The sequence below is a fragment of the Acipenser ruthenus genome, chromosome 2 (assembly GCF_902713425.1).
Source record: "Acipenser ruthenus chromosome 2, fAciRut3.2 maternal haplotype, whole genome shotgun sequence".
In the NCBI taxonomy this organism is placed as follows: domain Eukaryota; kingdom Metazoa; phylum Chordata; class Actinopteri; order Acipenseriformes; family Acipenseridae; genus Acipenser; species Acipenser ruthenus.
In genome coordinates, this window is record NC_081190.1 from 114,958,769 (window position 1) to 115,102,947 (window position 144,179).

The 144,179-nt window shown below is 41.2% G+C and overlaps 3 protein-coding genes across 6 annotated transcripts; all 3 read right to left on the reverse strand.

Moving 5' to 3' along the window:
* Nucleotides 1–13,831: 13,831 nt before the first annotated feature.
* Nucleotides 13,832–30,967, reverse strand: LOC117408851 (protein NDNF-like). 2 transcript variants are annotated; one of them, XM_034014208.3, is made up of 4 exons: nucleotides 30,809–30,967; nucleotides 17,995–18,180; nucleotides 17,124–17,248; nucleotides 13,832–15,883 (listed from the first exon to the last, which is right to left on the reverse strand). In XM_034014208.3, exons 1-4 carry the CDS (start codon nucleotides 30,814–30,816, stop codon nucleotides 14,487–14,489), a joined length of 1,716 nt encoding a protein of 571 aa, XP_033870099.2. In that variant the 5' UTR covers nucleotides 30,817–30,967; the 3' UTR covers nucleotides 13,832–14,486. The 2 variants fall into 2 exon arrangements, with proteins under 2 accessions (XP_033870099.2, XP_033870100.2); XM_034014209.3 differs by lacking the exon at nucleotides 30,809–30,967 and adding an exon at nucleotides 27,133–27,682.
* Nucleotides 30,968–32,576: 1,609 nt separating this feature from the next.
* On the reverse strand, nucleotides 32,577–63,206 carry LOC117409014 (TNFAIP3-interacting protein 3-like). Its single transcript, XM_034014513.3, has 13 exons — nucleotides 62,309–63,206; nucleotides 51,645–51,722; nucleotides 49,461–49,566; nucleotides 47,851–47,946; nucleotides 46,808–46,894; nucleotides 46,342–46,407; nucleotides 46,080–46,211; nucleotides 44,168–44,296; nucleotides 37,638–37,721; nucleotides 36,810–36,914; nucleotides 34,851–35,021; nucleotides 33,657–33,738; nucleotides 32,577–32,783 (listed from the first exon to the last, which is right to left on the reverse strand). Exons 2-13 carry the CDS (start codon nucleotides 51,674–51,676, stop codon nucleotides 32,758–32,760), a joined length of 1,116 nt encoding a protein of 371 aa, XP_033870404.1. The 5' UTR covers nucleotides 51,677–51,722; nucleotides 62,309–63,206; the 3' UTR covers nucleotides 32,577–32,757.
* An 11,176-nt stretch (nucleotides 63,207–74,382) lies between these two features.
* On the reverse strand, nucleotides 74,383–105,835 carry LOC117409248 (annexin A5). Of its 3 annotated transcripts, none has more exons than XM_034014964.3 (13): nucleotides 105,680–105,834; nucleotides 105,223–105,278; nucleotides 98,691–98,775; nucleotides 96,787–96,881; nucleotides 96,235–96,348; nucleotides 95,785–95,875; nucleotides 94,208–94,287; nucleotides 94,027–94,077; nucleotides 87,624–87,717; nucleotides 86,242–86,337; nucleotides 85,718–85,776; nucleotides 85,361–85,483; nucleotides 74,383–74,864 (listed from the first exon to the last, which is right to left on the reverse strand). In XM_034014964.3, exons 2-13 carry the CDS (start codon nucleotides 105,223–105,225, stop codon nucleotides 74,802–74,804), a joined length of 954 nt encoding a protein of 317 aa, XP_033870855.2. In that variant the 5' UTR covers nucleotides 105,226–105,278; nucleotides 105,680–105,834; the 3' UTR covers nucleotides 74,383–74,801. The 3 variants fall into 3 exon arrangements, with proteins under 3 accessions (XP_033870855.2, XP_033870856.2, XP_033870857.2); XM_034014965.3 differs by having other exon boundaries at nucleotides 105,223–105,275; nucleotides 105,680–105,822; XM_034014966.3 differs by lacking the exon at nucleotides 74,383–74,864 and adding an exon at nucleotides 79,629–79,892 and having other exon boundaries at nucleotides 105,680–105,835.
* Nucleotides 105,836–144,179: the final 38,344 nt, after the last annotated feature.

Here is a 144,179-nt window from a genome sequence, read left to right on the forward strand (position 1 = left end):
GTGTTTACAAAGTCATACTGCCGTTCTCATGTTAAGCCTACATTTTCACAGCCTCAATCTACCCCTGTCCGCGACATTTTCCAGTTGCAGCTGTCTGTGAGCACTTGATTACATTTGCTCAAAATGTGTTGATAATTTGCCCTGAACCGACGCTGCATCTAGATGTTTGTGTGCATGGTGTATGGTGGCTATACTGCTGTAAAATATCTCTGTGTCCGTCAGAAAATACACACGGCCGTGATTACGGTAACATTTATTAAAACATTTTTAGAAGTTCAAAAACAAAACGAAACCAGATACCGGTATTAATATACTCAACCTGTTTTTAGAGAATCGCTGGAGTTTTAAATTATACATGTACAGTAGTTGCTTCTGATTCATGTCGTTTAAATTAAATGCACTTCATTTTCTGACATTCAGATTCTTCAAGCTCTGCGCCACACATATTCGCTTCTCGTTGGTCAGTTTCCCTAGTTACGGCTGCGCAGCTCCAGGATTGGATCAAGATTTCGGATCAGTGGAGCTTGATCCTGATCCGCCCAGTACAATGCCTTTTCATGAACCAGCTCCAGTGAGCCCGGATCCAATCCTGTTTTTTGATCTCATTAGTACAACCAGCCCATGGAGTCATGATTTTGAACTTCTATAGTGTACAAATATCCTGAGTATCTACAGATCAATTAGACATGAAGGCAAAATCATTTCTAAGTGCAATTTAGAAACATTTACAATTCACTTTCGGCCCTGTGCAAAGTCAAGCTTTAAACATTAAAACTGTGAGCATGATAATGTCCAAACGGCTAAATCTAAAGGGTATTATCCCAGGACCAGGGGGCCCTAGACTGATGATTGTTGCCAAATTGAAAACTAATGCAAGACCCCTGGAGGGCGGGACAACCGCCTAACTATAAAAAAAAAGCTTTCCAAATAATTATTTAAAAAGAATAGTTATGAATAGTTATAGTTATAGTTAAGTTTGAAAACAAGTAACTCAAGCCCCCCTGCTTTGCTCTAATGGCCTCAGAGCTATGGCATAAAAAGCAGTTACGAACCACACAGCAGATACCAATAAAGGGAGTTACAGTATATTGCATTGTTTTATTCATTCTCCTGTAAATGATTTCTATAACCTTTAAAGTACTGCAAGTCAAACTAAATACTATAATGCTGATAAAAGTTTCATAGTAATAACCATAAAAAAAATCTATTTAAGTACAGAACACTGCATAGTCAGCAAAATGCATTTGACTCGCTTCAGACAGGCATAGACAGAGCTGTCTTAAGTATTTCATTTTTAAAGCCTGGAACCTACATCCAACCTTCCCTGAGGGATAGAGTGGAAAGTACAGCCACTAAAGGTTGCAGCATTCGGAAGAAAGTTTGAAGTTATCTTTCCCCCAGTCAGCAGCAGTGGTGTTCTACAGTACTTCTATCCAAGCTGGTCGACAAGCTTTTCAGGCGGGTCATGATTCCACCAGGTCTTGACATCATGACTTTGTTTTTTCAGGCAGTTCAAATTTTTATTATTATTATTATTATTATTTATTTCTTAGCAGACGCCCTTGTCCAGGGCGACTTACAGGGCGACTTACAGTCTTAAACAAAAAATTGACATCATTATGGTACTGATATAATATTGACTAGGTATTTATTGATTTACATCAGTGCATAATATCTTCAAGACAATTGATATACAGGAGAAGATAACCTTAAGAATAGTAGGCTGCATGTATTCCAATGAAGGCAAGACAAAGAGCCTGGTTAGAGATGGCCTTCTCTATGCCACAGTTTTCTCTGTAGTGTTGCATACACTTGTCTGTGCTATAGCGAAGTCACTTTGAGGACTAGAAATACATGGACCACACAAACTGACGCACTTCTCCCTAATTCACGTTGATTGTAATAATGCTTGAAACAGAAACCACTCTAAAAACCATCTGTCCCAGAGCACTACTCTCTGCTCAGAACTATATTCTATGGTGTTATATTAGCCTGGGTTTGTATCAGTTAAAGTGTAGCAGCAGTGGCAGTGGATTGGTGTAAGGTTTGTATATTAAGGATTAATATTACTTTATCTAAAACAGCCTAATAGTTTTAGGTGTAGCCCAATATCTCATCTGGTTAGTATTTTGAAAAAAAACACTTTATCCTGCCCGTATTCAGCAAGATTCATGTTCTGCAATACTTTCATCCATACAAAGGATGTTACAATAATACTCATCAGCTTCTTTATACCACGAAAAGTATCACCAGGTATCCCAAAGCCGGGAGACTGACACTGACAAAATTTAAATCAATAAACACTTGACTGTCAGAAGGAGGCAATATTCAGAAAACCAGGTTCCCCCGCAGCCCTTTACACAGCTTTAACCAGTTTAGCAAACCAACCCGAGTGTGAGGCTTAATGTAGGCTATTTATACCCAAACTGTTTATGCCCCTCCCCTTGGAACATAACAAACAAGTAAATATAAAAATATACTGTTTTTCATGGCTGAGGTACTTTCATGGACTATAAAAACCATTTTTCTTCCTTGGATACTTCCCTCCCCATAGACTTGCATTATGCGCGTCCCCTATCCTTTCAAAAAGCACACCTCAATCGTGTGCGCCCCCTTTGTCCACACACACACACACACACATACAGAGATACAGGCAACCCCAAATCAGTACGTTTTACTTTCATCTTTAAGTATTAGTTAAAGAAATGATGCTAACTTCCCGGTTAGATCTTTCTTTATTCTTTTAAGTGTAAATCCATCGTATAACTCAGCTGGATTAAAGTTAGTATTAATTCATTTATTTTCTGAACAGAGACGCTGCAAGTTCATTGAGTGTAGGCCTCCGTTCACTGAACTCCGCCATCGCTGCACACCCTGCCATTCTGATACAAACAGACTTTTTTCTTTCTTTCAGGAACCTGCTCAACTCCTCCTCCAGTCAGACCTAGGGTAATGTAGGAACAGTTGCCTGGAATAAATAACTATTTTGAATCCAGAACTCATCTTCTGGATTCATTCTTGAGCACACAGTATGCAGTGCAGCATGTGAACTATTGACTGGAGCAACTTCCAAGCACCCAGCACAAAGGAGGGGGTAATGAGCTCTCTGAACAGTGGACTTTAACTGATACCACACAAAGGGGCTCTACAGAATCATAAATCAGAATTTATGGAGGAAACGAAAGCTGGAGACATCCGAAGGAAGTCATAATTAGATAATGTATTCATCTCCTGCAGGGTGATGCAACCCATTGTCCAAAACAATGGAAGACAGTTGTAAGGGTAATGTATAGGTCTTTATGTGAAAGTTCTGTAAGAACTGGCAACTTGCAGCAAGAACTTTTGAATTGGTTTCTGAGTCTAACCTGGCTCCATAAGAGAAGATAGTGTTAAGCTTTATACTTCTTGACTGCAAGAAGATTCTGTACCCTGCAATAAATGAATGTCAAAGAAAGCTCCTTGTTCAGGACTCCTGCTGATAGGAAAAGAGACGTCTGCGAGTCAGTGTATCTACGCGTTGAAACGAACCATTCCCGGCTCTGGTACAAGCTTCTGTTCCCGGTCGTAACCACAGCATAACAAGACTGTGTCTGCCTTCGAAGCGAAGCATTCAAGGAAAGAAGAAAAACACAGCATAACAAGACTGTGTCTGCCTTCGAGACGAAGCATTCAAGGAAAGAAGAAAACACACAGCATAACAAGACTGTGTCTGCCTTCGAAGCAAAGCATTCAAGGAAAGAAGAAAAAACACAGCATAACAAGACTGTGTCTGCATTCGAGACAAAGCATTCAAGGAAAGAAGAAAAAACACAGCATAACAAGACTGTGTCTGCCTTCGAGACGAAGCATTCAAGGAAAGAAGAAAAAACACAGCATAACAAGACTGTGTCTGCATTTGAGACAAAGCATTCAAGGAAAGAAGAAAAAACACAGCATAACAAGACTGTGTCTGCCTTCGAGACGAAGCATTCAAGGAAAGAAGAAAAAACACAGCATAACAAGACTGTGTCTGCCTTCGAGATGAAGCATTCAAGGAAAGAAGAAAACACACAGCATAACAAGACTGTGTCTGCCTTCGAAGCGAAGCATTCAAGGAAAGAAGAAAAAACACAGCATAACAAGACTGTGTCTGCATTCGAGACAAAGCATTCAAGGAAAGAAGAAAACACACAGCATAACAAGACTGTGTCTGCCTTCGAAGCGAAGCATTCAAGGAAAGAAGAAAACACACAGCATAACAAGACTGTGTCTGCCTTCGAAGCGAAGCATTCAAGGAAAGAAGAAAACACACAGCATAACAAGACTGTGTCTGCCTTCGAGATGAAGCATTCAAGGAAAGAAGAAAACACACAGCATAACAAGACTGTGTCTGCCTTCGAGACGAAGCATTCAAGGAAAGAAGAAAAAACACAGCATAACAAGACTGTGTCTGCCTTCGAAGCGAAGCATTCAAGGAAAGAAGAAAACACACAGCATAACAAGACTGTGTCTGCCTTCGAAGCGAAGCATTCAAGGAAAGAAGAAAACACACAGCATAACAAGACTGTGTCTGCCTTCGAGACGAAGCATTCAAGGAAAGAAGAAAAAACACAGCATAACAAGACTGTGTCTGCCTTCGAAGCGAAGCATTCAAGGAAAGAAGAAAACACACAGCATAACAAGACTGTGTCTGCCTTCGAAGCGAAGCATTCAAGGAAAGAAGAAAACACACAGCATAACAAGACTGTGTCTGCCTTCGAGACGAAGCATTCAAGGAAAGAAGAAAAAACACACAGCATAACAAGACTGTGTCTGCCTTCGAGACGAAGCATTCAAGGAAAGAAGAAAAAACACAGCATAACAAGACTGTGTCTGCCTTCGAGACAAAGCATTCAAGGAAAGAAGAAAACACACAGCATAACAAGACTGTGTCTGCCTTCGAGACAAAGCATTCAAGGAAAGAAGAAAACACACAGCATAACAAGACTGTGTCTGCCTTCGAGATGAAGCATTCAAGGAAAGAAGAAAAAACACAGCATAACAAGACTGTGTCTGCCTTCGAGACAAAGCATTCAAGGAAAGAAGAAAACACACAGCATAACAAGACTGTGTCTGTGTCACAAAGACGGCCAGAGTGGGTGGCGTCAGACCAGACAGGAATTCAAAACAAAGACAGTGGTTGATGATGAGCTGAGTGCAATGGCTGCACTCAGCGTTTATTAACAAATAAAAGGGTTGAAAACAGCACAAAACACGGGACACGGCACTATACGCCAAAGTAAAAAGACAAACAAAACGCACTAAACACAAACGGTGCACGGAGACAAACAAACACGGTGAGTACAAACAAAACACTTATTATATTTATAATTACGCTTTTAACTCTCCTTCTCTCTCACCCGTTCTCCACTCTCTGAACACCTAACCCCGACTGAGTGAAACTGTGCATCTATATATACTGTTGTGCTGGGATTCAATTACTAATTAATTACTCACTTGAATCCCAGCACGTGAATTCATTACGTGCAACCCCGTGCCACACATTATACACATTTTATCTGCACGTGAAGTGATGTGCCATCCTCGTGCCTAAATATAATTATACACTTTAAACACACGTGAAACACAGACCCGTTTATATCCCGTGTACCAATCTATACACCAACATTAACATACGCACGCATATACACAACACAGAACACACAAATGCACACAGGGGCGGGGCACTTTGCCACATATACCCCCCCTTGTGCGCAGCACACATGGCCTCAACGGCCACCTCCCCCCTTAAATACCCAGCAGTCCCGGCCAAAGTCTCGGGCTGGGAAGGGAGGCTTTAGTGGGCCCATGGCTGGACATGCTGTCAGCTCCCCTGCCGGTAGTGGCACGGCTGACAGCATGCTGGTCCCGTCCTGCAGCGAAAAAGCTGCGGGGGCAGGTGGTCCCCCGACCTCCCCCTTCTTCATAGCCGGCAGCTCCCTCCTGTGGGGCTCCGGCCACAAGAACTCCTGCAGCGAAACTGCTGCTGGGGAAAGTGGTCTCCAGACCTCATCCCCCTTCTTCGTGGCCGGCAGCTCCCCTTTCTGGGGCTCCGGCCACCGTACTCCCTGCGGAGGTACGGGCAGCAGAGGCAGCTCCAGCTCCTCTGCTCCAGGCGGTGGCGGAGGCAGAGGGAGCTCCAGCTCCTCTGCTCCTGGCGGTGGTGGAGGCAGAGGCAGCTCCAGCTCCTCTGCTCCTGGCGGTGGTGGAGGCAGAGGCAGCTCCAGCTCCTCTGCTCCTTGCGGTGGTGGTGGCGGAGGCAGAGGCAGCTCCTGCTCCTCTGCTCCTTGCGGTGGTGGTGGCGGAGGCAGAGGGAGCTCCAGCTCCTCTGCTCCTGGCGGTGGTGGAGGCAGAGGCAGCTCCAGCTCCTCTGCTCCTGGCGGTGGTGGAGGCAGAGGCAGCTCCAGCTCCTCTGCTCCTTGCGGTGGTGGTGGCGGAGGCAGAGGCAGCTCCTGCTCCTCTGCTCCTTGCGGTGGTGGTGGCGGAGGCAGAGGCAGCTCCTGCTCCTCTGCTCCTGGCGGTGCTGGCTCCCTCTGCTGTGGCGGCTGGGCATGTGCGCGCCGTGCTGCCTTCAGCAGCATAGCGAGAGGCTGCTGGGGGACACCAGCATCCTGCCCTTCTCCCCCCCAAAAATTTTCAGGGGGTTGAGCCTGTAACCCCTCCCCTTCCGGCTCTTGGGGCTGAACCAGCAGGCATTTTCCCTCTGCTGGTGGCTTGGGTCCCAGGGCTGTGGAAGCCCCGACTTGCCTCCCTTTGGGCTGTGGACGCACCGACTCCTCCCTTTTGGGCTGTGGACGCACCGACTCCTCCCTTTTGGGCTGTGGACGCACCGACTCCTCCCTTTTGGGCTGTGGACGCACCGACTCCTCCCTTTTGGGCTGTGGACGCACCGACTCCCCCCTCTTGGGCTGTGGACGTTCGGGCTCCCCCCACTCAGGCGTAGGACGTTCGGGCTCCTCCCACTCAGGCGTAGGACGTTCGGGCTCCTCCCACTCAGGCGTAGGACGCTCGGGCTCCTCCCACTCAGGCGTAGGACGCTCAGCTCCTCCCGCTCGGGCTGTGGACGCTCAGGCTCCTCCCATTTGGGCTGTGGACGCTCAGGCTCCTCCCATTTGGGCTGTGGACGCTCAGGCTCCTCCCGCTTGGGCTGTGGACGCTCAGGCTCCTCCCCATAGCTGCGGAAGGGACAGTGGGCGAACAGGTGATCCTGGTCGCAGAGGAGGCACCCCGGCGATGGCTTGTTACATCGCCGTGGATGCCTGGCCCTTAGGCGGCACTCCTCCTCCCTGTCCTTCACCTCTTTATCCGTCTCTGCCTCCCGCTTGGGCTGTGAAGGCAAAACCAGCAGGCATTCACCCTCTGCTGGTGGAGATGGGGACAGCAGGTACTCACCCTCTGCTGGTGGAGATGGGGACAGCAGGTACTCACCCTCTGCTGGTGGAGATGGGGACAGCAGGTACTCCTCTGCTGGTGGTCCTGCTACCTGGGCTGCTGTTCCATTTATGGTTGCCTCCAGGTAGCTGAGGACAAACTCCACACCTTCCTCCAAGGTGTTTGGGGTGTGTTCCAGCTGATAGGCCTCCCATCTCTCACTGTCCATCATCCACAGGGCCTGGACGACTATGGGCAGAGACTGGGCCTCCAGCCCAGCATTCTCCAGGAACCAGTCCCGCCATTTTGTGGCGTCTTCTGCCATTATATTTTTTTTCTTTTTTTTTTTTTTTTTTTTTTTTTTAAACAAAACCCCTCCTGGTCTGACGCTTGGAGGCGCGGCTATCCCACGATGACACCGTGTCACAAAGACGGCCAGAGTGGGTGGCGTCAGACCAGACAGGAATTCAAAACAAAGACAGTGGTTGATGATGAGCTGAGTGCAATGGCTGCACTCAGCGTTTATTAACAAATAAAAGGGTTGAAAACAGCACAAAACACGGGACACGGCACTATACGCCAAAGTAAAAAGACAAACAAAACGCACTAAACACAAACGGTGCACGGAGACAAACAAACACGGTGAGTACAAACAAAACACTTATTATATTTATAATTACGCTTTTAACTCTCCTTCTCTCTCACCCGTTCTCCACTCTCTGAACACCTAACCCCGACTGAGTGAAACTGTGCATCTATATATACTGTTGTGCTGGGATTCAATTACTAATTAATTACTCACTTGAATCCCAGCACGTGAATTCATTACGTGCAACCCCGTGCCACACATTATACACATTTTATCTGCACGTGAAGTGATGTGCCATCCTCGTGCCTAAATATAATTATACACTTTAAACACACGTGAAACACAGACCCGTTTATATCCCGTGTACCAATCTATACACCAACATTAACATACGCACGCATATACACAACACAGAACACACAAATGCACACAGGGGCGGGGCACTTTGCCACAGTCTGCCTTCGAAGCGAAGCATTCAAGGAAAGAAGAAAACACACAGGCTGTGTGTGAAACCCCCACTTGGGTTTTGAAGATAAAGGAACACACAGGCTGTGTGTAAAACCCCTACTTGGGTTTTGAAGATAAAGGAGCCCCAACTTGGGTTTGAAGATTTGTGGAAACGAATAGAGTACATTTAACTATAACGTGTTTACTGGTGTTTACTGGTGCTGCAGTGGTGTGTATGTGAACTGTTACCTCACAATGATTTTCTAAGTTTTTCCTTTCTGTACCATTAGTGTTATTATCTAATAAACTGCTGCTATATTTTAAACTGCCTTGTTGTGGTTGAGGGTGTTTTGTGTGTTCATTGTTCCTCTATCTTATACACGTCATTATATAAAGTGATTATGATGAGGTCTTAATTAACGTGCATGAATATTCAGATTATTTAACAGATAACTAATAGATTGTCTTGTTTAGTTGATGATCTAATATGGTAATGGTCATATAGTACTCATTCAAGTTGATTAACACACATTAATTTGAACTATTGTAATTATTCAAATTAATTAATTGTTTAAATTAATTATTAAACAAACTAATGTAATTTAGCCTCACAATCCCAACTCCCTGCATTGGTGAGTATATTCTCATTTACATCTTACCATTCAGTTCACAGGAAGTCATTATTGCAATGCATTCTGTGTTATAAACAAGGTCTTATAGTTCCCATTATTCAGAAACAGTGAATTCAGTCATGTCTTATAGTTACCATTATTTAGTAACTGTGAATTCAGTCCTTTACATACCCCCCCCCCCCCCCCCCTCTACAGTTGCCGCCCGAGCTAGACATGAAAGGAAATCCACTGTGTGATTTTGTGCCCCTGCTCTATAGAGCACCTCAAAGTCAAAAGGCTGCATTGCCATAAACCATTGTGTTATTTGGGCATTAGAGTCTGTCATCTGTCCCAACTAGGATAATGCACGATGAACAGTTTCAAGCACAAACTTCCATCCCATTAAGTAATATGTGAGGGAGTCAAGTGCCCACTTAATATCTAGTCACCCTGTAACAGGGCGAGGTGCCCTGTACATTGATTTGTTTATTTTATTTTAGAATGGGGTTCCCCCTCCGCCCCTGTGCAGATTATTGTTTTGTGTTTGTTTATTATGATTTATTATGATTTATTATATTTATGACGGCGAGGTGCCGTGTGTTCTGTTTATTATTTCTGTATTTAGTTATTGTGAATATGACGGTGAAACGCCGCTGGTTTTGTTATTGTTTTGTTTATGTATTTAGGACGGCGTAGCCGATTGTTTTTGTTTTGTTTAGTAGCGTGCAGAAGGTGTCCATCTCCCGAATTAATTAAATGATTCATTTTGTTGTTAATCAGGAGATGGTCACCTGAATATAAAAGCCTGCAGCTCTCCAGCTCGCGGGGTGGGTGTATGAGGAGCGAGAGTGGAGAGAGCGAGGAGAGAAAAACGAGACTAAAAAGAGACTAAAAAGACACAGGATAAGTGAAGGCTACAGCTCAGCCTGACGTGTGTTTCGTATATTTTGTGTTTGTGATTTTGTTTTGTTTACCTGTTTTATTTTCGCTCTGTGAGCAAGTTTCTTTTTGTTCAAACCTTTGATTTATTTTTGTTATTTGTAAATAAAACGGCGGCCAGCCGCGTCTTCCTTTTGAAACTGCAGTGCCTGGTGTCAGTGCTTTAGTTCCTTCTTCTGCTGTGACGTCACCGCCCAGCCACCCTGCCACACGTGGTGGCAGAGGTGGGATTTCCAGCGCCTAATAAATACTATTGGTCTTGAGAAAGTCAATACAGAATCCATCTTTCTTGGGAACGAAGACAACAGGACTGCACCATCCGCTGCATGAAGGTTCGATTACCCCCAAATCCTGCATCACTCCAACTCCTCTTTCAAGACGGGTAAGAGTCTCTCTTGCGATACAGTTTTTGACGAGCAGGATTTTTGTCTTTTACAATGATCTGGTGCTGGATTACATCAATACGTCCTGGTTTCTCCACAAACAAGTTGGTGGGAAGACATTGCAGCCATTCTTCTTGTTTTTCCTGAGGCAAATGTTGCAAATCCACTTCCCCTTCTTTATGATGTCCCAGGAAATGCTGCTCTGTGGAATCCTCTTCCTCCTCAATGGCTTGGATGTACAGGCTCTCTGCGGCAAGATCTGTGTGTTTTAACCACTTCTTAAAGCAAATTAATGTGAAAAACTTGCAGTGGTTTCCGGCACTCTGGTATGCAAATTTCATAAGTCTTCCAAGTCACTGTGTATGGACCTTGCCGTTTTGCTAGCAGCTTGTTTTCAGTTGTTGGTAACATCAACAACACTTGACAGTAGTTCCCTGGGCAGGAAGGCACGTTTTTGGGCAGACTGATCGTACCACTTCTTTTTAGCAATTTGAGACTTCCCCATGTGCTCATGTGCTAGGGCGTGCCAGCTGGTCCCTCATTTTAGGGACATACTGTATGTGATCACACTCATTTACAGTGGTAGCTCCTCCTCTTCCCAGGTTTCCTTCAGCACATCCAGAGTTAGTTCTGTTCAACTATCTAATGTTTTGTTTCGTTCTGAGCATATTATTTTTACTAGTAAATTTATGCTATAAAATTCTGTGTAATACACTTTTATATGCTGCTTTTTCTACAGTTTATTTGAGACCATTTTTAAATTTGTGTAGGGTAATTCCCTGTCTGATTTTTGGGGCTGAGAGGGGAAATGTAAATAATACAATTTTTACAGGAAGTCCTTATTGTGTGAATTCTGTAATAAACAATATCTTATAGTTCCCATTATTCAGTAACAGTGAATTCAGTCGATTACAGTCCCTGAATATCAAAGCTTTTTCGACCATCGGGGAGTGCTTTTGTGATGGTGTTTTAACTTTTCAACTGTTTGTTCATGTTCTGAGCAAAAATCTAACTGGCCAGGAAGAATGAGAACAGTCCGAAAATCCCAGTTCCGACAGTATGAAAAATGAAAAGAATTGATGTGGTGGGATTGAGTATTTTCTGTCTGAAGTGGTTCCGTCTGTTTCAAAGAGTCCAGGCTCTGTCTAAAATGAAAAGGCTGTGGTGTGGGCGCAGTGACTCTGACTTCTTTGGAGATGGAGCCCAATGTGCTGCTAGAGATTGCTGCGATATTAGAGGATCAAAGGGATTATGTAGCTGCTATGCCAAAATGAAAAATAAATAAATAAATAAACAAATACATAAATTAACCAGATGGTAACTTTACAAGTTGTGGGGCTTGCTTTATTGGGAAAGTGGTCAAAGTAGCTGATTTGTGTCAAAAGTCACATTGTTAATAATTGTGTCATGAAATTTCTCAAAGTTCTATGACAGTTAATTCAACAGTGGGAAGTAGCCTACTGAAAGAAGTTGATGCGGTTACTAAAACAGCTGTACCTCTTGATTGGTAGACGCCATTCCTGTTTTGATTTCATATATGAATAGCTGAGAAGTAAAGGAAGATTTCATTTGCTCTAAGTATTTGTCTAACTTGTTGGGAAAGTGGTCAAAACGGCAGTTATTTCTAAAAGTTCACAGAAAACGTAGTTGGTGCGGTTACTAAAACAGGTGTACCTCTTGATTGGTAAAAGTTATTTCTGTTTTGATTTCATATTTGAATAGCAGAGAAGTAGAGGAGGATTCCATATGCTCTAACTTTTTGTCTTACTTGTTGGGAAAGTGGTCAAAGTAGCTGATTTGTGTCAAAAGTTACATCGTTTACAGTAAATAGCATGTTGGAAGTCTGGGAGTTTTTAAACAATGGGGAGCTTTAGAATGTTGAAAAAAGTCCCATTAAAGTGAATGAAGATGGACAAAAAAGGACAAAAAGCTTAATAGTTTAAAAAGTATAAAATATATCAAAAAGTTGTATACAAGCACACTATTCCAGACCGGTCTACGCGTTTTAAAGTTTGAACAGTGTTTTTAGCTTAAACGGTGTAAGAGGAGTAGCGTGCCAAAGAATGAGAAGAAGTATGTCGAAGATTTAAAGTGGGGACTCTTGCTTCACAAGCCCCACTAATAAATAAATAAATACATGTCTATATATATATATATATATATATATATATATATATATATATATATATATATATTATTTCAACTATTTATTTATGTATTAATTTATTTGTGTATTTATATATTTATTAATTTTTCATTTTGGCATAAAATATCCTCCATAACAGGGTAAATTAAACTATAATTTAATACAGTATACATAAAAAAATGAGGTTACATTAAACTCTAACTTTCCTTTTTTTTCTCTTCGTCCTAATGTAATTGCTTTATTATTACGTTATATTAAATGTATCTTTCTCCAAATCTCCTGAACACACGTATGTTTCATTTTTCTCCGCCTTACATTTCAATCCCACCTATCCATTGACTGAAGTCCTGAAATGATGTAATCACTGTCATTTGCGTCATTGACATATAGGTTTGTCATTTAAATACTGAGTAGGGAATTTGGTGAGCTAGTAGTGGCTTAAATGAAATAAAAAGCAGGCTCCAAGATCTAAGGTGGTAGTGTTGCTGCACACGGGGTGTGTTGTCAAGGAGTTTTAATGCTTTCTACTTTCATGAAGATAACTGAAAAACAAACAATAATGGAAAGTACTATTCAGTTTTCAGAACAATGCTAGAATATGAACTGGTTACAGTGTGATAATACATGCATCCTCACATTCAGTTTTCAGAACAATGCTAGAATATGAACTGGTTACAGTGTGATAATACATGCATCCTCACATTCAGTTTTCAGAACAATGCTAGAATATGAACTGGTTACAGTGTGATAATACATGCATCCTCACATTCAGTTTTCAGAACAATGCTAGAATATGAACTGGTTACAGTGTGATAATACATGCATCCTCACATCTGCATGTCCGTGCCACTGCATCCTCCGTATATGTTAATTTTATATAAAGAATATGGCATATAAGAATATCTTCACATAGTATTTCTTAACTTTATTGAAATGTACATGATAGGAGGCTGTGTGGACCGGTGGTTAAAGAAAAGGGCTTGTAACCAGAAGGACCCCAATTAAAATCGCGGCTCAGCCACTGACTCATTGTGTGACGCTGAGCAAGTCACTTCACCTCCTTGTGCTCCGTCTTTCGGGTGAGACGTAATTGTAAGTGACTCTGCAGCTGATGCATAGTTCACACACCCTAGTCTCTGTAAGTCGCCTTGGATAATGATGTCTGCTAAATAAACTAATACTAATACTACGACTACTAATAATAATAATAATAATAATAATAATAATAATAATAATAATAATAATAATAATAATAATGTGTTTTTTTTTCTTGTAATAAACAGATTCTTTAAATTTACCCTCTCAGCCCCAAAAATTAGACAGAGAATTATATGTTATATATTTAATTATGTACACAAATATTTGTAAGACAACTTTGTACATAAATGGACATAATAAAACATTTAACTCAATAATGTTAAAATTGAAAATAATGTACAATAGCAAATGTAACTGGCAAGAACGCAGTCCAGCAAACACTAAAAACTACATTTCAATGGGGATGGCTCTTATGAATGGAATAGTTTACAATCATAAAACAAAACAAAAACAAAGAAACAAAAAATGTATAAATAATTTACATTTTTATCTTGTGTTTTTGCTTATTGTGTCAATAACCAGGCAGTTAGTTTGAAATGCAGAGTTCTGCGTTTTTTAGTACTATTAAGTGACTTAATTCAGTTCATGCAGAGATGGAGAAGTTTTCTCAAGAACATCTTCTGCCTTCCTCCTCATACTGAAGGAGATGCTCTGGCATGGACTTGTGTTAATGCAAGTGCCAGATGCAGTCTGGAAGCGCCAGGCTCAGTCTGTCCAAACAACCACTGAATAATGTAAACATAAATATACAAGTTGATATCTTTATACACAGTTCAAACACTGTCACAAGCTGTCAGTTATGCAAGTTGTCAGTCTGTATACGCTCTTTAATAGAATATCTCTTAGAGTTAAATAAACTTTATTTATTATACTGTACAGAGTCATTAACAAAACTTCCTTGTTTTAACCAGTTTACTTTGATACTTGACTGAATGCCCTCCGTGTCCGACAACGTAAACGTCCAGGAGGTAAGATCTGCCGGGCTCTAGCCCCTTGATTGTTTCCGTGGTGACAGCCTTCTGTAGGTTCTGGCTATGAAAATATTTGCAGAGGACTTTTTCAAACTTCTTCCTGGTGTCCGGCCCCATGCACTGATTCTGCTCCCTTTTTCTCTGCTCCTCGTTGTAATTTTCATCCACTTCTTTTTTGTAAATGCAGAACTTGTTCCTCTCCTGCGTGCCTAGCCACGCCACGGTTGCCGACGTACAGGTGCGCAGCTTATCGAACGCTTTGATCCTGGTGTCCTCTGGGAGAGAAGGAAAAGGCTGTTTGTTTGGCCTGGTGGTGGCAAGAATCTTCAGCATTGAAGCACCTTTTCTGCTTCCTCGCAGACGTATCAGGTACTTGGCCTTGGGTTTGCCTCTCAGCTGGAACTGGCGCACACCTTCCACGTTCTGAGACAGCAGAACTTTCCCATCTCTTCTAACTTGGATCTGGATGGCATCCAGACAAGAGTGAATGTAAAACATAACCTTCTGGAATGAGGAAACAGGTGCAAATGTTAAGAACTTGCTCCCCTTTCTCTTGATGAACACATCCGTGACCTTCCCGTCTTTCAGTTCGAGGGTCTTCTGCTTGGCCTCTTCTTTAGTTTTGGCAAATGTGCCGACATATGCAGTGCTCATGTTTGTGTAAGTGTTAACTGCAAAAATGTCAAAATAGTACTGCAGATCTGGCTTCAAGTCAGACACTGTGAAGAGGTTCTTATTTCCAATACATACTTTCTGAAGATCTAGATTTTGTTTGCCAGCATATAGACGAGATTTTGTAGCAGCAGATTTACTCATTAATGGACGTTCCTTGCCAGAGTCATTCTCTGATGGGAATCCAAAGTGAGAGAAATCAAACAGGCTGAAGTCCAGTCCAGGTTTAGGTGCCATCATAAATGCATCATCTGCATTCATTTTTGCCTCCACAGCACAAAGGCTCTTAAAGTTGTGCTCCTTGTTGATGACCACGCAATACTGGATTGGTTGTTTCATCAGAGACCCAGTGGGGCTAGGCTTCCATGCCAAGGTAACAGTGGTGCGCCCAAGAGAAGTCACATCAACTCGGGGGTCATATGGCAGCTCAGGATAAGGTTGATCCGACTCTGGCGTTGTGGTGGCATACACCTTGAAATGTGTATCCTTCTCAGTTGAAATAAGTTCTAATTGATATAAACCAGATGGGGAACTGGATGGCATGTATGATTCCACGTCATTCCCTTTGTATGAGAACAACTCTGGGCCTTCTTCGCTGATGACCTGTTGCTTTTGTTGCTCCAGTGGTTCTGGTTCTCCTGTAAAAGAAGAATAGCAACTAATCATTTGCCTGGTTTCCAGCTCAAGAAACCCTTTTTAATTATATATAGAATGAACCAATCACAGTTACAGTTGCATTGTATCTTATCCTGTCTACACAAGGCATCCCTTGCACTGAACAATATGGCAACATACAGCAATTCTAAGTAAAAAACAAAAAACACTTTAATAGCAGTTACCGAGTACAAGCTTTGCCTTTTCTGATTTCTAATGAGTAAGTATGTATATAACATCTCTTATTAAACAGTAAGAGATATCATTTTGCACGTTCAAGCAGCAGGAACCCCAAACTGTACGAGATGGCATCTCTTACACAGACACCAGATAATGCATTATGAATATACCACCACAGGAATTGTAAACAAATTGATTGTTATGAGATTCATCACTTTCTGATCCCCAGTGTGAACCCTACTGGGTGTGCTAAGGGAGTACCTATATTGGGCCTGCCTGTATATATGGTAGACTATAGCATGATTTCCACAGGACTAAAAACCAGATGTCCTCTGAGTTGGTCAAAAGCAGAGGACGTCTAGTAACCTTCCCGATGTGGATTCGTTTTCATCAAGGAAAGTCTGTAAATTCAAAATGAAATGCGATGTTGTGGCCAGAGAAGGAGCTTTTGTGCATAATTTGTAAACAATGAACCAGGTTTAAATAACTAATTTTGTTGTAACTTCTTTTCCAAAGCTGCAATAACCATTTCATCCTTTGAGTGATATGTACAGTATTTCCATACATATCTTCAACTGCACCGTTAAAAGCATCCAAGAGTCGAGAATTATGTTTTGTATTTTCGCCCGTCCCCAATTTGGTTATGGCCAATCGTAGCGTTTTACTGAACTGTAGAATCTCATGACAGATTGTACCAATTTTAATATTAGATTACATGTTATTGTGAAGGCTGGTATTGCTTGTTGAGGCCCTGGAAATGCTGTATCAATTGTAACAACACTGGCATGGTCAATTCGCACAGAAGTGAAAAGACACAGGATGCTTGAGTTTGACATTTTACAGAAAGTCCCGATGTCCTGTAAAACAATCAGAGGACCTCTGTGAAAATGATCTGTGATTAAAACAAATGGAGGGTTTGCACGGGACTAAATTCCACCGATGCTGGCAAAAATTTCTGAAACCACCTGTTGATGTGGTGATTTTGAGTCCTGTGAGAATCGTGCTTATGTCAGCTGTTTAAGAATATTGCATGGATTTTCTTACCTGAGCCTTCTCCGCTAGACTCTTCCGGAAGTTCTTGCAGGCTCAGCTTCCACTCCAGAGGAGCATCACACGGCGTCACAGTAACAGACAAAGGAGTATTGTCTTCTTCCACAACAATGTAATACCTAAAGGGGGAAATGCAGACAGTAGGGTTAATGAGTTGTATTGTTACCACAACTCTGAGGGAATCGAGTTATAAAGCAGACTTTATACAAGAGCGCCATGGTTACAATTACATGTAATGATAAGCAGAGTAGCATTGTTTTACAAGCTTCCACTGTTACACAGCGAGGGGGTTGCTTTCTTATAAGCTGTCTCCTGATCTATCAGTGTATATGTTACTGAAGTTATTATATCTGATGAGTGATTATGCACAAACACAGATGTGCATGCAGTGTGAAGTTTTTCATCCATCTGTGAGCAGTGTGTTAATGGTAATCAATTCTGGTAGACTGGCCTGTTTACATAGAAGTATGTTGGGCTCATTAGGGCGATAGTTGACAGGACTGATGAATGGAACATTTGCTTACAGGCAGCATGCTACAGCACAGCACTGCAAGAACATTCTCACTTTCAAGTCTGTTACTGTATAAAATAGCTGGGTCCATTATGTCATTATAACTGTCATTTTCTATAGAACAATGGACAGGCCTTTATATACTGTATAGTTTTACAACAAATTGCTTTGTGTGCTTTGAGGAATTCTGTCAGCGAGTTCTTTTGAAGCATCTGGCATGTAAATTGAAATTGAACAGTCACAAATTGACAATCAAAACACGCAATAGAAATATGTAATTGTTGGTGAAACTGTGTAGTCTTTCTACACTGGAAGCCAAATGTTGCCAGAATTCTTGTAAAAATGTAACAATACCTTTTGGGTGTATCCCTGAAGAGGTATCCATTGATCTCAGCTCCGTCTGGGATCACAGAGGAATCATGGAAAAGAGGCTTGTCCCGAATTTGCATTTGAAAAAGTTCCTCATCTCTGGTGGGCAATTTCTGTGTCCATACCCCGACTGCAAACACCAGCAGCAGCAGCCCAGGAAAACCCTTCATCCTGTAAAAGAAACGTTTGGGCGTGTAAACTGATAACAATTATCAACAGATGTACCACCCAAGTGCAGTTCAGTGGCAGGATATCAAATGAATGACATGAGAAAGCTATATTCACTTTAAATAATCCCTGTCACTCAGCTGTAGCACTTACTAGTTCATATATTCATTTAACAGACATAAGGTGCGTTCCGGAATCTGTTCCGGAACGGTGCGTTTACACTTGTATGAAACAGTAGGGGGTGCTTCTCTCAGGAAAAGAGTTTGAGCATGTGCACTTTGTAAACTAAAGATGTGCTGACGCTGTGCTGACGCTGTGCAGAAAATGACGACATCATCAAGTACCATCATTTGAAAACTTTACTTAGATGGTAGGACTTGGAAGTTATTTTCTTGTTTGTGTTTATGAATTATGGGAAGGCAGCACTGTGATGACGTTGCTGCTTGGCGTGCACAGCCTGATGGGTATTTTCTCCGATCTTGTCAGAATATTTCCTCAGCGTGTTTACACTCGCAAAGTATACTGGAATCCGTCCTCTTGTCCTCTCAGTCCGGAATACGAACTCAACTTTTGTGAGGATAAGAGGATGGATTCCGGAGCGCATTCACTTGCGTTTACACTACTAAAACATTCCGGAATATGGTCCTCTTGTCTGCTCGTTCTGGAATAATTGTGCTTGTGTAAACGTACCTATAGGTTACCATGCCAACAGATCCACCCACCCACAAACAGCCAGGTACAAGACAGGATAAAAGGGGGCTAGTCTCCAAAACTAGATCTTAGTGTCTCTGTCTTAAAAGTATAAATCAAAAACCTGGTTATAATTTATTTACAGTACAGAATGTCAGAGGTTAATTTTAGAGTGGTTATATATGAAAAAGATGAATATACTGAATATGAAAATCGTGTTCAATTATACAAAACGGACCACTGACATGCACCATCAAAGTCAGCAGATACTGTGCATCCTCCAAGTGTAAAAGGATCTTCTGTGTAATAAAACACTCTGTTTACTGATTTTGCTACATTAATCGAAGATGATGGGAAGTAAATCTCTGCTGATTTAATCAGAATAATGATAGCTGATTATCTACATGTACTGCTTGTGAAGGCATGCCCTTTTAATGAACTCCTGTTCAGTACGTCACCTTCTGCCTTTTAGCTATCTGTACTTTTGCTGCATTTGATTCGTAGATTAAACACTTAATAAAACTCAGCTACTGTTCCTGTTTTTGTGTTTCAATAAAGCATATTATACATAACAGGGCTTCCCTACTTCCAGTTTTACATTTTACAGAATCAGACTTAATAAATAATTAGGATTCCGTAGGCTGCCAGCTGGAACAAATACATTGTTTCTCCTCAATGCCGTGTTTTTCTTTAATATGCCCTTCATTCAGCCATAAAATTCTGATTTTAAAAGATGTTTCAGTCAAAGGAACATTCGGCTGTGAAAATCTCATACAGCATGAAACAGATACACTTATCAATCTGATATTCACATGCTTGACTAAAACATAACGTTGGGACTTTTTAAATCATGACCCTCTGCCATAATTTTCATTCATATTAGTCTTGGATGGACAAATATATTTTTGTAATCAAAAACTATGACAACATTACCATGTATTTCAAAGCACATCTCCTTCTAACTCAAAATCAAAATCAGTGTGGTCCAACTATGTCTAAACAGGACAGAAGGTCATTAAAATCCTACTGTAATTAGGGCTGTTATATTCACTGTTTACAGATCATTGTATCAAAATAACTCAAACTATAGAGAATACAGAAACACAACATGAAAAGCAATGGAATAAACCGAGCACTTTAATAAGATCCTCTTCATTATAAAGTATAACAGGCAATGCTGACAGGCACTGCAATGTCAATGTAGCCAATATGTTCTAGAGCACAAATGGGATGGGAATGTTTAACCTCAGGTTCTGCCTGTGAGCAGGTCCTGGAGTCCTGAACATGGTTTACAAAAAGAAAACTGCAGGGGTTCAGATTGAAGCAATGCATCTGGAATAAATAAGGCTTAATGTTTAACACTGGGACTACCGGAGTTATACGCATAGTTAGAACTACCATGAGCGTCAGTCTGACCGCGGGATTAAAAACAACATACATATTATAATGAAAGGACAAACAATCGGATATAAGTCGTAGTTTTATTCAGGCACCTCATATGAAACATCTGCACAACCCAAACATAAATAAATGTTATATAAAGTGCAACTGCAAAAAACGATATATTTTTTTAAAAACATACATTTGAAAAGAAGTAAGTGTATGTACAGGTGTGGCAGGACGAAGGCCAAAGCCCTGCTGTAAAATACATTGTTTATGTTTATTTTGAACAGGTGTTTGCATTTTGTGTTTATGTAAAAAAACACTATCTATTATGATTTCAAATGTATAGTTTTGTGTTAGTTAAAATGAGTGATTCTTCGTTACTGTTTGATTTGGATGTATTTTGTATTTTTTTTAAAATACGAAGCCATGTTTGTTATTGTTTGGCAGTGTGGATGGGGAAGCCCCATCCCACAAAACCCTGTGTCCGTCCGTCTCCCGAGTTAATTGATTGATTCATTTGTTGCTATTCTGGAGATGGTTAGCAGTATAAAACCCTACGGGAGTGAAAAAGAAATGAAAGAGAAACAAAAGTAAAACTAAAAACAATTTTTGATTAGTTTTTTACCTTTTTATTTTGCTCTGTGAGCAGTGTTTTTTGTTTAAATATTGTATTTATTTTTGTTTCAATAAAAACGGTGCTGCAGTGCGTTTTCTCCCCCGAGTACCTGTGTGTGTGGTATCTGTCTCTGGCCAGACATCACCACCCGGGCCACCCTGTCACAACAGATACATTATTTATATAGGAAACTGTACAACCAAAATGATGTAAATAAGTAACAAAAACTGAAACAAAATGGGTTTATATACACACATAAAAAAAACGCAAATACGCAACTGAAACTATCAATAAGTAACAAACATTTGAACATAAATGGGTTTTATATACAATCGCAACAGCACAGCATGTTATCAAAGAAGCCTAAGTGTTTGCACAATCCACACAGATGTTGCGCTTCCCCACATATGCAGTGCACTTTCCACACACTGCCTTAGTGCAATGGGTGCAGCTATCAAGAGTCTTGTTACCATTGCATTTGGCAACCTGGCATTGTTGTCGCTTGCAGATAGGACCGGGGTTGCTACCTTCAGCTGCAGGTACCTTCTTTGCACTCTTTTTCTGTTCAAAATGTTTCTGGAGAAGTTCTTCGGCTAGCTGCAATATGTCATTTCTCCTTGTTATCTTCTTGCCCGTGCATTCCTTGTAAAGAATAAAAGAGTTGATGGCTGCGAGAGCCAATATATTAAAAAACACATGAACAGGCCACCTGTGAGACCCAGCTTTCACTGAGTATTTCCGTGCCATCTGGTCTAAAATGTCCATGCTTTGTTGTAGTGTAAAATTCCACAGTCTCCTGTTTTTTTCACCAGTCCCGATGGTAACTGACAGATGAAGGGAGCTGAACATAATGACATTCTTTCTCGGCTTGCACTTGTAAAATGTTAGAGTGCAGTCCGAGTGCTTCAGAATTGTGGTGGAGTACAGCTTGTTTGCAGGTCTCCTGCAGATGGTGGCCGTTCTCTCCTTTGTTTATTTACAGTTCCCACCAGGCTTGTTTTTTTTCTTCAACGCTTTTGCCAATTGCAGTGAGGTAAAGAAATTGTGGGCGGTAACATTTCTCCCATTTCCTAAATGGGGTCCCATTAGCTGACGTACCACACTGTCACCCAGCCTTTGGTTAGCTGGGCGAGTCTCATCCTTGCCCATATAGGGCTCGTCTTCAAATCGAAACACAAAAATGTGATTCTGTGCCATTGTCTCTGGGAAAAAAAGAAGGTCCCCACTTACTGGACAACAAGCTGTCCAGCGACAGGCAGTTAGCACCATATTCTCCACGAACAAATAATAGGGCTATAAATGCTTCCAATTCCTCCAAGGGCATTGACCAGGAATTATCATTTAGTTGTTGGTGGGCTTCAGCTTCAGTGCAGCGTTGTGTGTGGCGAAGCATATGCTCATTTGTGTATGGAGTGGGTCCTGAAACCTCCTTCAAAACATTTTGTTGAGCCCTTCTTCCTGCAGCGTGGAAGCCAGGATTTATAATGTCAAACAGTGCCATCATGACCAACCTCTTGAATATCTGGTGGTGCTGGCGCTACCGCTGGAGAGGCTGCCTCAGGTGCCGGCGCTACCACTGGAGAAGGGGCTGGTACAGGTGCAGGGGCTGACACATGAGAATCGGCTGGTACAGGGGCTATCACATGAGAAGAGGCTGGTACAGGTGCAGGGGCTGACACATGAGAATCGGCTGGTACAGGGGCTGACACATGAGAATCGGCTGGTACAGGGGCTAATACATGAGAAGCGGCTGGTACAGGTGCAGGGGCTGACACATGAGAAGGGGCTGGTACAGGTGCAGGGGCTGACACATGAGAATCGGCTGGTACAGGGGCTAACACATGAGAAGCAGCTGGTACAGGTGCAGGGGCTGACACATGAGAAGGGGCTGGTAGGTGCAGGGGCTGATACAGGTGAAGCGGCTGGAACAGGTGCAGGGGCTGACACATGAGAAGCGGCTGGTACAGGTGCATGGGGTTGATACAGGTGAAGCAGCTGGTACTGGTGCAGGGGCTGACACATGAGAAGGGGCTGGTACAGGTGCAGAGGCTGACACATGAGAAGGGGCTGGTACAGGTGCAGGGGCTGACACATGAGAAGGGGCTGGTACAGGTGCAGGAGCTGACACATGAGAAGCGGCTGGTACAGGTGCAGGGGCTGACACACAACAAGGGGCTGGTACAGGTGCAGGGGCTTATACAGGTGAAGCGGCTGAGACAGGACCGCGTCTTCTTCCACGTCCTCTTCTGTGTCCCTTTTCGAGTCCATTTCTGTGTCCAGGTGTTCCCAATGGAGTGCTGGCGAATTCTCTTCGTGCACTTGGTCCTGGCACCGCTGGCACTGTCCTCACTTTCACTACTGCTGGAATATTCTCCTATGCAAACCCGCTCTTCACCAGAGTCAGTTTCATCACTGTCAGCGATAACAACTTTTTTGTCTCCAGATTCAATTTCAGATAAATTCTGTAGTAACTCAAAGCTCAGCAGTCTTGAGTCTTTGGTGACTCATTTTCACTTTCTCCAGTGTAATTGTGGAAGACTGAATTCCTTTGGGTAAATCTTGACATACATAGTAACCTGAGCGAATCTAAAAATAGATCACAGGAGATGCTGCTCACATGACAGACAGTAGACACTACAAAAGGCTGATTGAATTACAATAGACACCTTAGATTACAAGCAATTCATGTAAGAGCTGCAGACTGATCTAATCACAGTTCAGTACATCGCCGGCACAGTCCTGGCTGATAAATACAAATAATCAAATAGAATGCTGTACTGTATAACTTGTCTGGCAGTTCTAGGTATGAGGGTATTAAATCTGCCTTATTATCTCCCATACTTTGTCAGGATAATTAATACATATGAAATACATATTAAGTCATAAACACCCAGCCCTGTATCTGCCAGATAGGTAGAGTAAATTCAATTTTAACTGCCGTGGTAGTTCTAGTGTTAATTACAAAGAACAGAGAATGCATGATTGTAATTTGGAGAGGGATAATTTCAAGGCAGAGCCTGCCACAGACATGTCAGCTTTGTTTTAGCTTCTTTTTCAGCTATAAATAACCCTGTTCAAAACTCCAGGCAATTCAAAATCATTTCACCACATCTGAATAAAAGCTACCACAGTTTCTGACAGAACTCAAATAAATTCAGCTGTGACGTATGATATACAAAAAGGACTCTACTTCTGCCTAAATGTATTTGGGCTGTAATATGAAATGACACATCCATTACATTCCTGTATACAAGTATCCGAATTATCTTCATTTCAAGATACTAATGATGATTTTAATAATGAAGCCTACAAACTATACTGTACAAACATATATCATTCATTGTTATAAGCATTAATTCCAGTTTAATATGCAGCAAATCAATTAATATCGTCTGTTGAATCTCTTTCTGCTCCCACTATCCAGAGAGTAGGCTTTTGTATGTTCACTGTGACTCATAACTACTTGAAAGTACAGACAAAAAAACCACCAGTTTCTATTTGAAATGTGTAGGAAAGTGGTGACGAACAAGTCATGTAACATGCTGTACAGTTATAGCAGCATAAAAGAAAAGCTGTCTGTAAGCATCTGCCCTGCCATTGAATCGTGTTTGTGGGTTAATTCTAGACATGCAACCCCCAGCTCACACCAATGTTTAACTGCATGAGTAGGTTATTGCAGGTGTGCCATCTGCTTATACAGTGTAATAAATATTAATGTGCTGAAGCTTGACAAAACCATGCGAGTCTCATAGAAGTCCTTACACACTTTACAAAGAATTGAGGCATTAATCTTGGGGAAGAAAGATTAAACACCAACTAAAGCATGCTTTGTGTGCTAACGCTTAGTGCACAATAGACTTTTGTATTTTCTTCTTTGATTTCAAACACCAAATAATACGTAGGATGTTGTTTCTCAAATCCTGCCCACAATTACCAACCACATGCAAGCAGGAACTGACAGGATATTTAAATCATGCAATCTGGGTAGTAAAATAAATCATGAGTAGATATTACTCATATTACAAAATGGGATACATCACCTTTTTCCTGAACGTAAATTGAAACGCAACAGTGACTACTAAAGTTTGCAAATAACCACAGGGTATAGATGTGCTAATCAGTGGAATTGGGTAATGAATGTTAATAAAATATTATACACCAATCTGTGATTTGTAAGTGACTGTAATCATATTAGCACAGTGGTGTACATTATAATTACTAATCTTGTTTACAAGACGTAGTCAGGAATGTATTCTTTATTTTAGAAATGCATAGATAAAGCCACCTGGATATTTGTCACTTGGTCCGTTTTTTTCGCATAGTGTACAGAACAGGATTGTTTTTTTTTTTAATCTCATGTTATCATAATAATATGTTGTTATATTTTTCTAGCCCTTAACTGTACATGTTACTAATTGGTAGTCAGTTTAACACAAACAACCATATAATTCATATCTGAAATGCATAAACAACAAAAACTATGCAGTGTACAATATAGGTTCAAAGCCCAGCTGTAAAACATTAAAGTCAGCGTTATTACAGCATCCATAATGGCAAAAAAGTATAGAATGTACATACTAAGGATGCTGGATGGGCCTTATTAACATTCCACTTGTGATGCCAAAGTATAAAATAGCTTCTCAGACGCATTAACTATGCAAAAGAAATCTAGATAATTGCTATCCTATGTTTTTTTTTTTTTTTTTTTTAGACCACACAGTAATGAAATAGTATTATGATTTAATTTCAGTACCCATCAAAAGTTTTTATTTTTTATTTTAAATAAACACATTATTTCAGCCACCGGTATATGGTACCGGGAGATAATTTTAGCGCCCGTTGTTTTTTGTTTATTTTTTTTTTTTTAATTTTTTTTTTATTTTTTGGTAATTGTAAACATACAAATACGCAATATTAAAAAGTACAAATAAATGTAAGACAGACCGTATAACCAGTTCAAACGCGACAGTGATACCACGTATTTTGCTGGATAAGTAGTAACTTACAAACAATTCCAGACTGAATTGTTTTATTCTTTCAGCCCTAGTTTCCATATGCAGATTGAGATTTAGATACGGTAAATTATGATCTTCTCCTTTCTCTTTCTGCTGTTCACAAATAGGCTCTAGGTAAACGTAACTATTGACAATGTTGAACACAATTTTATTTTTAACCAAAATGTTATATGATGATTTTTGTTTACACAGTAATAAAAAAAAAATGACTGATGAAGTACATGATATGCGTGATCTCAGTTTTATTACAGGATTCTTTTTTTAACTTTGGATAAAAAAAAATGCAGTGGTTGCGCAGTTTTTATAATACAAACTAAGACATTGTGGGGGGAAAAGAAAGCCAGCTGTAGCATAAAATATAGGCGAATCTTTACGCAATTTAACACATCTGAATGAATTTCATGGTTTGGGAATACAAATAAACGTTATTGGAAAGACACATTTGAAAGGTACACATACAGCAGAAACAATCAGTTGAAATAAACCGTAGACCCTCCCACAGCAAAGGCAAATGCAAATGAAACAATGGCATCCGTGTTTGTGTAATACTGTAATAGCGATAAGATAAGACTGGTCGTGGGGAAGCGACGTTCTAATTGGATAAAAACAGGTGCGCGTTGTGCAGTATCGAAATCCCTTCACACTGTAACCTTCACCTGTAGTATAGCTCAGCAAAAACGCAACAATACACCATCTACTAGCATATGCATCATACCAACCTGACTGCATAATCAATGAATACAAATACATTAACCATTACATATTGCTTTCATTAACAGTTACAGGGTGGTTTCTTTTCCAATTGTTCAGACAAATATTAGTACTATTCAAGCTGTATTTCATAAACAAAAAAGCTATGATCTACTGATCTCAGAACTAGTTTCATTTGAAAAAAAAGCCATCGTTTAAAATAAAAGGATAGACCCCTACGCCTGGCTCCGGCTCGAATGAAATGGGTTTGAAATTAGCTTTATTCTCGGAGTCCCTTTCTGGTAAACGATTTCACGCTTAATAAACCAACTGTTTTCCAAATCCTTGGCTCAGCAAAAGTCATTGTAGAAAATGCTAAATCACAAACTTCAGCCTCGACACAGGATCATGCTGATGCTTCGTTTAAAAAAATACTAAAATGTATGGGAAATAGATTACATTTGGATATCAATGTTGTTACAACAATTATTCTGTTTGGTTTTTATCCATTACGCAATTTGAACAAGTGAAAATAAATCTTAAAATAGATACCCTTACCTTAATGGTTGTTTTTTTGTTGTTTTGGTTTTTTTTCTTCTTTTTTTTTTTTTTTCTTCTGTGATTTCACGAACTTTTTTTGTTTCTTCAAGCTGTGCAATTACTTCAGATTCTCCAAACTTGGTTTTGTGAACAGCACAAAATCAGATCAGTTGAAAGAAAATCAAAAATAAATTGCGATGTATGCCTTGGAAGGATTAGAAAGAGGCAGAGCTGTCCTTTTTCTGTCTCGCAGATTCCTTGAGTCAGCTATGGTAAAGGGAATCGGATTAGGGGTCGGGATGCTGGTCAGAGAGATCTGGAGGAATTAGCGCGTCCTGAATCTGTTTAGTATACCAAATTTGGCAGAGCGTTCCTCCCCTGCAGTGTCAATGCTATTGAGACTGGAGAACTGGCGCACCAAACTCCCCCTCTCGACTCACTCATAATAACCCTAAACCAGCCCACCACTCCCAGACACACATCCCAATAAACAAAAACCAAGCGGATCTTATGCTGATTACAGACCAGGCGTATCAGAGGAAAGGGCTCTGTCTGAAATCACTTTATAAATGAAAAACATTGCTCTCTAAGATGTATAACTACAGCTGTACACGGCGGATTGTTTGCTGTACTTCGATACGAATAACAACGTACTGTGGCCCTACAAATACTGTGGTATATGATGGTGCGGAATATCATTTCCTTTTTAGTTTTCCATTACGAGCTGGAACTATACTGCGGTTTCAATGTACAGTAATTGCCCCCAAAGCCCGTCACATTATTAACTTCATGTTAAACTACAAGCTGTGTATTTATCCACACGAATAACCGGTAAAAGTTGTGACTATTGCATACAACTTTTTGGAAAACTATAGTAAAACTGCAACCATGGGGAAAGTACACACGGTCATACTGTAGCCTCCATACGCCAACTGGAAATACGGCACACACCTTCAAGGTGTAACATTTGTCTTAGTTTATACTCACTAACACGGGGATCTCCCACATATTGTTTTCCTGTGGTGGTAGATGTTTTTTTCAATTTGTAGAATGTGTTCATTTGTACGGTTGGGCAGCCCGCACCACCAGGAGATTTGCTATATCGCCTAGGCTACTTAGACCCATGGAGGTGCTTCATACAAAAGGGCCTCGCAATACACACTCAATCAAGCTTACTTAAAACGAGACTGCAAACTGTACAGGAAATCTAATAAAACCGACCGGCTCCGGGCCATGTACATTGAAAAACAGCCGCGATGTGTTTGACTTCATTGACTTTTGTGTGTTATGTTTTATCCCAAATGTTTGATTATTTGATGTCTGTCGTTTGCATTTGAACCGTTCGTTGTCTATATTAAATAGCTTATGTATATGGTATTGTTTAGTTACAGCGATATCATCTCTATTGCTTGTGTTTTTGTAAGTAGGAATCTGTAATCCACTGGTAAACATTGATCTAAGATAAGAGTCATTTACAAAACTCAGCAAAGGTGAACGCCAATTGTAACCTACCTTTACTGCATGATAAGATTAAAAAAAAAACTTTCTTTAGAACAACGAAAGCAGGAGACCTTACCACGCCACTCATTAAACCTTGCTGTTGCTTGCCATGCTTTGCATTTTATTATCTGTGGGGACCCGACTACTGGGAACAAATAAAAGACTCCGCATGTTGTGTGTGCACCTGTCCCACACCCCTGCGCATGGTCTTTAGAGCTTGCCAAGTATTCCTTCTCTTTGCTTCTTCTTTTGTTTATTACTACTACTACTACTACTACTAATAATAATAATAATAATAATAATAATAATAATAATAATAATAATAATAATAATAATAATAATAATAATACATAAGCTTTCTTACAATATTACAATATTCCAGCCAGAAGGTGGTTCACTTTTGAAGAGAGCCCTTAATAACTAAACACATGTATAGGAATGACTGTAACTAACCCTAACCCCTTACCTGTGTGTGCTGAATTTTCATAACCAAACTGCAAACGCTGTTATCAAACACTTGTGAAAGCAAATTACCAAACTATGTTAATGCAAGGGCTCCACCTAGTGGCTACTTAAACAATGTACTCCAATGGTGCTGATTCAATTCAATCATTGTATGACAGCAATACTGCTGCTGAGTTGTATTTTAATTCCAATTTATTGGCATTGTTGATAATAATAACAATACAAATACTACTACTACTACTATTAATAATAATAATAATAATAATAATAATAATAATAATAATAATAATAATAATAATAATAATAATAACAATCATTATCATCTAAAGATTGATAGCACAACTAGAAATTGCAACTTGCATGGCGTATATTGACTTATTTAATTCATCTTGTATTTAATCTATAAATATGAATGTCATGGTTTGATAACAGTGATAAGCCACAGGCACTGTACAGTTCAGACAAGGAAACTGAAGTACATGCCCTGTTCATTAAACCAGTCCTAAATAATAATTGTGCTCTATTATCAGTTCCCAGCATCACAGAAAGCAACTGTAAATGTTTCCAGTCAGAAATGGCTTTCAAGTAGCCATTGTATGTGCTAACAGTTTTCTATGGAGACTGCAGTTCAGTTGTCTTTGCTGATGCTTGACTGTCTGTAAGCAATGCACTCACAGAGCAGTAAATACAGTGTGTATATGTCCTGGCTCCTTAGCACAGCAGACAGTGTGTTAGCCCCCGCACCGTCATTTGTATGTTTATTATGCATTTACCAAGTTAACCATGTATCTGTGTGTTACCAGACTTTCACAAGGCTTTTACCAAGTTAACCTTATATCTGTGTGTTACCAGACTTTCACAAGGCTTTTACCAAGTTAACCATATATCTGTGTGTTACCAGACTTTCACAAGGCTTTTACCAAGTTAACCATATATCTGTGTGTTACCAGACTTTCACAAGGCTTTTACCAAGTTAACCATATATCTGTGTGTTACCAGACTTTCACAAGGCTTTTACCAAGTTAACCATATATCTGTGTGTTACCAGACTTTCACAAGGCTTTTACCAAGTTAACCATATATCTGTGTGTTACCAGACTTTCACAAGGCTTTTCTACACTTTGTTGTACTATTAAGATGGTATACCACTGTAAACATTTACAAGTGGAATTCAGTTAAGAGAAATGTATAGTTTTAATGAAAGACCAACTAAAGAAGTGTGTTGGAAGATACGGATTGAGTCATAGTGTAGCGTGAAGACTTCTGTTCTAGTGACCACAAGGGTTAAGAGTTGGCTTTGCATTGCACATCTAATCTGGGTGGAAGTTCAAAGCTGAGTATTCAGAAGTGTTCTTGTAGTCTCTAAATGCTTGGCTCAGCAGATTTAACAGGTTTGAAGCTTGTGACGGGCTGTGGTTGTTATACGAGTTAGCTGGTTGCTCTTATTGTGTAATTCAGAGGAGTTTGACGTCTTTACACATAACACTTCAGTCTGCCTACCAGTTAAAGTCACTTACATAAAAGACTTGAGATTTCATTTATGCTTTCAATTGAGAAAACTGAACTCCTACTGTTGAATAAAATGTGTTATTTTAAGAGTGAAGTGTTATTCCTCATGGCCTATAAACTAAAATGAATCATTTTGTAACACCTGTGTACTGCAGTTTTGATTTGTGTTCAAAGTAAGAGAATGATTAGGAGTAGCCTACAGGAAGGAGATGTTTGTTACCTGACCATAGCTAGCTGCCGTAGTTACTGCACTCCAGTATGATGCTGCAAATCCATTGTGTCTAGCGCTTTCCCAAGGTTTACTTCTATCATCGGTTCTGAGTACATCATGGCAGAATTCTTTCTAAATACCCCAGGCAATGCAGACATGTAAGTTAACATTCGGTGCTCACATCAGTAAATAACTCAGACAACGAGTTTAAATTATATACTGTGAGTAAAAGCAGTGTCATTCTGTGTCACATGATATCAGGTACAGAGTTCTGAAAGTTCCCAGGGTTGGGTCATAGAAACTACATTCAACATACTTCCTTAACAGGTTTGTGAAAGGGAATCGTGTCAGTACTTCTGTGGACTATGTTTCTGTCATATTGTTTATTATAAACTCGGGTGTGTTCTTGGCAAAGAATGTATTCATCTACAGTAAAGTTCTATTTAAACCAATGAATATGTGTTTGCTATGCAACATTATCTCACACGTCTTCACCTTGTTTGTACAAATGCTTTGATAATATACTCAGCAAATGCCACAGCAGGGGAGAATAACAAGTTTCACTAATCCACTTGATGAGTGATCTGGTGTGTTTTTTGAGAATGGACCAGGAGGAATCTTATCTGTCTTGTGGATCAGTCAGAGGTGAGTGTTGGCAAGATAAACCAGATGAAAAATGCAGAACATTTAGAAAAGAAAAAAGCGCTGCTGAGTATCTGTGGACTGATTCTTATAAGAAAGATTATCGAGAAGGTCAAAGGTCATGACAGGAGTGGGATCATAAGAAACGTCAAAGTCACTACTTTAGTATCACTTCAGTATAGTCATCCCTTTTCTCTGGGTCCGTTTCTATGTAGTCATCCCTTTTCTCTGTGTCTGTTTCTATGTAGTCATCCCTTTTCTCTGTGTCTGTTTCTATGTAGTCATCCCTTTTCTCTGTGTCTGTTTCTATGTAGTCATCCCTTTTCTCTGTGTCTGTTTCTATGTAGTCATCCCTTTTCTCTGTGTCTGTTTCTATGTAGTCATCCATTTTCTCTGTGTCTATTTCTTAAACAGTCTGCTAGTCCCTGAGTAAACAAGCCAGGTCATGTTAAGTAGGCTATCTTTGGAGCAGCACACATATCTGTTTACTAGAGGAAAAGCCCTTTAGAAGACTGTAGTAGGCTTTCATATACTCCCATATGCATCTACTTAAAAAAAAAAAAAACAGAAATTGATAACTAAAAAACCCCAGCCCAATTGGTTTGAAATGCACCGATAGAGCACAGTGTGTAGCAGTTTTAATTGAGCTGATGTGTTTAAGCGAGGCCTTTAGTTTAGGGACTTGTTATATGTGATTATAAACAATCTATAAACATGTTAATGATGCTATTAACAATTATATAACATGATTAGAAATAGACTATTATACACTTTTACCATTGTTGTTTTGGTTTTTTTGCTATTGTTTATAATCGCTTATAACGGATATAGTCTGTCTGCCTGTCTTTTCAGGCCTGCCTGTCTGTATATACCTGTCTGTCTCAATATGCCTGCCTGTCTGTATATGCCTGTCTGTCTCTATATTTCTGTCTCACCAGTTGTATGTGGCTGCTTTGCTTTTTCAATACAGTTATTATACACTTTTGCCATTCTTCATTTTTTTTTTGTGCGATTGATTATAACCGCTTATAACGGTTACATAAAGTAAAGTGTTACCAAGATCAGAACATCTGTAAATCATTAATGGACATGATGTGCCTTGTACTTTTAACTTACAAAACAAAACAACTCCACATCATAATCTATGGTCTTTTATTATAAAAATAGAATTGAAAATAGGTTTCAATTTATTAGTTTTTTGTTGTAAAAATAACAATTGATATATTTGAATGTCACAGCTATTTACTATACATTTATATTTAACAGAAATCAGTATTGCACACAATACAATGAACATAAAGTGAGGCAGCATGTTCCTATATTTTATCGTTTCTTGCAATACCTGTAAAAACATGAAAGAACATGAATATTAATTATGCAGACCTTCTTTCACAGAGACAGTGTACGTACTTATGAATTTACAGTATCACTATGCATACATTAACTATTCAACAGCACAGTTATCTTAACGAATGCATTCTTCTTGTTGTTTAGAAGCTCTTTGCATATCATTGTCTTGCAGGTTAATGGTTACACGTCGGTGTACCAGCTGTGCTTAGAGATAAGACATGTTTGAGGTTGTGAGATCCTCAGAGGCTATGGGAGTGTGTTTAACATCTGAGATTTAAGAGGTCACCCAGGATGCGATGAGTGAAATGGAAAAGTATACATAATATAATGTGAATCTAAACAACAGCTAGAATGCATTAGTTAAGAGAACTGAGATATTTCCTACTCACAGCAAGTTTACCGATAATATGAGAGTTCACTAAGTGTCACAAAGTGTACATAAGCTGTTGGACCGACACATGGAATCAAATGGAATCTCAGAAACACAATCATCTGATGATGTGTAAAAATATGACACCCTCCCCATAGAAACTTTTCTGTGTGTACATTTATGTAAAAAATGTACTTTATTGAGGAAAACAGTAGTTGAAATTAGGCTTATTAGTCAACTCCTTTTCCAACATGAAATGTATGCAGAGCTTCAGTAATAGTTTCTGAAATATACTGGATTAATTATACAGTGACCATGAACTCATCTGGAAATAGCTTGTTCTTGTTTCATTTTATTACAAGTGACCCAGATTAATACAGTTTAACTCTATACCAGTTCATTAATCCCAGACTTTTAGGTTCAAATCATTTTTCTATAAAATCATGTCAGCTCAAAAGCTTGTGGCACTTCAAACATAAGATACTGTTGCCTTACCGTTTGCTGTGCGGTTCAGGGGGATGTGCTGAACAGCTGCAGGAAGACGGTCAGAGGAGGAAGCAGACCACTGGTAGTTTGGCTGAATAAGACAAGACAGTTTATAGATTATAGAAATATGAAAACACCATGTAATGCCGTGTTCAGAATATGTTGAATGAAATAAATATTTTGCCGTTCTGGATTAACAGTTGGAGTCCATATAGCAATGCTGTGTAATACAGATAATGGGGATCTGTGCCATGGCAGGAGAAATGGAGGACTTATTTAAACTGTGTTCAGCTGCTACAGATGAAATTATTAGCTTAGGGTTTGGGTTTATAGATCAATATTTGGAAAAACAAGAAACGTGCCTAGAAAGGAAATGGCTTTGGCAGGCTGCTTTGAAATGTGGAATGTCAGCTGTTTCACAGGCTGACAATATTCCGATTCTGTTGTGTTTCTATAGGGTTACATAAACTGAATTAGGCTTTGTTTTTTTTAACTGCCTCACAATATACAGTAGAAGATACCTGGATTACATCTACAGAGGGGAACAAATAAGGCTTTCTCTGGACAGTTAAATTGATGAGAAAACCTATTAAACAAAATAATAATAAAAATAAACTTCTGACCGGTTACTGTGGTAGTAAAACTTAGTAAAGTACAAGCATATACAACGAAGGTCATGTGTGCAGTGATTTGCGCATTTATAATACTTTACTGTGTAAGGGAGCAGTGGGCGCATCATGTGAACTGCTCAGAGCAGCTCAGTGTAAGAACCCACTTAACGGCACGCTCAGTCCTGCTCCCTCTGAGCAGCTCAGTGTAAGAACCCACTGAACAGCATGCTCAGTCCTGCTCCCACTGAGCAGCTCAGTGTAAGAACCCACTGAACAGCACGCTCAGTCCTGCTCCCTCTGAGCAGCTCAGTGTAAGAACCCACTGAACGGCACGCTCAGTCCTGCTCCCTCTGAGCAGCTCAGAACTGCAGAGCGGATTTCATCAGTGATCCGAGTGAACGGAGAAATTCTCGCTCTGAGCCGCTCACTTACTTAACGCGCCCACTGTAGAAGCATTAGAAAACTGTAACATCACTCTGCAAATGTACTATGGTAAACTTGTATATAGGCTGTAGGAAGCATTACAGACAACACAAACACTACTAGGCTATAAGCAGCTGTTAGGAGATGATTACACAACAGTAGCACTCACTGGGTGCTGCTGATGCTCCTGCCTGTCCTGGTGTATGCGTGGGCGCCTGGGGTCTGTGTAGTGCGGTGACAATCCATAGACATTGGCCCTGTGAGGAAATGCTACCCACTGTGAGCAGCAACAACGTGGGGAGATATGTGGACTGGCAGCTAGCTGTGGAAACTCTTCGACCTGTGGAGACAGAAAAACAAAGGTGGGAAACCAGTTATAAAACCAGTACTTTCAGTAAAAAAACACTTTAACATACAGTACTTTGTTATTTTGTACAAAAAATAAAAGCATATTAAAATTTAAACCACATCACTGAAATGATTAAAACACATCAGTTTAAAATGCATTTTTATTTCAGAAAAAAAAGTCTAAAAATATCTATCACACTTGCAACAACATTCTATTTAGCATTGTGTTCATATGATTTGTTTGATGGCATATTGCTCCTATGGAGTAAGTTATGGACATGTTGATCATTGGTAGCAGTTGTAGTCCAAGCAGTGTAATAGTAAACCATATTTGTAGTAGTATTTGTTACAGAATGTAAATATTTTGAAAATAAAGAGACTTGTGAAGGTACTGTAACAGAATCACTTGAATGTAGATCAGAATTATGAGATGTATTGCTCGTTCTGTATGTTAAATATCTTCATTTATAAAACCGTACGTCCTTAGTGTGTTACAACTCACAGAGACAAATACATTTTATGTTCAATATAATGTCCAAACTTAATCCACTTGAATGAATACAAAGTGCTTGTTTTAGTGGGGGTTGCATAGCCTGGATCCAGCTGTTTCTGGTTTCACATTTTAACCCCAATGACCTGTGTTTCACAAACATAAACCATCCCTTCTGTTTGGGGTGATAATTAATAACACAGCTGGAACTGTCTATATTAATTCCATCTTTTCACAATGACAACATCCATTTTTTTGAGCTCATGACTACTTTGCAGGTATTAATATATACATCATTAGTCTTTCAATAACACGTTATTGTGCTCTAAGAAAGAGGTATTGACAAGTGCTTGTATTGTTTCCTGGAACAGCGATTAGAGTGGCAATTAAAATATTGTGTTCTGTTACAACCCCTTTTGGTCCATCTGTTTCCCTAATACCCCACTTTTCCTTCTGCAAATGTTTAACCTGCGGGTAAATAAAACATTTCTTTGGTTTGTGTTTGTAGAAACAGAATGGATTACATTCCTGTTGTTTTTCTAGGTGACTTTTCTGAACAATGCAGTCTTCTGAATATTGTGTGCACATCAGAACACCTGGTGGAATTCAGAATACCATGGTAGATGCTCTAGAATACAGGTATTCAGAATACTGCCCTGGTATTGCAGATTCAGGTACACATGGCAAGAATCCCTGTTCCTATGTGAACATGAACAGAATTGAGCCTGCTGTTCAAATTAGTAGAATGGATCCCATAATGGTAGTAATTGTAAAATTATACAGAACATTGTGGATTGAAGTGCAACATGGCGAGAAAGGAGAACAGAAGAATGCTGCGTTCATGTACTGTGTTAGAGGAGGGGACGATGTCTTCCCTGTAGGGTACTGTATGCATGTACTGTGTTAGAGGAGGGGACGATGTCTTCCCCTGCTGGGTGCTGCGTGCATGTACTGTGTTAGAGGAGGGGACGATGTCTTCCCCTGCTGGGTGCTGCGTGCATGTACTGTGTTAGAGGAGGGGACGATGTCTTTCCCTGTTGGGTACTGTATGCATGTACTGTGTTAGAGGAGGGGACAATGTCTTCCCCTGCTGGGTGCTGCGTGCATGTACTGTGTTAGAGGAGCATGATTTACAGCATAGCTATTCACTGATTTCATTGCAGGTGCTGGCCTCACAGAACATGTCATGTCACAGAAGAAAGACAGTTCACTGTTAGCATGCAGTGTTAGAAACCAGGCATGATCCAAAAGGAATGGTAAGCAAAACAAATAAATAACAAAATACTCTACCTGAGATTTAAGCACGTGTAGCTCAGACTGCAGTTCTTCATTTTTTTTAATAAGTCGTTCTCTATCACACCTTTCCTTCTTGAAGTCTTCCTCATAGATCTGAACCTTTGAAACAGTGAGGGCGAAACCAATTCAATTTGATGAAGGGTTCCGAATCATACAGTGCTATTTTTAGAACACCCCATTGTGCATAAGATGCCTAATTAAAGCACAGTGGTCTAACGTTTTCACACACCAGTACCTTCTGTTTCTATATCTCCGATTGCTGACCGAAAATTGAAATTCTCACATCCAGAGGTTTTCATGCAGGTAGGTAAGGATATACATGACAACTCTTGAGGTGTTCTAGTAAATGTGCACACCACAGTATGTGGGGAGTAGTTACTATGTATACATTAAATAATCCCTTCAGATTCATCATTTTGAACCATAAAGATTCTCGCATTCATTAACGTTAATGAAAATGAACTGTCATGCTAATTAAAGTGGCTACTAAATGTCTGCTCTTTTCTGCTTGATAGAAGAACACTGGAATTTGAATATGAACTCAAACCCACAATTTCTTTAACACAAGTAAACAGGCAAGAACATTGGCATGTTTGATTTCTCATACGATTACAATCCATGCAGAAGGGTTAACCATCCGTTTGCATTACAGCACAAACCTCCATCCTAAATGAACATGTTACTACTTGTAGTATAATAAGGAGTGTCAATAACGTGACTCCGCTCGCTGTAAGCAACCACCCTTGCTGGTTTTGCTGGTCTAGTGACTAACCAAGCCCTTATCATCCCTCAGTTAGGGTTATCTCTGTAGTATGTCTGTACCTGCTGCTGGAGGACTTCAATCTGTGTCACCATCTCTTCTCTGCCAGCGTTTCTAATTGACACTCGAAGGGCTTCTGAGAGGGCCTGTGCTTATAAAAAAAAAAAAAAACAAACAAGGGTAAAAAAAGGACAATTTAGTGCTGTGACACTTAATTACTAGCTTTCCACTTTTGACTCTACATTAAGTGGCTCCATTGGCAACCCTTTTAAGTGTTTTTTTTTTTAGCTGTACAATGGCACCATATGTTTAAGCTTTATAGATAATATTCTAACTACTATGTTCTTTTTGTGTTCACATCATTAATACATATTTCTACACTTCCATGGAAAGGGACGATTGCGTTGGTATATACAGTGCCTTGCAAAGGTATTCAGACCCCTGACCAATTCTCTCACATTACTGAATTACAAATGGTACATTGAAATTTCGTTCTGTTTGATATTTTATTTTAAAACACTGAAACTCAAAATCAATTATTGTAAGGTGACATTGGTTTTATGTTGGGAAATATTTTTAAGAAAAATAAAAAAACTGAAATATCTTGCTTGCATAAGTATTCAACCCCCACACATTAATATTTGGTAGAGCCACCTTTCGCTGCAATAACAGCTTTAAGTCTTTTGGGGTAAGTATGTACCAGCTTTGCACACAGTGTCGGAGTGATTTTGGCCCATTCTTCTTGGCAGATTTGCTCCAGGTTGTTCAGGTTGGTTGGACGACGCTTGTGGACCGCAATTTTCAAATAGTGCCACAGATTCTCAATGGGATTGAGATCGGGACTTTGACTGGGCCACTGTGGGACATTCACCTTTTTGTTCTTGAGCCACTCCAATGTTGCTTTGGCCTTGTGCTTGGGATCATTGTCCTGCTGAAAGGTGAATTTCCTCCCAAGCTTCAGTTTTATAGCAGACTGAAGCAGGTTCGCTTGCATTATTTCCCTGTATTTTGCTCCAACCATTCTTCCTTCAATTTTAACAAGATGCCCAGTACCTGCTGATGAGAAGCATCCCCACAGCATGATACTGCCACCAGGAGGCTGTGTGGTTCAGTGGTTAAAGAAAAGGGCTTGTAACCAGGATGTCCCCGGTTCAAATCCCACCTCAGCCACTGACTCATTGTGTGACCCTGAGCAAGTCACTTAACCTCCTTGTGCTCCGTCTTTCGGGTGAGATGTTGTTATAAGTGACTCTGCAGCTGATGCATAGTTCACACACCCTAGTCTCTAAGTCGCCTTGGATAAAGGCGTCTGCTAAATAAACCATACTTCACTGTAGGGATGGTGTGTCTTCAGGCATGGGCAGTGTTAGGTTTGCACCACACATAGCACTTTGAGTTTTGGCCAAAAAGCTCTATCTTGGTCTCATCTGACCACAAAACTTTTTCCCACATCGCAGCTGGGTCACTCTCATGCTTTCTGGCAAACTCCAGACGTGCTTTCAGGTGGTACTTTTTGAGTAACGGCTTCTTTCTTGCCACCCTCCCATACAGGCCAGTGTTATGCAGAGCTCTTGATATGGTTGACTGGTGCACCATTACTCCACTCCCAGCCACCGAACTCTGTAGCTCCTTCAAAGTGATTGTTGGCCTCTGTGGCTTCTCTCACAAGTCTCCTTCTTGTTTGAGTGCTGAGTTTTGAGGGACAGCCTTTTCTTGGCAGTGCCTGGGTGGTGTGATGCAGCTTCCACTTCCTGATTATTGATCCAACTGTGCTCACTGGGATATCCAAACACTTGGATATTATTTTGTACCCTTTCCCTAATCTATGCATTTGTATTACTGTATCTCTAACTTCTGTAGAATGTTCTTTGGTCTTCATTTTCCTTCAGATTCACAGCCTGACCAATGATCCTTCAACAGTGGGGTTTTTATCCAGAAAATGTGACAGCAACTTTAATGGTTCACAGGTGGAGGCCAATGGTAAGGTAATTGTGTCCTCGTTAGGGCAATTTCTTTCATCGGTGTAAACTGGGAGCTTCCACAGCACAGGGGTTGAATACTTATGCAAGCAAGATATTTCAGTTTTTTATTTTTCTTAAAAATATTTCCCAACATAAAACCAATGTCACCTCACAATAACTGATTTTGAGTTTCAGTATTTTAAAATAAAATATAAAACAGAACGAAATTTCAATGTACCATTTGTAATTCAGTAATATGAGAGAATTGGTCAGGGGTCTGAATACTTTTGCAAGGCACTGTATTTCTCAAAATCAAATCTACAAACAGTAGGTTAAAGAACAGAACAAACAGGAGTATTATCATATTTTCCCTCATAAAATACAATTTACACCACATGCAGGTCCTTGCAGGTTTTTTTTCTATGCTTCAGAAGACACAATTAGAAACAGGTACACACAAACACTTATATATTCTATTTCAGGACTGGTTTGTCAACCACATGAAACGTAATGGGCCCAGATCCTGCAGTGTTGTGATAGGCATACTAAACCGAGTGTCTTCAATGTGTAATCCCTGATCATTAACCCCTGAGTTTTCTTTTGAAGAAGGATTGACTGGAATGTGAGAACAGCTGAGGTGGCTCCCACACGTTTTAATCCAGACATCTGCCTGCCATTCTCACTGAGATGTCAACCCCTATGCTCCGGCCCAGCTACACACTCTTAAAATATCATTTTTGATGGTAAATAGAATGGGAGTAGTTTTTTTTTTGTATAACTCGGTTATGGAAGAGAAATAGCAACTGAATAGAACAGTCCATACTACTTTGAATCTCTTTGCTTTCCAACCCCAATAGCAGCCCCCAAAAGCGGGCCCACACTGAACCAATCAGGGATGGGGCACTCAGCCTAATCCTCCAAATTGCCCAGCATTTATCCTAAAATTCCTTTGAGATCACAGCAGTGGAGCAAACAGAATCCAGGCCAAGATTTAAAAATAGCGTCACTGATAAGGCTTGTAAATGGTAGACTTTTACAACACCTTTAAAACCTGGCACTGATTTTCTTTGGACCTGCTTAATCCATTACTATAAATCTCTATCTTCTAAAGATAAAGCAGTCTGCCCCTAACTTCTAACACACTGAACAGTCACAATTGTGTATGGTGTTCCAAAGCCCTTAGGTAAGAGTGGTTTTCAGTTTCTACAGTCTGGATAGCACATTTCACTCAAACAGGCAATCAGCGCTTCCTGCTGATGTCTCACAATTACATGTGGCTCTTTCTAACCCCTTTTATTTTCAGCTCAGCAGTCAATGCCTTTCGCTTATTTTGACATCGGTTAAGCATTCGCACGAAAAAATGTACCATATTCTACATCAAGGGAAGGTAGATTTTTATGACTAGAAATGAAATGACGATGGTGCCTGTTTTTTATTCAGCGTTCCCATCTGTCCTTCTTTACTTTGGGCTGTTATTTCAGATTCTTCTGTAAAGCTCTTATGAATGTATTCTAACAGCACAGTATTTCCTCAGGAAGTATTTGTGGTTTACCAGCTTTGGTACATGTTGGGGGGAAAAAGAAAATGTTTACTACTGAAGAGTTATTTCCCCCCCTCCCTTTTTCTTTTTTTTTTTAAAGAACGCTTTTCAAGGAAAAACCTGCATCTACAGCATCCAACTATAAAGTACATCATTAATACTAGAGAGCGGTCCTTATTAGTGAAACCATGAAAGAGGAAGACAGAATATCTGATGCAGATTAATGAAGCCATCCTTCAAACCGTTCACAGGTCAGGAAAATAAACATTGTAACGATGTCTAATGCCTGAATAATAAATGAGCTGTCCTGGAAGGTGTATTATCTGTTCCCTAATGACAGAGGTCGTATTTACCTTGTAAACTACACTGTGACCTTTCGTTGACGAGAGTAAAGCTCACGGTGATGCCAGTATTCTAGACTCAAGGGCATTTATTGAATAGTTTGTGTTTATAGAATGGTTTGGAATTAAATGTCAAATAAATCAATAATATCACATCACAAAGCCATACTGCAGCTCCCCACATAGGGATATACATATAAATGTGCAATTCTGGCTTTGATACACAAAAGCTGGATAAAAAACACTGTAAATAGCTATGGAGGGATAGGTCACTGAGCAGGTCAGAGAAGAAAGTCTGCTTTGTGCTCCTCAGACCAGTCAGCAAGGTGTGTGATTTCAGAGCATTGTCTGGAGCCATTCATCTCTGACAGCGACAGTACCGGTGCACACTTTCCAGCTACAGTGTTGTTCAGTTACCCTGCCCTTCAAAGAAATGGCAGGACTGCCCACTGCAGCATAATGAACCCCCAGAGCATGGCACAACTTTCAGCTCCCTTGACAGTGGCACCAAGCACTCAGGGGTGTAAGCTGCCACACAAAATAGCTGCTACTTGATGGCAAAAAAAGGAATATCCTACTCATGGGTAATTATTGCCTTCCTTTGGTTTGTGACAATCTGCTGTACTGTAACGTATTGCTCTGCAGGTGTGGCCGCTTGTGTGCCTGGTTGACATAGAGATTTAGCCTTTACGTTAAAGACCTTTATGTTATAAGTTACAATTGTGTTCTACATACAACAGGCATTTCCAATATTTTTCCCGCCACCCCCTGTACTGTATATATTGTAACGGCCCGGCACTCACTCGGGTTCGTTGCCCCTTTAAAAATACGACCCAACACAAGAAATGGAGTTTTAAGCGCGGTTGCGCTAATTTTTAATAAACACACAAAAATAAACAAAACATAAACAAACACCTAACTCCGATTTGGAGCACTTACTACACGTTTTATGCAGGTCCCTGACTAGCTCGCAGGACGGCTAAGCCGTTTACCTGTCATAAAAACACTAAAACTACACACAGCACTTACTCAGGACTGCTCGGAAACAGAGCACGTCTTCTGTCTCCTTCTACTCAGCAGCCCCGTGCAGCCAAGCTGCACGTCTCAAATACCCCGCGCCTGGCATTAATTTACAATACCGCTCAGGTGCGGGTGATAATTAAACAATAAACAAATTAACAAAATGTGCATACGCACATGTTTTCTTCAGGGAGGACACTAACCCCCTCCCTGATGTGTTACACATCCTTCCCCTCAAGTGTGCAACACTGATCGGCCATTCCAAGGCCACCCCCTCCCCTAAAACACAACCACCCACCCTCGAGTCCACAAATGTCAATTTTCGCCCTCTTGCACGGGCGAGCTTGAGGGTGGGTCGGTTCCTCCGGCGCGTCCAGGAAGGGACCTTGAACCGGCGACATGGGACCCCATCGGGCTGACAGGGGCGACCGAAGCGACGGCCGGGGAACAGGCGGCTGCAGCAGCGGGCAGAGGTCTTCACCTGGGGACCGGCGCAGCGATGTCCGATCACCCAGGGGGAGCTTAGCGGCGAACAGGGGGAGCACTAGCGACGTCTGGCAGCAGCTCAGCGACGTCTGGGTGCTTGGGGAGAGCGGAGTAGGGAACCAGGGGCAGAACTGTGGCCGATGGTGCAGACTCCTGGGCTCCAGGCCAAGCGCAGGGAGGTCTAGGAAGACCGGCAGGGTGTCCAGGAGCAAGGGGCAAGGGACCGCACTGACCAGCGCCGGATCCTCTTCCGGTGTTGTGGGCTGGAGCTGTGGTGGAGGTGCGGTGCTCACCTCCTCTGGCTCAGGGATGGTCTCTTCCTCCTGTTCTCCCTGCCGCAGCTCCTCTGGTGCAGGCGATTCCGCGGTTTCTCTCGCCGGCACCGCCTCTTCTGCCTGCTCCCACTTTTGGAGCAGCAGCTCCAATTCTGTCGGCTCCCGTTCTTTTACTTCTAACGGGGGCCACCCAAACTCTCTCTCCCATCTCTCAGTCTGCTCTATTTGAGCAGCAGTATTGCGGTTGAGCATTGCAATTAATTCTTCAATGCTTTCCATTTCTAGGGTCGTAGGGGCGCCCACACACTCTGCCACCATATGTAACGGCCCGGCACTCACTCGGGTTCGTTGCCCCTTTAAAAATACGACCCAACACAAGAAATGGAGTTTCAAGCGCGGTTGCGCTAATTTTTAATAAACACACAAAAATAAACAAAACATAAACAAACACCTAACTCCAATTTGGAGCACTTACTACACGTTTTATGCAGGTCCCTGACTAGCTCGCAGGACGGCTAAGCCGTTTACCTGTCATAAAAACACTAAAACTACACACAGCACTTACTCAGGACTGCTCGGAAACAGAGCACGTCTTCTGTCTCCTTCTACTCAGCAGCCCCGTGCAGCCAAGCTGCACGTCTCAAATACCCCGTGCTTGGCATTAATTTACAATACCGCTCAGGTGCGGGTGATAATTAAACAATAAACAAATTAACAAAATGTGCATACGCACATGTTTTCTTCAGGGAGGACACTAACCCCCTCCCTGATGTGTTACAATATGTACATTTAATACGATACAGAATCCTGGAAGCAGATTATACATGCTGGTGGAACGCTCCCAAAATACACGCAAACTGGCGGAGAATGCAGTCCACCCAAGCTTTCTGTATCGTGTGTGGACAGACTGTCTCTTAATGGTTTTTGTGGGCCTTTTTATAATTAGTGAGCCAAATGTATTTCCCCTACCTTGTTCAATCGTCCAATTTCACATTCCTGGTGTTCCTTCTTTCTTGTTAGGGAGGCATTTTGTTCCTTTAGATATCGGTTCTGTCTTTTCACTTCTTGTAAGGCGATACCGATTCTCTCATTTTCTTCCTGTAAGTAGCAAGGCAAAACCGATTAACGCCTGGCTTCTGTATTGCTGTAGTTAATGTCTCAGCTACTGCTTCTGATATCGAGATATAAGAAGGATACCGCTATATAACCTTGGACCAATAGATTATACCCAATAATCTACTTTGGAAAGGCTGATGTAACAGCCTGGTGCCACTTGATGAATTATTTCTCATAATCTTCTACTCTCTGTGTTATGTGCAGCTACTCTCTGTGTCATGTGCAGCTACTCTCTGTGTTATGTGCAGCTACTCTCTGTGTACCCTCTGTATTATGTGCAGCTGCTCTCTGTGTACTCTCTGTGTTATGTGCAGCTACTCTCTGTGTAACCTCTGTGTTATGTGCAGCTACTCTCTGTGTACCCTCTGTGTTATGTGCAGCTACTCTCTGTGTACCCTCTGTGTTATGTGCAGCTACTCTCTGTGTACTCTCTGTGTTATGTGCAGCTACTCTGTGTTATGTGCAGTTACTCTCTGTGTACCCTCTGTGTTATATGCAGCTACTCTCTGTGTTATGTGCAGCTACTCTCTGTGTACTCTCTGTGTTATGTGCAGCTACTCTCTGTGTTATGTGCAGTTACTCTCTGTGTACCCTCTGTGTTTTATGCAGCTACTCTCTGTTATGTGCAGCTACTCTCTGTGTTATGTGCAGCCACTCTCTGTGTTATGTGCAGTTACTCTCTGTGTACCCTCTGTGTTTTATGCAGCTACTCTCTGTTATGTGCAGCTACTCTCTGTGTACTCTCTGTGTTATGTGCAGCTACTCTCTGTGTTATGTGCAGTTACTCTCTGTGTACCCTCTGTGTTATATGCAGCTACTCTCTGTGTTATGTGCAGCTACTCTCTGTGTACTCTCTGTGTTATGTGCAGCTACTCTCTGTGTACCCTCTGTGTTATGTGCAGCTACTCTCTGTGTACCCTCTGTTATGTGCAGCTTCTCTCTGTGTACTCTCTGTGTTATGTGCAGCTACTCTCTGTGTACTCTGTGTTATGTGCAGCTACTCTCTGTGTACCCTCTGTGTTATGTGCAGCTACTCTCTGTGTACCCTCTGTGTTATGTGCAGCTACTCTCTGTGTACTCTCTGTGTTATCTGCAGTTACTCTCTGTGTACCCTGTGTGTTATGTGCAGCTACTCTCTGTGTTATGTGCAGCTACGACCTACACAGCTTATTAACAACAACAACAAATAAAATAATTTGGTAATTCAATCACACAACCAAAACAAATGCTGAAGCTGTATTGTAAATCAACCAAGAAGTGTTATGTGTGCTTGCACACATGATGATCAATAAGCATGTAAAATGGACACGTCCTATGGCTTTGTCTAACAATGCTTCATTTTTTTGTTGTTGTTTTTTTAATTGGTACATGTGGTGTCGTCTATAAAAGGCGGTCCATAATTTAGAAACATAGTTGGTATATTTCAGAAATGTAGTTATGGACTGTAAAAAACCCTCAGATTTATACTGGTTTCCTTTAAAATGCTATCAGTATGCACTAATTGCAAGTAAAAGAGGACTGGCTGTTTAGGCATTTGTTTTGCATCTCACAGCTACAGTATAGCAGCCGCTGCTGATGACAAGCATAGACTTCGGCTGCCACTGCTGCAGTAGCTAAAGTAACAGGGGGAGAATACACAGTACTAAAGACAGAGGAATCCTATTTTAATACATAACACAGAAACCCTTGATGTGTGCTACAGTGAGATATGTCACTTCTCTAAACGACACCGAAAACATGATCAGAAACAAACAAACAAACAAACCTGCTTTATTTCAATCATTTCTTTGGCCAGGATGAGCTTCTTATCAAAATCTATCTGCTTCTGGTCTCGTTCCACTTCTAGGTCAGCAGTATGTTTGTGACAATCAGTCAGTGCATGTTTTGTCTCTGAAATCTGAATATTGAAAGCAGATTCAATAAATGACATACCTGTAGTACATGTATGCCATAGATTTTGGAATCTCCTGAATACTCTGGGAACATGTCCAGAAGTAAAAGACTGAATAAGATAATCAGTAATGTACCTTCTGTTCATATCGCTGCTTCATGATTTTAAAGTGCTCGTTCCATTGCTTATTTACTTCAAGAAGCTATCAAATGACAAAAAACAAAAAAGCATCATGTTAAAATACAAACTGCTGCAATCTACCTTAATAATCATAAGTATTATGTCAATGTCACATTATTATGGCTATTTCTGCTTTATTTTTGATATTTTTGTAAGCATTTTAGGTTTGTAGTCTTTTGCTAATATATGTAGTTTCTTAAACACGTCATATATATATATATATATATATATATATATATATATATATATATATATATATATATATATATTCATTCTGTTAGGAGGGATATTACTGGTAAATCAAGGATGCCAACATTCTTTATCTGGGATCTTGTGACATCCATGCATTGTAAAGCCAGCCACATACACTGTTTATTGTATCTATAATGATCACAACTTCTAATCAAAGCTGTATTATTAACCTCTTGTCTTTGTTTTTCGAGAATCTCGATCCGTTGTTTTAAATCTTCTGGGGAGGTCTGCATTCGGTTTCCCTTCAAAGTCGTACCCTACAAACAAAGTGTGTTGAGTCTGTATGTAGTTATCATCGTCTAATTTGTTCATTACATCAGCACCAAATAACCTTGGAAGATGGACGGTGTTCACACAGCGCAACATGCTGGTAAACCTACAAATGAATTACTTGCTCCTTATTCATCTTGACGGTCTTAGTTCAGCGGTACAACCAAAAGTAGCCACACGATGGTGCTATTTACACATACTTCTGTCACTAAGTGGTAAACATTCTTTATAGATGTAAATGCTATGCTTATTGTGTTTGTGAAAATCGTGTGTTTGTCTCATATTGATTATAAAAAAAAACTGTTTGTAATTCATGTGCAGTTCTAAAGTGCTACAACAGTCTCAACACTGTTCCTGATAAAGACTATAGTGTAGCCTACTTCACGATTCTCAAACACACGTTCAACCAACATTAAAGGCAGGCAGTGCGCTCAGAAAGAAAACCCGGCAACCAGAAACCCTAAATATCCGTTCTGGTGTAATTAGACGCATTTGACTTTTGCATTTGAACTTTGGCAGTTTGTTTCAGACAGCGCTTTATTGTCACTGGTATTTGAATTGAGGGTTGAGTCTTCATAGGGCTGCGGTTTGCAAGGAGCCTCGCAGCTGGCCAATCACAGTAATACAAGAAAAATGCATATTCATGAATATACGGCAGAACACAGAAAAACAGCCAATCAAATCGAGTAGTTAGCCAAAAAAAAAAAAAAAAATCGCGCTGCAACCCTCTGATCTACACATGTATGCTTCTATCTCGCGCAGCTAAGCTCTCTCCGGTTTGTGAACTCACAATTGAATGTGATTTTAATATCAGACAACACTTCATGCATGCAAGCACTCTTGTCTTCTCGGTATTTGGATAATGACATCACTGTTAAAAGTGCCTCGGTAATATTTCATGGCTGGCTACGGACCTGATAAGTGAGCATAAACTTGAACGTACCTCTCCCGTGTCAGTTTGCAGGAAATCTGTCTGCTTTCCAGGCATTCTGCGTGAGTCTCTTGTGTATCCTCCTAAGTCCTTCGTTCCATCAGCATTCTTCAGGTGAAAAAATGAGTAAAAGGCGGTCTTAAAGTTAACAGTGTAATGCGTGTGTGCACAACTCACTGTGATGCAGTTCTTACAGATGTGTAAAACATCGCAGTGTGTTATACAGAAGCGTATCACTTATATCACTTCTTTCTGTAAGACGGGCCACTCCAATATGTCACAACTGTATTGTCTACAACAGACATGACTAAGTGTCTATTACCCAAACGAGCCACAACCTGGAATTCACAATTCTCTTTTGTTACTGGAACTCTAAATAAGGAAGTAGGTTGTAAAAAAAAAAAAAAAAGAAAGAAAATATAAGTAAAACTGACCAGAAAGAGACAGTTTTAGCTTATAAAGGTATTTCCTGGCTGCATTTACAGCACTGTGATTCAAGCCAGGTACGTTGTAATACCTTAGACAGTAAAGCAAGTAATAGGTTTTATCTGCTGACTTGTGATAACACGAGAAGTGATTCTGAAGCTGAACTCAACCTGAAGCAGGTAACCTTCAACCTGAAGCAGGTATTGTTTTCTGTTCTCCACATGTATGTCCTTCTAGAGCAATGTAACTCACGAGCACTGACAGCACGTAGGCTGCTATGGCCAGCGCGCACACACACACACACACACACACACACACACACACACACACACACACACACACACACACACGCACACACGCAGGAAAGCACGTAGGGTTAAATGACACTACTGGAGCATGTACTGTATCTATGTCAGCTGAATGGATAGAAAACAGATAACAGTCTGGGGCTTATCTGTAAGTTGCATTTATGATCTCTTTAAAAAAAAAAAAAATCTGTTGGTAACATTTCGCTGCCCTTGCGTGTAAAATGTTGTCTCCGACCAGTTTATAGACCATCATAGATTTGGCCCTGCTTTATATTATAGCCTAGGTCCTCTCATACTTTGCACCATATACACACCAACTACTGTATAGCTTTGGGTTTATCTGGTCTTGTGTCAAGTGTTTAAAATCAGACTTGATTTAGGCATAATTTAAAAACTCTAGTACAGTTGAAGCTGTCACCAATGACCTAATGCATGGGAGAATATTTGAAAGTTGTTTCAGCTGACATAGGGAGCTGAGCATGTACTCTGATATTCATGCAGGTGATCTCCAAACGAGATGCAACATGGCCTGTTTCTCTCCAGTTTACAGTACATCTGCTCACTCCAGCCACATCATTTGTAATCTGCGAATTTCATTTTCAAGTATTACAATAATCACACAAATATCATTAAGTGGTAAAGAAATCGTGTATTAACGCCACACAGATAAAGATTATACTGCAGTATTTTATCATCATGTTTATGAGAAACACTTTTTTTCCGGCTTTATTTCTGCTATTATGTAGAATTACTGCAATTGAAGTTGACTTGTTTGACTGCATAGTACATTCCCCAATTACAACAGTCAAGGAAGTGTTCGCACTGTAGCAGCTATACAGAGATATTATTCACGTTTCAGATATTTCCAGTAAAGTCGCCCTTTCTTACCTGCAATGTTGCACAATGCCTCCAAGCAGTTTCTCCTGTCCGGAGGGAAGCATTTTTTTCAGCAATAAGCAATCTTATGCCGCTGTCGAGTTCCACGCTTTCACACCTACATCAATCACATTTGTATTTATTATTATTAAATGTAAAAAAAGACAGTACTTATGAACTAATGTTTGAAAATTCTAATCAGCTGATAGCTAATGATCGTTTTCATTACAGAGCTTCCTCTATTGCGCTCAATAGAGCCCTATGTATGCAGCAGTTTGCTTTAGAACATCTAAAAACATATCTGATTTCTGTTTGCATTTATTGTTGGTGAATTCTAGGATATCACATCTCTCTCTCTCTCTCTCTCTCTCTCTCTCTCTCTCTCTCTCTCTCTCCTCTGAAAATTCAACTTAATTTTTTGATTAATGTTACAATGCTTGTTGTGTTCACAAGTAAAGTTGCTTTATTTTCATTGCATGGCTTTTAAATACACAACCTTGTGAGTAATTATACAAAGTATTTAATTGTATAAACAAAAGGCTGTGTGGTCCAGTGGTTAAAGAAACAGGCTTGTAACCAGGAGGTTCCCGTTTCAAATCCCACCTCAACCACTCACTGACTCATTGTGTGACCCTGAGCAAGTCTCTTAACCTCCTTGTGCTCCGTCTTTCGGGTGAGACGTAATTGTAAGTGACTCTGCAGCTGAGGCTTAGTTCATACACCCTAGTCTCTGTAAGTCGCCTTGGATAAAGGCGTCTGCTAAATAAACAAATAATAATAATAATAATAATAATAATAATAATAATAATAATAATAATAATAATAATAATAATAATAATTACTTATGTACTGTAGTTCCAGTCATCTGCATGATTACTATGCAATGATACTTAATGTAATGTGTAATCAAGCTTCACTGCTTGAAGCTCTCCAGGAATAATTCAACTATAAAAATCTACTAAAAAGTACGCAATATATATATATACAGACGTGCTCAAATTTGTTGGTACCCTTACAGCTCATTGAAATAATGCTTCATTCCTCCTGAAAAGTGATGAAATTAAAAGCTAACTTGGTAAACACACTCATTCATAAACTCACTCATTCATACACTCACTAATTCATAAACTCACTAATTCGGTAAACGCACTCATTCATAAACTCATTAATTCATAAACTCACTAATTCGGTAAATGCACTCATTCATAAACTCATTAATTCGGTAAACGCACTAATTTGGTAAATTCACTAATTCGGTAAACTCACTAATTCAGTAAATTCATGCTTGGCGTAATTCATGTTTTGTATGAGGTCCCTTCACTCATTTAGTCTCCCTCAATATTTCACAATTTTGTGATGTGTAAATCAGACAGTGAAATAACAAGGGAGCACAGATAGGTCTGTAATCCCTGGCCATTCCGTATGCTTCCTCTCTTTACTTCAGTTGCATAATAAAGGAATTTCAAGTAGTTTCGGCCATCCACAAGAAACACAGCACTTAAAGGTAATGGCTGTGATTCAGATCTACCAGTAATAAATAAAGGCAGGGCCACAGTATCCATTTGAGAGTATGCAATGCAATCAATAATTGTGTCAAATAATCTCACAAAAATAATAAAGGGGGTCACCACGTTATATGTTTTATCACAGTTACAGATAGATAGATAGATAGATAGATAGATAGATAGATAGATAGATAGATAGATAGATTAAATATACACATGAAATAGAATATAGCAAAACATGAATATTACCATTTTAAAAACGACAAAAAAAACTTTTTTTTTCTGCTGCTGCTTTGCTGCTGATAAAGAACATTCGATAAGAGTAATTTACTTTTTCAACCACGTGTGTGCTTCTGAAAAGTCTGCTAAAAGCTGAATTGTTAAAGGCGGTTATCGAAATGACCACTATGGGTGTGCAGCTTTAATATCCTCCCCACGTTGCAGCTATGAGTTAGTAAATGGAAAGTTCCAGTTCACAGGGCATAGAAATTGAAACTGCACGCCACCTAGTGGTCATTTCACAAACCACTTCACATAAGTTCAGCTTTTATATTTGAAGAAGCAGTGGCTGAAAGAAACATAGCTTTTAGTAAGCATGGTAAATAATGATCTATCTATGGTAAGCAGAGAGCAATAGCTAATGATAGAGAGTGCAGAACTATAATATTAAAACAAGGAACATATACAATACCTGTCCTGCTCAGACCCTTCAGCGCTCTCCATTTCAAAGTCCAGTCTCTTCAGCTGCTCTGTGTTTGTTTGCCCTCAGCTGTTAAAACAGGTGTAAATATTGACTGTGTGTTGTTGTATAAACCTGTCATTTAAATTAAAATAAACTGAACAAAATGTTCAAATAAAATGATCAGAGTTTACCACTTTTGTCAATGATGTACATGCAGCAGACTAATCCAACCCCAGCTGAACCATTTCATCATAATGAAATGCATCTTGATGGTAGGTATAGAAACCAAACTTAAATAACCAAACATTTTAAAAAAATGTTACATGTATAACAAGTCTTCAAATGTCTTTTTACTTGGGTTATGACTGATTTTTGAGGTGGAAAAAAGAAAAAAACGTGAATCAAAGACCAGACAAGGCATTTCTAGTCTGCAATCTGATTTCTGTTTGCACATACTGCTGGTGAATTCTAGGATACAACACATCTTGTCTTTTGATGTCTGTATAGTACAGATTACAATCAGTACTCCAAATGAAATTCTACTGTAACAAAATAATGCTAACTACAAGCTTACTGAATGTAAGTTTAATGTTAGAGATAAAATGCTTCTAATTGAAATACAACTCTAATTGAGTGGTAATATGTGCACAACATTAAGCATTGAGCTTTTACAAAGAAAGCTCAATAAAGACTGTTGAATCCACTCAATGGTTTATGAAAAATGTAATGATAAAAACAGTACATTATTATTATTATTTTTATTATTAATCCAATAATAATAATAATAATAATAATAATAATAATAATAATAATAATAATAATAATAATATACATTAAAAATACACATTATGAAAAAGTGAATGATAAAGGAGGTTATTATGTGTAACCGTTATTATCATAATCTAATTAGTAACATCATTGCACAACAGGATCCAATACTCAAAAAATCCTTGCAGTTTGATAACTAACTGATATCTATTGATCTTTACTAAAAACAAAACAAAATCATATCTGTACACTGACAAAGAAACAGATTGTTGCCCAGTATGTTCATTTGTTTAGTTAAACACTCTTTTATTAAAAGACTTTTAATAGATAGATTTCCATTACCAATCTCAGCCCACATTCTTACTAGAATGCTACTCCTCTTCCCCACATAGTGAAGAAAACTCTCTGAACCGACAAATGCCAGCTACTGAAACAATAACAATACTGCAAGATTAGCATGTGGGGTACCTCTGTATCATCAGTTTGAGTAATACATAACAGTGTGGTGAAAACGATGAGTTAAATATTCATAACCACTTAACCAATTATTATCTGCAGAAAAGTGAGCCCTCCTTACACATATCATCTTGTCAAAACACCAACCTCCTGGTTCAGTGAACTGTCAACCAAACTGCAGCGTACGGTAGTCTGTGCTGCATCCAAGACCCTGCCACCATTCATTTCAACGGCTGCTACAGTACATTTCTTCATTTTCAAGTTCTGTTTAATTACAGTGCATTAAATGATAAATAACCAAAGCATTACAACTACATTGTCTGGCAGAAATGGATATCAATATTTAAGAAGGCCTTGCTGCATGACCTTGTCTTCTCATTGAAGCTGTTTTTTTTATTTGTTTTTATTTGAATCTGTAAATTCTCCGTATGGATTATCATACCATAGGACTATACACTCACGTGGAGGACATCTTTATGTGGTACGTGGTTTAAGAAGCTCTTTCATTTAACATATAAGAAAAGCACATTCCTTTTCTTACAGCAAGCAATGATACATTTTAAACAGGAAATTCATGAAAGTCAAAACAGAACTAAAAGTGTGTTTCACTTTTGTTTTAGAGAGACAAAGTCCAAGGGTTCAAATTGTTTTAGATTCTTCATTGACAGTTTACATCTAAAGAGAATTTCTTTGAAATGATACAGAGCAGTAAAAATCCATAGGGGCATATTATCAAAATGTTTACTCTATTCTTTAATTACCACCAATTTTCTGAAAGGAGAAAAAATCTTGTTAATGTTACAAAATGAAAAAGAAAACGCCTTTAGTGCTCTTTCTAGAACTAGAACTGCTTGGCTCTGTTTTAAAATAAGAGTTGCTTAAAGACAGGAGACCTTTTTAAAAAGTTGGACCAGTGAAATCTTGCTTTAAGGTCAATCCTGTATAAGACTTCTATCTGCAGCCCAATACTATAAACTGTGTTCCTAAAAAGCCAATCTAGCTACAAAGCATTTACCACTGTGCCAAATTGTCACCACCTGTCATGAAATGAAAAACTAACAAGAAACAACAGTGCATGTAGGATATCTCTGTCATTTTAGACACTCATGTGCACACAGAAAGACATTGTAGATAAACTGTTCCCTTGCCCTGTAAGCATCATTGGAAAGAGCTTAAGCTTATACTGCATTATTATTTAAAGTAAATCATTTATAATAACTGAAAGCTGTTCCTGTAATGTGTTACCGTTTTTTTTTTGAAGATGTAATATTTCTAACTGGATGGTATGTCTACGTATTATTTTTCTGTGTTCATTTGCTCGTTTTTGGCCAGGACTTTTACTTGTAAAAGGTTTTCAATCTCAAGTGACTTCCTGATAAAATAAAGGTAACAAAAAATCCACCAAAATTAGTCTTGTAATAGGATCAAATAAGGTACATTTACATAATAAATAAATTACATAAAAAAAATAAAAAATAAAACATGAAATTAGAACTCACTACTTGATGATGAGATGAAGTCTGCATTCTTCACAGCTTTGAGAAACAGATCTAACACTGTGCTGACTGGAGCAATGTTATATGATCTACATGTAACACTATGACTAAGTAAAAGAGAATACCCTGTTTTGTGTAGAACTATTCATTTTAATAAAGGCTAACCCACTCAAAGGGAACCCCCTTTTTTAAGAAGTCAGCTTTCTTTCAAGGGCTTTGGTTGATAGAGAAAGCCTGCCTACACATTCTCTTGTAAAGGGGCACATTCAGTGCAAGGATCCCCTCGCAAACAGTGGAACAAAACACACACACGCAGTCCTGTCAGAGGAAACACTATGACAATTTCTGTACTTAATGCCAGTAAATGTTGTCATTTTTTATAAGTGCTCTACATTGGTTCACCTCTAAATGTTATAGTCTTCATGGGGTTTCATAATCTAGATTTTTTTTATACACACACGGCATGGTATTTAATCTCAAATGCTCACAAAAAAACAAATACATTAAATATACATTAAACCAAGTCTTATAACAATGAAATAATAATAATAATAATAATAATAATAATAATAATAATAATAATAATAATAATAATACTACAATACATTTTATACACTGAAAAAAAATATATACATTAAACCAAGTCTTATAACAATTTCTTATAACAAATAAAAAAAATACAGTACATTTTAAACACTGATCAAAAAAAGTAAAAGTGAAATCTACTTGGGGAAAAAAATCTATGCAAAAAAAAAAAAGATAAAGCAAAAATAAAGATAGTATGCAAAAAAAGTTCCTCTCTGTTACATTTATGTCACACCTCCAAGTTTACAGTAATATTAGACAACTAATTTCCTGTCATGTTTAACAGGTATAATTGAATGAATACACCACTATATTTAATACAAGGCTGTATTACTTTCATCAACTCTCCTCAGTGCAGAAATACACCACTATATTTAATACAAGGCTGTATTACTTTCATCAACTCTCCTCCGTGCAGGAATACAGCACTATATTTAATACAAGGCTGTATTACTTTCATCAACTCTCCTCAGTGCAGAAATACACCACTATATTTAATACAAGGCTGTATTACTTTCATCAACTCTCCTCAGTGTAGGAATACAGCACTATATTTAATACAAGGCTGTATTACTTTCATCAACTCTCCTCAGTGCAGGAATACAGCACTATATTTAATACAAGGCTGTATTACTTTCATCTTACCTCATAACCAAACAGACACAATTTCCATCTCATTGCACATACCTTGCCAAAGACTTTTATCTTTGAGTAATGCTTAAGGAAACGTTATGAATGAAATCACAAACATTTCAACTAGGTCTTTAAAAGACTTGTAGTCGAAATGTCTGTCAATGAATAAATGACGTTTCTCTTGGTATTTTTAACTTTATCTTGTCAATTAGTGTGATACGGGAACACAAGAATGAATGTAGTTTTCTAAAGTAATTCTGATTTCAAGTCAGGTTAGCACTGTTTTTGTAAAACATATCGGAATAGTGTTCTTGGATTAACTACCCCAAGTCTTGTAAATGCAATAAAGTTTCATTTTCACCAATAAATATTCCGATCAAATTCCTGACAACAGGACTGTTGGGGATTTCTGTTTAAAATGTATGTGGATGTGTAAAGGATACCAAATACAGAAATGGAGGCAAAATGAAGCAGTTAATTCAATGAGAATATTTAGCTCCATGTTTCAAATTTAATGTAAATGTTAATCTCTTTCAGCACTGAGTGGAAAAGTTCACTGTCCTCACCCATTAACCTTAACTCTAACAACACGCCAATGTGTTATATGTCTATTAGAATTAGTATAAACATGTGATTTCTGTCAATACTCTGACATTTAAAATAACAAACTAAGACAAATGTGCTTTCACTCTAAGTCACTGTCACAATATGTTTTCTGACATTTACACTGACTGGAGTTGTGACATTTACACCAATCTGACACATTAGTCATTAAACATTGATTTTACACAAAGTGCTTGCTTTCATGGAATATTCAGTACAATAATCCATTTAGATCAGTTTGGCAATTTAATTTGAATGATCTATATAAAGTAAACAGCAAATAAAGCAAATGTTACACTATCTAACATAAATCAGCAGCATAGATAAGAGTCACATTCCTGAACACTAAACATATTTCAAATGAAATAAACAGTACTAGAGCATGTCCAAAATAATGTAGCACCTATTAGACTCTCTGGGTTATACAGTAGTTTATGTCTGCTTGAGTCTTCATGTAAAATACAGAGGCTCAGACAACTTGTGGGCACTTAAGAGTGAGAGTATGCTTTAGAGGCCCAGTAATCTGCACAGTTCTAGTATTTAACAGAATAAAAACATTTGGAAATTACTGATTCTAGCCTAAAGTAAATCAAAGGTGAGGATGGCTAATCCCAAGGCACAGTTAAGTATCTCTTACATAATGTCAGCAGTCCTGCAGGCAAGGAAAAACGACCCAGATCCACTCAATGGACTTTTGTTAATGCCAGGTTTTCTGTACATGAAACTGAAGCAATACTCCAGATAGTGCGAATGTTCCACCCCAAGGTAAAGTAAGCCACAGCACAACTGGAAAATCAGTTCAGTATCTTCAGCCTGTAACATAGGCCTAAACCGTAGTGGTTGACTCACACACATATTCCCCAAACTGTCACTAAATATGAAGGGGCTTTTCTTTTCTTCAGAAGACTATTGGTATGTATTGTGAGAAGCGATAAGCACCCACAGGGGCAGCAACCAGCAGATAACAGCCTCTGTAGGATGACAACTTTTAGGATTGTGTGGGTGGTAGACACATCATATTGCCTGCATAACACTTTTTTACTAATATTCTTTGAACTTTATATGAGTAAGGGGAGGATTCAAACAGAAAATACAGCGACCCTCTACCCTGTTATTTCCCTGTATTCTCCAGAATGTTCCACTCTTCCTGTATCTTATTATTCACGAGAGTTAAAGCACCATTTACAACCCAAACAAGTTTCACCTTAATAAAGCGTTGACATCAGTGTTATACATTTGTTTACATTTTTTATACAGGGCAAGTCCTTGAGATATCAGATATTGTTTCACAAAAAAATGAAATCATGTTCAAAGCAGTGGCAAAGAATTGAAGCAAAATACAAACATACAGTAAATGTAAATGGCAGCAGTGTGGAGTAGTGGTTAGGGCTCTGGACTCTTGACCGGAGGGTCGTGGGTTCAATCCCAGGTGGGGGACACTGCTGCTGTACCCTTGAGCAAGGTACTTTACCTAGATTGCTCCAGTAAAAACCCAACTGTATAAATGGGTAATTATGTGTAAAAAAATAATGTAATTGTATGTAAAAAATAATGTGATATCTTGTAACAATTGTAAGTCGCCCTGGATAAGGGCGTCTGCTAAGAAATAAATAATAATAAGTAAGTAAAATAAAGCAGACATGAGGCTCTTATAAATGACCATTTCTCTGGACAAATTACCCTGAGAGAAATAAACCAATGCTATATTTTAATAGAGCTGGCACTATTTTTAGTTTTATATGGACCAAAGACAGTTTATGTTGCAATTTAATGTTATAAGCCTCTCCAATCGGTCCAGTAAATCAGGTTCTAAATGCAGTACAGTAGTCTCTGTGTAGAGGAACACCTCTGAAGAGAACACTTCGGCTTAGGGAACGCCCTTGTGGTGAAACTGAATTTTCCCATTGTAAATGCATCGCCTAAAGAAACAGAACACCTTTTTGGCACCGATAGCGATTCGTTCACAACGGATACAGTACTGTTTTGTAAACTGCTAACTCATCATCATCAAACTCAAATGGTTTATTCAATGTTTTCAAAACTGGCTTGTCATTATGATAGTGCTGCTGCATTTAATGTAAGGCAGTGTTGTGTTAATAACCATTGTGTTAAAATTAATTCTCATATTCATAATTACTGCTGCTGTATTCTCATATTCATAATTACTGTTTGAGCCGCTGCTGTATTTTTTTGTTTGTCTGTTAGTTTATTATTAAAGTTGAATAACATACTCTTGCCTCTTGCTTTTCTCTTACTTATGTTAATTTCATATATTGATGCACGTGCTTCATGGCAAACGTAATAAATACATTTGTAGTATTGATTCATATCATGATTGGCCTTGGCATATTGTGTCAGGTGGTCAGCTCCTGTCTTAAGACCCTTTCACGCTGGCACTCCTACCCGGGTCTGGGCTCTCCGTGTCACAATCCCACGTAGTGTGAAACCACGTACCTGGGTCGTACTTTAGTCATTATTCTTCCATAGACTTTAGAATCTAAAAAATGTGTTGTGAAAGGCAACACAATATAACCTGAAAACATATTTAAAAAAATGTCCTCCAACTCAAAAAAAAACAAATTTGTTCAGTTTGTAATACTGTATTGTTAATATTGTCCTTGACACATTTCCTTTTAGATAGTTGCTTGAATGTACTATATCATTAATATTGTCCTCGATGCATTTCCTTTTTGATAGTTGCTTGAATTACCTGAACAGTACTTATTGAATTAGGCTTCTTGTATATCAGAATCTGTTAAATGTGCGGAACACTCTGGCGCCCTCTGGAATTGTTGCTGACTTCATCTCTGCCTTCACCTCTGACCTCTCTTCCCCTCTGCTGTTCTCTCGCACATTCCCTCTCTTGGTTACCTCCACCCTTTTCTTGTCCCTCCCCTCCTGCCTCGACTCCCTTTGCCCTCTCACTCCTCGACCTGCCTGCCCCTCCCTACCCCAGTCCTGGCTCTCCTCCATGCTCTGCTCAGTTCGTACCGAAGTGCGTACTGCTGAAAAGAAATGGAAGAAAACCAATCTCCCTGCTGCCTTGAATCGCACGCTCCTCTATTCCCTCTCTTCTACACTCACCACTCCACTAACAATCCCCATAAACTTTTCTCTACCTTCTCCTCCCTCCTTAGCCCTCCCTCCCCCTTCTACCTTCATCTATCTTGGCTGATGACTTTGCCTCCTTCTCCTCCAAAACCACAGACATCTGCAAACTCTTCAATACCTTGCTTCCTTCCCCACCCACCCCCTGTCCTCTGCTCATCCACTCCCCATCACCTTCTGCAAACCCTACTATTCTACTCTCCTTCTCCTCCTCGCCCCTTAGACCCTGATCTTTGCTCCCTGCTCCAGAGCCATAAACCCAACACATGTGCTCTGGACCCCCTCCCCTCTCATATTTTTTCGAGGCTGTTGCCCCTGCTCTACTCCCTTTCATTTCCTCTCTTTTCAACACCTCTCTGCTCTCTGGTTGTTTACCCTCTGCCTTCAAACAGGCCTGCATCACCCCATCTTATAAAAACCCTCCCTTGATCCCTCATCCCTCCAGAACTACTGTCCAGTCTCCCTTCTCCCATTCCTCTGAGTGGTACATCGCCAGCTCTCTGCTTTCCTTTCTCTGCTCGACCCCCTCCAATCTGGTTTTCGCCTGGCACACTCCACTGAAACTGCTCTTCTATCCATCACTAATTCTCTACTCTCTGCCTGTGCCGCCTCCCCCTCCTCTGTCCTAATTCTCCTCGACCTCTCTGCTGCCTTTGACACAGTTGACCACTCTATTCTCCTGTCCTCCCTCACTGACCTGGGACTCTCCAGCACTGCTCTTGCCTGTTTCTCCTCCTACCTCGCTGATCGCACGTACTGGGTGTCCTGGCGTGTCTCACCCTCTGCCTCTTGCTCTCTTTCGACAGGTGTCCCCCAAAGCTCAGTCCTGGGACCCCTCCTGGTTTCTCTCTACACCCGCCCCCTGGGTCCCCTCATCTCCTCCCATGGCTTCTCATATCATTTCTACGCTGATAATGCCCAGATCTTCTTCTCCTTTCCCCCCTCTGACCCGACGTTTCCTCCCGTATTTCAACCTGCCTCTCTGTCATCTCCTCTTGGATGTACTGGAATCAACTCAAACTCAACTTTTCCAAGTCAGACCTCCTTTTCTTCCCCCCTCTTCCTCCCCCCACTGCTGATCTTTCTATCTCTATTCCTCTTGAATCCACCACCCTCTCTCCCTCCTCATCCACCAAGAACCTCGGTGTCACCCTCGACCCATCCCTCTCCTACTCTCAGCACATCTTTACACTGGCACGCTCCTGTCGCTTCTTCCTCACCAATATACGCGAATTCGCCCCTTCCTCACCGACTACTCCACACAGCTCCTAGTTTAGGCTAACGCACTCCCTCCTGGCTGGCCTCCCTGCGTCCGCCACCCGTCCACTCCAGCTCATCCAGAACTCTCTCTGCCTCGCTTCTCCCATGCAACTCCACTGCTCCGCTCACTCCACTGGCTCCCGAATACCGCTCGCATCCAGTTCAAGACTCTTGTACTAGCCTACAGATGCCTTGACCAGACTGCACCCAGCTACCTCCAGACCCTCATCTCTCCCTACACCCCCACTCGACCTCTCCGCTCCGCCTGCACCAGAAGACTGGCTCTACCTCCTTTACGCTCCCCTGCCTCCAGAGCCCGCTCCTTCTCCACCCTTGCCCCGCAGTGGTGGAATGACCTTCCTACAGATGTCAGGACTGCCCAGTCCCTGACCACCTTCCGGCGCCTCCTCAAGACTCACCTCTTCAGACAGCACCTGTAGAACTCCTCTTTTCCCTCTGGACACTATCACTCTTCCTCAATGCACTTTACTTGCTCTTATCAGCTCCCGATTTTTCTGCATTTAATCATGTACTTTACAGAGTACTGTACTGTAATCTGCCACTAGTGTTATTCAATCTGCAGTATTTTGCATTTAATCGTATCCTGATGTAACTATCACTGACACTGTTGTCTGCTCTGATATTGATTTGTATATATATACTTGTACTTACTAGAACTGTATTTTATCTTGCTCTTAATTGTATTAATACTTGTACTATGATTCTTGAAATGTATTTTTTGTTTACGACTGTAAGTCGCCCTGGATAAGGGCGTCTGCTAAGAAATAAATAATAATAATAATAATAATAATAATAATAATAATAATAACTCCCTCCTGGCCGGCCTCCCTGCCTCTGCTACCCGTCCGCTCCAGCTCATCCAAAGATTTGCTGCTCACCTTGTCTTTTCCCTTCCTCATTTCTCCCACGCTACACCGCTGTTCCACTCTGCACTGGCTCTGTATCGCTGCTCAAATCCAATTCAAAATTGTTGTACTCGCTTATCGCTGTCCTGACCTTTCTGCTCCCTCCTGTCTACAGACTATAATTTCTCCCTACACCCCCTCTCGCCTCCTCTGCTTCCCCACCTCCAGAGCCCGCTCCTTCTCCACCCTCGCCCCTCAGTGGTGGAATGACCTACCCACGGATATCAGGACTCCTCAGTCCCTGACCACCTTCCAGTGCCTCCTCAACACACACCTGTTCAGGCAGTATCTGTAAACCTCACAACTCTCCACTATACTGGACTATATGGCACCCAATTGTACCAGTACCTGCATCAGCTTGTACTTGCACTGAACTAATCCATACCTTACCGCATTCTACTACTGCTCTTAATTATAACTACTTCCTGTATCTTGTATTTGACTTTACTCTTAATGGAATCCGTATTCACATTTTTTGCAATTGTTCTTATTTGAAATCATTCTCATCCCTTCATCATACTTACTATGTGCTCATACTGGACTTTAATCATATAAGCACATTTTTTATTATATGTTAACTGCTGTTAGTCGAACCCACTCTTGCATGTAATTTACTGTATCCTCTATTTTTTGCTCTTATTTGAAATTAATCTTTTGCTACTGATTTTATTGTACTTTACAGCTGCTCTTATCTGTAATGTGATATTCTGAAATGTCACACTTTACAATGTATTCATTTATTAGCAGACGCGCTTATCCAGGGCGACTTACAGTTGTTACAAAATATCACAATACAAAGTATCACATTGCATACAAGTAAAATATTCGTGTAACTCACGGTTATGTGTCCTGGCAGGTAATCAGGTAATACCCACAGCCGCAGCGTGTACTGTATTTCAGTCCGGGATTCAGCGCTGACTTCCATTTGTGTGCGTGTTCATCTTATACTATTTCACTCCTGGCAGGGAATTCTGGCTGACTCACGCATCGTATGACGAACAGAAAGCTGATCCCAGGTCAGCAGAGGTAATTACTTTTGGTTCACTATGTTTCTGTATCTTATTCCAGAACTTTAACAAACACTGCTCGCAACCCCCTTTCCTGTTACTGTATGCGCATTGTAATGAATATGTTTAGTTTATATGTGTGCCCACACACAAGAAGCCTTTGACAACACACAAGTCTCGACGCGTTTTCACTCCTAATCCACATGTAATCCACTATTTATGAAGTAATAAAGATTTGTTTATACAAATTGTTAATGTAATAAAGATATTTTACAAATTGTTAATGTGACATTGAATATACAGATATATTTAAGTTCTGTACCAAAAAAAAAAAGAACATGCTTGCGTCATTCAGCAGAGAAACGGGACCCTGTGCGTAAACTAGAACTGGGTGTGTGTTGACGTATGTTCCAAGACAAATGATATTTGCTGTGTGGCGTCACTGGTGTGCTCAGCTTTGTTTGGTTTACAACTCGTCGATTCCACTACACTTCTTAAAAAAAAACCTCTTTCCAGCACATTTGAAATCCAACAACTTCGATGGCGGTGTCTTTAATCGGGATGTAACAGATGGTGGGTAAGTGTAGCCAGCAGCGGGAGGCTCTGGCTGTTTGCGTGGTACTGCCCTGCTCTCTGTGTGTGTGTGTGTGTGTGTGTGTGGTGCTGGATGGGTGTGTGAACAGCTCTCTCATCTAGACCACGGCTTCTCAAACTGTGTCCTGGGGGACCCCCTGTGGCTGCTGGTTTTCATCCCAACCCAGCTGTCTATTACTTAACGATACACTTAATTGAACTGATAATTTGCTTAATTTACTTGTTTTCCGCTCTTAAACAGTTGCAGATTCCTATAACATTTTATAGACGGTAAGCAGGTTGCATTCGTTCTCTTTTATATTATGTATTGTAGTGTGGCTTCAGGTGTTAGTGCGGAAAATAAGGTATCCTGGATTCGCTGAGGCAATCTGTTTTTGTTTTGTTTTTTGTTTTTTAATTCTTAAATCTTTTAATGTCGTGGTTGTTGTAATCGGCTGTGCTGACGTATGTGTTTATATATGCAGAACGAGGACGTCAGACAGTCGTTGTATTACTGTGGTTGAATAAAACTTTTTTGATCTTTTTGCTTTCTTTAGTTTTGTATTGCCAATTTTTGTTTAAATTGCCACGCCATTTATTATATTTTAGTTTAATTTAACGTGTAGGAAATTAGTTCCCTTTCAATTCGAAGATGACCGCCAATGATACTTTTGGGGATATGCCTGTTTGTCAGGTATGCGATGAGCTTTTTATATCAAAGCTGCCAATGTTCTCGGTCCCGCCTCACCGTGGTAATAAATAGTCACTGCGCGGAGACGTCAGTCTCTTTTGCCTTTCACAGACAGGTAGGTAAGGTGGGTGAGTATTACTCTAAGGTTAGGGTTAGGGTTAGAGAAGGGAGAACATGACCCTCCAGCGAGCCCAGCCTCGCTCTGCAGCCGCTGTTGACTCGAGGGCTCTGGGTGACCTCTGTGCACACACTCGGTGTGTGCGGCCTAGCGCCCCTACAGGTTGCTGAGTTACTATTGTTTTTTACTACTTAACAGTAAAAAAATAAAATAAAACACACTCCAGCTTGCTGTTGAGTGTCTCTGTAATACTGCCTTGCAGTTTAAAAAACAGGTTCGTGACTGTACTACCTCACTGCAAGCTACGCGCTGCACTGGTTGAGGGCTCCACTCGGTCCGGTGCCATCTTGGGTGCTCCACTCCACTGCAAGCTTTGTCCTGCACTGGTTGTGTGACTGCAAGCAGCCCAGACACAGACACGCATCCCAGTACCTTGGTGCTTTGCCCTCAGTACTTGGTGCTCGGTGCTTTGGTGCCCCTGTGTCTAGGCCTCGACACCCGCGGTACCCTCGGGTCCTAGGTGCCTCAGAGCCTTGGTGCTTCAGCTCCCTCGGTCCACTAAAGCCTTGACGCCTCGGTGCCCTTGGTGTTAAAGCTCTTACCGACATTTGTGGCTTCGTGCCTCGGTGCTCCACAGCCTCGGTACCTCAGTGCTTCGGCATCCTCGGTGCCTCAAGAGCTACACGCCTTGAGGACTCCATGCCTCTGTGCTTCGACGTCCTCGAGGCTTTTCAACTCTGTGCATTGCGCCCTCGGTGGCCCCGGTGCCCCTGCGCTCCATAACCTCGATACCTCGGTGCTTCGACACCCTCGGCACCGTGAGGACTGTACGCCTTAGCGCTTCGACTCTTCAGGGTCTTTCTAGCCTTGCGTTCCAGTACCCTCGAGACCCTCCGGCCCCTGGTGCTCCATAACCTCGGTACCTCAGTGCTTTGACAACCTCGGCACCGCGAGGACTGTACGCCTCAGCGCTTTGACGCTTCAGGGTCTTTCAAGCCTTGCGCTTCAGTACCCTCGAGACCCTCCGGCCCCTGGTGCTCCATAACCTCGGTACCTCAGTGCTTTGACAACCTCGGGGCCTCAAAGACTCGCCGCCTCTGCGCTTCGATGACTGTGGCGCTTCCCGCATACATTTACCAGGTTCTACCGACTTAATGTCGTAGATCCCTCAATGCCTTTGATAGGCACTAGGGTCCTTGAGGTTGCACGCTCACACCACCAACACTAGATGGCGGTAGCGAGGTGTCCTTCAGATGCTGTCCGCTCATTCTCCATCACAACGGCTTTGGTATACTTTCCCAAAAGTATAATTGCCAATCATCTTCGATTTGAAAGGGAACGATAGGTTACAGATTGTGACAGGCTGACCGGGGTAAGGAGACTCAATTAAACAAAATACACAAAACAAAAGGCACGATGGCCAACCAAAAAGACAAACACAAAAACAAGCTTTAAACACAAACTATCCAAAAAGAACCACTCACTCTCGCACACAGGTCTTCTCACTCTCACAAACACTCACCAACTAACATACCCAACCACTCCCTTTTATACAGGTGCCTGCGCTAATTGGGTAATTCGCACCTCATTAGCCCAGGATCATTTCACACATTCCTCACACAAACTCACTCACTGAACCACACCCCAAACTCACTCATATCCACTCTAAACAATACAAAAACACAAAACCACCACAAAATAGGCTGCACCCCATCACACGGATGTAACCACGGTTCCCTGAAAAAGAAGATGACTGCCAGCCTTGTGAGGTCGCATCACTCGCATTTGCAGGTTCAATGCAAAAGAGACTGATAGCTCCACGCAGTGACTATTTATTACCTCGGTGAGGCGGGACCGAGGACTTCACTCCGTGGAGGGACCTATTGGCAGCTTTGATATAAAATGCTCAGCTGAAGTTGGTGCAGGTGTCTGTGTGTGGCTTTGTGTACCATTCCGTGCCACGTTAACTTGTGTAGTTACATTGTTGTTCTATCAAACAAGCCGTGCCTATGTCGCTGGGGGAGGGTCCACTCACCCGGTCTGCTCTGTTCTCACAGGACCACCCCAGGCAAGCAAGTGGGGTTTTCGTTGCAAGGTGTGTTCGGATATATTGCACGGTTTTGTTTAGTTTAGTTTCACTGCTCACTGTTCTAGATTTATTAGCTGCCTGCCTTTTTTTCTTTCATTTAATTACACAATTTCACATGGTATTATTTGTTGTTTGGTCTGGACTGACCTGGTGGATTGGAGGGGTAGGGGTAAGGGGATTGACTGTACTCTGGGTGTCTCTTTCCTCAGTGCTCTCTGCCTAACTGGTTTGTTTTACTTTAGGGACGGCTGTGGACCACAAGAAATTGGTTATTTATCTTTCTTGCATTTCATTTTCATTGCCTGCAGCCACCACTATCTTGATCAGTTTTTTATCCAATGCTTTGTATGTATAATAAAACTTCCTGCTCGTCTCTGGTTTATCATTTACTTGATAAGGGCTTGAGTGAGGAACCAAAGGTCTTCCTGTTTATTTAAAGAATGTGGGAATCTGGAGCATCTCTTTGTTCCTGGTTAAACCAAGGGATGGAGTAGTCAGTACTGCAGCCCAACCTGTATACAAGGGGAAACATCACAAGTAAAATGAAACTACCAAATAAAACTCAATTACACTTATACGTAACCCTCCATAATTTACTTGCACATCTGCTGCACTTTTTAGTTTTTGTTTTTTAACTGGGTTAATTATAAGTTTTGCAAGAATTGTTTAGCAACTATCTTCTGTACTGCTTCGGCTCTTTAAAAACATACCTCGCTAACATTTTCAAAATTAACTTTATGCCCTTAATATTTTGAAAGCTGTATTACTAAAATACTTTGTTATTGTAGGGGGGGGTGCATTACATATGTTAATGTAAACATTGTAACGTCAATAAATGAACCCACATAATCGTATGGGGTGCATTTTCTGACAGGGATGCAAAATTCGATATACAAGAACATGAGATGTTGTTGCTGGGGATGCATCTGTTGACATTACCTTGGCCCTGGTCTTCAGAGGTGAACTGCAGTGCTTCCTTTTTCTGGGTAAAACCGTCACGCCATTTCCTAACAACAGTGTTAACAATGCATGAGCATTTCCAAAGTCTTCTTACTATGTCAGTAAAACTTGGTGTGGTGACATCCTAATGATGGCCTAACCCTTAAGTCTAGACAGTGCTTCCTATATTGGTTAGTCACAGGTCAACATATTAAATGCATAACTACAGCTGGTCCAGAAACATTACAGCTGGTAGCTGAGTGCTAGCCTACAGGCCCCTAGATATTTAGCTTTTTTCAATTATTCATTAGTTTAACACTGTCGTAAATTTAAAATGCCGATCTGGTCGAACGCAGCGGGGGCGCCTTTGAAGCGGATCAGCAGTTTCTAAAACCGGGGTTGAGCGTTGTATGTTGTCGGATCTTAACCACAAAGAAATCGCATATGAGAAGCAAAATGTGTTCCGGTTTTTAAAGCTGCCCATGCAAGAAGTATTCATGTAAACGTACAGGTACAGTAATGACAGAATTACATTAATAAATCAGTGTGTATTAATAAAATGCAGGAAACATGGTACAGAAACAGCCCGGTAATGAAAGCATGCCAGTTATCCCCACGAAATGCAAAAAATGTAGTATAACAGAAATTACGCAATAAGTACAATGGTAACCATGGTATCATCTGTAACGCAGAAATGATGCAATATGTACAATGGTAACCATGGTATCAACTGTAACACAGAAGCGTCAAGATGCAGACTTTAGGTCAAGTTTGGTTTCTTTTAGCAATGGTTTTCAATTTTATTGTATACAAAGGACGTGCAGAAGAAAATCGGAAAAGATATCGTAAAGCCTGTTACAGAAGATTTACATACTCACTCAGGAGACGAAGGATAGCAAATAGAAAGAGCACACAGTGGTCAAAGCCTCGATCTCTGCAGTGGTTAATCATCATTTTACACACGCAGACTGGGTGGAACATTTTCGGATGTTCAAGACAACATTTGAATATGTGTGGGAGAATCTATTCACATCTGGATCGCCTGTGGCGACTAGCAACAAATAGTGGATAATGGTCACTATCACACCTGTTTGGGGTTTGAGAGGACATCCGCCTTTCGGTGCGTACACAAAGTATGTGGAGCCATGGTGGAAATATTAATACCAAAGCACTTACAAGACCTAAACCTAAAGAGTTTGCATTACTGGCAAAAGGTTTGGAAGAAAAATTGGGCTTTCCTCAATGTGTGGGTGCCATGGATACTCTGATAACTGCAGACTAACTCCAGACAAGAGCAATTTCAACTACAGGCTAAGCAGTGTAAGAAATGTAGTGGAAACTGCGTTCAGAAAGCTTAAAGGAAGATGAAGGTGCCTGATGAAACAAAATGATACTAACTTAGGGCAGCAGTGTGGAGTAGTGGTTAGGGCTCTGGACTCTTGACCGGAGGGTTGTGGGTTCAATCCCCAGTGGGGGACACTGCTGTTGTACCCTTGAGCACGGTACTTTACCTAGATTGCTCCAGTAAAAACCCAACTGTATAAATGGGTAATTGTATGTAAAATAATGTGAAATAATGTATAATGTGATATCTTGTAACAATTGTAAGTCGCCCTGGATAAGGGCGTCTGCTAAGAAATAAATAATAATAATAATAATAGATTCTCGAAATAATATTGTATTGGCCGCTTGCACCTTGCACAACATATGTGAAGAATTCCACGATCGATTTCATGAGGCCTGGTTATATGGACAGGTCCCTGACCACCCACAGCCTGCTGCTGCTCTGTCTGACAGACAGACAGTCATCTGGGGAGCACATGAGGAATGCATTTACCAGGCATGGGGAAAAAAAGAACAGCCAGTAATAGGAACAATATATTAAGTTTATATAGGTCTGTTCAGGCTCTTTGGTTTAATCCAAGAGGCGGACCCTGTAAGCTACTTCCAGTTGCAGTGTTAATAACAATTTAATATAGTACCATATTTAATTAAAATATTCTACTTACATGCAGCTCTTCGTACCCTGTTTTGTGAAGTTTTTATCGATGACTTTTTTTTTTTTTAATACCATTTGATTCCATATTTGTACAGCCAGCTAAATATCAGTATTTACTGTTAGACTACTTTTTTTAATGTGTTATTGGTAATCGTGCTTTTGTGTTCATAAAGTTTATTCAAAGTGCTGTCAGAGAACAGGTACCGTGCCTGTTGCTGGTGATCCGTTGAAATAAAGTTATTGAATGTCAGCATCCATTTGTTTTACAACTTGTGAATAAAACCATAGAGTCGTTGCTATAGCTGCTGATTAACACTATTTTCGATTGAGTTAAAAAAAAAAAAAAAAACTTTATTTGCAATTCTAAATTTAAATAAATACAGTAAGGACAGCTATTATTATTATTATTTATTTCTTAGCAGACGCCCTTATCCAGGGCGACTTACAATGGTAAGCAAATACATTTCAGAATCACAGTACAAGTAATAATACAATTAAGAGCAAGATAAATACAATAACTTTGGTTCAAGCAAGTACAAGTGTGACAAAATACAATTCAATAATACAGCGGATAACAGTGATAGTTACATCAGGATATGATTAATTACAAAATACTACAGATTAAACACTTGGCAGATTACAATACTCTGATGTACAGGATTAAATGCAGTAAAATAGGGGGCAGATAAGAGCAAATAAAGCGCATTTTAAGGAATGGTGATAGTGTCCCAGGTGAAAAACAGAGGAGTTCTACAGGTGCTGTTTGAAGAGGTGAGTCTTAAGGAGGCGCCGGAATGTGGTCAGGGACTGGGCGGTCCTGACATCTGTAGGAAGGTCATTCCACCACTGCCGAGCGGAGCGCAGAGGAGAGCCAGGGTTGGGGAGGGGAGGGGCGAGCAGGTCGGGAGGTGAGGGGACAGAGGGAGTCGAGGGAGGAGGTGAGTGAGGAGAAGAGGGTGGAGGTAGCAGAGTCTATGGAGAGTTGTGAAAAGGAGTCGATAGGAGGGAGGTGAGAGAGAGCAGTGGAGGCAAGGACAGAGGGGGAGAGAGAGCGGAGGTTACGACGAGAGCTGACAGTGGGGGTAGGGGGAGCAGGGAGAGAGGGGAGAGGCAGAGAAAAAGAGATGAAATAGTGATCAGAGAGGTCCAGGGGGGTGACAGAGAGGGTGGAGGGGCAGCAGGCCCTGGAGAAGGTGAGGTCCAGTTGATGGCCAGCTTTGTGGGTAGGAGGGGATGGAGAGAGACCGAAATCAAAGGAGTGAAGGAGAGGGAGGAATCCAGCAGAGTGGCTGGGGTTGGAGAGATGGATGTTGAAGTCACCTAACAGGACAGTTGGGGTAGACAGAGAGGGGAGGGAGGAGAGTAGATAGTCGAGTTCATCCAGAAAGTGAGCGAGAGGCCCAGGGGGGCGGTACAGTACAATTAGCAGGAGTTGACAGGGAGAGGAAGTAGACATCGACAGACTGCGTTCAGAGTGTGTGTAAAATAAGAACAGAGATTGTCTTCCATCAAGCAGGACAAGGTCAATAATATCAGAAGTGAATACATACTGGAGGCCTGCAAGACCTTTTTTTTCAGGCAGATTTCCACGGGTAGAATTTAAGGGCGACCACTTTTTACTTCTGCTACTTGAGTGCTTTTAAGATATGAAACTTTTGTAATTTTACTCAAGTAGTTTTCTAGAAGGGTACTTTGACTTTTACTTAATTACATTTTTTTCCAAGTAACAGTACTTTTACTCAAGTAACACGTTTGAATACTTGTTTCCACCCCATACACAATGCCTTCAACGTCCGCTTCCGGTAGTGGGGTAGAGGTGACTGCCTCGGCACCAGTAACATTAATAGGACGATGTCCGAGTATATCGTCCAGAAGTTTGTAATATTTACAAACTTTATGACTCTGTCCACTTTTTCTTTTTCATTTTGATCTTTGTATTTTCTGTATTCTTCTTTCAGTTTAATTATCACGGCACTGCACGGCATTTCTTTCTATTCCACTACTTCTTAATATTTGAGAGATTTGTTGATACACCTTTATATTCCTAACTGCGGTATTCAGTTGCTTTTGAATGTTATATTCACCCCATCATTTTATCAATGATTTTATTTCCTAATCGTCCCAAGGAGCTGTTTGTTTGTTAACTGCCATACTGGTAATTTTCTTGTAATTTCTTGTTGGCATGTCATGGCTTTCAAAAAACAAAAAGTGGAAACAGTGTGGCATGCTTTCATAAGAGTGACAGCACCGTGGCCACACGGTAGAAAGAGCCGTTTCCACTGTGTGGTTTGGGTTACCGACCATAAACTGAGCCGTGAAACTACAGCCTGGCAAGATATGAAGCAGGCTATGGGTGGGGCACCGTCAAACCGTGACGTATAATCAAGAGGGTTTTTTAAATGATTGTTTTCATATTTATTAATTTTGTATTTTGTGTTGTATGCAGGATATTTTATACCTCAAAATAAATAAATAGTCTGTATTTACTTTATTTTTATTTCTATATGTGTTTATTCATTATGGCATACAATATCCTCCATAGTGCTGGTTTGTTGGTATATTGAACTTAAAGGACTAAAACTATAAAGGCTGCGGGAATGATGCATCCATTTTTGCACCTTTGTTTTGTGTGTTTAGTTTTGCACGGTAAGTTTATGAATTGATATTTTTGTATTCTGAGTTTTTCTATTCATTATTTGTGTGTGATTTGAAATGTATTTAGTTTGATTTGTTGTAGCATAAGAACATAAGAAAGTTTACACACGAGAGGAGGCCATTTGGCCCATATTGCTCGTTTGGTTGTTAGTAGCTTATTGATCCCAGAATCTCATCAAGCAGCTTCTTGAAGGATCCCAGGGTGTCAGCTTTAACAACATTACTGGGGAGTTGGTTCTAGACTTCCACAATTCTCTGTGTAAAAACCGTGCCCACTATTTTCTGTTCTGAGTGTCCCTTTATCTAATCTCCATTTGTGACCCCTGGTCCTTGTTTCTTTTTTCAAGTCGAAAAAGTCCCCTGGGTTGACATTGTCAATACTTTTTAGGATTTTGAATGCTTGAATCAGATCACCGTGTAGTCTTCTTTGTTCAAGACTGAATAGATTAAATTATTTTAGCCTGTCTGCATACGACATGTCTTTTAAACCCGGGATAATTCTGTTTGCTCTTCTTTGCACTCTTTCTAGAGCAGCAATATCCTTTTTGTAACGAGGTGACCAAAACTGAACACAATATTTTAGATGAGGTCTTACTAATGCATTGTAAAGTTTTAACATTATTTCCCTTGATTTAAATTCAACACTTTTCACTATGTATCTGAGCATTTTGTTAGCCTTTTTTATAGCTTCCCCACATTGTCTAGATGAAGACATTTCTGAGTCAACATAAAGTCATATCTTTTTCATAGATTCCTTCTTCAATTTCTGTATCTTCCATATGGTATTTATAATGCACATTTTTATTGCCTGCGTGCAGTACCTTACACTTTTCTCTATTAAATGTCAGAAGTCATTAATGTAGATTAGGAAGAGCAGAAGACCTAATACTAATCGCTGTGGTACTCCACTGGTTACCTGGCTCCATTTTGAGGTTTCTCCTCTAATCAGTACATTCTGTTTTCTACATGTTAACCACTCCCTAATTCATGTGCATGCATTTCCTTGAATCCATCCTGCCTTCAGTTTGAGAAGTAATATTTTATGCGGGACTTTGTCAAAAGCTTTCTGAAAATCTAAATAAACCATGTCCTATGCTTTGCAATTATTCATTGTCGATGTTGCATCTTCAAAAAAAATCAAGCAGGTTTTAGACATGATCTCCCTTTCCTAAAATCATGCTGACTGTCTCCCAGGAAGTAATGTAAAATTTTACAGTGCATTTTACAATGCATTAGTAAGACCTAATCTAGAATATTGTGTTCAGTTCTGGTCACCTCGTTACAAAAAGGATATTGCTGCTCTAGAAAGAGTGCAAAGAAGAGTAACCAGAATTATCCCAGGTTTAAAAGGCATGTCGTATGCAGACAGGCTAAAAGAATTGAATCTATTCAGTCTGGAACAAAGAAGACTACTCAGTGATCTGATTCAAGCATTCAAAAAGGTACTGTCAATGTTGAACCAGGGGACTTTTTCAACCTGAAAAAAGAAACAAGGACCAGGGGTCACACATGGAGATTAGATAAAGGGGCAATCAGAACAGAAAATAGGAGGCACTTTTTTACACAGAATTGTGAGAGCCTGGAACCAACTCCCCAGTAATGTTGTTGAAGCTGACACCCTGGGATCCTTCAAGAAGCTGTTTGATGAGATTCTGGGATCAATAAGCTACTAACAACCAAACGAGCAAGATGGTGCCGAATGGCTTCCTCTCGTTTGTAACCTTTCTTATGTTAAGAGCATCTTTAGGTCTCTGCAGGTTAATTCCTTTATTGTTGTTGTTTAGCTGGCCAATGAAGAGCAACCAGACTAATCACAGGGCTTAAAGGAGCTACGAAGACAGGCTCAAAGAACTGACCTATTTATCCTAGTACAAAGAAGAAGGGGGATATGACTGAAATCTGTAAACAAGTTGATATAGTTAGCCCTAATTAATACTTTAAGCACATACACAAACCAGAGGAAATTCAGGCGCTGTCCACACCACATATCCCATCAAGAACCGTACTCAAAAACATTTTCATTCAGCTCAAAGCGTCCACACTAAAGTATCGTTTCACGTTTAGTCGGGCTTGATGCGTTCAAACACTATTAAAATAGTTTGGCTACAGTTCCTAGCAGTGTAATGTGGGACTTAATACAGTAGTATCCCACCATGCACAGTCTGTTTACAACCTAGCAAATACAGAGCCAGTGCCAACAGAACACGTGGCGTTACGGCTGTTTCTTAAACACAAGGTACATTTTATCATAATGTGTGCGTTGCGTTTTGCACTCTGAAGTTCTTCTTGACCAGTGTGCCTTTTTTCATTCAGTGAGGATAGGGAATGGGTTACCTAGCCATGTTGAGGCAGAATCACTTGGATCCTTTAAAACTCAACTTGACAGTTTTTAGATCTATCAGCTACCAGGAACCAGACAAGCTTAGATGAGCAGAATAATCTTCACTCATTCGTACATTTTCTTAAATGTTCTTATATTGTCATCGTACTATACATTTCTAGACATCTGAGACAGAAACGCAGTTCCTTATCTTCTGTAACGCCGCTGCAAATTCTGTGTTAAGAAATGCACAAGGGCACAGAGCTACCTCGGTGCTTCCCTGTGAAATTCACAACACACTTCTCAAAACAGTTTATTTTGTTTATACATTTATAATATAGTATAGCTGAGGTTTTAAAGTCCATTTTGATTCATAAAATGAAATTTGCAGTTCATGAAACCCTTTAACTGTTTCAGAGAGGGTCAGTTTTTGAAGAACTGTTTAACACAAGAGAATTATTTAACCGAATAAGGCCCTTGTGTCTGTTAACAAGACATTGCACAGAACTAAAAACAAACACTTCACACAAATGCTTTTTAATTAAGGTACATGATATGGAATGTTACATCGCTTTCTCCAGGAGAAAACATAGGCTTTTTTTTAAAATTGCCAGTTATGTCTGTTGTTAGTATTTATTTTTATTTTAAAAGACTGAATTTCATTTTAAAAAAGCAGCTAGTGGATTTAAGAAAGCAATTGACACATATTGCACTAAATTACCAATGTGCTATTACACCCTTGTGAAAGAGGCTTTGGTCTCAATGGGTTAACTTCCTGGTTAAAGAATGAATGTGCTATTACAGTCATTAAAATGATTAACAAAAAAAAAATCTGTTTTACACATGCTTCTTATAAAGGCACAAGCAGAATTATGCATGGGATAAACATAAAAAATGCAAACTGATTTAATATTTGGAAATGCTTCTTCATTCAGCAGCTTCATGCATCATCACCTCCACTAAGGAGAAGGAGGGCCTTCCTATAATCCCCGGATGTATCACCCTGTAACAAAAACAATAGGAAACGGTAAGCATTTTCCACAGATCATACCAGCAGAGGGTAAAAAAAGAAAAAAAGAAAAAATAGTACTGTAGATTTTAAACAACTATGCAGTCTAGAAGCCAGCCCCAAGGTCATAGTTTGGAATAGGACAACAAACCAGATGAGACCCCCCTCAACAAGGAGAAATCTGGCAGCAAAAGACAACCCCCTTTCCAAAATAACTGGTACTTTCAGAGAACAGGAGTTACATTAGGTAACTATTGACACATGCAGAGTCACATTAGTGTAATGTAACTCAACATGTATCAAGACCATTTATTTATGGGAATGCGCACCAAAGCTGGAGCAAGCTGGCCCAAGACAGGTAGCCCACCACCGGTCTTACCTATGAAAACACAGTTCCAAATGATTGCATCCAGTCATCTGGACATACAGGCCTATAGAGCTTGGTGAATGTGTGTGGTGTGGCTGCAGATATTCTGCACAGAAGCACCGTGAAGTGGAATGCAAGGGTTTCACTACTAATGCATTTGCATTCCTTAACCAAGTCTACAAGCTAATAACCAACACTTAGATGGTGACTCTCTCCGTCAAAGCAATAATTCAGAACAAGCTGGTGTTGGATTCCTCCCATGGCTGCAGAGAGTGGTCTGTTGTGGCTGTTTCCTCAGTGTTTAAGGATCTTTGAAAATATGTCATGGTCTACAAATGGGCTTCAATGCAACAACATCTTTGCAAGGATTGCTGAAAACATGGTGGACAGATCAAACAATTTGAACTGTAAACTGTAATTGTGAAAAATATGTGCTGTAACGAGTGAGATGCGAGCACTTTGAGTGAATGGTGTATGTGGGAGAGATGCATGACTTTGAGTGAATGGTGTATGTGGGAGAGATGCATGACTTTGAGTGAATGGTGTATGTGGGAGAGATGCATGACTTTGAGTGAATGGTGTATGTGGGAGAGATGCATGACTTTGAGTGAATGGTGTATGTGGGAGAGATGATGATTTATTTGAGGTTTTCCCCACTGATGATGGGATTGAGAATGTAAAGATTGGAGCCCGGCTAAGTTGTTTGCAGTTATCAGGTTTTTAAAGACTGTCATCTGCACAAATGGATAAAGGATCCTGTGGTGGTTTTGACAGACTCACTGAGAGCAGAAAATGACCCAAGACTGTCACTGTTACTGGAAGCAGAGAATATTGTAGGATTCTATATTCCTGTTTATTCTAGTATAACAGTAGAAATTACTTTTATAGAAATCATTGCAAGTCTGAGTAAAAAGGGAGCTGGGTTTGGGTCATGCTGACCAAAATACACCTGCGAAATGAACTAAGTTTGTCCTCATCCGAGCTACCGGTGCCAAGGCTTATAACCTTGAGGAGAAAAGCAGAGATGGTCATCTCATTTAATTAACTCAAATGTTCACAGTCAAGTTTCTTAACAGGAAAAAATAACTAGTTTAGAAACAGGTTTTAAACTAAACACAGAACCTCTATAAGAACTCTTTTAAAGAGCTAATATGTGCGAGTAAAAGTTGAAATAAAATAAGGCTTTACTGTAATAGAGATAGAAATCTTGTTGAGGGCAACTGAAAAGGCAGAAAACAAGCATTTATAGTTTAATTGGCTCAAGAACAGGTCCACAGTCAAGTCTCTTATTTAGAAAAAGAAGTGAGCTTGATCTGAAAATAAGTCTTGGCATCTGAAGCGAGATTCCGGGGTTGTCAGCAGTTTAAATGCAACGTCTCTATAAATGAATGATCTTTTCATATTAACTAACGAAAAGTATCTTTTGGAAACCGAAGAAAGCAAAAGGCATAATGTAATAAATTTGGAAAAGCTTTGACAGCAGAATTTCATGTTAATTAAAACTAACCTTGGCACGTAAACAGGATGTCTGGAACCTGCTTGAATGGGGATTTTGGAAACCAAGAGAGAGGTCAAGCTTAGTTCAAGAATTGAAAAGCAAACAGACTATTACATTTAGCTATGTTGTTATAGCCTGGATTAAGTGACAATAACTGGATCAGCAACTATAGATTTGGAAGTTTGCCATGAACTTTCTAAACAGTCTTTAGCCAGTATAATTTTGTTAAAACATATCTATACATGAAACAAAGCCTCCCTATTGAAAATAATGTGTTGATGTTGAGGGAAATATATTTTAAAACCCAGGTTTAAATAATCAAACAGAGTAGGTGTTGTATATGAAGACATCTCTCTCATCATATATATATAAATTAAGGAACTCCACGGTACAAAGAAAATTCAGTTCAAAAGGTGACCTCACATGTTTTGGAAATGGAGAGGGTGAAACATGAGATCACAACCAATTAATTTTAGAAAATGTGTGTGTGTGTGTGTGTGTGTAATATATATATATATATATATATATATATATATATATATATATATATATATATATATATATATATATATAAATAGTGGTTTGCAGAAGTATTCACCCCCCTGCAAAGTATTCACATTTTGTTGGCACCTAAGCATACTCCACAATGCTTTCAAATTAGACTTTACATGTAGAATCTACACAAACTACTCCACATTGATAAAGTTAAAATATGCATATAGAATATAAAGTAGTAAGATTCACTGAGAAAAACAGATTAATCTCAGTTGTAGAAGTATTCAATCTCTTTGCTACTGCAGCCCTAAATCAGCTCAGGTGCAAATGATTTGTTTGAAAGGTCACAAAATTAGTGAAATGGTTTCAGCCTGTGTGTACTCAAAGTGGTTTAACCTGTAAATAATTTCCCTCAGGTATATAAAGACTTTCAAGCTGCAACTCACATAGTGATCCAACAAAGCAATGATGAAGACCAAGGAGCTTTCGAAACTAGTCAGGGATAAAGTGGTAGATAGGCACAGAGCAGAAGGGTACAAGAATTTCAAAAGGCGCTGATTATCCCTCCCAGCACAGTGAAGTCCATCATTAAGAAGTGGAAGATGCATCATGCCACCCAGACACTACCCAGATCAGGTTGCCCTCCCAAACTGAGCAGCTGGGCAAGCAGGAAACTGGTTCGGGATGTCACTCTGAAGCCAACAATGACCTTGAGAGATCTGCAAAGTTCTGTGTCCGAGATGGGAGTCAGTGTTCACACATCAGCAATAAGCCGATGCCTACACAAAGCTGGCCTGTATGGACGGGTGGCAAGAAAGAAGCCATTACTCAAAAAGCCTCATCTTAAAGCACGTATGGAGTATGCGAAAAAGCATGTAGATGATACTGCAGACATGTGGAAAAAGGTTTTGTGGTCAGACAAGACAAAGATTGAACTTTTTTGGTCTAAATTCCAAGCGTTATGTCTGGCGCAAGCCCAACACTGCACATGACCCAGTCAACACCATCCCAACTGTCAAGCATGGTGGTGGCAGCATCATGTTATGGGGATGCTTCTCTTCTGCAGGGACAGGGAAGATTGTCAGGATACAGGGCAGAATGGATGGTGCAAAGTACAGGCGAATCCTTGAGGAAAACCTGTTTGAGTCAGCCAAGACTCTGAAACTGGGGAGGAAATTCAAATTTCAGAAGGACAATGACCCGAACCCCAAAGCCAAAGCCACACTCGAGTGGTTGAACAAGAAGAGAATTTATGTTATTGAGTGGCCCAGTCAAAGTCCTGACTTGAATCCAATCAAAAATTTATGGCGAGACTTAGATTGCAGTCCATCAACAACCCCCAACAAATGTATCACAACTGGGGCAATTTTCCCCATGAAGAATGGGCAAAACTTCACTCCAAAAATACTCCTAGCAGCAATAGCCGCAAAAGGTGCTTCTACCAAGTACTGACTTAAGGGGCTGAATACTTATGTAACCAGTGAATTTCATTTTGTACATTTTCTTTGCAAGTTTTGCTGACATTTAACCTCCTCCTCATAACAGTGTTCAGTTTAACCACTACAGCTTTGAATAAAAAAAAAAGTCAATTTGAAAAACTGTGCATAAATTATTTGTAATTTATTGGTAGGGGGTGAATACTTCTGCAAACCACGAACGAACGATAGATCGATAGATAGATCGATAGATGTGGAATTTGACATTTCCCACGATTCTCTCTTGCTTCTTAGACTTTTATAAAACAACTTGTAATGGTAAATAAAATCATTGGTTTATAAAATGTAGCATTATGTTGCCAACAACTTACAAAACACTGTGACCATACTGAATGGAGACAAGAATAACTAAAAACCCAAACTGGGAATCGATTCATTTTTCTTTTTTAGTTTTATCAGAACAACAATACATTTAGCACTGAAGAGGAATGCTCTTTAATGATGCTACATGACAAGAATGTTTACATGGGAATCCCCAGGTATGTGTAATGATGCTACATGACAAGAATGTTTACATGGAATCCCCAGGTATGTATGATGCTACATGACAAGAATGTTTACATGGGAATCCCCAGGTATGTGTAATGATGCTACATGACAAGAATGTTTACATGGGAATCCCCAGGTATGTGTAATGATGCTACATGACAAGAATGTTTACATGGGAATCCCCAGGTATGTGTAATGATGCTACATGACAAGAATGTTTACATGGGAATCCCCAGGTATGTGTAATGATGCTACATGACAAGAATGTTTACATGGGAATCCCCAGGTATGTGTAATGATGCTACATGACAAGAATGTTTACATGGGAATCCCCAGGTATGTGTTGTTTGCCTTGTTTGTTTGGGTTTTTTAATTATAAATAGATACACCCTGCTAAAAATGATTTCAATTACTGAATTTCATCAGACATCATATAGCCTTTTAATAAGTGTTTCAAAACATCCATGATAGATTTGTTCTAAGTGAGATTCAAATTTAAAGCATGAAACCAATGGGGCAATTGGGTAACAGTAACAAACATAATAATTCAGTAAACCATGTATATTTCTACACTTTGGTCATCCATTAAATGCAATGTGTTTCTTCATTCAGCAACATTATTCATCATCTCCACAGAGGTGGAGAAGGGATTTCTTATAGTCACCAGATACATCACTCTGTAATGGAAGCATCAGAGAAGAAAGAAAAAAATATATAAACTGGCAGTGAATTTATAAGTAAATATACCCAAACTTAGGTTAAGGTGTTCAATTCCAAATGCAGGTTTAAAAGGGACTTGGGCACCTGTTAGACCAGCAGACTGCACCTGTAGTGTGGTCAGAGTATATGCACCCATTAAACTAGCAGCCTGCACCTTTAGTATGGTCAGAGTATATGCACCTGTTAGACTAGCATCCTGCACCTGTAGTATGGTCAGAGTATATATGCACTGTAGCGTGTCCCTGTGATTGCAGTCTTTTTAGGTCAGGTGATAAGATGGAACTACATCAACTCATTCCTTCAATTGCAGCACACTTCAATATTTTTGAATTCTGCAGACACACACAGATGTGCCTCTGTCCATGGATGGCTTCAGAGCAATTATTATTATTATTATTTTTATTTATTTTTTAGCCGACGACCTTATCTAGGGCGACTTACAATTGTTACAAGATATCACATTATTTTTTACATACAAATACCCATTTATACAGTTTTTTTTTTTTTTTTTTGCTGGAGCAATCTAGGTAAAGTACCTTGCTCAAGGGTACAGCAGCATTGTCCCCCACCTGGGATTGAACCCACGACCCTCCGGTCAAGAGTCCAGAGCCTTAACCACTACTCCACACTGCTGAATTATTCAGAGAAAATGCTGCTCTTGTTAAAAATGCAGGGCTGTATTCATAAAGAGTGTTTACCAGGAGTTAAATGGAGATGTGGCAAAGAGTTGTACTGTGTAAATTGGAGTTATGCATGTCTGGCTAAAAGGGCTTTCAACAAAACTTTAAAAAAACTGTATTAAAACGATTTAAAACACAACCTCTAAACGAGTATTCAAAACACAGATTTAAACACCCTTTAACCAGTATTCAAACACAGATTTAAACACCCTCTAACCAGTATTCAAACACAGATTTAAACACCCTTTAACTAGTATTCAAACACAGATTTAAACACCCTTTAACTAGTATTCAAACACAGATTTAAACACCCTTTAACCAGTATTCAAACACAGATTTAAACACCCTCTAACCAGTATTCAAACACAGATTTAAACACCCTCTAACCAGTATTCAAACACAGATTTAAACACCCTCTAACCAGTATTCAAACACAGATTTAAACACCCTCTAACCAGTATTCAAACACAGATTTAAACACCCTCTAACCAGTATTCAAACACAGATTTAAACACCCTCTAACCAGTATTCAAACACAGATTTAAACACCCTCTAACCAGTATTCAAACACAGATTTAAACACCCTCTAACCAGTATTCAAACACAGATTTAAACACCCTCTAACCAGTATTCACACAGATTTAAACACCCTCTAACCAGTATTCAAACACAGATTTAAACACCCTCTAACCAGTATTCAAACCACAGATTTAAACACCCTCTAACCAGTATTCAAACACAGATTTAAACACCCTCTAACCAGTATTCAAACACAGATTTAACCCTTTGCGGTCCATTGTCGGACTGGGTCCGACATTGCAATTATTCCTCACAGGTCCTTTGTCGGACTGGGTCCGACATCATTATAGCAACGCAATAAACGGGTGTTTAGTCGTTTTTTCTCCGGAAAAAGCCGAGAAAACCATTCAATTGCCGAGTGGTAGCGACAGGAGCCGAGACAAGTCGGGGAAAAAAAAAAAAAAAAAAAAAAAAGGCGTATTTCATGAATAGTCATACATGGTATCAGGTATCAGATAATGGGCATCCATAATAAACAAGCTGGCTAAGTGCGTCAGCGCACTGAGACTATCATGGACATTTGCAGAGCTTTTTTCAGATGTTATAGTAATAAAATAATGACTTGGATCGCATTATTGAGGAGTTTGGTGATAAAACGAGTGATCTGGAGATGATCGATCGGTATGTACGACTATTATTATTATTATTATTTATTTCTTACACAGCTGAACGCTATAGCAAACAAAAGGCTGGGGAGGGGCTGGAGATGCCTAGTGTGTGCTTTGTTGATATGCAGGGCCATTTAAACCCGTTTGACTGTGAAAAAAAATACTTTTAAACAGCGCGTATAAAATTAACTGCGCGTGTGAAAATTAATTAGACCTGGCGTGCCTGACGCGCGATTAATAAATGGACCGCAAAGGGTTAAACAACCTCTAACCAGTATTCAAAACACAGATTTAAACACCCTTTAACCAGTATTCAAACACAGATTTAAACACCCTTTAACTAGTATTCAAACACAGATTTAAACACCCTCTAACCAGTATTCAAACACAGATTTAAACACCCTCTAACCAGTATTCAAACACAGATTTAAACACCCTCTAACCAGTATTCAAACACAGATTTAAACACCCTCTAACCAGTATTCAAACACAGATTTAAACACCCTCTAACCAGTATTCAAACACAGATTTAAACACCCTCTAACCAGTATTCAAACACAGATTTAAACACCCTCTAACCAGTATTCAAACACAGATTTAAACACCCTCTAACCAGTATTCAAACACAGATTTAAACACCCTCTAACCAGTATTCAAAACACAGATTTAAACACACCCTTTAACCAGTATTCAAAACACAGATTTAAACACACCCTTTAACCAGTATTCAAAACACAGATTTAAACACACCCTTTAACCAGTATTCAAACACAGATTTAAACACACCCTTTAACCAGTATTCAAACACAGATTTAAACACCCTCTAACCAGTATTCAAACACAGATTTAAACACCCTCTAACCAGTATTCAAACACAGATTTAAACACCCTCTAACCAGTATTCAAACACAGATTTAAACACCCTCTAACCAGTATTCAAACACAGATTTAAACACCCTCTAACCAGTATTCAAACACAGATTTAACCCTTTGTGGTCCATTGTCGGACTGGGTCCGACATTGCAATTATTCCTCACAGGTCCTTTGTCGGACTGGGTCCGACATCATTATAGCAACGCAATAAACGGGTGTTTAGTCGTTTTTTCTCCGGAAAAAGCCGAGAAAACCATTCAATTGCCGAGTGGTAGCGACAGGAGCCGAGACAAGTCGGGGGGAAAAAAAAAAAAAAAAAAAAAAAAGGCGTATTTCATGAATAGTCATACATGGTATCAGGTATCAGATAATGGGCATCCATAATAAACAAGCTGGCTAAGTGCGTCAGCGCACTGAGACTATCATGGACATTTGCAGAGCTTTTTTCAGATGTTATAGTAATAAAATAATGACTTGGATCGCATTATTGAGGAGTTTGGTGATAAAACGAGTGATCTGGAGATGATCGATCGGTATGTACGACTATTATTATTATTATTATTTATTTCTTACACAGCTGAACGCTATAGCAAACAAAAGGCTGGGGAGGGGCTGGAGATGCCTAGTGTGTGCTTTGTTGATATGCAGGGCCATTTAAACCCGTTTGACTGTGAAAAAAAATACTTTTAAACAGCGCGTATAAAATTAACTGCGCGTGTGAAAATTAATTAGACCTGGCGTGCCTGACGCGCGATTAATAAATGGACCGCAAAGGGTTAAACACCCTTTAACCAGTATTCAAACACAGATTTAAACACCCTTTAACCAGTATTCAAAACACAGATTTAAACACCATTTAACCAGTATTCAAACACGGATTTAAACACCATTTAACTAGTATTCAAACACAGATTTAAACACCCTTTAACTAGTATTCAAACACAGATTTAAACAACCTCTAACCAGTATTCAAAACACAGATTTAAACACCCTTTAACCAGTATTCAAACACAGATTTAAACACCCTTTAACTAGTATTCAAACACAGATTTAAACACCCTCTAACCAGTATTCAAACACAGATTTAAACACCCTCTAACCAGTATTCAAACACAGATTTAAACACCCTCTAACCAGTATTCAAACACAGATTTAAACACCCTCTAACCAGTATTCAAAACACAGATTTAAACACACCCTTTAACCAGTATTCAAACACAGATTTAAACACCATTTAACCAGTATTCAAACACAGATTTAAACACCATTTAACCAGTATTCAAACACAGATTTAAACACCATTTAACCAGTATTCAAACACAGATTTAAACACCATTTAACCAGTATTCAAACACAGATTTAAACACACCCTTTAACCAGTATTCAAACACAGATTTAAACACCATTTAACCAGTATTCAAACACAGATTTAAACACCATTTAACTAGTATTCAAACACAGATTTAAACACCCTTGAACTAGTATTCAAACACGGATTTAAACACCCTTTAACCAGTATTCAAACACAGATTTAAACACCCTTTAACTGAACGTGTCTACGTGTGATGAAATAAGCATGGTTTAGCTTTTTTCTTGCAGATACAAGTGGATAGGCTTGCAGTCGAGTGTAATCAATTGAAACTGCACACTGATGGATGGTACAAATCATAACACCCATCTAGTTCAGTTTGACTGACACTGCTGAAATGCCAGAGTGAAATGTAAAAGCAATGTTGAATGGCAATGTAAAAGGCTGTGCTGTTCCAATCAGCACATTTGAGGTCATTAAGGCCTTTTTATTCTTTTAAACTTAACCATTTGTCAGTGGCAAAATACCCATAAAAAAATACACTGCTATGTACAGTACATAAATGGAAAACTTCACAACAAAAATATAAAATGTTGTATTGTATATGGAAACTCAACATGTACAAAATCTGGTAGGTAAACAAATAAATTGTAAACATCTGTGCTTCAATATGCATAAATAATTGCATACAAAACAAAAGAGAAAGGTATAAATACAGAATGATAATATGAGTCCTGTTACTAGTCAGGTAGATGGGGCACATTCACTTCAGATTGCTTGTTTCTTAGCCATCGATTCAGAAAGACAACAAAACTCACAAAAAGACTGAATAGACAGACAGTCAAATAACTTTTAATGAATACTGTACTGTAGCAGGTAATGCAGCTGTTATCCAATTCAGCAAGGTGATCCCAGGGATATTAAAAGGGGTTTGAGATCGGTGCGCTTGCACCTCATTGCCACCAACGAAGGGTTAATATACTTGAACAAGCCATGCCCTTATTTAACAAATTCTTTGTATTTTGGTTACCTGTTCCTAAAATTGGGAAAAAACTTGTGTAGAGATAAACCTGCTTTATGAATATGGAACTAAAAAATAACCACAGGCCTGAAGTGTTTACATGTGTCCAAGAGATAAAAATGCTTTATGAACACAGCCTGACAGCCATCAGGATACGATGTCCGTTTGGTTATTTGATCCAGGAGGAGGAATGCAAGATCCAGCTTAATTTTGGGGCGCTGCTGCTGCACATCAACTCGTATCTCTGCCACTAACAAGGGGCTCCGCTCAGAACCGGCTCAGTTTCTCTATTGTAGCCCCCCTCATGTTCCATTAAGAAATAAATTGTTTCCAGAATTAATAGTTGGCATTTTACCTTGATCATGGAGTAAAGAGAAGTTGCAAACAATCTTCGGAAATTATCACGGATATCCAGCATGTCTACTTCACTTCTGGAAACCATGATTCTGATCAAAGTATTGTCATCAGTGCCACCTCCCTAAAATACAAAAAGCACCCCAGGTTAACCCAACAAGACCCTGTAGAGTGGTACTGTTGTGTACACCGTGCAAACATGAAGTGTGAGCGACACAAACACTGCAGGGTCGGGCAAGCAGAGTCTGGTGCTGTACCAAACTGTAGAGATGATGCAAACATACAAGGGGAATCAAACTACTGCACTTAAAACTGTACAAGCTGTTGAATGCGTTAAATAAAATAAAAACACACATACCTTCATTGCATTGTAGAGACTTTCAGCAAAATAAGCAGGAACACTTCTGGCACATTTAACTAGAAGATTAAACAATGCATTTGTATATTAAAACATGAACAAAATTATAACAACCACTTGAATATAGCCAATTAGATACCTCAGATAAATAAAGTGTATTCACCATATCATACATACTGGAATGGCACTGTTTAACATAGAAAATTCTCAGTTAAAGATTCCACAAATATTTGTAAATGTGTAATCTGCTGTTTACACTAACTATTAATTCATTAGGAACCAACTAAAGCAATGAAAAAAACTGAACTCAAATGGAGAAGCAGAGTCATTAAAATAGTGCTCCCATTCAGAAAGGAATATAGACTGCACTAACTTAAGACTAGGGTCAAAGCATAAAGTAAACTGAAACGTGTCCAAGTTTAAACCCAACAACCCTCCTGACTTAAAAAACCCTTAGTTTCTGTTATATAGAACATATGCCATTGCCTTAAGCACAGTATTCATGCAAGCCACACTAATCTTACCAACAGCCAAAAACAGATCCTTTGTGCTCCCAGAAGTTTCTTTTTCAATGCTTTCTTCAATCTCATACCCAGATATTTTCATGTACTCATCAAAAACTGGAAAAGAAGGATTAAACACAGATATGAATAAACAAATTCATTCGGTCATTCTCTCACCAAAATGCTATATTTGTTACTAAAAGTATGTCTGCAAGCTAGAAAGGAGGGGGGAGTCGTTAGGTCAGACAGGGTGTCTTCAGCTCACCGCACACCAGTGACCCCTGTAGTCTGGCTGGGCGCCTGCGGGCTTTCCTGTAACTGCCTGGAGCTGCATTGTCCTCCAACGCTGTAGCTCCGAGGTGGTGAGTCTGCAGTGTGTAAAGAAGCGGTCGGCTGACGGCACACACTTTGGAGGACAGCGTGTTTGTCTTCGCCACTTTCGAGTCAGTGCAGGGGTGGTAGCAGTGAGCCGAACTTAAATAATAAAAGTGGATATTTTAAATTGGGAGAAAATAAAAAATAATTGGCGACTACTAAATTTAAGAAAAAATAAATAAAAGGAGGACTCTGCTTCTTCACAGCTGCAGTATGTTATCATAATGCAAATACCTGGGCATACTGCAATGGGTTAAAACAAATGAGGATCCGAATACTGCAGTCTGTAACCTTTCACAAATGAGGATCTGAATACTGCAGTCTGTAACCTTTCACGAATGAGGATCTGAATACTGCAGTCTGTAACCTTTCACGAATGAGGATCTGAATACTGCAGTCTGTAAGCTTTCACAAATGAGGATCTGAATACTGCAGTCTGTAAGCTTTCACGAATGAGGATCTGAATACTGCAGTCTGTAAGCTTTCACGAATGAGGATCTGAATACTGCAGTCTGTAAGCTTTCACAAATGAGGATCCGAATACTGCAGTCTGTAAGCTTTCACAAATGAGGATCCGAATACTGCAGTCTGTAAGCTTTCACAAATGAGGATCCGAATACTGCAGTCTGTAACCTTTCACAAATGAGGATCCGAATACTGCAGTCTGTAACCTTTCTGGTGGGTTTCCTTCTGTAAAAATAAAAACCACACACCCTCCTAAGAAAAATCAATCTAAGAAAAGAAAACCCAAGCTTCCACACAGACAGTCTGGATAACAGATCCTCACAGGCAAAACCTTGATCTTCACATTACTTCCATTCCCAGTCTCATTTTGCGGTTAAAAATATGTAATAGAAAACGATTCAGTACCATCAGCCAAGCAGCTTCCAGCTCTAGCAGGCTTGCCATAATGTGAGCTCGGCTCTCATCTATTGAACAGCAAATACTAAACAAAGACAATTGGTGAACTACCACACGGTAGAGCCTGCATGGACGGGCACTGTCGTTTAAAGAATGGCGTAACTCACCTCTTCTTAGGTGTTCAGCACTTCGGTTCCCCAGGATAGTGATGAATTTTTCTTCATCAGTGCCCCATTTTTGTTCCCCAGCAGCAAAGAGGTCCTGGTGCACAGATACATAGTAAGTTTGTTAGCAAATCTCGTAAACCACCATTTATGATGTCAGTCGTGGACGAGAGAGAGAGAGAGATGCAAACAACCTGCTGACTATAAAAAGAACAACCGATCAGAGAGAGCGAGAGCGAGTCATTTATTAAACAGAGTGAGGACTTCAAAAAGGTGGTGTGCAGTTGGAGTGGGCACTGGAATTCTGAATACATATTAAATTACTCCTTTAAACACCAAACTCCCATTTAATCCAATTTGTCTGGAACAGATACTACAATAGTCACAACTCTACAGGACTACATGTGTACCTGAAGAAGGAACCACATGGAGAAATCAAATCCAATGTGTTTGGGGATTGTAATAGTGAGCTTGGACACCACACGTGTTTGAACGGAAAGCTGCAACACAACCTCATAGTCTCTGGAAGGCAGATTAAGATTCTGAAGGGTGAAATCTCTGTGTAAGCAAAGGCAGTTTCAATGGTTAAGTATTCTCTATAAAAAAATTACAACAAACTCCCTGCTGCCCTAGACCTCTACTGCACTCTCCTCTCCTCCTTCTCCTCCTCTACTCTCTCCTCTGCTAAATGTACTTATTTCCAATCTGTAATCTAAGTCTCCACTAACAAGCCATGTAAACAATTCTCTACCTTTTCCTCCCTAAACCCTCCCCCCCTCCTCTATCTCCTCTGATGACTTTGCCTCTTTCTTTTCTAAAATCTCAGATATCCGCAAACTCTTTAACACCTCTCCCTCCCCCGCACCCCCTCCTGCTCCAACCCCTACACCCACTGCATCCCCTACTAACTCACCCTCCTTCTCCACCTTTTCTCCCCTCTCAGACTCTGACCTCTCCTCCCTGCTCCAGGGTCACAAACCCACCACGTGTTCCCTGGACCCCCTCCCCACTCACCTCTTTCAAGCTGCTGCTCCTGCTCTACTTCCCTTCATCTCCTCCCTTCTCAACACCTCTCTCCTCTCTGGTCTCTTTCCCTCTGCCTTCAAAACAAGCCTCTATCACTCCCCTCCTCAAAAAACCTACCCTCGACCCCACCTCCCTCCAGAGCTACCGTCCTGTCTCCCTCCTACCCTTCCTCTCCAAAACCCTCGAGCGGACTGTACACCGCCAGCTCTCTGCTTTCCTGTCCAACCACTCTCTGTTCGACCCTCTCCAATCTGGCTTCCGCTCTGCTCACTCCACTGAAACCGCCCTCCTGTCTGTCACCAACTCACTAAACTCTGCCCGAGCTGCCTCTCTCTCCTCTGTCCTAATTCTCCTCGACCTCTCTGCTGCCTTTGACACTGTCGATCACTCTATTCTACTATCCTCTCTCGCTGACCTGGGAATCTCTGGCACTGCTCTGGCCTGGTTCTCCTACCTCTCCAACCGCACTTACCAGGTAACCTGGCGTGGAACAAACTCCACACCTCGCCCTCTCTCAACAGGAGTCCCCCAAGGGTCAGTCTTGGGTCCTCTCCTGTTCTCTCTCTACACCCGCTCCCTGGGCACCCTCATCACATCCTATGGTTTCTCATACCATTTCTATGCTGATGATGCTCAGATTTTCCTCTCCTTCCCCACCTCTGACTCCACCATCCCCTCCCGTATCTCTACCTGTCTGTCTGCTACCTCCTCCTGGATGCACTCGCATCACCTAAAACTCAACCTCTCTAAATCTGACCTCCTTTTCTTTCCCTCCTCCTCCCCCTCCTCTGATCTCTCTATCTTTGTTCCTCAGTAATCTACCACACTCTCTCCCTCTTCCTCCGCTAAGAACCTCGGAGTCACCCTGGACCCCTGCCTCTCTTATTCCCAGCACATCTCCACTCTGGCACGCACTTGTCGAATCTTCCTGAGCAACATACGAAGAATCCGACCCTTCCTCACCAACTACGCCACCCAGCTCCTGGTCCAGACCCTGGTACTCTCCCGCCTAGACTACTGTAACTCCCTCCTGGCTGGCCTCCCTGCGTCCACCACCCGTCCGCTCCAGCTCATCCAGAACTCCGCTGCTCGCCTGGTGTTCTCTCTGCCTCGCTTCTCCCACGCAACTCCACTGCTCCGCTCACTCCACTGGCTCCCAATCACCGCTCGCATCCAGTTCAAGACTCTTGTATTAGCCTACAGATGCCTTGACCAGACTGCACCCAGCTACCTCCTGACCTTAATCTCTCCCTACACCCCCACTCGACCTCTCCGCTCCGCCTGCACTAGAAGACTGGCTCTACCTCCTCTACGCTCCCCTGCCTCCAGAGCCCGCTCCTTCTCCACCCTTGCCCCGCAGTGGTGGAATGAACTTCCTACAGATGTCAGGACTGCCCAGTCCCTGACCACCTTCCGGCGCCTCCTCAAGACTCACCTCTTCAGACAACACCTGTAGAACTCCTCTTTTTTTCCCCCTGGACACTATCACCCTTCCTTAAATGCGCTTTACTTGCTCTTATCTGCCCCCTATTTTACTGTATTTAATCCTGTACTTTAGAGTACTGTAATGTCAAGTGTTATTTAATCTGTAATATTTTGTATTTAATTATATCCTGATGTAACTCACTGACACTTATCTGCTCCGGTATTGAATCGTATTTTGTCATACTTGTACTTGCTAGAACCAAAGTCATTGTATTTATCTTGCTCTTAATTGTATTATTACTTGTACTGTGATTCTTGAAATGTATTTTTGTTTACGACTGTAAGTCTCCCTGGATAAGGGCGTCTGCTAAGAAATAAATAATAATAATAATAATAATAATAATAATAATAATAATAATAATAATAATAATAATAATAATTTACAATTTGAAATTCAAGACATATTGCCAAAGCATCTGATTTTACCATTTAACTACATGGTGACGAGAGCATTCAAATAAGAATTCCTCAATGATCCCCATTATGAGGGAGTCACGTTTCAGATTAGGATCCGAGCATATACTGACTGCGTAACATCAGATGATGAATCCTCTGTTCAGATCTGAATACACACATCCCCAAAGACAGAGTCTGCATCCAACTGGACTACAGACAGGAAAAATAATTCCCATCTAAACCCAGCAGGTGGCAGTCTTGTGCAGCTAACAAAAAGCTGCATGCATGGGTGTGGACACATGTCTTTCAATTATAGTACCAGTCTCTTCTGGAACTAGAAAAGCAGAACGCCCAAACAAATGGAGAAGAGAAACTTGGTGCCACTAAAAACAGTTGGATCCATTCCAAAAGCAGCGAGTAATATAGCTGAACAGGATTTTCAGGATATGATGGTAGTCTGTTTTTTAAAAACACAATACAGCTATATTAAATATTGAAAATAGTGATTTAGGAGCAGCGTTTCAAACTTTTTTGATTTGCGACCCAAATGAACACAGGAACAATGAACCCACGACCCAAAATGATTAACTATTCGGTATTTTAACTGAAATGCTTAACCAATCAAAATTTTGTTTATTTGTAACTACACTATAAGCATTCAGACTTTGACAGTTCTACAGGTAGCTAAAATGTTTGCTTTTATCAAATTCATTATTTAGTACAAAACAGTATTAAATTAACACATCAATTTAATATTGTGTTGCAACATACTGAATACCAGTTTTCATTTTCAATTCAACATCAAGCATTGTAAACATACCGACAACCTGTCAAAGATCAGGCCAGTCAGTCACTCCTGACTCTTGCTACACTACACATCGCCTACATGCAGCCTGTTCCTGTATTTTGTTTTTAATAGTCACATCTGAAAACACTGCTTCACACAGATAGGTGGTGGTGGTGAATGACAGTAAAATTGAAATTCCCTTACCAGCGAGTTCTGGGTATCTGCCTACAGCAAGGAGCCACAACTTCTTAAGAGGGAAATTGTTAAATGTACCTTTTATTGAGCACTCACATGACAGCTCAGTGAGCTGCGACTCCAGTTGGTGCAATGCTTACAAAGGTACCACGAAATGTTCCTGTCAGGACAACTGAGGAAGTCAGCACTTTGTTTGTTTTTTTTGTTTTTTTTAAAGTAAAAAAAACACTAATTCACTGCCGAACATGACCTCCTTTAGATGTGTAATGGCTGCAGTATAGGATACTTAAGGTTAGGGTTTCGGTGTTGGGAGAGAATTATTCATGGTTTTATTAACAATAATATGATAGTCAATCAGAGTGCAGTGTCTAGACAGGAGAATTCCGTGTTACCTTTGTAAGGACAGCCCCGTTGGTGTGGCAAAGAGAGTTGCTACATCCAAAAAGGATCAGCAACCCAGCCATACTCCTCACGTGGGTTTCTAGGAAAGTAGTCCTGAAACTTATTGTAAAGGGCTTTTTAAATGTTGGTAAATTGACTGTTTGGTAATGGAGACATCAAACTCCTTGTTCTTTTCAATAAATTCAGAGAGGTGGGAAAATTTCATAACAGCATTTTGTCATACGTTTCTGTCTGTTACAGCTTTACTTTGAATGTCTCAATTTTGCAGTGCTGCTCAAAAATATTAACACCTTTTCCCTGCATTGCTAAATGTAATTCATTTAGGTAGGTGAATAAATCTGCAAGGTATTCCAGCTAAACAAGCCAATTCTTATCATCAATAAAACAGAAGGGGATGCTTTAAGTAAGGAAGGCACGCACCTCTTCTCGAAGCGCAAATAGATGCTGCAGCATCTTCCCACGGTAAAGCCAGTGTATTTCAGTGTGCATTAATAGCTATTCATGAACGGCTCCTAATTCACAGCACAAAGCCTAAAAGCAACATGCATTTAAAGCACCGGTCTCAATGTAGTTCACAACCGTAACTGCTGAAGTTCAGACATTTTGTTACAGGCCAGAGCTTGTGTAGAAAGCAGTGGAATTACTTCACTTTCCTGCAGCACTGGCGCCCGGGATTTCAATGCACATGTCGATTGCACATGTCGATTGCTGTTCGTAATATTAGTTCAGCACCAATTGTGTGGAGTTTTTAGTTTTTTGCAATATGCATTGCAACCAGGTAATACACATTCATCGCCTTCTCTGAAACAGTGACCGCTTTAAGAACGTCTTGCTGTTTAGCTGATCGATCAGCTTTCTTCTGGAAAAACTTGTGTCGTTTCCCAACGCAATCTGGATGCGGTGTCTCAAGATGCCACTTCAATTTGGACAGCCTTCATGAGCCAATACTACACAACAAACGACACACCAAGTACACGGATCATCCTCGTTTCCAATGGAAGAAGTTAATAGAAGAATTTGTTTCTTTGAGCTGCAAGTAGGATTAGACATTTTTCGTTTTGCATCCACTTTAACAACTGACTTTTCAAAAATCACAAGTAACTGCAAATTATGCTTAATTTTCCGGTTCATATTTAAGCAAAAGATAAAAAAAATACATTGTTTACATAATTACTGCCAATGATTTGTATGCGAATAATATTTATTTTGAATATAAATCACAATAAGTAGTATAGTGAAACAAAATCTTAACAGTGTGCACTGAACGTCATATTTTGTAGACTGTTTGGCGACCCATATTTGGGTCACGACCCCCACTGTGGGAAATGGTGAATTAGTGAATGGCATCCAACAGGCTGCTTCTCTACAAATCACTCCACTGAACTCTACAGTTAAGTCTTAGAATTATATTGTACTGCGCTGTATGAACCACGATTCAATTATTTAAAACAGTTATTTAAAATATAGTTTCACCTACAAAAACTGAAAATTAAGATACAGCAAGTACACTTAAATAACTGCCCTTTCACATGTGACCACAAAAGGGAGCCGAGAACGAGCTTAAGAAATACGGTGCAGGATACAGTGCCCTCAAAAAGGGACTACTGTTGAGAAATATTATTATTATTATTATTATTTATTTCTTAGCAGACGCCCTTATCCAGGGCGACTTACAATCGTAAGCATGCGTTTGATCCCAGAATGCCCCTGGGCATTGGTCTTGAAGGTTCTTCGAATGACGGCTGGCACGAGTATCCTGTTCTACATAAATTTAGCGATTACTAGTTTACAGCCACAGCATTAGTCAGACAAGGACACAGGCTGAGAAGCACTTCCATTGCCATTCTGGGGAGCTTGAAGGTGTACGGGTAACTTTCATTTGCAGGAAACTGTTCGATGTCATTTTATCTTCATTGTGTGACCAGCTAGCGACACTGGCATCAACTTCATTAAAATGCTGGCATTTCTCAAGTTATTTTTTTAAAGCTATCGAGTTGGCAGACAGCATTGCATTGCACTCATTCCTGTATAATCTTACAGGGAAACAGAATAAAAGGATCCCCCCCAAAGCCTAGGAATGCTGTAAAGCAGCATCGTGTGTTTGACATTGCTTACCTGGGCATCCTGCTGAATGCAGCTTTCATCGACACCTTTCTGTCTGCTTGCCTACAAGAAAGCAATGGAGACACAGACGGTGAGCCAGTGCAGTTATGTAGAAGCTCATCTCTCAACTTCAGATAAAAACATGGGGCTTTTTTAGGTGTGAATGGCTGAAACAGCACAAAAAAAGTCTCACCTGCAGCAGGACCACCAACATTCTCTGAAAATGCCCACCAGTGTCCCCAGCAACAGCTTCTTCTAGGTCCGCATCGTACTCTGCAACACCAAAGTGCAACAACTCAGGGGATAAAGAAGTTGTTTTTGAGGATATTTAAGTTGACACTTATTAGCTGTATTTAACAGTATTACTGCATCTTTTTAATACATGCTGTGTGGTCTTAAAGCTATATTGTCAAAAAGATCCTAACCAGTGATAATAAGATGCAAGAACATTGTTTTCAAACCTTGGTTAGCAGATACATCTTTGAAGGAATTTAGCAACATGAGTGTTATTCAAGCTATTTTAGCTACTATTAAAATAACAGTAACGTGTATTGACGTGTCATTATATTCTGTTCATCCAAAGTCATTCTCACATCAGATCACAGTTTTATGGTTACAGATACAGAAGTTACATAATTCAACAGCATTCTTTGCACGACAAGCAAATCATGCACACCTGCAGGGCTGAATCAACACCTAGGCAAACTAGTCATGAGGGGGCCCAAAACGAAAGGGTTTTGCATACAAACTGGAAGAACTTCACTCACTGACATTTCAACCGAGTGGCCCTGACTATCAAAACGTGCCCTCCGACAGTGTGAAACTCGCGGTCTCCGTCCGATTCAACCCAACTCTTATCCCAAAGAAGTGGAATGGGTGCAATTTACGTAAAAATGTTGGAATAACTATTCAGTATTTAAATGAAACGCCTACATGTGAATGACACAAATGGCAATCTTTATGTCATTTCAGGATTTCTGTCAATGGACAGGTGGTATTGAAAGGTAGTAAAAATGTATTACGCTGGAAGGAATAGGACACAACAGCAGATAGGGGGGGCGTCTGTTCATGTTACTCTTGGGAGTAAATGAAGAATTGTTATCAAAGCTTGATTTAAGTACTGAAGATGTTTTACAACTTAATGTACCAATATTTTATCTATTTACTGGCTTGTTTTTATAACATGTTTTATCTATCATTTATTAATTTCCTGTTTTCCTCAACCGTTTTTTATTTATATATTTATTGTGTTATGTATTGATATTGTCATTATAATTATGGATGGTTATTTTGTAATTCTCACTATTTCTTGAGAATTCTTTCTGTTTTAACAGACGTGAAAAGAGCTTTGATACAGTGGTATGAAAAGCGTTATAGAAATAAAAATGAATTGAAAACAGGTTACAGAACTCAAATTAAAAGGGAACATATGCATGATAAATGATGGGGCTGTGATGTTAAGGTCTCATATTTTGTTACAACATGATGCAATTTATGGACATTTTTGTCTTTACAGTACCAGAAGTTGCCTGCCATTTCTTTTAAAAAACACACTTCCTTCACATTCAATGGTAACAAAGAGGGTGAGGTGCTGTGCGTTAGTACGCACCTGCATGTGTCTGGTTTTGTGTACAACTGCACAGTTTATAGTAAAAACAAGTGCACAGCAAATGATGTCCTGACTGGCGCTTACAAAACCAGATTCCAAATCATCAAGATGCCCCACGGCCACAAGTTTCATGTTGTCTTAAACTCAAATGCATCTCCTACCTTGTTTGTAAGCCGCGATCACTTCTTTAATCTGGCTGGAAGTCCTGGAGGCCAAGATTTCTATCAAAACCTTTTCATCGGTTCCAGCCCCCTGTGGATCGAAAGATGATGAGAACACATCGCACTTGCTCTCATTTTTAAACTTTCTGTAATTACACTATGTACTGTAGACTTTGTTGGCATTTCTGGCAAATCTATTTGTATCACATACAATTTTCCCCTACTGGTGTGCTTCATTATTCTCATTGACTAAACCGCTTTGTAAACTTCCTCCTGGTACTGGGTGTGGTCGGGTCCTCTCAAACTACCTTACCCAAGGTAACGTTAGGCAGTCCAACAATGATAGCTGGCAACAAAAAGAAAGTGAAGCCTTGTCCTCAAAACAGCACACTCGGCCCAGTTAATCACCGAACAGGAGGCACAGTAAATGAAAGGAAATGAAAGGTTCACCTTTAGTGCATGCCTCAGTTCCTGGACATCATACAGGACTGGAGGCACCATTAAACCAATGATCACCCTTTCAAACTTCCCACCAAGTTCAGACTTCAAATCATCAACCAGATCCTAAGGCAGACAAAGCAAAAGTTCATTAGTGCAATTGCATCAATTGCATTACCGAGCAGAAACTAAAATTGTGTTTCTGTTAAATCCAAGCATCTGGCACAAAGGAAATGCTACATTGCCTCCGTGCTTCCACTGGCAAGGGAGGGAAGTCATCTCACCACCACAACTACTACTACTGGGGTAAATACCTAATCGGGCACTGTGTACAGCACTAAAAAAAAATAAAAAACACGACATGTACAATTAGCAATCAGGTGTCATTTAAAAAAAAAAAAAAAAAAGAAAGAAAGTAGGCCTCCTAGCCCTTCATCCAGACTCCAGTACGAGTCTTTGTATCTGTGTGAAACCCCCAGAGGAACACACGATGCAAACTCCCTGCCGAAAGTGAACTCATTCCTTTTGGTTTCTGCGCACTTCCTGGCCAAAACCTATTTTTACCTTTCCAAACAAGGACTTGTATTGTGCTGTTATTTTCTGTCGCTGATCGTTGGCCCTGGCAGTCAGGAGTGTTAGGATGGCGTCTTCATCCGTGCCTGCATACCAACAAAAACAAATCAAATGTAAGAATAAATCCAATAGTCATGTCTTTTTCATAACAATAACAACAACCTCCATCAGACATATGCAATGCTAACAGTAGCAATTTAATCAAACAGCATCTGTAGGTCACGCCGCACAGGTGACGAAGGAGAGCCGAATTTGGTTATTGATGACGATAATGTAGTGATGTCCAAAAGAGATTTGTTGTTTTTGAACAGAAGCAAGCAAATATGTTGTCTAAATATTGTGGGAAAATGGTTAGGGGTCAACTATTGAAATGAAAATATCACTTGGCAACAGATGCTGTTGGTAATAAGTTATTTAGTTGTTGCAAGACTGCATGGTTTTTGGAGATTTTCTTTTGATGCAAGTGCAATACTTGCCAGTGTGTGACTAAACGTTTTCCTGAAGTTAGTCCTGACATATCACCTGCGTTACCATGATGGATAAAGAGAAACATATTCCCATGCAGAGTCTTTGATACACAACTGGCTGTACCTATTCCACTCCACAAGAGCACAATTACAGTTTCCAATTGTGGGAAAGCTTGTAGGCAGTTTTAATGGGCGGTTCCCAAGCGTTTCCTTGACAAAGTACAGGTTCCTCTAGCTGGTTAATTACACCTTGCCTCCCACAGCCAGCACTACAAAACACCATCATGATGACGGTTAGAATTAAACAAGGCAAACGTAGGACCTCCCTGTTCCAGAGCAAGTGCCAAGAGACGCCCCCAGGTTAAAAAATGAATGTCAATTACATGGGCGTTGACCCAAAAATATAAGTGACCATAGCTCAAAAAATATTTGAATGTAAAAGTAGAATACCCTTAAAGTACAGCTCTTGTAAGATTTTGTAGCATAACTAGCCTTAACGGTTTCTTTGAATTTATTTAATAAAAAAAAAAAACTAAACATCCTTTATTCTATATAATGCAGAGCAGCCACACATGATTATCTGCACTGTCAAAGAAATATGAATTGCTAATAGAGTAATAACTTGTAAAGAACAGCAGTGGATTAATAAAACAGTCTACAGTTGTAATGAGCCCCTCAATTTGAACACATCCTGCTTAGAAGAGTGCAGACTGAAGTCAGAGGAACACGTCCACCTCAATACTGTCCCGACTACATCTGCATCAATTCAGATCTGATCGCCAGCATTTCTAGTAGATGAACTGAAACCAAACCTACTGAATAAGAGTCTTGTGTGAGTTATTCCAAGGTCTCTTTGAATTGTTTGGAAAAACATGACAAGTGGGGCTGATTTGCCCTGGCCACCATCCCACCGTGTTTCACTGAATCGAGCTGCTCCCACACAGATGTCCAGAGAGCTGCTGCGTGAGGGAATGAGGAGCTGCAAATGTTTTTAAACTTTCATTTTGTAAAAATTGACCTTTGTAGACAATGGATCTTTTTACAGCAGATCCCTTAATGGACCTTTGTAGACACGGGATCTTTTTACAGCAGATCCCTTAATGGACCTTTGTAGACACGGGATCTTTTTACAGCAGATCCCTTAATGGACCTTTGTAGACACTGGATCTTTTTACAGCGGAACCCTTTCTTCTAACTTGTTTCTGTAAAAGTTCTGGTTTGTTTCTTTGGTTAGATTATAATGAGCTTGCACCAAATGCTGTTTAAATGAAGGGCAATTTCTAACACTGGGTAATGAGACAGGAAGAAAAAGGAAAACAGAGATCACAGATTGAAGTTAAATTAAGATTTATGTAAAAGTTTCCTTTCACTTTTGCCCATTTGCTGTTCTTCTGGAGAAACGTGTTAATGGATTAAACCCCTACTTACCCAGTCCTTTCATTGCTGCACGAAGGGCGTTTGCATCTTCAGTGGCATTAAACTGGGGGTACGGCTTCACTGTGCCCTTTGGAGCCTAATCCAAGAAGAGAATTAAAAACAAAATCACATATTTTATCTTCTTTTTCTTCAGTTTAACTCCAACTATGCAGAGGGTAACCCTGCAGTAAAATGCAGGTATGAGATGAAGATGTACTATATGACACACACTGTACCTCTGACATTTCCGTTTATTTGGGATCCAGAACCTGTTACACTGTGAGAACATGTCACAGTACAGTCTGGATAAACAAACAAACAAACAAACAAACAAAGCACAGTGAACCCAGCCTGCCACAGAGGAATGACTGAGTCGGTTGAAGGCTCAAAACAGAAACAGGACTAAAACCAACTTTATTAAAAAACAGGACTTCACAGTGTGGGTGGGAACACAGTTCATTCTTGGACTATCTACTATTCTAGTGCACTGGTGCCCTGTGAGCAATATGTGGGACTAACCTTTCACTAAACATTACTTATACAGAATTTCTAGCTTTAAAAAGCTTCAGTGTGGTTCCAATAGCCCTCCTCTGCAAATACCACTCCCATTTTCTGAAATGCAAAAGTCTGATTTATAAAAGAGGACAGCCTCAGCCCCCCCCCCCCCCCCCCCCCAAAAAAAAAAAGACAAATAAACTAAATACTCTTATAAATTAGAAGCTTTCCCTAGTAATTGTGACAAATTCTGGGGCAAGAAGCTACTGTAGTGATGTTCTTTTTATAAGTAATAGATTAATATTGGATCACAACTAACTCCTTTGTTTCAACTGTATGAATCAATGGCAACATATCTTATCTCACAGGTGTTAATCACGACTTTTTACAAAATACTCAAAAAAGAGCCACTATTCAAACAAGGATACGCTGAGCTAAAACAAACAAGGTAGAGGAAGCAAAAACAAACAGTAAGCCTAATTAAGCTTATTCAAGCATTGAGTTGGTCTGTATCCTACAATAAAAAGCTAACCTGGTTCTTCCTCTGTGCAGAGCACAAAAGGGCTATTAACTGGGTTACCGCCCTGAGCAACCCTAACACTGCTACCATTCATTCTATTGAGTTTATATTTACACTGTATATGCCCTTATACCATGTATATACTAATGTTCACGTACTGCAGACCGAGACGTTTGTTATGGAAACGAAAAGCCATGATAAACATGAGAAGGGTATCATTGCAGCCTAGTCTACTGGATGAACTTTGCACGTGATAATAATGGGCAGGCTTTTCCACTTCCCCTTTCTATCCCAGGCACGACAGATCAAGTTGCCAGAGATGCAATTCAACTTTTTTTTTTTTTTTTTTGCAATGAGGCGACAGGTTGGATCTAATGGTCAGTTTCCTCCTTGTGATACTTGAGTCACTCTCAAATGTATTTTAAAAAGAAACTGAACAACCACTGAAATCCAAGACAGACAAAAGGTGTGGCTATAGTGTCAGTCTTTTAATTTGCGGAGTCGTGTCTTATTGGGAAATGCTGCGGGCCTTTCTTGCGAAACCACCAAGGATTGTGTGGGTTAAAAAAAAAAAAAAAAAAAGAGAGAAATAACCCATCTAAACCATGCAGAAGGAAGGATGATTGGTGCATTTCCTCAGGAAGTTACTGGCTACCCAATCCCCACTGAAAGATGTATCCCTACTCCAACACGGATCACAAATAATTCAGTATGTATAACAATGTTATAACATTACAATGCACCCCATAGTCTATTAGAGCATTTGGAATATCTTATTGTAAAAAGACCACCCTTCCTAAGTTTAATCAAATTCAGGAAAGCACATTCCAAGATAAAATAGAAGGAGTGCTGCTGGATCAGTTTCATTGAAGATGTGTACAACAGCTTTCAGCATCACCCATACCTGCAGACGCCAAACGCTTTGTTAAATGGATTTTTTTTTTTTTTTTAATCTTTTTGATATAACAAACGATATTACTACTACATCAATAAGACTTCTACATACACCCTTATGTTTTCTGTCCTGTAATCTAGAACAGTTTCCTCGTTATCAAATACAAGCCTTCAGTGTGTAAAGGATCTTCTTGCCTTCTCACACTGCTGTATGTTCCAGACTGGCGAAACTTTCCAGCGATTCCCCTCTCAGGCCCCCTTCTCAGCTTTCTCCGCTCCGTATTGTGGCCAGCTCAGAGCCTCGTTTTCATTTAATATTATGGTAACTGCAGCCCACATCATGAATATTTCAGAATTAAATCTAACCTTGCTTGCTGAACACTCATGCAACTAGAGAAACTCCTGTTATTCTGCAGTGCAGTTACTATAGCAACCAAGTAGGCCAGATATTATTATTATTTATTTCTCAGCAGACGCCCTTAGTCGCCGTAGGGCGACTTACAATTGTTACAAGATACCACATTATTTTTACATACAATTACATTATTTTTTACACATTATTTTTACATACAATTACCCATTTATACAGTTGGGTTTTTACTGGAGCAATCTAGGTAAAGTACCTTGCTCAAGGGTCCAGCAGCAGCATCCCCCACCTGGGATTGAACCCACGGTCAAGAGTCCAGAGCCCTAACCACTACTCCACACTGCTGCCCACAGATAGCGTCTGTGAGCGTTCCAATAGTTTATCTGAACCGTTTTATCAGTGTGGAACAAAACGCATTGTATGCCCTGATGAGAAGTACAATAAGCTTCAGCTGCAGTCCGCAATGGCAATGCAACAAAACTGACAGTAATGCAATACATTTTAAATAAACCACACTCTGCAATATTACTCAAAGTAATAAGACTTCCTGTCGTACACACACAAGGGGACAACAGGGCCTTGCAATGAATCACAAAAGAAAAAATAAAGTGTAAACCAACAGTGTTTATATAAAGTAAATAACAGCCCAATAATGCTAATTCCTTTGGCTGGAATAATTACTGAGCTAGGGCAGAATGCTTTGCTTGAGGTCGACACCGAGGCTAGGACCCAAGCAAGCGAGCACAGCGATACTCTTCGTCAGTGTTTGTTTCAACTGAATCTGGGTTCAAACTTTACAGTCATAAGATACTGGGAAAGCGTTGGCCTGGCCTAATATAAAAAATAAAAAAAACTCCAAATGGTGTTCAATTCCTTCTTTTAAACACCATGACTACCAGAAACAATCGGAATACACATTACAGATGCAGCTGTATAAACTGCATTGCTTCCTTCGTCCAGACACTCTAAAGACTATAAACAGTCTGAACATCTCTCTCTGGGAGGGGCGCCTTGCCTTCATTGTGCAAGTAATTGTATGGGAATAAACAGTTTCAGAAGAACTACCGTACAAAGCAGATCTATGCTTAAGCACTGTCTATTCAAAGGACCGATAATTATAATACATGGATCAAATCTTAGGACACAGGATAATGAAAATAGACAGCTGTTTTATTGATTTTATTTACCACTGTAATGAAATACAGTTTGCATAATAAACACCACCTTTTGCAGAACCTCAATAAAAGTAGATCTGGACCAGCAGTTTGGTAAAATACAATACTTATTCATACAAGCAGGACAAAATGCAAGGAGCATCCCCTGTGCGGTTAATACAACATTTGAGCCACAGTATCAACACCATTATCTCACTATGACCTACATACCGGTGGAACGTGAAACAATAGTCTGCTACGGATGTATATATGTATTTGGAAGTAGAATGTTTATCTACGTTGATTTAAATGATGGCCAAACATGTCTGCAAAGTTACTCGTGTGCATTGTAACCAGCTGTGGTGAAAGTTGTGGTAAAGTCCAGCGTGGCACATTTATCCTGACCAACATAATAAACTGTTGATTTAGTTATAAACCTCGGAGAGTTGTTCGTTTCCGTGTTTGTGCATCGATAATAATTTAGTTGTTTAGGCGTTACCCCAGTATGTATACAACTGTGCTGCTCTGGCCCTTGGGGCTTGTGTGACTGAGTTATCAGGTCCCTAAATCTGTTTTATTAGGGTAATAGGATGGAAAGGATGTGTTACATTTACTAAAATAAAAAGAGTTAGTTAAAGACCAAATTGCCATTTTTTTAGATTCTATTGATTTAAGTATTACTATGCAGGACAGCTGCTATACGATCGTTACATTTATTAAAAATGTGCACAGATTAATCTATAGATTAATCAACCAATGCCCATTAATTAACTGATAAATTTTAATCGCATGACAGCCCTAAACTTATCAAAAAGAGATACGCAGTTCTCTTAAGTATTTCCGGATAATATGAAATAATCATCTAAACAAGAGAAAGGGTAATATTTCTGGTTGTATCGCAATAGCACAAATACTTGGGTTAGGTTTGAAGCAGGAAACGTGGACACAGCTGGGGCTTTTCAGTCTAGTCACTGTGACTCAGAATACCCATAACTATTTATATAAAACGCCACACAGGAGTAAGGCCAATTCTACAAAGAGATAGAACACCACATGCTGCTGGATTCCTTCTTCTAAACAACCAAGAATCGTACTGTATATGCAACCAAGACTTCCAGATGTTTGTTTAAGATACGTACCACATTATCTTAAACAAGTACTGTTATGAGCTTACTGAGACTTGAGGTCCTTCAGCTCTAAATCTCCACATTGGGATAAATGTATGACTTCCTTCAGACAGCAGAGGCCACATGCACTCCAACTCGTTTTTATTCAAAATCAAAATCTTTAACCTCTTTTTCCTGGGTTCGGAGCCTTTAGTTCAAATTGTGTTTAAAGATAATATTTTTGGAGGTTAAAAGTGTTTTGGCAATCTAAAAACCTTAAAATATTATTCAAGGTATCATGCACAGAAGCCAGTTTGGGGTCCTTGTATGATAAATGGCCCTTATTCACTTTGATGCCAGTGAACTATTTAATGACTAAATGTTATAATGTTTGTCAAACACACACAATGCCCTAATGCCATTTCGAATGATTAGCCCCACCTGGTTGCTAGGGAGAGTCCACTCTAGAGACGGTCTTTCCCGAGATCATTGCTAGCCTGTAATTTGAAACGTATCCTAGAGTGTGCAAAGTAACACATTGTCAACAAGGCAGCAGGTGAAGGCTATTCAATAAACAAACTGCTGCAATAATATTAAAAAGCTGCAAGGCTGAAGGATCCCTGCCGAGCCAGTTCACGGAACTGGCAGGTATCTATGCATGACAGTCATCTGCCATTATGCAAATATCTGCTCACCTCATGAATCCAGCACAAGGTCAGGAATGCTGCAAGATCCGGTATAGCTTATAATAATCAAGGTCGAAGAAGTTACTTTGCAAGCCATGAAAATGATTAAAAACATCCAATAACAAAGGGGACTTCATCCAGATTACTAACAGCCACTAGCAAAGACAAGCAAGAGCAAACAAATACAGGCAGGGTGCAACATCTCTGAATAAACACAGCCTATCGCCTGTACTCTACCTTCCTTATTTACTTACAAACTTCATCATTCGGTAACATCACAAATCAGCATGGATCGTTTTTGTAGCGTGTGTATTGCATTTGTTTGAATAGAATTCATCAGTAACATTAGTCATTGCTGGATACGCCCGGATGTGTCGCCCCCACCTTTCCTGAATCTAACACAGGGCCAGACTGATTGGGACCTGCTCCAAATCCCACTCAGTGAAGAAACACAGCGAGTGACGAGTACAAAGAATCTGGAAAATATGAAGTCTGCCTCTGAAGCTCACATGATTATGAATAATTCCAGTGCAGTTTAGACTAGGGTGTTTCCTTTGTTCCACAAGCTTACATACATAAACAAATAAGTTAAAAAGATGAACTGCAATAGATACACTACACTACAGCAATGGCCAAAAGTTCTGCATCACCTAGAATTGTAGGACTAAGACATAACGCAATGAAATAAACTACAAAATGATGTCGCAAAAGTCTACCAGAAGCCAGTACAGTATTTCACGTTAGATTTCAAAATGTCACTTTTTTATTTTTGTCATTGTTACATTAAGTATATGGAAAACTACAAAGTGGTATGTAACTCAATGTTAAGGTAACATTATTCAGCAGGTTTCAACTTTATAAAGCAAAACTAGTCAATTCTATAGGGTGACGCAATACTTTTGGCCATAGTTGTGTCAGTGAGTTATTTGCTAGCTTTCCTGTACTGGATTAGTCCCTGTAGGTAATGTCTCAATGTAGCTAAAGTAAATGAGACACATAAACCGAGGGGAGAGAGAAACCGCACAGTATGCAGAACTAGGCAGAAGTATCTTATTTCTTCTACTCATATAAAAAGAAAATGCTATTAAATACAGTTTTGTTAAGTGCGATTAGCGGGTTATCAAAGTTTTGATTTGGTCCCAGCCCTAGAATCAAATGTACACAAATATCCTGTGAACTACAACACAGCTTGAGTACGCAAAGCGAAACACGTAACAATGACTATTCTGACTCGTATGTTTTTCAATACTGGTTAAATAGATTATTATTATCAGTACTGCACTGATACTGCTCTGGTACTGTAAAGCTCAAGTCACACTTACCATTATTTCAGCTGCGAGTATGATGTAGTTAATAGATTACAGACAAACTTCACCTGCTGAGAAAAGAAGGCTGTATTAACTTTGCAAACTAGTAAAGCCGGTTGACAGAACAGCTTGTATTAATATTAATGCGTTCGCTTCATTGTTGTCCAGTTTGAACACAATACAAATAAACAGACTTTAGAAATTCAGAAATATATTTGTGTACTGTACATTTGCTGATTATTTTTTTCTCGTTAACTATACTGTATATATATATATATATATATATATATATATATATATATATATATATATATATATATATATATATATATATTTTACACCCAGGAAAGGTGCCCTAATACAAAAAACTTCATGCACTTTTCTACAATTACTAAAACCAACGCCAGATACGTCAACTACCTGCTCGCGGACTGAATTAATTTAAATGTAAACTGGTGTTGCATATACTTACAAAATATAGCGCTGGTGCTAGCGGTCTGTGTACGCCTTAAGAGCAAGATAACCTCGAGCTACTAGCTGCAGAGTAGTTAAAAAAAGTAAACTTCTCTGTATTTCAAGTGCTGCCACACCCTGGTGTACAAACCCCGTGTGCAAAAGAAGTAAGGGATTGTGGGAAGGGTTGTTTTCTGTAACGTGTATTCGAGGTAGAACATCAGCCTCTAATTAATATGACAAATGCATCAAGTAGCCTACTATTTACATGTCTGTATCAACACCAGCTAAACCTTATTTCTGTTTCAGGGCTTTTATTGCGTTTTAAACCCAAATATCTTGTAATTGTTTTTACAATAGGCGTGCTTAAAATTGAATCCGTCCTGCACAGCTAATTATATTTTATTTCCATGTAAGAAAATGATTTTGCATAAGATGATCTGTGAAATTTTAAAATAGTAAATCTGTGGGCCATACTTTTGTCATGAACGAATACTTTAAATGAAGTATGTATTTTTTTTGTTTGTTTGTTTGTTTTTTGGGGGGTATATATACAGATTATTTGTTAAATGACTGGAAATTGTTTGTTTTCTTCTTTTTGTTTTATTAAAAATGAGATAAACTTTACTAAATGATTGTCCTTAATCTGTTCTTTTGAATTATGGTAGGCTATAAATAATAAGCGTAGGGTGTCAATACTTTTGTCTGCCGCGGTATCCGGCTCAAAGGAGTTCCTAACATAATATATGATTTTCCCTTATTGTTTTGGGTGGATTTTCCTATTGACCTAATGGAAAACAGGACAGGTGCATTCTGCATATTCTCTTAGAGTTCAGCTATGATTGATCAGGGGAGTGACGTTGTAAATTAGATTTATGTAATGAAAGGATTGCCCTGCCAGACAGCAGCCGCAAGTAGCAATTTCAGAACATACTGTACCATTACGCTCATACTACTAACAGTAACAGAGGCAAGGTCAAGTTTAAAAACAAGCACAGTTTATTTGGGGTAGGCTGAGGTAAAAAGCCCATGCCAAAAAAATATCCCTACACACACATATAGAGTTTAATCACAAACTGTGGCATTCCCCATCGGCTCACCCCCCAGACACTCCGGACCACGTACAAAGAAGTATTTATTTCCTTTAACTGTTTACACTGTACCAGCCCATTCTAATGGCATACCAGAAGGCTTGCAACTAGTTCAGCTCTGCCCTGATTAACCTAGAGCCCCCTTATACCATTACCTTATCCCGCCCACACAAGAGTCAACCTCCTATCATAGCCCCAAATTAAACCCACTAAAAACAGCCATGGGACCCCCACTTGTCAATAAAGACCCCCATAACGTGCTATAGGCAGTCCCCAACACATTGGTGTGTGTCAATGTAGAACCACCCTAATCCTGTTTCCCCTTTTACCCCAATGGGGGTGATAGTACGTTACACTGCACCCCTAACCCTAACCAGAGCGACAGTCCCCAAAATAAACCACCCTGTGAGTCCCGTACCCACCTGGCCCTAACACTCCCCCTAACCTAAATTTTTACAATGACTTCCCCCAACTCCCAATGTCCTCGGCAGCTGAGGCTGTCAGCATCGTCCTGGGCAAATGTGGCGAGTAGAGGACCCAGCCGACAGCAGAATGGGCAGTCCTTGTGGGCCCTTGTGGCCCTCCTCGGTCTGTATGGGGCAGCAGGAACCCTCGCCGGTTGCGGCTCCCCCACTGGAGAGTGGTGCCACTCCTCTGCTGTGAGCAGCATGTCTGGTTCTTCAGCCTCCTCCCCTAGAGCAGCGTTCGGCATACACTCCAGGAGGGGGTCACAGGGGGCTGAAAGAGTAGCCCTGGGAGAAAGAGGAACAGTGACAGGCTCCTGGAAAAGGACAGGCAGGGGGGTATTCCCTCTCAGACAGGGGCACCTGGGTCTCATTCTCTTCAGGCTCTCCAGGACGATAGGGTGCCAGCCAGTCCTGATGAAGGATGACCTTCCGTCGTCTTCCCTTAAGCTGCACCCAGTAGACAACGTCTGAGAGCCTTTCCAGCACTGTACAGGGGCCCTCCCAGGTGCTCGTGAGCTTTGGGCTCCTGCCCCTGATCCTGCGTGGGGAGTAGACCCACACGTTGTTTCCTGGTTCAAAATGGGTCTCTCAGGCACGTATGTTGTACTGCTGCTTCTGCCGGTTAGACTCCCCTCTTACGTGGCGGCCAGCAAACCGATGGATTTTATCCATGCGGTCCTGCAGTTGGTGTACGTATTTGGCTCATTGTCGTTTTCATCCCCAGGTGGTAGCCATAAAGCAGCTCCGTGGGGGTCCTGAGCTCCCTGCCGAACATGATAGCTGCTGGGGTGCACCCTGTGGTCTGGTGGACTGCTGTCCTATATGCTATGAGCAGGAGAGAGAGGTGGGTGTCCCAGTCACACTTGTACTGCTCCACAAACAAAGACAGCTGAACTTGCAGTTGTATCGCTCCACCATTCCATCACTCTGGGGATGCAGTGCCGTGGTGTGCATCTTCTGTATCTGCAGAAGCTTGCAGACCTCCCGGAAGACCTCAGACTCAAAATTTCGCACTTGGTCGCTATGGAGCTCACTTGGGACTCCAAATTAGGAGAAGAACTGTCCCATGAGAACCTCCACCACCGCTACAGCCTCTTGGTTGGATAGGGCATAGGCTTCAGGCCACTTGGAGAATTAGTCCATGACGATTAATATAAATTGGTTGCCACTCTCCGTTGTTGGCAGGGGTCGATGGCGACCCTCTCCATGCGCTCACCGACATTATACTGGTGCATTGGGGTTCGCGCTCTGTGCAGGCGTCACAGCAATGGCACCAGCTCTCCACATCCCTCCTGCAGCGGACTCAGTAAAACCATTGACACACCTGGAGCAGCGTCTTGGTAGCACCAAAGTGGCCAGCTGTGGGCAGGTCGTGTGCAACTCTCAAGATAGAGGACTGGATGGCAGTGGGTGCCACCAACTGCCACATGGTGCGGTGTCCTGCTGGCATCTGCCACTTTCGGTATAACACACCTTCCTTCATTTCCAGGCGGTCCCATTGAGCCCATAGAGCATTCACCAGTGCTCCGTGTGGGGCAACCTCTTCCCATGTAGGCCGTTGGTCTGCTCGCGTCCACCTCAGCAGGGGTGCAATGTCCTCATCTTCATTCTGCAGTTTGGCCAGCTGCTCCCACGTCCACTCTTCTGGTTCCAGCTGCTCCCACGTCCACTCTTCGGGTTCCAGCTGCTCCCATGTCCACTCTTCTGGTTCCAGCTGCTCCCATGTCCACTCTTCTGGTTCCAGCTGCTCCCATGCTCCACCAGCCGGAGCTTCTTCCTCCCTCCATCCACCGGCCGGAGCTTCTTCCTCCATCCTTGCCCTCCCCTGTCCAGGACATCAGCCCTCACAATGGTCACCGAGGTACCGGTGTTGATGAGACCTTGGCAGTATGTGTCTTCCACACAGCACCCAACGTAGAGATGGCGCGCCCGTCCCAGCTGGCAGACCACTAAAGTCGCCCTCCTACTGGTAGAGCCCCGGGGTGAGGTCGGCTCCAGGGATGTCTTGGCGTGCCATCTTGCATTCCTTGGGGATGGGTCTAGCCTGAACCCGCTGTGTCTGGCTCCATTTTGGGGCACTGGGAGACTGTCTACCTGAAGGTGCTGCCACTATCATTGACCCACAGGGCTTTCTCTTTTGCCTTGTCCTGTTTGTGGTCTTCAAACCAGGTTTGGATGCTTTATTTCTATAATATAATATTATTGCTGCTGAGTCAAAGATGATGATTATCATGATGAGTCATAGAGAAATGTAGGATATGTTTGCCACAGCAGGTGGAAAACAGAAAAAAATTAAACAGAGCGAGACCACAAGGAGGGATTCACTTGTGAAGAAACTATTAATATTGCTATGCCCAGGTACAATTATTTATACATGCTGTAAAAAAGGTACCATAGATTTGAAAACGAGATTTAGACTCATGTGTAGGGCTGTGCTATGTGTTTTCATGTGTAGGGCTGTGCTGTGTGTTTTCATGTGTCGGGCTGTGCTGTGTGTTTTCATGCATCTGGCTGTGCTGTGTGTTTTCAGGTTTAGACTCATGTGTAGGGCTGTGCTGTGTGTTTTCATGTGTAGGGCTGTGCTGTGTGTTTTCATGTGTAGCGCTGTGCTGTGTGTTTTCATGTGTTGGGCTGTGCTGTGTGTTTTCAGGTTTAGGCTCATGTGTAGGACTGTGCTGTGTGTTTTCATGTGTCGGGCTGTGCTGTGTGTTTTCATGTGTCGGGCTATGCTATGTGTTTTCATGTGTAGGGCTGTGCTGTGTGTTTTCATGCATCGGGCTGTGCTGTGTGTTTTCAGGTTTAGACTCATGTGTAGGGCTGTGCTGTGTGTTTTCATGTGTAGGGCTGTGCTGTGTGTTTTCATGTGTAGGGCTGTGCTGTGTGTTTTCATGTGTAGTGCTGTGCTGTGTGTTTTCATGTGTCAGGCTGTGCTGTGTGTTTTCATGTGTAGCGCTGTGCTGTGTGTTTTCATGTGTAGGGCTGTGCTGTGTGTTTTCATGTGTAGCGCTGTGCTGTGTGTTTTCATGTGTAGGGCTGTGCTGTGTGTTTTCAGGTTTAGACTCATGTGTAGGGCTGTGCTGTGTGTTTTCATGTGTAGGGCTGTGCTGTGTGTTTTCATGTGTAGGGCTGTGCTGTGTGTTTTCATGTGTAGGGCTGTGCTGTGTGTTTTCAGGTTTAGACTCATGTGTAGGGCTGTGCTGTGTGTTTTCATGTGTAGGGCTGTGCTGTGTGTTTTCATGTGTAGGGCTGTGCTGTGTGTTTTCAGGTTTAGACTCATGTGTAGGGCTGTGCTGTGTGTTTTCATGTGTAGGGCTGTGCTGTGTGTTTTCATGTGTAGGGCTGTGCTGTGTGTTTTCATGTGTAGGGCTGTGCTGTGTGTTTTCATGTGTAGTGCTGTGCTGTGTGTTTTCATGTGTCAGGCTGTGCTGTGTGTTTTCATGTGTCGGGCTGTGCTGTGTGTTTTCATGTGTCGGGCTGTGCTGTGTGTTTTCATGTGTCGGGCTATGCTATGTGTTTTCATGTGTAGGGCTGTGCTGTGTGTTTTCATGCATCGGGCTGTGCTGTGTGTTTTCAGGTTTAGACTCATGCATCGGGCTGTGCTGTGTGTTTTCATGTGTCGGGCTGTGCTGTGTGTTTTCATGTGTAGGGCTGTGCTGTGTGTTTTCGTGTGTCGGGCTGTGCTGTGTGTTTTCAGGTTTAGACTCATGTGTAGGGCTGTGCTGTGTGTTTTCATGTGTAGGGCTGTGCTGTGTGTTTTCATGTGTCAGGCTGTGCTGTGTGTTTTCATGTGTAGCGCTGTGCTGTGTGTTTTCATGTGTAGGGCTGTGCTGTGTGTTTTCATGTGTAGGGCTGTGCTGTGTGTTTTCAGGTTTAGACTCATGTGTAGGGCTGTGCTGTGTGTTTTCATGTGTCAGGCTGTGCTGTGTGTTTTCATGTGTCAGGCTGTGCTGTGTGTTTTCATGTGTAGGGCTGTGCTGTGTGTTTTCATGTGTAGGGCTGTGCTGTGTGTTTTCATGTGTCAGGCTGTGCTGTGTGTTTTCATGTGTAGGGATGTGCTGTGTGTTTTCATGTGTAGGGCTGTGCTGTGTGTTTTCATGTGTAGGGCTGTGCTGTGTGTTTTCAGGTTTAGACTCATGTGTAGGGCTGTGCTGTGTGTTTTCATGTGTAGGGCTGTGCTGTGTGTTTTCGTGTGTCGGGCTGTGCTGTGTGTTTTCATGTGTAGGGATGTGCTGTGTGTTTTCAGGTTTAGGCTCATGTGTAGGGCTGTGCTGTGTGTTTTCATGTGTAGGGCTGTGCTGTGTGTTTTCATGTGTAGGGCTGTGCTGTGTGTTTTCATGTGTAGGGCTGTGCTGTGTGTTTTCAGGTTTAGACTTCTGTGTTTTTTATGAGGGGCTGTGCCCTGCCCCTCAAAAAGGGTTTGCAAGCCCGAACAACATCACTTGGAACTGCCAGTCCCCTGCCCCACAAAAATGCGGTCTTTGGTCTTGCCGCTGATGAAAGATCTGCCTGCAAGTAGTCACTCTTGAGGTCCAGCGACGAGAACCACGTAGACCCTGCTACCAGGTCCAGGGACATCGATGCAGGGGAGGGGGTAGGAGTCCTTCTTAGTCACTGCATTCAGCCGTCTGTAGTCAGCTGAGGCACCACTCCCCGCCCTTCTTGGGAACCATTACAATTGACGAAATCCAAGGACTTTCTGACGGCTCGCTCAGGCCTGCTTCCGCATCTCTCTCAGTACCTTTTCGACAGCCTCCTGTCTTGCCAGGGGTAGGCGGCGAGGTGGCAGCTTGATGGGTGTGGCCTCCCCTGCCTCGATGTGATGCTGTACCAGGTGAGTCTGAGCTGCTCCTTCTGAGCTGTTGGCGAAGCTGTCCGGGATGATGATGGCCAGGCCCTCCTGGAAGTGTAGGGTCCCTGTCCGGAGGTCCAGCTGGCTGCCGGTGCTTCTCAAGTAGTCCAGGCAGAGGATGCAGGTGTCCTGTACTGTAGCTACCCACACGCGGCGGTTTACTGTCCAGCCGCCCACCTGGATCACCATGGTCCCTCTACCCTGCATGGACGCCGGCTCCCCGGTGACTGTGCAGTGCTGCACCATTGTTGGCTTGAGCTGGACTCACCTCTGGATCACGTCTGGTCACACCAGCATCACCGTCGATCCCGTGTTGACCAAGGCTGTGCATGGAACCCCTCCACTCAGACCGGGACATGGCAGAAAGGATCCTCGAGGAGATAAACTAGAAAGGAAGGGGGGAGAAATCAACAAAAAAACAGAAAGGAGACCACATCAAAACAAGGGCAACAACTCGGGTAAGATAGCCATTAAATGTTAAATGCTAGAAGTCTCAAAAACAAAATGTTAGAACTTGAAGTTACTGCACAAACAAGTAACTACGGGGTGATAGGTGTTACAGAAACTCGGTTATCCGAGAGTGATGGGGACAAATATAATATTAGTGGGTATACACTGTATAGGAAAGACAGGCAGGACAGAAGAGGCAGAGGGGTAGCGCTATACATCAAAAATAGTCTTGAAGCCCAGGTGTTAATGAAAAACAATGTAGAATCAATATGGGTCAGAATAATGAACAAAAATTCAAAGGGCATAATAACAGGGGCATGCTACGGACCGCAAAATTCAGACACCAAGCCGAATAATCTGTTATACAATGACATTAGAAATATGTGTAGCAAAGGAGAAGCCATACTAATGGGGAATTTCAACTTCCCCCATATAAAATGGGAAAACCCGGTGGGGAGCACGACAGACAAAACTGAAATGGTGGAAATCACAAATGACTGCTTTCTAACGCAATTTGTCAAGGCACCGACTAGAGGGGAGGCATGCGTTGATTTAGTCTTTTCAAATAACAAAGACAGAATAACTAAAACAGATGTCAGAGAACCATTGGCAAACTCAGACCACAACATGGTCTCATTTGAAGTGCTTTTTAAAACTCAAAAAGTAATGACTAAAGCTAAGGTTTACAATTTTAAAAAGGTATGAAGGTATAAAAACAGAGACAAACAGAAATAGATTGGAGTAAAATAGAGAAAACATCTACAGAAAAAGCATGGTTATCTTTAAAAAATGTACTACTAGAGGTGCAAAACAATTACATCCCAAAAGTAGACAAATCTAAATCTAAAACAAAATGGCCAGAATGGTTTAATAGATCAATTAAAAAAACATATCCAGAGAAAAAAGGCACTTCACAGAACGTTTAAAAGGGACCAAGAACAAAGTACACAGAAAGAGTACTTGGAACTGCAAACGCAAGTCAAAAAGGAAGTTAGAAAGGCCAAGAGAGAGGGGGCTAAAACCAGTTCCAAAAAGTTTTTCCAATATTACATCAGCAAAAGAACATTCAAGGAGGAAGTAAAATGTCTCAGAGATACAAATGGCAAAATCATAGATGAAGAGAAAAAAATAGCAAATATATTAAATGATTACTTTTCACAAGTTTTTACAAAGGAGCATATGGACAACATGCCCACATGCCGACCTGTTCCTATCCAGTTTTAAATAACTTTAAAATTACAGAAGGAGAAGTGTTAAAAGGACTAGGAGCTCCCAAAATAAACAAATCCCCTGGGCCGGATTATTTACAAACCACTAACCAAGATTGTGACACAGTCTCTTGAGACAGGGGTTGTACTGACAGACTGGAGAATTGCAAGTGTAATACCGAGCCACAAAAAGGGAGACAAAACCGAACCAGGTAACTACAGACCAATGAGCCTGACTTCTATTATATGGAAACTGATGAAAACTATAATAAGATCCAAAATGGAAAATTACCTGTATGGTAACAGTACCCTGGGAGACAGTCAGCATGGTTTTAGGAAAGGAAGATCGTGTTTAACTAATCTGCTTGACTTTTTTGAGGATACAGCATCGACAATGGATAATTGCAAAGCATACGACATGATTTATTTATATTTCCAGAAAGCTTTTGGCAAAGTCCCTCATAAAAGATTCACTCTCAAACTGAACGCAGTAGGGATTCAAGGAAGTACATGCACATGGATTAGGGAGTGGTTAACATGTAGAAAACAGAAAGTACTGATTAGAGGAGAAACCTCAAAATGGAGTGAGGTAACCAGTGGTGTACTGCTATTCCTAATCTACATTAATGACTTAGATTCTGGTATAGTAAGCAGACTTGTTAAATTTGCAAAGAACACAAAAATAGGAGGAGTGGCAAACACTGTTGCATCATTCAAAATGATCTAGACAGCATTCAGAACTGGGCAGACACATGGAAAATTACATTTAATATAGAAAAGTGTAAGGTACTGCACGCAGGCAATAAAAATGTGCACTATAAACATCATATTGGAGATACTGAAATTGAAGAAGGAATCTATGAAAAAGATCTTGGAGTTTATGTTGACTCAGAAGTGTCTTCATCTAGACAATGTGGGGAAGCTATAAAAAAGGCCAACAAGATGCTCAGATACATAGTGAAAAGTGTTGAATTCAAATCAAGGGAAGTAATGTTAAAACTTTACAATGCATTATTAAGACCTTATCTATAATATTGTGTTCAGTTCTGGTCACCTCACTACAAAAAGGATATTGCTGCTCTAGAAAGAGTGCAAAGAAGAGCGACAAGAATTATTCTGGGTTTAAAAGGCATGTCATATGCAGACAGGCTAAAAGAATTGAATCTATTCAGTCTTGAACAAAGAAGACTACGCGGCGATCTGATTGAAGCATTCAAAATTCTAAAAGGTACTGACAATGTCAACCCAGGGGACTTTTTTTTACCTGAAAAAAGAAACATGGACCAGGGGTCACAAATGGAGATTAGATAAACGGGCATTCAGAACAGAAAATAGGAGGCACTTTTTTACACAGAGAATTGCTGGAGTCTGGAACCAACTCCCCAGTAATGTTGTTGAAGCTGACACCCTGGGATCCTTCAAGAAGCTGCTTGATGAGATTCTGGGATCAATAAGCTACTAACGACCAAACGAGCAAGATGGGCTGAATGGCCTCCTCTCGTTTGTAAACTTTCTTATGTTCTTATGTTCTTAGAAGTGCCCCACCGAAGTCCCCTGTTGGAACTGTGGTGCTGTCAGCTACTACTGGGGGGCTGTACAGTGTTCGGTTGTTGACAGGCAATTTGGGAATTTGGCAGGGGTTCCATACTGTCCCACGCCACTTCCCAAGGGCTGGCGCAGCGTGCGCAACGAGTTGGAAATGGAAAGCCTCCCAGTCGATCTTGCCGTTGAATTTGGAAGGCTTTACATGGGTCCCATCTCCGCCCTGCCAGTGGTACCCCAGACAGACTCCCTCTTCTCCCGCTGCTCTTCACATCTCCCATCTCCATCCTCACCGTGATCCTCGCCTCCATTTCCATGAACACCTGCTGCAGTGAACCTCTGACGCTGGGTCACAGAACAACCTTCCCGAATGTGGTTACAGCAGATCCAGGGTTGTTACACTACATTTAAAAGTAGGCCTACTGTGCTTTTTATTGAAAATACGATTGTAAGTGAAGTTTTAAAAAGTATACATTGCAACTTGAAATCTGCATGTCCCATTCTGATCACAGGCATTTTTAAACCGCATAAGCACAGCGTCCTCAACATCAGGACATTGAGCAAATTGGAACCACTGATGACCTGCATCCACAGTTTGCTGTTCATAGGCCTGTTTTGTATCCAGGTTTTTCAGAATGTGTTTGTGGGAATATTGAAATCTGCAGCAACCCTTTATTTTTTTTATACTGTCAGGTGGTAGATTTTCTACTGCCTTTGGCATGTACACTTTCGTCTGCAAGGATAATGCACATTTTCTGCACTGGTCACTCATTGCTGTGCTTCATGGAAACATCGATGTGTGATTGCTGTGGTAACTCCATCAATACTAACGTTATAGTGCAGACAAGTAATTCTATTTGATGGATCATTTTGTATTTTTTATCATTTATTATGCTTGTATTTCATTCAGACATTTTAAAGCGCCTGCACCTTGAAATTTCACTGATTGCTATTTATATGGCATATTGTGACAGGTTTGAAGAGGACTGAGGACTTCATCAATGCCACACAAAACCAGTGACTGGACTTCCTAGATCTCAGCTCTCTGCTAAAACTATTGAAGGTGTTGTGTTTGTTTTGTGGAGGCAGATGTACATTGTGTTTCTATATATGTCAAGTCTGTATATACGTACATGCCACACTTTAGAGTCATACTGCCTGACGTCACACTTTCATTTCAACGTATATGCAGAGAACCACTCGTCCAATGATGATAAAAACTTAGTAGAACTTATTCATCTTATCTTAATTAGGGCTTCTGTTTTCTGTGTCTACTGTATTCCATTTTGTGGAAGTTTAGATGCGTTTTGTAGAGATCCTGAAGTCTGTGTTTTTCATGGCAAGACAAGCATGTCATTATGACATTCATCCCCTACAATCACTGTAAAGGTGTACAGACACACAAACAGGGTCCCCCCATACACTCTGAGACTCCTAATAACCTAGTAACCCTCTAAGCTGATAGCTCTAATTTTGTTCATTTACAGCTGTGACAGGGGCTGAATGTTACTGATGTGCTTGTTTGCTCAGCAAAATTATTTGAATTTACCACCTGCAGGAACAAATATATATTGCTAGGAGAGAAAGAACATCCAAATTCATGCAAATAAAGCTGTCACTAAATCATTCAATTATTATGAGTCAGTCATTTTATTTTGAGTTAGATGGCTATAGTTTAAATGCATGTAAAGCGGATGTAACTTAGCTGGTACCGGTGGACATCTTAGGTATACATAAAACATGTCGTTAAACTTTTCAAACTGTAACCAGATCTTTAAAGAACTGAACAAATATGCTTTTTACACATTTAGTTTTAATATTTACACTGTAATGTTTTTTTGTTTTTGGCAACACTTGTGCAGCTCAAACAAAAGTAAATAGACAGTAATATGTGTTTGGATCCTGTTGCACAGGGTGCATGTTTAAACATTTCTTTGAACAATGTAACATTACTTAATTTAACTTTGGAGTTAACTTTGCTTATATTGTTTTTAAAGTGCATTTTGTGATAATTTTCAAAACTCAGTAAATGCCACAATGAAGAATAGAGTGCACAAGGACAGATGGTTTCAGCTTTCACAGCATGCTGTGTCACATCAGGGATAGGCAATTGCTGCTGCACTAGAAAAACAACACCAAAAAAACCCAGCTGTTTAAACAAAGTCAGTGCCATGCAAATTACCAACTGACAATTATCAGACTAGCAGATAAAGGGTCATTGAATGTTCTGAGAAACAGAATAGAAATTCAAATTGAATAAATGTTCTGTTTAGCTCATACCATTGTACCTGCCCTTGTGGTAACATTGCTGCTTAATGCAGAACACTCTAAGTGTCATTCAATGTGTGTGCTAACAACCATATTTTGGTGGTTCTCCATTGTCAGTGTTTTATTTTTTACATTGCTCCAATCTTTGGAACACTCTTCCACTTAATATACCTACAGATGATAGATACTGAAGTACTTCCTGTCAAGCAAAGACCAGCCAAACTGGCAGACAGTATGTCTGTTTTTAAAACAAAAATGCATGTGTCCTATAATATGTGTTTCTTTTAAAACTGCACATTTGAGACCTATGCGGCTAATGGAAGTGTAAAATGGGGACGATTTGTGGAAGAATTTTGTCAGCTACCATTACTTCTAATATATTTAATACCCTATATAAACATGTACTGTGTGTGTGTCTGTGTGTGTGTGTGCGTGCGTGCGTGCATGCGTGTGTGTGTGCGTCTGGTGAGGCCGTATGAAAACAGTGTCTTTATTCTTTGGATATTCTGTATTGATGTTCGCTATGAAATGTGCTTCTTTTAAACCTGAACATATGGAATCTAAATAGTGTATAGAAGCGCTCAATAGGTACAGAGGATGGAATTATTAGTTATAATCCCTTTAATGATACACATCCTCTTGAAGCACCAGGTGTGGGCTTTCCTTCTTATTCGACAGTGGAGGAGGAACTGCAGTCTATTATTTCAGTTACACACACGTGACAAGAGATGTGGGGTGTTTTACTTTGACAGACTGAGGGACTTTTATTTGTGAAATGTCGACTGCATAATTTTATCTCAACATTTTAAGCTTGTCATTGAAGAAACAGCTAGGAAAGCCAACTAAGAAACCCTTTTCTCTCACTGTCTGTCAGTAGGGTCATATCTTACTATCGCTATTTAAAAGCACACCATTTCACAGACATAACTAAATAAACATATATGCTTGCAAAAATCTTAAAGTAATCAACTTGATAAATATTAGACTTTATTTAAAACTTTGTTTTAAAAACTTGCTTTCATTTGAATGAGCATATGGACATTTATGATTAATGAATCTTTGCTGTACAAGGGAAACAACAGACACTTATTTTTTATTGATCATGAATTTTTCCTGTTCTTTCCTTCACTCCAACACTTTTGTTTAGGGGTTGGAATTTAATAGATATTGGTTTTCATGAGTTTATTGCGTTTAACATCTCCATTATTATTATTTCAATTTAGAGTGCCCAATTATTTTATCCCTGATTTTCTCCCCAATTTAAGAGGTCCTTTTTTTTTTTTTCCTCGAGCGCAGCAATTCCCCACACGGCTCAGGAGACCCGAAGATTCAGCAGGCATCCTCCGATCCCATGACCAAGCCAGCTTCCTCTTCTACACCCAGGAACTCGAGAGCGGATGTCAGCGAGTTACCGGCCTCTGGAGGACAAAGGCCAACCCTGCAGGTCTCTGCTTGCACTCACTAGGTGCCTGGCCAGTAAGGGGCGCTGTTGCGCGATGAAGAGAAACAGTCCCTGTCAATATTACCTCCCTGACCCGCAGGAGCGCCAAAGCCAATGAATCTCCAGCGAAGAGTGGCGACATCATACAGCCAAACATTACACACAAAAGACAACATTCCTCCGCCCAGGAGAGCAACCACCAAGAAAAGGTGTTAAAACCAGTCCTCGCCCAGGACAACTGGAAGCTGCTAGAGACTGGAAAATGCTGGCAGATGTTGGTCAATGGCTTATTTTTCCACCTGAGATTGCCACCACTAACCTTCGACCAGATATTGTCTTGTGGTCTAGATCAGCACGCCTTGTTCACCTGGTAGAGTTAACAGTTCCATGGGAGGATGCTGTAGATGAGGTGTATGAGAGGAAGAAACTTCGGTACGCTCAACTAGCTGCTGAAGCGGAATAGCAAGGATGGAGAGTCCAGGTTTACGCAGTGGAGGTGGGTTGTCGAGGATTTGTAGCACATAGAACCCGGTTTCTCAGAGATGTCGGATACAGTGGCCAAGATTTGCATCGCACAGTGAAGAACTTATCTGGAGCAGCAGAGAGGAGCAGCAACTGGCTGTGGTTGAGACAGAAAAAATTCTGGTTGGACATCTCAAACATAATAAAAAGAAAGAAACGCTGATGTACGGGTAAGTAAGCTGGGCTGAGTTGAGTGGGGGACGGAGGGGGGTGATGCTGGGACGCCAGAATCACCGTCGAGCCCTCTTGAGGTGTCATGGGCTAGTTGACGAAACACTGAGGATGGAAAGTGCCCACTTGAAGACCCCAGAGATGTACCCTACTTAGCTCAATCCAGACGGTTGTCATGCTGATGCGCTGGGGAGACCGCACTGTGGTTGGTCCCCGGATCCAGAATCGCAGCCGTTGTGTGTGCTGATGTGCTGGGGAGGCAAAATAAGCTGATCCCTGGAGCCCGCATTACACTTCAGCCATTAACACCAGACAGAAGGATATCTACATCATCATATGGAAGGAAACGCAAATGGATGGAAACACATATGGATCACATTAGTTTACTGTAAAGCTGCGTCTTAGTTAGTGCTTATCTTGGTGAGAGCTGAGTTCAAATCAGCATGAAGTTTTAACATCTACTCTCATGTAATGGAAATCATTATTTGAAAATGGTTTCACATTTGATTAGCCCTAATCTTAGACTACATAATGCTGCCTTTACTAACAATGTCCAATATTAGTGGTAATCTGGGTCTGTGGAACCAGTTGATTAATGCATTGGCACTGACAGCTGTACGCACATTACACACTGTGCATCACTGGTTTGAAAAATCTCCGCTGCCATATGATCGTGTGCGATCAGGTGAAGCAAACTGGACATTTTAAGCTTATAGAACCATACGGTTTATTTAGTGGTAGTAATGAGCAAGCAGAAGCAGATAAGTTTGGTTGAAGCCTTGAAAAAACCTTTCTTCTGATGAGGGTAGAAATCAGTAAAAGCACCGAACTGTCTGTTTCTGACAGTGGTGGAGTTTTAAGCGCCAAAAATAGGTGGGTGGCATTGAATGTTAGTACTGCATGATCTGGATTCTTCTGCACTTCCAGGATTGAGCACGGTAAGTGCACATTTATACATGCTTCATTTGTATTTTATTATGATCAGTGTCGCTGTGTTCACACTGGGTCCATTTAGAGGGTTTGGTCCGCACTCGGTGCGGTTCAGTAAGAACATAAGAACATAAGAAAGTTTACAAACGAGAGGAGGCCATTCAGCCCATCTTGCTCATTTGGTTGTTAGTAGCTTATTGATCCCAGAATCTCATCAAGCAGCTTCTTGAAGGATCCCAGGGTGTCAGCTTCAACAACATTACTAGGGAGTTGGTTCCAGACCCTCACAATTCTCTGTGTAAAAAAGTGCCTCCTATTTTCTGTTCTGAATGCCCCTTTATCTAATCTCCATTTGTGACCCCTGGTCCTTGTTTCTTTTTTCAGTTCAAAGAATTCCCCTGGGTTGACATTGTCTATACCTTTTAGGATTTTGAATGTTTGAATCAGATCGCCACATAGTCTTCTTTGTTCAAGACTGAATAGATTCAATTCTTTTAGCCTGTCTGCATACAACATGCCTTTTAAACCCAGGATAATTCTGGTTGCTCTTCTTTGCACTTTCTCTAGCAGCATTATTTTTGTAACGAGGTGACCAGAACTGAACACAGTATTCTAGGTGAGGTCTTACTAATGTATTGTAAAGTTTTAACATTACTTCCCTTGATTTAAATTCAACACTTCTCACAATATATCCGAGCATCTTGTTGGCCTTTTTTATAACTTCCCCACATTGTCTAGATGAAGACAGTTCCCTTCTTCAATTTCAGTATCTCCCATATGATATTTATAATGCACATTTGTATTGCCTGCATGCAATACTTTACATTTTTCTCTATTAAATTTCATTTGCCATGTGTGTGTCCAGTTCTGAATGCTGTCTAGATCATTTTGAATGACCTTTGCTGCTGCAACAGTATTTGCCAGTCCTCCTATTTCTGTGTTGTCTGCAAATTTAACGAGTTTGCTTACTATACCAGAATCTAAATCATTAATGTAGATTAGGAATAGCAGAGGACCTAATACTGATCCTTGTGGTGCACCACTGGTTACCACGCTCCATTTTGAGGTTTCTCCTCTAATCAGTACTTTCTGTTTTCTACATGTTAACCACCCCCTAACCCATGTGCATGCATTTCCTTGAATCCCTACTGCGTTCAGTTTGAGAATTAATCTTTTATGCAGGACTTTGTCAAAAGCTTTCTGGAAATCTAAATAAACCAGTCCTATCTGGCCCTGCAAGACCAGCTCCAACTCTGCTGGAGAGCTCCAGGGGAGAAGCTGGGAGCTTGGCAAGCTTGTCTGGACGAACCCAGCTGCATTTGATGCCTCTGCCCTGCGTCAACATATCAGACTAGCCGGTCCCATCACCCTGGACGAAGCATTAAATGATGCCATGGCCGCAGAGTGTGTTACAGGACAACAGCCCTGTTCAACCCGTCCGAGTGAGCCGAATCTCAGGTGAGGGAGACCAAGAAGAGGAGCCTTTCACCCTCCCCCCACCACGAGCTCAGGCGGCTATCCCTATGCACAGGAGAGAGAGAGTATGCTGGTGATGCGGACAGCCTGGCCATCTAATTGCTGACTGCAGGTGCCTAGAAACCCCCACTGTGTCTCAGCCATTGGGGAAACAGTTTTGGGTCTGTCTAAGGAGGGAACCACAGACCCAGCTGCCCAACCGTAGCTGCGGAGCTCCTTGCGCAGCACTGATAGACACAGCATCCTCCATCACAATCATAAGACCAGACGTGCTGAAGGGAGCCAACACTGACTGGAGAAAGAGAACCCAACCCACCCCAGTACAGCTGAGGAACGTCACGGATGGCTGATGGACGAACCCCCATGAGGTCTGGATTGCGGCCATGCAAGAGCCCTGCATCCTGGGACTAGATTTCTTGCAGCGAGTAGGACCCCTGCTTGACTTACAGTGAGGAAGCATTGCCATTCCGGACTGCCCCTGACAGGAAGTAGTCCCCCTTCTTCCATTGGACAGCTACCACTTCCTGTGTTTCCCCCTGCCCCCTCCTCCCTGAACCCCCCATGACTGTTCTACCATCCCGACCCTGCCCCCCCAAACCTGGAAATCCCCCCCCCCCACTTGAACCAGCCGGACCACTGGACTCCCCCCTCTCTTTCACTACTGCTTGGGCTGCAGTGGAAGCAGTCTGGTGCAACAGCTGTGCGGGGCTGTGCCCGGAGCAGCGTGCCAGGCTGTGGACACTGTCAGTCGAGTTTGAGAGCTCCTTTGCCGCACAGCCAGAAGAGACAGGGAGCACACCCCTGGTTCAGCACGAAATTGAAACAGGTGAGCAGTGCCCCATTCGCCAGAGACTGTGTCAACTTCCACTTGCCAGACAGGGGCTCGCAGACCACATCGTAAAAGAAATGCACAATGCGCACGTAATCAGTTCAAGGGCCAGCCACGTTTGAGCGTCTTATGGAACATGTGTTGACAAACATCCCCCCCCCAGCAGTGCATTGTTTACCTTGATGACCTGCTGGTCCACGCGGCCACGTTTGATGACGCGCTGGCAAACCTGAAAGAGACTCCGCGCAGCCGGTCTTAAACTGCACCCTGGGAAGTGTAGGCTGATGCAGAGGGAAGTCTTCTCCTTTTGTTTGAACTGAGCTGTGCGAGAGTGCCTTCCGAGCTCTGAAGAAGGCTTCAACCTGCGCCCCCATCTTGATGCCGCCTGCAACCGGATCGCCCTTTCTCCTGGACACCAATGTGAGCGACCAGGGGCTGGCGGGGGAGAGCGCTTACTTCAGTCGGGCAGTCCTCTGTGGGAGACAGTTCATGCTGAGGACTGACCATGCCTCCCTCCAATGGCTGGTTAATTTCAAGGAGCCCGAAGGCCAGCTTGTCCGCTGGCTGGAGCAGCTGCAGGAGTACGATTTCAAAATCCTGCACAGGGTGGGCAGCCACCACACAAATACAGACGCGCTCTCCCGTCGACCTTGCCTGCTGAATGGCTGTGGACACTGCGAGCGCAGGGAGCAGCAACAGGAGGACACAGCGCGAGCAACACAGACCGGGGTGGGGGTTTCCATCAGCTGGGAGTCCATGTAGAAGCATTCCGATTTCCGCCAACCCCCAGCCACTACACCTGCTCACAAGGGCGGCCAGCGTTTCCGTCGGCTGCCTCCAGGACTCTGGCTTTGTGTGCACATTAAGTGTTGGGCCGATGGGACGTTCGGCCCTGAGGTGGGGGCTGAGTAACGGGCACAGCCGGACTGACTCGCTGGAGCCGGCATCCCATCAACATGCTAATTAGCAGCAGGGGATGCTGGGAGTGGGAAATCTTGTGGGGGAAACTGCTTCTGATTGTTGTTGTGTTTCCTTGTTAGTTATTGTAAAGAGCAATTGTTGTGATGTATTACCTGGCATTGCTGAAACCCTTCCTCCTGTGCTGTTTGCTGTGTGACTGGCACTTTGAGAGGTGCTGTGGTGCTCTGGGGTGGGGAGGGGCTGTCTGTGTGTGTATGAGTGAGTGTGCGGATGGTGCTAACTGCTTATTAGCTGCCTATTAAACTGCATTGTGTGATTCCCGTGCTTGCTACAATATGTATGTAGTTAAAACATGATGTATACTGTACTACTGGAGTTGTTTTATTAATATGTATCTGTAATAAAACGAAATAAAATTAAATTTGTGAAAAATAAAACAAAACAATTGTAAAACATACAAATAATTTTCACGGGGCTCTAGCAATATGTAAGAATCTAAAACATGCTATATTAAAAACTGGAGCAATACATCAATAGCTGCCATCTTTCAATATGCCTGCAGGATACTGTAAACATCCGGTTCACAAACCATATAAACAAGCTGAGAGCACTTGAAAACTGCACTGTGAACACACAAACTCAGTCCCTTTGCACGCAGATACGTGTGAACAGCAAACACACTGATATTATTATTATTATTATTATTATTATTATTATTATTATTATTATTATTATTATTATTATTATTATTATTATTATTTATTTCTTAGCAGACGCCCTTATCCCTTTTGTAACAATTGTTACAAAATATCATAGACAAAGTATCACATTACAAAGTATCACATTTCAGAACATCACATTACAGATAAGAGCAGTTGTAAAGTACAATAAAATCAGTAGCAAAAGATCAATTTCAAATAAGAGCAAAAAGAGAACACAGTAAATTACATGCGAGTGGGTTCGACTAACAGCAGTTAACTTACAGTACAAATATTTTCATAAACAAGTAAAGTCCAGTAAGAGCACATAGTGTGGAGTAGTGGTTAGGGCTCTGGATTCTTGACCGGAGGGTTGTGGGTTCAATCCCAGGTGGGGGACACTACTGCAGTACCCTTGAGCAAGGTACTTTACCTAGATTGCTCCAGTAAAAACCCAGCTGTATAAATGGGTAACTGTATGTAAAAATAATGTGATATCTTGTAACAATTGTAAGTCGCCCTGGAAAAGGGTGTCTGCTAAGAAATAAATAATAATAATAAAGGATATGTTATTATTTCAGTTTTTTATATTGAATATAAAGGAGTTAAATTGCTTGTAAACTTGCATTTCTGTGTATTGCTTTAGACAATTTTAAAACAGAATCGCATTCACAAGGACCACTTTTAAAGAGTATTATTTATTTATTCATTGCATTTATATAGTGCTTTTTATACAAAAGTATCGCGAAGCACTGCACCGTACACAGCAGAAAAAAAGAACAAACCACAATACATTTGTATAGCATGTCACACATACAACTGCCACAGTCAGACCATTTAAATAACAGATTTAAATAACAGTATAATAATAATAATAATAATAATAATAATAATAATAATAATAATATAAAAGCAGCAATTTTAAAGTTAAATTAAAACCCACTAAGATAAGCTATTTTATAAAAGTGCGTTTTTAGTCTTGACTTGAAAACTGTAACGGTCCCAGCTTCCCTGACAAATGAAGGTAGAGCATTCCATAATCTCGGGGCTCTACAAGAAAAAGCGCTACCTCCCGTGTTGCTTTTGTTGACCCTAGGAGACCCGCATCCTGTGATCTCAGAGTGCTGTTTGGAAGATACGGGGTCAGTAACTCCTGCAAATAACTAGGTGCTAATCCATTCAGGGCCTTGTAGTTAACAGCAAAATCTTAAAAATCAATTCTATACTGCACAGGGAGCCAGTGTAAAGAGGCCAAAACAGGGGTAATATGTTCACTTTTTGTGGTTTTAGTCAGAATTCTAGCGGCGGTGTTCTGAACAGGCTGCATGTCTTGAGACACAATGGCATACATTAGTCTCGGCATCAGATACGGAAATAATCGGGCTTAGTTTGGCTATATTTTTCAAATGGTAAAAAGATACTTTAGTAACCTCCCTAATATGAGTCTCAAATGATAGATCTTAATTTCTAGTTTAAGTTTTGATGAGAAACTGCAAAGGTCGAGCTCATGTAATCCCACATTTCCTTTTAGTTGGTTCTGTGATCCCACTAGCATAACCTCTGTTTTATCTGAATTCAACATTAGAAAATTCTGTGACATCCAATGCTTGATGACTGTAAGGCACCCAGGCAGGAGAAATTCCTGGCTTCAGGGACAAATATAGCTGGGTATCATCAGCATAGCAGTGGAAGTTCTCTCCATGTCTGCGGATAATGTCACTTAACGGTAGCATATATATTGAAAACAACAAGGGACCTAGAATGGAGCCCTGTGGAACACCACAGACAACTTCCAATAATGCAGATTTTACCTCCCCAATAGAGACAAACAGAAACCTATCAGAAAGATAAGATTTGAACCAGGATAGGACAAGGCCAGACAGTTCTACTGTGCTTTCAAGATGATTCAATAGGATGGAATGGTCTACAGTATGAAAGGCAGCACTTAGATCTAGAAGAATTAAAACTGATGGAAAGCCCGAGTCAGAGTTTATCAGCAGATCATTCACAACTCTGACAAGAGCCATCTCGGTGCCATGTGCAGCACGAAAACCCCATCCCTATAAATCTCATGGGAATGTGACTGGAGCCTTAATAAGGTAATTATTTGATTAATAGGTAATTACGGCTCCAGCCACAGAATATAAAAGGACCCACTCCGGGCTCATTAGATGGAGAGCTTAGGAGAAAGACGTAACTATAGAGAAAGAGAGAGAGCGAATGTTACCATGTCTATAAGGTTGAAAGGTATTTGTTTTAATAACAGTTAAATTGGTTTGTGTTTGTGTTGCTTTGGCCAATGTGCCTTTTTCTTTGTGTTTTATAAAACGTGTTTGTTTTATTATTAAATAAATATATGGCTGCGGCCGTTTCAGCCTCGTACCTTCTGTCTGTGTGCTGCTTCCTGGACGCTGACGTTGCCACCCATGCCACTCAAAGCCATCCTTGTCACAGGTGCAAATTGTGTTTCTTAAGCATAGGCTTTACCACAGCTAGCTTAAGTACTGAGGGAACTATACCAGAGGAAAGTGAACCATTTATAATTTTTAAAATGTGGGAATTAATAACACCAAGAACATCTTTTAATAGTTTTGTAGGAATAGGATCAAGAGAGCATGTAGTAGCTCTCATATGTTTAACTAGCTCTGTGAGTTCCTGTAAGGTAATCAGAGAAAACGCACCCATAGTAGCCTTAATAGGTGTAGTTGGTAAAATTGTGCTGGAGTCCTCCTTAATAGAAGGGGTCTGTGGAATCTCATTTCTGATGTCTTGTATTTTACTTTTAAAGAAATGTAAGAAGTCATTGCAGCTGTGAGAGGAGCCAATGTCAAGGGTAGGACTATTAGGGGAAGGATTAATTAATTTATCTAGGTAGCAGAAATAAATACTGTTGCCCTGATGTATGTTGTTCAGTCATTACATCCTGTGAACAGGCTGGCTTGTGGTGACGTCAGGCCCGGAAATGCAGGACACAGGCAGGACTGGAGAGTGAGTGCGCTGCTGTGCCGGTTTATTATAAATGAACAAAATAAAAGGTTTAAACACAAAACACTTGAACAAAACAAAATGGCACGCTGGCCAAAATAGACATACACTAAACAAACCCAGTGAGACAAGCCCCAAAACAGGTAACGTGCTGATTTACTTCAGCACGAATAGCGATTGCAATTTCTTATTTAATTCTCCTACTGACTCTCGTTCTCTCCTTCCCGAACACACTAAACCAGAGTGAGTGATTCGTGCATCTATATATACAGCTGTGCCAGGATTCAATTACTAACTAATCATTCACTTGAATCCCGGCACGTGAACTAATTGAACAAGAAAATCCATAGTACTTTAAATACAGATAAATGCATAATACATGCTAAACAGTAAAAGAAAAAATGCATAATACATTAAATACAGTGGAAAGTGCACAATACATGAAATAGTAGCAGCAACACAGCAGCTAATAGCAGATATCAGGCTTAAAGAGCATGGAAAGCAAGAGAGAACAGGTGGGTCTTGAGAGCTGATTTAAACCGAGTGACGGTGGGAGCATCACGCACCAAAGCTGGGAGAGAGTTTCAAAGAGTCGGAGCCATGAAGCTGAACGAGCGTTCTCCAAGTGTGGTGCAGTTTTGCTTGGGGATAACAAGCAGGCCAGAGTCGGAGGACCTCAGCTTGTGGGCAGGGACATGGCGGGTCAGCAGGTTGAGGAGGTACTCGGGACCTGTGTGATGAAGGGCATTGTAGGTGAGCAGGAGAGTTTTGAAAGTAATCCTGACCTTTACAGGTAGCCAGTGTAGCTGGGCAAGACAGGGTGTGATGTCTGGTAAGGATCCTGGCAGTTTCATTCTGAACTAGCTGCAGTCAGTTTATGGTGCATGTCGGGAGACCACCAGGGATGGACTTTGGAGATGTTTCGAAGATGGTAGAAGGAAGATTTGACCACGGAGGAGATGTGGACATCAAAGGAGAGGTTGCTGTCAAGAAGTACATCAAGGCTTCGTACTGTGGGGGAAGGCAGCAGCAGACAGTTTCCGAGGTTCAGGGCAGCTATATTTAGATTCTTAAGTTGAGTTTTAGATCCTACTAGAAGGAGTTCAGATTTGCTAGTGTTCAGCTGATGAAAAGTGGCAGACATCCAAGCCTCGATGTCTTGAATGCAAGCCAAGAGCCGGACCATGGCAGCGGGGCTTCCAGGGTCCAGTTTTAAGTAGAGCTGGGTGTCGTCAGCATAGGAGTGAAACATAACGCTGTATTGGCAGATGAGGTGACCCAAGGGAAGCATGTAGATATTGAAGAGAAGGGGCCCAAGAACAGATCCTTGGGGGACATCACAAGTGATTGGGTTTGCAACGCCACTGCGTCCAGCATAGAAAACAGATTGCATGCGTCCGGATAGGTAAGAGGACATCCAGGGGAGACAGGTTCCAGAAATTCAAGCATACTTCTGAAGGCGGTCAAAAAGAATGCTATGATCTATGGAGTCAAATGCAGCAGTTAGGTCAAGGAGGACAAGCACAAGTACTGTGATGCGGCCGGAAGCCAGACTATAGAGATTCAAATGAATTGTTATCTGTGAGATGTTTCATCAGTTAACTGGCTACAGCCATTTAGAGAGTTTTTGAGAGAAAAGGGAGATTGGAGATGGGACGGAAATTAGGTAAGTCAGTCGGGTCGAGGGAGGGATTTTTGAGTACCGGCGTAACTTGGGCAAGCTTAAGGGCAGCAAGAACCGAGCCAGAGTCCAGGGACAGGTTGAGAGTGTGCATAATGGAGGGAGCAAGATCAGAAGCACAGAGCCAGACAAGGTTAGTCGACCAGGGATCCAGGGGGCACGTGGCAGTAGTTGATTTCAACAGTAAGCCGGAAACATCAGAAATGGAGAGAGGAGAGAAGGAGGAGTATCAAGGTAGTCAAGTAGTAAACTAGGTTTGTGGTAGGAAAGCATAGAATAGATGTTGTCATATGTTCTATACACTGCCTGCCAAAAATCAAACCCCCTAATTTAATATCTCAGAATCCTCCCCCTTTCTCCCTGTGTGTGTCTCTGTCACTACCTGGTTCTGTTCAGAGATGACCTCCCACCCTTTCTCTCTGTGTGTGTCTCTGTCACTGCCTGGTTCTGTTCAGAGATGACCTCCCCCTTTCTCCCTGTGTGTGTCTCTGTCACTGCCTGGTTTTGTTCAGAGATGACCTCCCCCCCTTTCTACCTGTGTGTGTCTCTGTCACTGCTGCCTGGTTCTGTTCAGAGATGACCTCCCCCTTTCTCCCTGTGTGTGTCTCTGTCACTACCTGGTTCTGTTCAGAGATGACCTCCCCCTTTCTCCCTGTGTGTGTCTCTGTCACTGCCTGGTTTTGTTCAGAGATGACCTCCCCCCCTTTCTACCTGTGTGTGTCTCTGTCACTGCTGCCTGGTTCTGTTCAGAGATGACCTCCCCCTTTCTCCCTGTGTGTGTCTCTGTCACTACCTGGTTCTGATCAGAGATGACCTCCCCCCCTTTCTCCCTGTGTGTGTCTCTGTCACTGCTGCCTGGTTCTGTTCAGAGATGACCTCCCCCTTTCTCTGTGTGTGTGTCTCTGTCACTGCCTGGTTCTGTTCAGAGATGACCTCCCCCTTTCTCCCTGTGTGTGTCTCTGTCACTGCTGCCTGGTTCTGTTCAGAGATGACCTCCCCCTTTCTCCCTGTGTGTGTCTCTGTCACTGCCTGGTTCTGTTCAGAGATGACCCCCCCCCTTTCTCTCTGTGTGTGTCTCTGTCACTGCTGCCTGGTTCTGTTCAGAGATGACCTCCCCCTTTCTCTGTGTGTGTGTCTCTGTCACTGCCTGGTTCTGTTCAGAGATGACCTCCCCCTTTCTCCCTGTGTGTGTCTCTGTCACTGCCTGGTTCTGTTCAGAGATGACCCCCCCCTTTCTCTCTGTGTGTGTCTCTGTCACTGCTGCCTGGTTCTGTTCAGAGATGACCTCCCCCTTTCTCTGTGTGTGTGTCTCTGTCACTGCCTGGTTCTGTTCAGAGATGACCTCCCCCTTTCTCCCTGTGTGTGTCTCTGTCACTGCCTGGTTCTGTTCAGAGATGACCTCCCCCTTTCTCTGTGTGTGTGTCTCTGTCACTGCCTGGTTTTGTTCAGAGATGACCTCCCCCTTTCTCCCTGTGTGTGTCTCTGTCACTGCCTGGTTCTGTTCAGAGATGACCTCCCCCTTTCTCCCTATGTGTGTCTCTGTCACTGCTGCCTGGTTCTGTTCAGAGATGACCTCCCCCTTTCTCTGTGTGTGTGTCTCTGTCACTGCCTGGTTCTGTTCAGAGATGACCTCCCCCTTTCTCCCTGTGTGTGTCTCTGTCACTGCCTGGTTCTGTTCAGAGATGACCTCCCCCTTTCTCTCTGTGTGTGTCTCTGTCACTGCCTGGTTCTGTTCAGAGATGACCCCCCCTTTCTCCCTGTGTGTGTCTCTGTCACTGCTGCCTGGTTCTGTTCAGAGATGACTTCCCCCTTTCTCCCTGTGTGTGTCTCTCTGTCACTGCTGCCTGGTTCTGTTCAGAGATGACCTCCCCCTTTCTCCCTGTGTGTGTCTCTGTCACTGCTGCCTGGTTCTGTTCAGAGATGACCTCCCCCTTTCTCTCTGTGTGTGTCTCTGTCACTGCCTGGTTCTGTTCAGAGATGACCCCCCCCCTTTCTCCCTGTGTGTGTCTCTGTCACTGCTGCCTGGTTCTGTTCAGAGATGACCTCCCCCTTTCTCCCTGTGTGTGTCTCTGTCACTGCCTGGTTCTGTTCAGAGATGACCTCCCCCTTTCTCCCTGTGTGTGTCTCTGTCACTGCTGCCTGGTTCTGTTCAGAGATGACCTCCCCCTTTCTCCCTGTGTGTGTCTCTGTCACTGCTGCCTGGTTCTGTTCAGAGATGACCTCCCCCTTTCTCCCTGTGTGTGTCTCTGTCACTGCTGCCTGGTTCTGTTCAGAGATGACCTCCCCCTTTCTCTGTGTGTGTGTCTCTGTCACTGCCTGGTTCTGTTCAGAGATGACCTCCCCCTTTCTCCCTGTGTGTGTCTCTGTCACTGCCTGGTTCTGTTCAGAGATGACCTCCCCCTTTCTCTCTGTGTGTGTCTCTGTCACTGCCTGGTTCTGTTCAGAGATGACCCCCCCTTTCTCCCTGTGTGTGTCTCTGTCACTGCTGCCTGGTTCTGTTCAGAGATGACTTCCCCCTTTCTCCCTGTGTGTGTCTCTCTGTCACTGCTGCCTGGTTCTGTTCAGAGATGACCTCCCCCTTTCTCCCTGTGTGTGTCTCTGTCACTGCTGCCTGGTTCTGTTCAGAGATGACCTCCCCCTTTCTCTCTGTGTGTGTCTCTGTCACTGCCTGGTTCTGTTCAGAGATGACCCCCCCCCCTTTCTCCCTGTGTGTGTCTCTGTCACTGCTGCCTGGTTCTGTTCAGAGATGACCTCCCCCTTTCTCCCTGTGTGTGTCTCTGTCACTGCCTGGTTCTGTTCAGAGGTGACCTCCCCCTTTCTCCCTGTGTGTGTCTCTGTCACTGCTGCCTGGTTCTGTTCAGAGATGACCTCCCCCTTTCTCCCTGTGTGTGTCTCTGTCACTGCTGCCTGGTTCTGTTCAGAGGTGACCTCCCCCTTTCTCCCTGTGTGTGTCTCTGTCACTGCTGCCTGGTTCTGTTCAGAGATGACCTCCCCCTTTCTCCCTGTGTGTGTCTCTGTCACTGCCTGGTTCTGTTCAGAGATGACCCCCCCCCTTTCTCTCTGTGTGTGTCTCTGTCACTGCTGCCTGGTTCTGTTCAGAGATGACCTCCCCCTTTCTCTGTGTGTGTGTCTCTGTCACTGCCTGGTTCTGTTCAGAGATGACCTCCCCCTTTCTCCCTGTGTGTGTCTCTGTCACTGCCTGGTTCTGTTCAGAGATGACCCCCCCCTTTCTCTCTGTGTGTGTCTCTGTCACTGCTGCCTGGTTCTGTTCAGAGATGACCTCCCCCTTTCTCTGTGTGTGTGTCTCTGTCACTGCCTGGTTCTGTTCAGAGATGACCTCCCCCTTTCTCCCTGTGTGTGTCTCTGTCACTGCCTGGTTCTGTTCAGAGATGACCTCCCCCTTTCTCTGTGTGTGTGTCTCTGTCACTGCCTGGTTTTGTTCAGAGATGACCTCCCCCTTTCTCCCTGTGTGTGTCTCTGTCACTGCCTGGTTCTGTTCAGAGATGACCTCCCCCTTTCTCCCTATGTGTGTCTCTGTCACTGCTGCCTGGTTCTGTTCAGAGATGACCTCCCCCTTTCTCTGTGTGTGTGTCTCTGTCACTGCCTGGTTCTGTTCAGAGATGACCTCCCCCTTTCTCCCTGTGTGTGTCTCTGTCACTGCCTGGTTCTGTTCAGAGATGACCTCCCCCTTTCTCTCTGTGTGTGTCTCTGTCACTGCCTGGTTCTGTTCAGAGATGACCCCCCCTTTCTCCCTGTGTGTGTCTCTGTCACTGCTGCCTGGTTCTGTTCAGAGATGACTTCCCCCTTTCTCCCTGTGTGTGTCTCTCTGTCACTGCTGCCTGGTTCTGTTCAGAGATGACCTCCCCCTTTCTCCCTGTGTGTGTCTCTGTCACTGCTGCCTGGTTCTGTTCAGAGATGACCTCCCCCTTTCTCTCTGTGTGTGTCTCTGTCACTGCCTGGTTCTGTTCAGAGATGACCCCCCCCCTTTCTCCCTGTGTGTGTCTCTGTCACTGCTGCCTGGTTCTGTTCAGAGATGACCTCCCCCTTTCTCCCTGTGTGTGTCTCTGTCACTGCCTGGTTCTGTTCAGAGATGACCTCCCCCTTTCTCCCTGTGTGTGTCTCTGTCACTGCTGCCTGGTTCTGTTCAGAGATGACCTCCCCCTTTCTCCCTGTGTGTGTCTCTGTCACTGCTGCCTGGTTCTGTTCAGAGATGACCTCCCCCTTTCTCCCTGTGTGTGTCTCTGTCACTGCTGCCTGGTTCTGTTCAGAGATGACCTCCCCCTTTCTCTGTGTGTGTGTCTCTGTCACTGCCTGGTTCTGTTCAGAGATGACCTCCCCCTTTCTCCCTGTGTGTGTCTCTGTCACTGCCTGGTTCTGTTCAGAGATGACCTCCCCCTTTCTCTCTGTGTGTGTCTCTGTCACTGCCTGGTTCTGTTCAGAGATGACCCCCCCTTTCTCCCTGTGTGTGTCTCTGTCACTGCTGCCTGGTTCTGTTCAGAGATGACTTCCCCCTTTCTCCCTGTGTGTGTCTCTCTGTCACTGCTGCCTGGTTCTGTTCAGAGATGACCTCCCCCTTTCTCCCTGTGTGTGTCTCTGTCACTGCTGCCTGGTTCTGTTCAGAGATGACCTCCCCCTTTCTCTCTGTGTGTGTCTCTGTCACTGCCTGGTTCTGTTCAGAGATGACCCCCCCCCCTTTCTCCCTGTGTGTGTCTCTGTCACTGCTGCCTGGTTCTGTTCAGAGATGACCTCCCCCTTTCTCCCTGTGTGTGTCTCTGTCACTGCCTGGTTCTGTTCAGAGGTGACCTCCCCCTTTCTCCCTGTGTGTGTCTCTGTCACTGCTGCCTGGTTCTGTTCAGAGATGACCTCCCCCTTTCTCCCTGTGTGTGTCTCTGTCACTGCTGCCTGGTTCTGTTCAGAGGTGACCTCCCCCTTTCTCCCTGTGTGTGTCTCTGTCACTGCCTGGTTCTGTTCAGAGATGACCTCCCCCTTTCTCCCTGTGTGTCTCTGTCACTACCTGGTTCTAGCACTTGTAAGTGCCACATTGGCAGCTCATTAAAAGAGCATTGTTTTCGAAGACTCCTGTCTCTGCTGTACTATGCCAGCGCATTGGGTGCTACAATATATTATTATTATTATTATTATTATTATTATTATTATTATTATTATTATTATTATTATTATTCACCGTGTAACAATTTTTTTTTTTTTTGGTTCCTGGGTAGTAATTGTTATTTTCTAATTGCTTATGCCTCAAAGTATAGAAAATGGCTATTATTCCCCACAAACTTTGCTTTTGTGACCAGGACAGTGATATTTTGAAATTTACCTACAAAAGATTTAGAAGTGAGTAGTTTTTTGAGATTTACGATTATACTGTAAATCACTTTCACGAATCAGCCCCCAAATGTAGTCTCCCATCATGTTCTCGTTATACTGTCCTTGGTAGCGGCGTTCAAAGTCCAGTATATCCTGGTGGAAGCGCTCGCCTTGCTCCTCTGAGTACGCTCCCATGTTCTCCTTGAATTTATCAAGATGAGCATCAAGGATATGGACTTTGAGGGACATCCTACAGCCCATTGTGCCGTAGTTCTTCACCAGAGTCTCAACCAGCTCCGCATAGTTTTCGGCCTTGTGATTGCCCAGGAAGCCCCGAACCACTGCGACAAAGCTGTTCCAAGCCGCTTTCTCCTTACTAGTGAGCTTCTTGGGGAATTCATTGCACTCCAGGATCTTCTTTATCTGTGGTCCGACGAAGACACCAGCTTTGACTTTTGCCTCAGACAGCTTAGGGAAGAAGTCTTGAAGGTACTTGAAGGCTGCCGACTCCTTATCTAGAGCTCTGACAAATTGTTTCATAAGGCCCAATTTGATGTGCAGTGGTGGCATCAGCACCTTCCGGGAGTCCCAGCCGTACTCATCATACTTCAAGGCGTCCAGCAAGGTCTTGATGCTGTTGTAATCCTCTTTGAGGTGCACCGAGTGAGCCAGGGGAAGAGACGGGTACTTGTTACCATTATGGAGCAGCACGGCTTTGAGGCTCCTGGATGAGCTGTCAATGAAGGACAGTATAACGAGAACATGATGGGAGACTACATTGGGGGGCTGATTCGTGAAAGTGATTTACAGTATAATCGTAAATCTCGAAAAACTACTCACTTCTAAATCCTTTGTAGTCATTTTTGTATTACTTTAGTATAAATACATGTTAATTTGGATTCATATGTTGTTTTCTTCTGACTTTATGTGAACGAAAAGACACAAATTCGCCCGTTTTCTCATTGGAAATAGGTAAATTTCAAAATATCACTCCTGGTCACAAAAGCAAAGTTTGTGGGGAATAATAGCCATTTTCTATACTTTTGAGGCATAAGCAATTAGGAAATAACACTTACTACCCAGGAACAAAAATTGTGTTACATAGTGTTATTATTTATTTATTTATTTCTTAGCAGATGCCCTTATCCAGGGCGACTTACAATTGTTACAAGATATCACATTGTTTTTACATACAATTACATTATTTTTTACACATTAGTTTTACATACAATTACCCATTTAGACAGTTGGGTTTTTTACTGGAGCAATCTAGGTAAAGTACCTTGCTCAAGTGTACAGCATCAACGCATGCTGCATTGTAAACTTTCTTTCTAATTACCGTGTATTTCACATGCTGCTCATAGTATACAACACATTACTGCAGTTTACAGCACAATCCTACTGTACAGAATAGCATTTACTATAGAATATGGCCGTTAACGTCAATATTCTTTATAAGGGGAACTAAAATAGGGGCAATATAATTCTAGTAAAATATTTAGCAGCAGCTACAAGCATCACATGATAACCAAGCTGCCCATTTGAAAGTGTTTGCCCAGAACGTACATACAAACATGTACTAGTTAATTAAGTCTGACAACATCTTCATATACAAGAGCTGCTAAATTTGTATTTCATCTAGCAAAGCAAAACTGAAATCATTTTAGGTAAAATGATTCTTCCTAATTAGATCTCAAAGATGGTTAAATCAGTTCTCGTTTCAGGATGTATTCAAGATTTGTTAGCATATTTACCAAGAACTGTTTTTCAAAACTGCATTAAGACACATGCAAAGACGAGTTACAGTCAGACATGTAATAGCAGATATCTTTGTGGCTTTTTCTATAGAACAGTAGGGTGGGGACCACAGTCCAGTTAACAGGAACACAAGGATACTGAAGCTCAGTTGGTACAACTTTCACCGTCTTTGGCATGGCTGTTCCCGGTGTAAGTTTGAGTGGCTTCTTGGCTGCACAGCAAGAGCTGCCATTGAGTTTCTCAGCTGCTTTATCACCAGGACGAGCAGCAGCACAAGCAGCAGCAGCAGGGCAGTGAAAATCGCCATGTAGATGAGGATGTTCAAATCCCAGTCTACCTTTATGGGCAACGATGTTGAATCCACAACGAACCTCCGTGGAGAAGGCATGGAGATAGAGCCGGGCTTCACCCGAGGAAAAGTTCTGAGAGTTGTCAAAGGAGATCCTGATCGTAAACCACCGTTCATGTTAAATCCAGAGGACCTCAAACCTGTCCTCTTTCAATTCTTCCATGCGATGCTTTCTTGGTTTCATTCCTCTCACAAACAGTCCAGACTAACGCTCAAAAGTTACATTACAGTAACATCCCTTTATCCTGGTTAGCTTGCAACCCAAGTTTTGTTTTTCTAAGGTGCAATCTCTTGGAAACTGTCTCCTTGTCCTCGCTCACATTGTTCTCTCACCAAGGTTCCTAACACTGAGAAATATATCCCATTTATCACGTCATACATACACACCCCTCTCTGTCGGATTGGTTACCAGGCACATCCTATTTCTCAGCATGTACGCAAAGCAAATATTTTTAAATAAGCTGCAGAGGGCTGTTTCTATGAATTTTTCAGGGATGAATTATCAATGTACCACTTAGTTCTTTGACAGAGACAGAGCCCTTTCGTTTAGTTAGGAACATTTTTTTTTCTGATTCTTTTGAGCTGTTAATGCATGAATATAGCTGCTGTGGTTGATTACAGAGGCTGCACGCTTTCCTGAAAATGTGTCTGTGATTATGTATGAAAAATGTATAAAGCTGTGCCTGTGGCTTATGGCAGCAGGTTAATATTGCATATGTTCTCTGTGTGCAATGGCTGATGTCAGAAATCATAGGAGCGAGGAATAAGAGTTTAATCCTGCATGTTAAACTGTAGTGGAGGTGTTATCTTAAAAACTAATCAAAAACTTCCTCTGGCAAAGATTCCACTCCTACAGCATAAAAGTTGAGTTTCTAGTTTTTCCAGATAGAAGTAGATTACTGGTTTACAAAAACTCTATACTGGGAGAAGGTTGCAGACTGGAATATTAACAGAAGGTTCTTAATTCACCTTTCATGTCAGCATAAAAGAGACAGCACATATTTACACTATCTAACAGCACAAGGGGCATTGTTTGTTGTCAGTAATGTTAGACCAGGGGTATTGTTTGTATTGTCAGTAATGTTAGACCAGGGGCATTGTTTGTTGTCAGTAATGTTAGACCAGGGGCATTGTTTGTTTTCAGTAACAGCAGCAGGACATTGTTTGTTTTCAGTATTGTTAGACCAGGGGCATTGTTTGTTGTCAGTAATGTTAGACCAGGGGCATTGTTTGTTGTCAGTAATGTTAGACCAGGGGCATTGTTTGTTGTCAGTAATGTTAGACCAGGGGCATTGTTTGTTGTCAGTAATGTTAGACCAGGGGCATTGTTTGTTGTCAGTAATGTTAGACCAGGGGCATTGTTTGTTGTCAGTAATGTTAGACCAGGGGCATTGTTTGTTGTCAGTAATGTTAGACCAGGGGCATTGTTTTGTTTTCAGTAACAGCAGCAGGACATTGTTTGTTGTCAGTAATGTTTGACCAGTGGCATTGTTTGTTGTCAGTAATGTTAGACCAGGGGCATTGTTTGTTGTCAGTAATGTTAGACCAGGGGCATTGTTTGTTGTCAGTAATGTTAGACCAGGGGCATTGTTTGTTGTCAGTAATGTTAGACCAGGGGCATTGTTTTGTTTTCAGTAACAGCAGCAGGACATTGTTTGTTTTCAGTAATGTTAGACCAGTGGCATTGTTTGTTGTCAGTAATGTTAGACCAGGGGCATTGTTTGTTGTCAGTAATGTTAGACCAGGGGCATTGTTTGTTTTCAGTAACAGCAGCAAGACATTGTTTGTTGTCAGTAATGTTAGACCAGGGGTATTGTTTGTTGTCAGTAATGTTAGACCAGGGGCACTGTTTGTTGTCAGTAATGTTAGACCAGGGGATCCCAAGTTTTCTTGGCTTGTGTTCCCCCATGACATTAGACTTCCTGATTTAGAAGCCCCACCTGATGAATATTGTATATTGGTACATACTTCTAGTGGGGCATTAGAAATTAAGATTATACATTTATGACAGACTTGTCATCTCAGATATTAAGTGTCACATGTAAGTAAATCAAATCTCGGACCTAGGGAGCATTGCTTAGTCAGGGGGGATATTTCTGACTCTACTGCAGATCCCTTGAGTAGCATGGGTTGAATCAACCACCAAAGGAAGCTATACAGGATACAAAACCCACATCTTTTCTACTGTAGTTCAGACCACTTCCCAATGCGTAAATCATTTCAGTGAGTTAGCCGAGCCCCAGACATGGGGATGATCAATGCTCCGGTATACCTGCTTGTGTAAGACCATCACTGGGGCCCTGCTGTCTGTTACTCCTGGATACCTGGCTTTGCCTTCAAGACTCTGCTGGAAGCCAGTTCTCACGCAGATGATCTGTCGATGAGTTTGAATGTGAGTTGTCAGTGATTAGGAAAGGAAAGCTTCCGGCTCTGGATTACAGTACAAGCAGGGAGGTCATACTCATAACTGTGCCACTGCGAGCAGCCAACGATGACCTCCTTCCCCACGACACACATCCACAAATTGAGTGAGATGGTGACAGCCACATATCTTCACCTAACTTTCCGTCTGTTCATTATTTAGAGCCTTGGGCCTTGCATTTAACTTGCATGCAGCCTACTGGGCGCTGTCTTCGCCTAATGAATCATATATATATATATATATATATATATATATATATAGATAGATATATATATATATATATATAGAGAGAGAGAGAGAGAGAGAGAGAGAGCAGAAAACAAAATCAAATCCCCAATCTCTTTTACGTGGGAAATCTTTGCCTCGCTCTCAGTATATGCAACGTGACTAGAATAGGTATCCATATCTGAGTGGAACCCCATTTTAAAATACCACTCTATTCATTCCTGTTGAAATGCTTGTGTTTAAACACAGTACAATGTATTACAGGTGCATTTAATTGTACACCTGATATTGGCATACGATTGTGAAGCACATTTCTTATGAAAATCTACATATAAATTCCTTAAAATTGCACATTCTGTTAGGCACATAGGATATGCAATTAACAGGAACCTATTGCATGTGCATTTTCGTAAGAAATGTGCTTCACTTTTTTAAAGTTAACAGGAATATGCAATCAACTGGAATACACTGTACTTGATTAATTCTTAACCCTCTAAATTAACCCAATGTACTGGCCTAGCATGGCTAAACTGTAAAATCATTGATACAAAAACAAGCTAGAAAACAATACCGACAAGTTACCTCTCGTCAGCAAAATAATATTCAAGTTGTTTTTTTCTATACATTTGTTCTTCATTTTCCAGAATGTATATTCACTGACTGGCACCACACTGCCATTAAAACGACATTCTCTTAATCTGCAACTAGCACTTGGGCCCACCTGTGCCCCTCACTCAAATTATATGACGCACAGACTACATGAGCATAGGGGTCCTGGTACCTACTGCACAGAACGTGATCTTATAAAGTAAATCACAAGTCTGGAAAAATTCTACAGAAATCCAAGGTCGTGGCTGCCAACGGGCATGATGCCACAGAGCATCCGCCATCTTTGTAAAGGAAGAACAGGACTCCGTTATCTTAGTAAAGGTAGGTCAGGACTTGCACATTATGAATAATTCTTTGGGCAACATTTTTTCAGACAGAAATAAACCCCCTCTAGAAAGTCCTCTAAAATTAAAGATTAACCTTAAAAAAAACATCTGCCTATTTCTCGCCCCCAGATTTCCGTTGGAAGAAACATAAAACTACATCGAGGAAAAACTCTGATCTGGCAACACTGACACTGTCGCTGGTTGATGTCATCATCCTACAGCGCCTCGCCGTGCTGTGCATATGATAAATAGTTGCATACTGTTTTTTTAGTTGTGGAAAAATTTGATAAATTCAATTAAAAAAGATGAAGAAGACCGAAAGCAGCATAAGGTCCCAGATTTGAACGGGCACTAACGTGCTTTCTAAGCGGAAGTTGTTTAGTAGTTGTTTAGGCATGCGCGAGCAAACACAGTGCGCTGGTACCACTTTTTACCGCATACCTAAAAATAACACTACACCGGTAGCAAAATATGACATATATACGTGTCACATTTTGCTACCTTGTCAAAATCTGCAACATGTACAAAAACTTCATCTGTAGCTATAACCTTTTTTTTTTTTGGATGAAGTTAAAACCATCCAACAATTCGTCTTGGTGGGTATATCGAGCGTAGTTTGAAAAGATTCTAAAAAATATCTAGCAGAATTAAAATAATGTAATATAATTAACATGACTTATTTTTAAACTAATATCAACATGATTTCCATTACACGAGAGTAGATGTTAAAACTTCATGCTGATTTGAACTCGGCTCTCGCCAAGATAAGCACTAACTAAGACATAGCTTTACAGTAAACTAATGTGATCCATCTGTGTCTCCATCCATTTGCGTTTCCCTCCATATGATGATGTAGATATCCTTCTGCCTGGTGTTGATGGCTGAAGTGTAATGCCGGCTCCAGGGATCAGCTTATTTTGCCTCCCCAGCACATCAGCACACACAACGGCTGCGATTCTGGCTCCGGGGATCAACCACAGTGCGGTCTCCCCAGCGCATCAGCATGACAGCCGTCTGGATTGAGCTAAGTAGGGTACATCTCTGGGGTCTTCAAATGGACACCTTCCATCCTCAGTGTTTCGTCGACTAGCCCACAACATCTCAAGAGGGCTCGACGGTGATTCTGGCGTCCCAGCATCACCTCCCTCCGTCCCCCACTCAACTCAGCCCTAGCTTACTTACCTGTACATCAGTGTTTCTGTCTTTCTGTTGTCCTTGAGATCCCCAACCAGAATCATTCCGTCTCAACCACAGCCAGTTGCTGCTCCTCTCTGCTGCTTCAGATAAGTTCTTCACTTATCTGAAGCAGCAGAGAGGAGAAACTGGTGATCGTTACTGCAGGTTCTTGAGGCTCTGGGGTTATATGGGGTCCCCTGTCACATGTCTTGAGAAGCTCTTCTCCAGTGATGAAGCTTGCTAAGGCACATTTGTTACTGCAGGTTGTTGAGGCTCTGGGGTTATATGGGGTTCCCTGTCACATGTCTTGAGAAGCTCTTCTCCAGTGATGAAGCTTGCTAAGGTGCATTCGTTACTGCAAGTTGTTGAGGCTCTGGGGTTATATGGGGTCCCCTGTCACATGTTTTGAGAAGCTCTTCTCCAGTGATGAAGCTTGCTAAGGTGCATTCGTTACTGCAGGTTCTTGAGGCTCTGGGGTTATATGGGGTCCCCTGTCACATGTCTTGAGAAGCTCTTCTCCAGTGATGAAGCTTGCTAAGGTGCATTCGTTACTGCAGGTTGTTGAGGCTCTGGGGTTATATGGGGTCCCCTGTCACATGTTTTGAGAAGCTCTTATCCAGTGATGAAGCTTGCTAAGGCACATTTGTTACTGCAGGTTCTTGAGGCTCTGGAGTTATATGGGGTCCCCTGTCATATGTCTTGAGAAGCTCTTCTCCAGTGATGAAGCTTGCTAAGGCACATTCGTTACTGCAGGTTCTTGAGGCTCTGGGGTTATATGGGGTCCCCTGTCACATGTCTTGAGAAGCTCTTATCCAGTGATGAAGCTTGCTAAGGTGCATTCGTTACTGCAGGTTCTTGAGGCTCTGGGGTTATATGGGGTTCCCTGTCACATGTTTTGAGAAGCTCTTATCCAGTGATGAAGCTTGCTAAGGCACATTTGTTACTGCAGGTTCTTGAGGCTCTGGAGTTATATGGGGTCCCCTGTCACATGTCTTGAGAAGCTCTTCTCCAGTGATGAAGCTTGCTAAGGTGCATTCGTTACTGCAGGTTCTTGAGGCTCTGGGGTTATATGGGGTCCCCTGTCACATGTCTTGAGAAGCTCTTCTCCAGTGATGAAGCTTGCTAAGGCACATTCGTTACTGCAGGTTCTTGAGGCTCTGGGGTTATATGGGGTCCCCTGTCACATGTTTTGAGAAGCTCTTATCCAGTGATGAAGCTTGCTAAGGCACATTCATTACTGCAGGTTCTTGAGGCTCTGGGGTTATATGGGGTTCCCTGTCACCCTTACATTTTTACAGATGTGTAGAGAACTGAATGTCCAGTTGGGGTGAAACTTGCTAAGGATGTTCTCCTACAGACGTTGTTGACAGTGTCGTAATCTGGTGGCATTTAAAGGAACTGTCTGTTTACACTAATAGCTGTCATTTTGTATTTATAGCTGTGGGTTGTCACTGGCATTCTTGTTAAATGGTGGAAAGAGTTTGATTTCTCCTGCGATTTCCCACTGTTATATAGTCCTATATTTTAATTTCAGATTATGTTTGCTACAACAAATTTCAATTTTGCTAAAAATAGCAACAGAGATGACTTAATTTTTTAAGTACTTCACTGTTAATAAACAATATATCTTAGAGCAGGGGTGTGCAGTCGTGGTCCTGGAGGGCCATTCCTCTCAAATTATATACTTAACTACTTCAGAGTCTGGATGAAGGGTTAATTAGTTCAATTAAACAAATTAGAATAGGGTTGGAACAAAGACCCGGAGTGGGAAGGTCAGCTTTGAACACTCCTGTCAGAGAGACACTGCTGTTCTTTAGGCGTAATCCATTCCATAGACCCTAGAAGGGTCATTTCATGAATGAATTATATGTTTTCAGTATGTGTTATTATTATTATTGCATGTATTAACTTTGAGATGATGCATTTTGTTTTTCAGGCAGTCAGTGGTAGTAAAGTTAAATCGACTACTGGAAACATGTCTACGGAATTGAAAGTGCATAGACACTGAGTCTCTTTGAATTGAAAGTGCATAGACACTGAGTCTCTTTGAATTGAAAGTGCATAGACACTGAGTCTCTTTGAATTGAAAGTGCATAGACACTGAGTCTCTTTGAATTGAAAGTGCATAGACACTGAGTCTCTTTGAATTGAAAGTGCATAGACACTGAGTCTCTTTGAATTGAAAGTGCATAGACACTGAGTCTCTTTGAATTGAAAGTGCATAGACACTGAGTCTCTTTGAATTGAAAGTGCATAGACACTGAGTCTCTTTGAATTGAAAGTGCATAGACACTGAGTCTCTTTGAATTGAAAGTGCATAGACACTGAGTCTCTTTGAATTGAAAGTGCATAGACACTGAGTCTCTTTGAATTGAAAGTGCATAGACACTGAGTCTCTTTGAATTGAAAGTGCATAGACACTGAGTCTCTTTGAATTGAAAGTGCATAGACACTGAGTCTCTTTGAATTGAAAGTGCATAGACACTGAGTCTCTTTGAATTGAAAGTGCATAGACACTGAGTCTCTTTGAATTGAAAGTGCATAGACACTGAGTCTCTTTGAATTGAAAGTGCATAGACACTGAGTCTCTTTGAATTGAAAGTGCATAGACACTGAGTCTCTTTGAATTGAAAGTGCATAGACACTGAGTCTCTTTGAATTGAAAGTGCATAGACACTGAGTCTCTTTGAATTGAAAGTGCATAGACACTGAGTCTCTTTGAATTGAAAGTGCATAGACACTGAGTCTCTTTGAATTGAAAGTGCATAGACACTGAGTCTCTTTGAATTGAAAGTGCATAGACACTGAG

Coding starts and splice junctions, on each gene's coding strand:
- LOC117409014 (XM_034014513.3), bottom strand. CDS start 51,676: ATGGAGAGCGCTGAAGGGTCTGAGCAGGACAG. Junction 49,567..51,644: donor GAAGGGTCTGAGCAGGACAG/GTATTGTATATG, acceptor TGATTGATGTAG/GTGTGAAAGCGTGGAACTCG. Junction 46,212..46,341: donor AGCAGCGATATGAACAGAAG/GTACATTACTGA, acceptor TTCAATATTCAG/ATTTCAGAGACAAAACATGC.
- LOC117409248 (XM_034014964.3), bottom strand. Junction 86,338..87,623: donor TGCTGAACACCTAAGAAGAG/GTGAGTTACGCC, acceptor CTTCTTTTCCAG/TTTTTGATGAGTACATGAAA. Junction 74,865..85,360: donor CTCTTTACTCCATGATCAAG/GTAAAATGCCAA, acceptor TTTTTGTTACAG/GGTGATACATCCGGGGATTA.
- LOC117408851 (XM_034014208.3), bottom strand. Junction 17,249..17,994: donor TTCAGGGATACACCCAAAAG/GTATTGTTACAT, acceptor TTCCCCCTTTAG/GTATTACATTGTTGTGGAAG. Junction 15,884..17,123: donor GTCTAGCGGAGAAGGCTCAG/GTAAGAAAATCC, acceptor CTTCTTTTACAG/GAGAACCAGAACCACTGGAG.